Raw genomic sequence first — 144,179 nt, 5'->3', positions numbered from 1 at the left:
GAGGATGGTAATCGGCATTCGAACGCACATTGACCATTACCACCCGTTAATGCGTGAGACCTTACCGCTAAGTGAATGGGTGGTGGTAAGGTCTCAGACCCTAAATGGCCGTGCATCAATTTTCATGTTGCTGCACGTCCATTTTGGCCCCCAAAAAGGCATTTTTTACAGGTGCGCTGAAAAATGGATCTGCATGCGTCCAAAACATGCGCCTAAACCAGTGCAGGCCACTTTTCAGCACACCTTAGCAAAAGGACACCTGAGTCTTGTAGTGTAAAATTAGGGGAACTACATTTAGCTGGTTAGCCCATCCAATTTTCAAAGGCTTACTTAGCTGGCTAGATCCTTCTGAATACTGACTTGTAAGCGTGTGTGTGGACCTCTAATAAAACTGCCTCTTGGTTCTGTTGAGGAGATTCTGAAAGATTAGGAATGGGAAATTTTAGCTAAATGGTTACTTAGTGGCTTAAAAACTCCATTTTACCTATTTTTCCATCCCTATTTCGGTTTTAGAGCATCTTGTTTCTTATTTTTGCTAAATTGTGATTCATTTCACTTTTGTGAAATAAAGTATACATGTCCATTTCTGAATGTAACTCACATTGAACTACAATGGAAAAAGGTATGAGCTAAATCCAAATCCCTTCCCTTCCTTCCCTATTATAAATAAAGAACTACATTTTTCTCAATCCTGAAGGCCCAGTGTTTGCTTTGTTTGTTCGTTTGGTTGCTTTTGTATGCTGTATTCCCTCTCTTTTGTGACTGAAAAAAGAAATGGCCATGCGGTAAGATTGAACCCATTGAGGTGGCGGTAAGGGCTCTCGCGCTAACCCAGCGGTAAAGGGGCAGCACGTGGTGCTGCTCAATCATCACCTGGTAAACCCCTTGTGGAAATGCCACACGTTGGACCAGCGGTAGTTTTGCATTGTGCACGGTAAGCACGTGTTGGGTTTACTGCTGCTTAGTAAAAGGGCCCTTCAGTGCGCACTGATGATTAGTGTGTGCTAAATGTTAAGAAGCCCATTTTATTCCTATGAGCGTCTTAGCATTTGGTATATGCTGATTGTTAGTGTGCACTAAGTCCTTTAGCACACCTTAGTAAAAGGAGCCCGATGTTTGGCACAGGAGCACCAGAACCCAAATACACCATTTCTAGATTCATAGCCCTAAGGGTGACAAACCCCCTATTTTATAAAATTGGGCACCCAACTTTACAAATAAGGTCAGTTGCATGCACAACTTAATAACTGGCTGTTAATTGGAGTTAACAGTCAATTATTGGTTTTAATCTATATTAATTGGCACTAATATAGTCACTATTCTATAAGCTATGCATGCAAATTCTATTGCATCAACTTCTAGGGGGTGTGGATATGGGGGTCATGGGCAGGTCAGGGGCATGTCTAGGAGTTAGGTGTGCAGGTTATAGAATACTAGGAGTTATGGGCTTAACTATCAATAGGCTTTGAGCTAGTGTAGAGTGGAGGATTAGCCTAGTGGTTAGAGCACCAGGCTTGACATCCAGAGGTGGCCGGTTCAAATCCCACTGCTACTCCTTGTGATCTTGGGTAAGTCACTTGACCCTCCATTGCTTCAGGTATAAACTTAGTGGGCCTTTTTACTAAGGTGTGCTGAAAATAGCTTGCGGTAGGTTTTGGGCACACGCCAATCCATTTTTCAGCGCGCCTGTTAAAAAGGTCTTTTAAAAATTTTTGCCAAAAATGGATGTGCTTCAAAAGCAAAATTGCCATGTGTCCATTTTGGGTCTGCGACCTTACTGCCAGACGACCTTATCGCCAGACATTGACCTAGCGGTACAGTCTCACATGGTAACTGGGCGGTAATGACCTATGCATGGCAAATGCCACTTGGTGTGCATCCGATATGCGCGTCTGAAAACAAAAATTATTTTTCGGCCACATGTATTGGACATGCGCCAAAAATTAAATTACTTCATGAGCCACACAGTAACTGGGTAGTAGCTCCATTTTGGCGCATGTTGGGTGCGCATAAGTGCTTATACAGCATAGTGAAAGGGTCCCTTAGATTGTGAGCCCTCCAGGAACAGAGAAATACCCAGTATACCTGAATGTGACTCACCTTGAGCTACTACTGAAAAAGGTGTGAACAAAATCCAAATAAACAAATGGTGTAAGTGCTCACACCTAAACTACCATTATAGAATTTGCACTTAATGCATCAACCCATCACCTAAATTTTGGCACTTTTTCTTGAATCTACCTGAAAGGGTCCTAGGATAAGAGCTCAGCAATTCATTTCTTCACAGGAATATAAAAGCATCAGAAAGACATGGTTGATCTTATCTATTTTGTTGATTCTAACTGTCCATAAGCTATTCCAAAAATGTTTTCGGCGTCACTGATACTTTTAATGCACAATTACCGATGTATGGAGAGTGAGGGTAAAAGAAAGAACAGTACAAAATAAAGAAAGAACAAAGCTCTGAACAGTATAAATTAAAGTTATCAGGAAACTGAAAGAAGCCTGAGATCTTTGGAAAAATAATGTATAAAATGTATCAACAAATTTCAGATTTCCCCCTGTGGCTAGGAAGGTGGAGTAGCCTGGGGATTAAAATATTAGTGTGTGGCTCAGGAGAGGTAACATGAACTCAAGGTTTGCCTCTGCTAATGACTTCTAGTGTAACCGTAGGCAAGTCACTTCATCTCTCTCTACCTCTAGGACTCAGCTAAAAGCAAGGCATTTCAATTAAACTGCCTTTCTCATTCAACTGGTTAAACTATTATTATGTAAATGCATTGCCCATATTCTTGCCATTCAGTCGTACATCCTTAGGACACTCATGCCAAATAAATAACTGTTAGGCAGATATGAGTGTAGCCCCCACTGTTTTATAGAAATGGTTTTAGACATGATGTGGAGGTCTAATTTTCCTCCTGACTCAGCTGCCATGCCACCACTGCTTCCAGCCAAACTGCTCATTAGAGTCCTTAGCAGTCTTCACTCTAGTAAATAAACTAATGGGTTCTACCAGCAGTTAATAATTAGTCTTAAAGAGTTTCCTTTCATGGCCATAATTTTTCTCTTTGATAGGAGCCAATGTGTGGAAAAAAATGTAAAACCTTTTTATCCTTCTAAATCCTTTGCTTCATGGGAAGAATGTGTTTGTGGTCTTCATTGATCCTGAAATGAGCTTTCTCTGAAGCATGCTTCATCCTGCAAAAAAACCTTCTGGCCCAGGGTTTATTTAGGAATAATATCTACCTCTGGTTTATTCGTGCTGGAATGGAGGTATCCAATGATAAAAGTCTAAGAGCTACAAAGAGGGCACTTGAAGTTATTTGGTGGCAGACGTTTGTTAAGTGTGGTACAACTCCTTACTATCAATATTCATAGAAACCTTTCTATACACCACTACAATATAAACCCCCTTCACTCTTTATTGAAATGATGAACTATCTGTATACCAATAGAAATATACAATAAGTTTGAGTATTAAAAAGTTAAAATGCTTGACATATAATGTAGGCTCTCTTTTGATCTGCTCACTCATGCCAGAAAATCCAAAATGGTGTCAGAAAGGGATAGTTAATGGCAACAGTAAGAAATATTATAAAGCATATGGCTGTATTAGCTTAAATTAACCAAACCATAATTGGAAATCTACTGAGCATGATTTCATTTTGTTCTTAATACATACATAAGTCACATTTTGAGAATTTACTTAGCACTGCTCAGCCTTAGCATTTTTATCCTACTTTTTAAGGATGATCAGTGTGTGTGCGTGTTTGTGTTTCTGTGTCTTGGTGCCCTATTCCCACAAAAAATGGACAAGAAGAGTGAAATGAAATCAACCCCCTGCTGTTCAATACTGAGGCCAATGTCACATAGATGATCTTGCATAAAAATTCTGCAAATTTCTAGTGGGACATAATGAATAGATCGGGAAGACAGACTGGCCACAGCTCAGAATAGTTGCTGAGTATAACTGGCATTGAAATGAACTAATTTCATTATCTAAAATGTCTCTGCTCACTTACCCTGGCTTAAAATCTGGACTGAAAACATACACGTGGTAAGTGATTGTGAATCTCTGTGCTTCTGCCAATATGTCTGGTTTGCCTTAGTCTTCTTTTAAGTTCATGAATATTACTAGAATACCAGTGATGCAAGGGATGTTTCTTAATAGAACATTTGATTACTGGAGCTATTCACAGCAGTTCCTCAGCACCTGATAGCTCACTTCTGTCCAATCTTACCTTAATCATCTGGGGTAGATTTGAGACTAGTTCCCTCCAATAATCCTGGCACTTTCTCATCTATTGAAAACTAGTCCCAGTTTTATTATGCATGTTTTTATTGTACTCTGCTTAGATGTAAGCGGATTACAAATTTTTAAATAAATAAATTAGTTAAGTTCTTCAACTTGCTAAATTATAGGTAATTAGAAGGCATTATGTCCTCATGTTGGAAAGAGGCCACAGGGGGGTGGGAAGGAGTAGAGTGTGTGTGTGTGTGGGGTGGGGTTAGGGGTTGGGGGAAGAGTGAGAGGAGGGTGGAGGAAGTGAAAATTTTGTGCCCGCCCACTTTGGACTCAGACCCACCCCAAACTGGTGGTCTGGTTACGCTAATGGTTCAGACTAGAGGTCACTTGGTCAGTTGCTTCCAGCTTTCTAGCACCTTATGTGTGGTACTCCACTCTTCTGACATAGGTCTAGAGAGCTTGATTCAGAATTTGAAAAAAGGTGTAAAAGAATGATTACAGTGTAATGCCTTCCCCACCATCTAGAGTAAATGCCTCTTGTTGACAGGCCAGACATCTGGGAATCCTCTGTCTTTCTCCTACTGGAATTCTGCTAAATATATATTGCTCTGGCTGTAATTGCTGTTCTTTTCATCCCCCCCCCCCTTTCCGTTTGTGTCATGTCCTGTCTCTCTGACAGTAACCTCTAGCTGATTTAACTAATATGTTGACTCAAGTGAAAAAAAAATAATATATACCTCCAAGTATTGTTGACACAGCTGTCTATTTCACACATGCACTTTTTGAAAGGGGGAATTCCCAAGCTCACTTTCCTTTTTGGAAGACAGGAGGAGTTCCCTAGCCATTTCTCTCTTTTGATAGTTATAGCTGGATGGAGGGAGGGAGGAAATGGAGTCGCTGTTGCACAATGCTATATTTGATCTTTTTAAAGGATGGATTTTCCTGACATCTGTAAATCACTATGTTGACACTTTTTTATACCAAATCTCAAATACATTAACTCCCCTGTTTACTAAGCTGCGCAGCAATGCCAACATAACCCATTCAAAGTGAATGGGCTGTGTTGGCATTAGCGCACAGCAGCCACTAGCGTGGCTTAGTAAACGGGGGGGGGGGGGGGGTTAATAAATTAAAAGATATATATGATGTGCCACATAGTATGCATGTGGGAGAAGGTTTTGTGATCTATTGAGACAAAAGTGAAACTTTTTGGTCTCGATGCTAAGTAGGCTTGCTTTCCTGAAGTAGGCCATGAAAACTGTAAGGCTGTTTAGAGCTATTCTGCATGCTGTCTTAGATTCTTTAATTTGTAATTTTTTCAGTTTGTATTTTGTAACTCTTATCTTTTCATTGGTTTTTATTTTTTAAGTTTTTTAGGGTTGCATTTTGATTAAAATTTGTAATCATGATCAATTGTGCAATTAGTTGCATGATTAAAGGTATGTTATTTATTTATATTTTCCCACTGCAGCTCCTTGTGACTCTGGGCAATGAAGGGTTTAAAAAAAACCTAATAATATACCTTTAATCACATGATTAATTGTGATTAAACTTTTTATCGAAATGCAGCCCTAGTGCTAAGCAATATGTATTGCATAAAACAAACACCACCCTGCTAATGCCATTCCTACAGTAAAGCATGAGGGCAGCAGCATTTTCTTATAGGGATATGTTACAGTGCAAGGAAAGGAAGGCTTGTGAGGATTAAGTGAAATATGGATCATACAGACTGATCCTGGACACAAAATTATTGCACTTTGTCATAGTCCTGGGTCTAGGGAGAAGATTCAGTTATCAGCAAGACAATGATCTTAAGCACAAAGCAAAAGCAACAATTGATTTCTAGTCTACTTGAAAGAGCTAGGGCTATTGTATAGCAGGAAGGAGAAATATGACACAGTGGCGTAGCAAGGGCGGGGCGGTGGGGGCGGTCCGCCCCGGGTGTCATCGGGTGGGGGGGGGTGCTCCACTCTCGCTGCTCCGCCTTTAACATTTTTTTTTCGAAGCGCCGGAGAGTGGCAGGCAGCGCGCCTCGCGTCTGCCCTGCTAGTAAAGAAGATCTCGCTGACGTCGTCGTCCTTCCCTGAGGTCCGCCCGCCCTCGCGATAATAGGAAGTTGCCTCAGAGGGGGCGGGACTCAATGTGGGAAGGGCGACGACGTCAGCGAGATCTTCTTTACTAGCACTGCCACTCTCCAGTGCTTCGAAAAAAAAAAATGTTAAAGGCAGGACAGGGTAGGAGCAGCAGGAGAACGGATCTCGGGGGGGGGGACTCAGAGGGGAGAAGGGATTGGGGAGGGGTGGGGGCGCTCAGATGGGTGCTTAAAGGGGATTAGGGAGGGTGGGAGAGCATCAAGGAGGGGAGAAGGGGATAGGGGAGGGGTGGGGGCGCTCAGAGGGGTGCTTAAAGGGGGTTAGGGAGGGTGGGGGAGCTCAGAGAGGGGAGAAGGGGATTGGGGAAGGTGGAGGAGCTCAGAGGGGTGCTTAAAGGGGATTAGGGAGGGTGGAGAGCTCAGAGAGGGGAGAAGAGGATTGGGGAAGGGTGGGGGAGCTCAGAGGGGTGCTTAAAGGGGATTAGGGAGGGTGGGGGAGCTCAGAGAGGGGAGAAGGGGATTGGGGAAGGGTGGGGGAGCTCAGAGGGGTGCTTAAAGGGGATTAGGGAGGGTGGGGAGCTCAGAGAGGGGAGAAGGGGGTTGGGGAGGGGAGGGGTGGGGGAGCTCAGAGGGGTGTTTAAAGGGAATTTGGGAGGGTGGGGGAGCTCAGATGGGTGCTCAGAGAGGGGAGAAGGGGATTGGGGAGGGTGGGGGGTGCTCAGAGGGGGGAGGGGAGTGCTCAGATGGGAGAAGGCGTCTGAAGCTGGAACTGGGGTCTGACATGGGGGCAGGAGGGAAAATGGGTCCATGCCTGGGGCAGGTGGGAGAATGAATGGCAGAGAGAGAGCAAAGACAGATGCTGGATAGAAGGAAGACAGTGAAAAGATGAGGAAAGCAGAAACCAGAGACAACAAACTGTAAATATATATTTTTATTTTTTTGCTTTAGGATAAAGTAGTATTGTAGCTGTGTTAATAAATGTTTATAATAGAACATGTAAATAAGGTAATCTTTTTATTGGACTAATTTTAATACATTTTACTTTTGGAGAACAAAACCCCCTTCCTCAGGTCAGGATAGGACACTGTAACAGTACTATACTGAATTGACCTGAGGAAGGAGGTTTTGACCTCTGAAAGCTAAATGTATTAGTCCAATAAAATTATATTATTTGTTTTATTTCTATTTGTTAATTTGTAAAGTGGTGATTGGTATTTGTTAGTTTTTTCAAATTTACATCTGCTGTCTTTATATTTTGCACAGTACTAGAGGACATTTTCTGTTTCTGTGGTGTTGCATTGTATGCAGAGTCTGGCATCTTGGGGGGTTCAGTTTAATTTTTGTCTAAATAGAAAGTTTATGATTACTTATTCTATAGTGGATTAGGCTGTATCTATTTGTGAAAAGACATGGCTTTCGGTTGGCATTGACTGTGCAGGATCGACGATCTGTACTAATCTGTCTGTTTTCATTTTACAATAGGTGAATTGATGTTCTAGTGCTCACTGTAGTGTTTAAGATGCTTTCCTTTTCCTTGTGTGACTCGTACAAATTACTGCTTATGGTATGGTAGAATTACTCTATAGGTCCTGAGTGTTTTGTATTCTCGGTATGCCTAGTACTGGATTTCAGGGGGGGGGGGGGGTGTTAAAAAATGACCGGCCCCGGGTGTCAACTACCCTAGCTACGCCACTGATATGACAGATGTGTGTTTGCTCCAAGAACTTGACACATTATCCAGAAGATCAAGCAGCATCTTGAGCTTGAGGAAATGTTATGCTAAAGAAAATCTAACTCACCTGGAATGTAGAGTGAGAAGCCATCCAGCCCAATAGACTGATATTTTATGTGGGAAGCAATGCTTGGTCCAAGCAATGAAGCAGCTGTGATGAGCTAGGGGGACCAGTGTTGTCCCTCCTTGAAGTCTCAATGAACTCTTCCCCCAAACCCATTGCCATTGTATTCTCGTGGCTTGATTGTGCCAACAAATGATACACCAGGATATGACATCAGATGCCAAATTTGGACTCAGGCCCACCCACAATTTTGGCACTCTTGCTGTGGCTGACAGGGATCCCTAAACCCTGCCAGCTGAAGATTTCCTCTTCCTCAGGCAACCAGCGCACTTCCAAACAGCAGCCAGATGCACTTGCACATGTGCAAGCACCAGGCATGTGCGGCCGGCCGGTCAGCTTGAGGCAAGTGCTGCTGGCTGATGTTTGGAAGTGCGCCGGCAGCCTGAGGAAGAGCAAATCTTTAGTTGATGGGGTTTAGGGATCCCTGCCAGTTCATGTATTTGATATTCTGGGTTTGAGGATTGGCGGGTGGGCGGGATGGAACAGGCAGAGAGCGGAGCCAGGGGTGGTGGAGGGGGAAACAAATTCCGTGTCCACCTACCTTGGACTCAGGCCCACCTAGAATCAGTCATCTGGCTTTGCCCTTCTGGTCTAAGTGTAATTACTAGGCAAATTATTTGAAAATTTGATAAGACAAAGAAGGATCTTGAGTTTTTCAGCCAAGAAGAATGGGTAGACACTGTACTATTCAGCTGTGCAAAGTTGGTAGACACTTGGCCTAAATGACTTAAGGCTATATTTGCTGCAGAAAGAACTTCCACCAAATACTGAGTGAAAAGTTGTGAATTTTTATGCAATCAAGACATTTTGGATAATTTTGGTTTTTGGCTTAATCAGAGGGATATTAAAATTCACAATGAAATGTCATTCTTTATAATTGGATATTAGGATTTATAAGGAATCCGGTGTCTTGCTGGCTACAGTTAGAGGAAGAAAGTTGAGAGAAATTTTTTTTTTTTTTTTACATTTTGAGAGTTACCATCCATTCAATTTGTAGAAAACTTAACAATCAATTTTTGTGGTTGAAATGGATATGTTCTTCGCTTCAAGATTTTAAAGTGAAAGCAAGTCTATACAATATTGAGTGGAGTGGAAATGGTAGACGTTAATCACTTGTTTCCTCTTTCCAAAAATACAAGGACTAGGGGAGCATGCAATGAAGCTACTGTGTAGTGAATTTAAAACAAACCAGAGAAATATTTCTTCACTCTTCGTGTAGTTAAGCTCTGAAATTGATTGTCAGATAATGTGATAACAGCAGTTAGCAAGGTTTAAAGAAGGTTTGGATACTTTCCTATAAGAAAAGTCCATAAGATGGACTTGGGAAAATCTACTAGGATAAGCAGCCTAAAATCTGTATTTATTCTTTTGGGATCTTGCTAGGTACTTGTGACCTGGATTGGCCACTGTTAGAAACAAGATACTGAACTTGATGGACCTTTGGTCTGACCTGTTTGGCTCATGGACACCTTGTACATTTTATACACAGTGCCTATTAGAGAGCAAGATATGCCAAAAGGGATTTACTTTTGCTTTATAGAGAAAAGGGTTCTCTTAGTAAACGTACATGTGTTTTACATTTCTCTGTGGGAATATCTCAATTGGTGAGGCTTAATTACCATTTTTGGTATAATTTGGAGGTGTATACAAAAAAGCACCAAGGGCATTTCAAGGATAGGATAGTCATGGAAGAAATACAGAAAAACTGATTTTATATATAAAAGTTCAAACTGAGGAGACTTATGCTCATATTGCTTATACTCAATGTTCTTGGAGTTCCTTGACCCTTGAGGGCCTGAGTTGGGCTTATTTCAAAGATGGAAGAATTTTTAAAGCTTGTGATGTGACTTGTGATTCAGTCTTTCTTAGTTATTTGATTGTGTTCCCTTGCCAGTTAGCCTATGTGGGCCAGACTATCTGTCTGATTCAAATTTGCTTGAATAAACATTTCAGCAAACTGCATACCAGAACATTGTCTGCTCCATTTGTCAATCACTTTCTTGAACATACATCATGATTTATTTCTCTGATTGCCATTGGAGAGTCATTGACCATGTGGAGGAATCCCACTACTGAGATCATGACTTTTAGTTTTAGATATTAACTTTGGGCTTTGTACAACAGAGGGGCTCAGTCTGGAAATTGAATAGTTGTCTTTAATTTGACTATTACATAGGATACTGTGAATTGATTGGTTGATTTGAATGCCGATATTTGATTGGAAGAAAGTTTTGCAATCTGTTTTTTGCATCTGTGTTTTGCAGATATCAGTGATAAAGCAGTGGTCATGAGCCGTAGATGGCACTCAGAACTAAGGGCGCACATCACAAAAGTCAGAACTGTTCTATGTTTAGTCACGAGGAACTGGGTTCGATTCCCACTGCAGATCTTGTGACCCTGGGCAAGTTACTTAACCCTCCATTGCCCCAGGTAGAAACTTATTCCCCCCCCCTTTTACAAAGCCACATGGTAATACAGACCCAGTCCATTCACTTTGAATGGGCTGTGTCAGCATTGCTGCACCAGCAGCTGCTAATGTGGCTTTGTAAAAAAAAAAAAAAGGGGGGGGGGGAGAGACAGAAAAAATAAACTGCTTTGGTTGTACCCACAGAATGGTGGTATATCAAATACATAACCCCCCTCTTCCACCTCCCTCCCCAGTTGCCAGATGTGGATGGAAGATGAATTTGCCCGAAAGTAGAGTGTGAATGGCTTAAAACCCTCCAACCCCTTCCTCTTTTTCTTCCTTTTCTGAAATCACTGAAGATGAAACTACACATCTTCTTTCCTCCTCAAAACTAACTACCTGTTCCTCTGATCCTATTCCCACCTATCTACTTAACACTATCTCTCCTACTGTCATCCCTTTTATCTGTCATATCCTCAATCTTTCAGTTTCCACTGCGACTGTTCTTGATGCCTTCAAACATGCCGTAGTCACACTACTCCTTAAAAAACCTTCATTGGCCCTACCTGTCCTTCCAACTATCACCCCATCTCCCTCCTCCCTTTCCTATCCAAGATACTTGAACGTGCTGTTCACCGTCATTGCCTTGACTTTCTTTCATCACAAGCTATTCTTGATCCACTTCAATCTGGAGACTAGGCAGAACAGGACTGGAACCCCGGACTGGAGTTGCAGCAGAGGCAAACAGGCAAGAATAAGCAGAGCAGGCACACTTAAACTTCACCTGAACTTGGCCGCTTTTCACCAGGAGTTGAGCCCCTGGTGCAGGTGGCCGGCAAGACTAACTGGGCAAGGCAGGACTGAATACCCACTAGGCTGAACCAGGACTGAGGGTCAGAGGGGAAAGGAACATATAGGGACAGCAGGGCAAGGAAGGGAAAGCTAAAGGGCAGGACTGAAAGCTGCAAACAGCCACTAAAACAGGGAACAAAACACTGATAACAAGACACAGAACTGAAAGCTGCAGCGCAGCCACAAAGACACAAACAAAGACTAAACACAAAACTATAACCCAGAGGCAGGACTAGCAAACAAACAACAACCTAATCTAACTACCCACTGACTAACTAAAACAGACCAGAAGCAAGGCAAGGAACTAGACTGAGCAAAAGTGCAAACAGCACCCCAACAAACCTCAGGACCTTAGACGATGCAAAGGCAAAGGCAGAGAGTTTCCAAATGGCTAATAAGCCCAGCAACAATTGAGGCTCAGCTGCAGCAATCACCAGGCAACTACGGGAGCCGTGCAGGCTCAAACAAAAGGAGCAAGTCTGGCAGTCTGGAAGATCCAGATCGGACTGCGCTGAAATCTGGAATGGGTGATAGTCCATAGCAGCCACCGGTTCTGGCCACCAGAGGGCGAGGTGAGTACAGACGTAACACTCCTAACCCTTATTCACTTGCTCAGAACCCTTATTTTATCATCCTCATTTTAATATTCCCTTATCTCTTATTTGTCCTGTTTGTCTGTACTAATTAGATTGTAAGCTCTGTCGACCAGGGACTGTCTCTTCATGTTCAAGTGTACAGCGCTGCGTATGTCTAGTAGCGCTATAGAAATGATAAGTAGTAGTAAAAGACAATGTCACGCCATCATTTTGAGATAAATACTAATAGTTTTTACTATGGTCATCACTTTGGAACATGCACTGTTTGTGGTTCATGGATTGTGATTTTAGAAAGAAGCTTTTGAACAAATGAGTTTTGGACAGTTGATTATACCGCCTCATCAAGAAAACATATTTTGAATGAACATGACTGCTATTTAAGCAATTTTTGAAGAGCTTTTCTTTGCAGCATTGCTATTTACACTTGGACATGCTTCTAAATTGACCTCCATAGTTTTTGTTCTGTTTTTTCCTTCTACATCATTATCTTTATATACACATAGATTTGGCACTCAGAAGTAAGGGCTAATGTCACAAAAGTCAGAACTATTCTATTTTTAGTTATGCAGCTCCCAATTTTCAATCTGCACAACCCAGAACAACAAAGAAAAGGTTTAACATTTAGCAAATAATGAGTAGCAGGAAATATGATAAAAGATGAAACAACTCATGGAAAAATATTGCAAAAGAGAAGTGCTGGCAGAAGTTGTTGGGTCCCTGAAGAGAGAGTGGAGGCTAGAAGTCTCTTGGGCTTTAGCCAGGTTTAGTTTAGGGTAGGGCAGGCAGGGCCCTCTCTTGAAAAGTCCAAAAGACGGCGGGTAAGCTACTTGGAACAAAGATCCTGGACACAGAGAGGGGCATAATCGAACGGGACGTCCAAGTTTTCCTGAGGACGTCCTTGCAGGACGTCCCGGCGAAGGGGTGGGGAAACCCGTATTATCGAAACAAGATGGGCGTCCATCCTTCGTTTTGATAATACGGTCGGGGACGCCCAAATTGTGAAATTTAGGTCAACCTTAGAGATGGTCGTCCTTAGAGATGGTCGTCCCCGGTTTTGGGGGATAATGGAAACTGAGAACGCCCATCTCAGAAACGACCAAATCCAAGCCCTTTCGTCGTGGGAGGAGCCAGCATTTGTAGTGCACTGGTCCCCCTCACATGCCAGGACACTAACCGGGCACCCTTGGGGGCACTGCAGTGGAATTCAGAAATTGCTGCCAGGTGCATAGCTCCATTACCGTTGTGTGCTGAGCCCCCCCAAACCCCCTGAAAACCCACTACCCACAACTATACAATACTACCATAGCCCTAAGGGGTGAAGGGGGGCACCTAGATGTGGGTACAGTGGGTTTCTGGTGGGTTTTGAAGGGCTCACATTTACCACCACAAGTGTAACAGGTAGGGGGTGGGATGGGCTTGGGTCCGCCTGCCTGAAGTGCACTGCACCCAATAAAACTACTCCAGGGATCTGCATACTGCTGTCAGGGAAATGGGTATGACATTTGAGGCTGGCAAAAATATTTTTAAAGTTTTTTTTAGGGTGGGAAGGGGTTAGTGACCACTGGGGGAGTAAGGGGAGGTCATCCCCGATTCCCTCCAGTGGTCATCTGGTCAGTTCGGGCACCTTTTTGAGGTTTGGTCGCAAGAAAAAATGGACCAAGTAAAGTTGGCCAAGTGCTCATCAGGGACGCCCTTCTTTTTTCCATTATTGGCCGAGGACGCCCATGTGTTAAGCACACACCAGTCCTGCCTTTGCTATGCTTTCTACACGACCCCGGGAACTTTGGTCATCCCCGCGATGGAAAGCAGTTTAGAGCGCCCAAAATCGGCTTTCTATTATGCCGATTTGGGCGACTCTGGGAGAAGGACGCCCATCTCCTGATTTGTATCGATAGATGGGCGCCCTTCTCTTTCGAAAATGAGCCCAAGAGCTACCTACATTTGCAGCAAGAAAGAAAGTTGAAATATGAACCCAAGCAAATTGAGGACTGGCAGCAAGTGATCTCTGGTAGCTTTTTTTCAGATGTTTAGCAGAAATTAACTAATTTACAGTATGTGCAAAGACTGGGCTTGGAGTGAGCTTTCAAGGTACAAAGGAAACCAGGAGCAGGAACTGTTTGCAAGTTGCACCTGACAGAAAGGCAGCAGACTCTAGTCATGGGAGAAAGGAGTCTAGTTTCTGTGAACTTTCATCTAAATGAACATGATCCAGCAGATAAGAATATAAGTGTTGCTATACTGGGACAGACTGAAGATCCATCAAGCCCAGGATCCTTGTTTCCAACAGTGACCAATTCAGGTTACAAGTACCTGGCAAGATCCGAAAACAGTACAATACATTTTATGCTGCTTATTCTAGAAATAAGCAGTGGGATTTCCCCAAGTCCATTTTAATAATGGCTTATGGACTTCTAGAAAGTTGTCCAAACCTGTTTTTATACTCCGCTAAGCTAACTGCTTTTACTACATTCTCTGAAACACATTCCAGAGTTTAATAACAAGTTGACTGAAGAAATATTTTCTCTGATTTGTTGTAAATTTACTACTTTGTAGCTTCATTGTATGCCCCCTAGTTCTAGTATTATTGGAAAGAGTAACAATAACATGATATCAGTACTTAAGACTTGACACGGCACCGTGTTTTGGCATAAAAAGTGCCTGCTTCAGGAGTCTGACAATAGTTGGATGAAGATAGGACTGTACTGCTAGGTGAAAATAGCGAAGAGGTCTTTAAATTACCGTGCATGCATGAACCAATGCACTATGTGAAGACAATGGTATCAAAAATCAAAACCAGATAGTCCGAAAGAGTAAGGTATAGCATCAGTGCTAATGTCCTTCGCTCCCAGTGCTGTGCCATGTCGAGTCTTGAGTACTGATATCATGTTATTGTGTACTGTTTTATACATATTGAATCAGGAGTATTGATTTTATGTTACTTTGCAGTGTTTTATATATATACTAGTAAAAAAGGCCCGTTTCTCACACAAATGAAACGGGCGTTAGCAAGGTTATCATGTAATGGCGATTATGTTTTTAAGGGAACTGTTAGGAGAAATATTCTGTCATGATAAGTAATAATTGGGAAGGGTGTATAATGAGTAATATGCTCCAGGGGTATGAGATACGGATTGTTTTATCTATGTTTTTTTTGTTTTAATCTTTCTTTTTTTGTGATATTTATTTATAGTATTTTTTAAAAGATAAAGAGTACGCAGACTCCATCCATGTCCAGCATTTCTCCTCTCTTCCCTCCCCTCAATCCATGTCCAGCATTTCTCCTCTCTTCCCTCCCCTCAATCCATGTCCAGCATTTCTCCTCTCTTCCCTCCCCTCCATCCATGTGCATCTCCTTCCTGACTTCTCTCCCCTCCATCCATCCATGTCCAGCAACTCTCCATTCTCCCCTGCCCTCTCCTCCATCCACCCATATCCAGCAAATTTCCTCTCTCCCCTGCCCCCATTCATCCATCCATGTCCAGCAATTCTCCTCTCTCCCCTGCCCTCCCCTCCATCCATCCATGTCCAGCAACTCTCCATTCTCCCCTGCCCTCTCCTCCATCCATGTCAGCAATTCTTCTTTCTCCCCTGCCCTCCCCTCCATCCACCTATATCCAGAAAATTTCCTCCCTCCCCTGCCCCCATTCATCCATCCATGTCCAGCAATTCTCCTCTCTCCCCTGCCCACCCCTCCATCCATCCATGTCCAGCAACTCTCCATTCTCCCCTGCCATCTCCTCTATCCATTCATGTCCAGCAACTCTCCATTCTCCCCTGCCCTCCCCTCCTCTCCTGTCCAATGATCTCTTCTCCCCTGCCCTCCTCTCCAATTCCAGCCATCTCTTCTCTCCCCCTGCCCTCACATCCATGTCCAGCAATTCTCACTGCCCTCCCTCAGCTCCCTGACAGCCCTCCTCTCCGTTCCTTCCCCCCCAATGCGTTTAACCCTTTTACTTTCAGGCGCAGGGACGGCAGTGAAGAGGACAACACAGTTTCTCCCTTCCCCACACAGTGTCCCACCCTCGCGGAAACAGGAAATGCATCATCGCAGAAGGCGGGACACTGTGTGAGGCAAGGGAGAAGCTGGAGGCGAGCCCACTGTGTTGTCCTCTTTACTGCCATCGCTGCGCCTGAAAGTAAAAGGGTTAAACATGCTCAAGGGGGGGAGGAACGGAGAGGAGGGCTGTCGATTGGGGAGCTGAGGGTGGGAAGGAGCGGAGGGACTATCCGAGAGCTGCCTGGCTGCAGCGCCAGATAGCTCTGTGTTTGGGGGGCAGCAGCCAAGGGAAGGTCACGGTTGGGCTGGGGAGGCTTAGCCTCCCCACGCCTCCTATATGGGGCACCTATGACTGTCCTCCCATCCCATCCATGTCCATCAATTCTCCTCTGCCCTGCCCTCCCCTTGATGTCCCGTGATTCTCTCCTCCTGACATCATCTTGCCTCCAGCGTTCCCTTCCCCCTCATTGTTCCGCCCTCTGACGTCATTATGTTTTGACACGAGGGCAGGGCAATGAGTGCAAATGGATGTTACGAACCCAGGCATCCAGATGTAGAATATTAGAGGTGCAAATTATTGTATAGGATATTATAGCAATACATTTTTAACCTCATGGATCCTGAGGATTGTCTAGCTTCCCTCCATTTCCTACTTCTTTATGCACTAACACTGACTCACACCAGGGGTCCTGGGGGCAGCATCGATCCCCACTTACTCCTGCACTGTGGCTGCCTTCTTCAAAATGACATTGTTAGAGGGTTCAAGCTGCCATTTAAAAGAAAGCCCTTGTATGGCAGCTTGATCCTCCCTGATCCCTAGCTGCAGTACTGTGAGACTGTAGCTAAGGATCAGCAGCAATGTGTCAAAGAAGGCCCTAGTCAAACAACTAGTGGGAACGGGATCAGGCTCTTCAAAACAGACTGAGGACTCTTGATGTGTGGTTAAGAACTTGATTTGATAGTGACTTGGACATGGTACCATGTTTTGGCACATGCATGCCTGCTTCAGAAGTCTTGATAAAAGTATCACAAATATATTCAGCAATGTGTCTTTAAAATATGATCTAGAACATCAATACACCTACTGGGAAAGCTTAACAAGTCAGATTATTATCCCTACATAGAATCTCACAACATAATACCTGCTCTTGGTCACAACTTAAAACTTAGATTGACCTTCAGAGAATACAGAATAAGTGACCTGAAATTAAAAATAGAGATATATGCACAAAACTTAAACTGAACTTCCAAAAAGCTACTCTCTGCATGCAATGCAATACAATACCAGAGAAACAGGAGAGGCAACTCCCCCTGTACTCTGCAAAACATAAAGTTAGCCGATGTAAATACCAAAAATCAACATATATATTGAAATCACTAAATTGAAAATAATGTTTTTCCACCTTTGTGGTCTGGCCATTTTATTTTTATAATCATGTTTATCTAAATCTCTGGTATCTACTTTTCTCTGTCTTCTCTTACCTCTCTTTCCAGAGTCTTCAGTTCATCTGATACTTCTCTCCCCTTGCGTCTTCCTCTCTCCTTGCGTCTTCCTCACTTTCCTACATCCATCTCGGACATTGATCTTTACCTCACAGCTTGCTTCCATTTAATTTTTTTCTCTTTATCCACTAAAATTTCACTCTTCCTCCTTATCATCCACCCCTCAATCCACTCCTTTTTACTGCATCTACCTAGAGCTTTTCATTTCTTTTCCTCATCCTGGCCACCATTACCCATCTCTCTCCTTTTAGTAACTTCTCTCTCTTTCATGTCCAGGGCAGGCAGCATCCTGTGAATCACTACCATTGCTGCTGCCTCTAGAGGGGAGAAAGATGTATTCAAAGGTAGAAAGTGGGTGGGGTGAGTTTTGAGAGGAGGAACTGCTGAATCCTGGCCAAGGAGATAAGAGAGAGTATGAGGTAAATGAGTGCAACATACAAGCATAAAATAAAAATGTCCATATTAACTAAGCGCATTAGATAAACAAGAAGTAATATATAAACATGCAGAGGATATACCAAGCATGATTAGAAGCCAAACATCAGTGAAGCAGTTCAGCTCATTAAGTCACTGAATATTCAACAACAGGATTGTCATGAGGTGAGGAAAGAGAGAAGCTGAGAATAGTGTCATAAAGCAATGATATGGCAGGCAAACAACTGGCACATCACATAATCAAGCATTTCTGGCACTAGATGAAAATCTGCTTTTGACACAACAGGAGCGATGCTAAACCATTACCAAAGGCTTTAAAGAACTGAATAAAACTTTTGGGCCTCATTCAAAACTCAGACTGTGAGGCCCATTCCCTGCAAAGAAAAGCTTTGCATGCCAGGAAAGACTGAATCATCCCAGTGTGAATGATTAAATGTACACCCCCTCCCTTGCACCCCCACATCGTTTACTAAGGCAATGTCAAAGAGAAGAGTGTTGAATGAAGTTAAAAAACAAAACAAAACCCTAAAATCATTTATTGGTCTTTGAGACTCAGTGGTAAGAAATATACTTTGAAGATAGGTGGACACAGTTCTTTCAGACTACTCATTTTGGACCACAAAGTTAAAACTAGTATTTATTTATTTAGATTTTTTTTAACCACCTTTATTAAGAGATTCACCTGAGTGCTCCTTGTGAGAATGTAGCCCTAAATTATGGTGCAAGATTTCTTTCAGAAAAGAAAAGGCATTTTTATTATACTTAGAAACATAGAAAGGTGACAGCAGATAAGGGCCAAGTGGCCCATCCAATCTGCCCACTAACTCTTCCTTTTCTAAGGGATCCCACATGCCTGTCTCACGCTTTCTTAAATTCTGACACAGTCCTCGTCTCCATGACCTCCACCGGGAGGCCATTCCATGCATCCACCACCCTTTCCATGAAAGAGTATTTTCTTAGATTCCTGCTAAACCTATTTCCTCTTAACTTCATCGTATGCCCCCTCATTCCAGAATTTTCCTTCATCTGAAAAAGACTCACCTCCTGTACTTTAATGCCACTGAGGTATTTAAATGTCTCTATCATATCCCCTCTCTCCCACCTCTCTTCCAGCATATACATGTTGAGATTCCTAAGCCTGTCCCTATATGTTTTATGACTGAGACTGCTTACTAATTTTGTAGTCGCCCTCTGGACCGACTCCATCCTGTTTATATCCTTCTGTAGGTGCGGTCTTCAGAATTGCACATAGTACTCTAAATGAGGCCTCACCATAGACTTATATAAAGGAATTATCACCTCTTTTTTCCTACTGGTCATCCCTCTCCTTAAGCAACCAAGCATCCTTCTGGCTTTGACCGTCGCTTTTTCTACCTTGGAGACCTTAAGGTCATCAGACACAATCACCCCCAAGTCCCGCTCTTCTTCCGCACACAGAAGCACTTCACCCCCTATATTGAACCGCTCCCCTGGATTCTTGTAACCCAAGTGCATGACCCTGCATTTCTTAGCATTAAATCTTAGTTGCCAATTATTGGACCATTTTTCAAGCTTTGCTAGATCCTGCCTCATGCCATCCACACCCTCTGGGGTGTCTACCCTATTACAGAGTTTGGTATCATCTGCAAAGAGACAAACCTTAACAGACAGCCCTTCCACAATATCACTCACAAAGATGTTAAAAAGAGCTGGCCCAAGGACAGACCCCTACAGTACACCACTGATAATATCCCTTTCCTCAGAGCAAGCTCCATTTACCACTACCCTGTCTCCTTCCATTTAACCAATTTTTAACCCAGTTAGTCACTTTCCCCCAGATTCTATCTAGTGCGCTTAGATTTAGATGCTGAAATTGGCATGGATTCTATAATACCACACGTAACTTAATTGCCTTAACAAGCTAATTAGTGCTGATAACAGCACTTAACAAGCAATTATGAGCACTGATTGGCACTGATTAGAATTTAAGCACACAACTCGCTAAGTGTATTCTGTAACATTGTGTCCCAAACTTCTAACGTACGGAGGCAAAAAGGGGCATGGTTAAGGACAGGGAAATGGGTGATTCATGGGCATTCCAAAATTTAGGTGTCTAGTTATAGAATGTAGCCCAGTGTGCCTCAGGTCCTGCAGCCCATTTGATTGGAGAAACCTCACAATCCTCCGCTTTAGAAGCATTTCCATTAGTTTGCTCACCACCAAGGTCAGACTGACAGATCTGTAATTTTCAACTTCCTCCTTACTTCCACTTTTTTGTAGAGGGACCACATCCACCCTTCTCCAGTCCTCTGGGACCACTCCAGACTCTAAGGAAACATTAAAGATGTCAGACAGCGGAGCCTCTCCGAGTTCCTTGAGCACCCATGGATGTATCCCATCAGGCCCCGTCGTTTGTCTACTTTTAGCTTAGCTAGATCCTTATGAACTCATAGGGAGCAATTCAGCTTAGAGGTCATTTGTATTTGGTAGGTACCTACTTAACTTTCTCTTCTGGAATTAGAAAAGTCTGCTTAGCTCATCAATAAAGAACATACACTAAACACAATACTCAACTAGTAAAACTATTTGTAGATAACAGCAGCCTCTATTTATATTATTATGCCATATTACAAAATCCCTAGGGGAGAGGGAGAGCCATTGTTTAATGATCTCAGGCAGAAGTCAAACTATAGAAACCATTTTATGAAGTAGTAACTTGGAGCATACTGATAAGTACATAAGTATTGCCATACAGGGACAGACCGAAGGTCCATCAAGCCCAGTATCCTGTTTCCCAACAGTGGCCAATCCAGGTCACAAATACCTGGCAAGATCCCAAAAAAGTACAATGCATTATATGCTGTTTATCCTAGAAATAAGTGGATTTTCCCCAAGTCCATTTTAATAATGGTCTATAGACTTTTCCTTTAGGAAGCCATCCAACCTTTTTAAATCCCGCTAAGCTAACTGTTTTTAGTACATTCTCTGGCAACAAATTCCAGAGTTTAATTACATGTTGAGTGAAAAAATATTCTCTCCGATTCATTTTAAATTTAGTATTTTGTAGCTTCATTGAGTGCCTCCTAGTCTTAGTATTTTTGGAAAGAGTAAACAAATGATTTTTGCCAGTCTTCCTTTTGTGCAGACAGGAAGTCCTCCTCTGTCAGCTCATGTTCTGAAATATTTAGTACTAGAGCAGGGAAGGTTAAGGGGATCGATGTTGTCTTTGAAGAACATTCCTCTCCCAAAATCACACTGATGACAGTGAAGGATCAATTGGTCCATTCAGTATACTCAGATTGACACTCCTAATTCATGCTTCAGCATCACCAACAGGCCCCTGATCCCTCATTCATTCCCACCTACCTCCAACATCAAAACCTGACAGTTGAGTACCTACCAACTCTCCTTCTACTTCCTCTACACTTTTGGGGCACCATATCCCTTAGAAATACCACCTCATTCCTCTGACAGACTGACAATTATGTTAGTAGCGTGCAAGAACCTCTTGCCAGCACCACCGCTGCTTTCAAAATGGTGCTACTATGGCACATGTCTTCCCTGTAAAAAATGATACAACTTTTGTGGGTAAAAGTGCCCTCAAGCCTTGCATCCATCTGCACAGTTTGGAAAAATGCCCTCAGCAAAAAAAGATGAAAAAGGAAATCATATATCTCAGAGTAAGGTAAGTGAATACAAGACCTGTATCATTAGAGGGATATGTAACAAACTTCTCTAGTCATTGGGTTGAGGGATACTCCAGAGGTCAGCACGTAAACAATTTAATAAGTGTATTTTATTGTTTTATTTTACTATTTTATTGTGATGCATTTACTTACTTTGATGCATTTTTGTCTAATGCAGTATATCAAGTTAATAAATCAAATCAAATCACATTTCAGAAAACCTTCTCTCTCATTTCATACAAATTTTTAAGGGCTTGCATTAAATTCAAAAGAGCAAATGAAACATCCAAATTAGTGGCACCCTCTAAGGTTGATCCATTTCTTTTTTAACAAAAGGTGGAACAAACTATATTCTTGAAAATGGGGGGGGGGGGGGGGGTAAGAATTTTCTGGAATCTTAAGTATTTCAGTAAAATATTTCTTTAAAGTAACTAGAGGTGCTTCAGTGAAAACCTTAGGAAACCTTATAATGTTATCTAAATTTTCAACTTTACGATGTAAAATTTTATTATCCATCACGAGGGCTCATCCATTTTCATTTCCAAAGTGGAAATTGTCTTCTCTACTTTTATAACCTTGTGCTCAAGTTTTGTAATCTGTGCTGAATCACCAGAAAAATGCTGAGAAACCACTACAAGTTTTTGAAACAAAGACGCCTTTATACCAGCCATAGCACCCCACAAAGAATTCAAAATTATATCCACAGGATTCTGGAGAAAACTTGACTTCCTCAGGGCCAGTTGCAGTTGTGAGAGTCCTCCATCTGAATCAGCCACTGTCCTTCTCCAGCCACAATGCCTCCAGACATCTGGCCTGCTGCAGAAGAAGCAGCCAGGACTGACATTTCATTTGGCCAGACAGGTCTTGCCAAAAGGCTCTCCATTGCCTGGACAGCAGTCAGGAGCATTCGCTGCTCATGGCTTTCAGATGCTGGCATCGGGGCCGGACTCTGAACTTCAAGGCTGAATGTGATGTCAGCCTCAAGTGTGTTTGGGAAGAGCCATTCCCCTGTCAACGCTCCTTCCATAGGTGAGGCAATAGCTCCAGATGACATAGATGGAACAACATAGCAGCTGATTGGGCCCGTTGCGGGTTCCACAGATGCGGCAGGAATCAAACGTTGTTTTCCTCTCCTCTTTGGCATAACAAAGAGTAAAAAGTAACTAAATGAAAAAAAATTTAGAGATTTGGCCAGGAGCTCATGCCACACACTCCCTCTCAGGCCGCCATCTTGTCATCCCGTGTTAATCTTTGTGACTGCTGCCTAAGGCTGCTGAAGGGGGGGGGGGGGGTGGCAAGATTCCCTGGCCCTGGCCTCTAAGGAGGGTCTAGTGCCAGAAGGTTCTGCTCCCTTGGTCTTCTCTCTCCTGTTCCTGTATGTCAAGACCCAGGTGACTGCATTAACTCGATAACCCGGGCCCTAGGCACACAACAGCAGGAGACTGACAGACCCAGGGAGGAGCAGACATAGGAAGGTAAGAGAGTGCGGGATGGCAGCGGTGTCTACAATGATTTCACAACCCAGATCTCTTTTAAAAGATTACTAAAGCACGAACAATTTGTTGATGGGAGTCATTGATCACATTTGAAGTTTGCAGCTTGCTGTCAGACAAAATTGTGAACAGCACTAGACTATGGAGATCTCCCCTGGGGCCAATGTACCAAAATACGCTAATGCTTTTATTAATGTATATAATCTAGTTTATGCACATTAACTAAATGTGTTAAAGCAATTAGTTAAAGCAAAAACTATGCCAATAAAGTAATGAGATACAAAACAGCTAATTACTTACTAGTACAAAAAAAAAAACCATGTATTTTCATTGCTTTGCAAACACATTAAAGAAAGAAAAAAAAATAGCTACATCTTGTATAGCTGTAGCCAAGATTTTGTGATAACATCTGTAGGTAAAATGCATGTGTACTTTATCTACTGTCCTCATATCATTGATATTGGCAATTAATATGTGTGCTAAAACATTGCAGAAATGCATGTTAATGGCCAATATGGGCCACTTAGGATACATGTAGTACTGACATATCACTTTCACAATATTATCTATACAGTTCTGCATTTTCCGTTCCCTGTCTAGTACCCAGCAAGAAGCCCTCAGAATTTAAAAGCAGTTTGTACTTACAAAACGGCCGTACATTTAATTTCAACTCAAAACAAACACTTGTCAAGTCTCCTCAGAGAGATCTGAAAAGCTCAATGAAACAAATTCCCAAGGTATAAGCAAGTCAAATACTGACAGGATTTGTTCTGACAGTAGCAGTGAACTTTTGCTCTTCAGTTTAAAGTTTATTTGATTATGTAGTTATGCCCTCAAGCTTTGGCTACTACATGGAAACTATCAGGAACTATTTCAACCTCAAAGCAATAGTTTAAAGCTGACTTAGAGTGAAGAGTGGGGCATGCCTAAATGGCAGTGTCAAAAGGTACACGTGTATACTATGTGCTGTTTTCAAGTTTACCTCATTTATTGTGTTTATGTTTATGGTTGGTCATTTTACTATTGTTATGCTGTTAATAACATTGCAAGTTTTGTGTTAAACTATACCTGCAATGTGCACGTGCATGTACATGATTTACTCATTGATGTTGCAGGTGTGAAGACACTTGCAAAATGGCTGCTTTTTTGTGACTCCCTAATTTTGGAGTTTCCTAGGCTGTTCCTGCCAAGGGAACACAAATTATTCCCTGTGCCTGGTCATAGGAGGGACCATGAGGAGGACCTGGGAGAGACTCAGGAGGTGTTTCAACAGATAGGTAGAATTCTCCAGAGAGGTAAGTGGAAACAGAGAGGCAGAACTAGAAGGAGAACACTAGACAGGATACATTAGGGAAATAGATGTTTCTGAGATGGAATCCATGCAAAACATTGACATACAGAGGTTTAATTAGCAGATGCACCAGAGACATATCACCAGCACATAGTCAGAGATGGACAGGACTGGGAAAGGGTTAATAAGAGGGCATCACTTGTGGACAGTGCACATATGACCCAGCAGCACTCAGAAGGGCACATCCTATCTCACCTGCCCAAACCCAAGTCCCCACATGTAGTCACTGCATATATGTGGTGCAGTCTGATAGTGCATGTACCCTAAATGAAGGCGGAGAGTGGGGACCTCCAAAAAGAGGAAGTTTACATCAGAGGAGATGGGACCAACAGATGAAGCAGCAGCAGCACACAGAGAGGCATGGCCCCATGTGTCTTCACTGTTTGTTTACTAGCAATTGAAAAGAGGGAGCAGAAGAGAGAGAAAATGTGGGATGGGAGAGAGAGAGAGAGAGAGAGAGAGAGAGAGAGAGAGAGAACAGCTGGATGGCAAGGGAGAGAGGAAAGAGTGGAAGAATGGGGAATAAGAAGATGGTGAACGGGAGGGCCAGAGTGAGGGAAAGAGATGAAAAGCTGTAGGTAGCTGCAGTAAAAAGAAGGATATTGAAGAGTGGATAAGAATAAATGAAATCTGAATGAATACAGAGGCAGAAAAAATAGAAGAAAGCTGGAAGGAACAGGCCATTCTTGGATCTCATTGTAGTGGAGGGTTAAGTTTGTTATTTATGTACCTGGGTCTAGGTGTGTTGTGGGCAGGGCTCTTGAGTTATTTGCTGCACTGGGGGGGGGGGGGGGGAGCTCTGGCATGGTTTGGCCCTGGGATGAGCTGGAAGTGGTGGGCATTTGTTTGCGTGCCATTCTTGTGCACTGGGGCCAACAGCAGGAAAGCCTGGGGCTGCATTGGGGCCTTTGGAATTACTTCTCTGCATGTGCGAAGAACTGTCAGACATGGAGCATGAGCGGAGATAACTGAGAGGCTGTGGCCTGTGTGACTTTGTACCGAGACCAGGAGCTGAGCATTGAGGAAGGGAAAAAGCTTGGAAAGGTGGCAGAAGTTTGGGAGAGGCTTGGGAAGCCCTCCTTTGAAGATTTTAATTAAACCCTGTGAACCTAGAAGTTGTTAGGATGCAAAAGGGAGCAAGCGTGGTACATGTGTCGGGGAGAGAGATCCAGCCCCTGAGCAGAGCCAAAGTCTGCAGCTACGCAAATAACGTTTTGCCAACAGAAGTTATTTGCGTGTCTACAGACTTTGGATCTACTTTGTTGATTTAAAGTTGTATGTTGCTTTGGAAACTTAGCGTACCTTTGTACAACAAACAACACGAGACTCCTGATGCAGGCGTTTTGATGCCGAAACACAGCAGCTGTGTCGAGTCTTTTGAGTTGTTTCAATAAAGATCACCCTGTTGAACTGACATCTCCCTTGTTTTTTTGGAAGAGCCTATCTGTCCTACTCCTTGGACTCTCTCTAGTGTGTGGCAATGCCCATGTGGTAACCAATTAGGGCAGAATATGCCCACTTTCCACCCCCAGTGCTAAAAAATATATTTTATTTTTTAATGTGGGGGTAGTGCACACACATCCCAAAATTACTGTAGGACACCTTAGTGTGCCCTGTAGTAAGTCATTTTTTTGTTGTGGTAAGCAAGCATTAGTACTTACTGCAGCTTTGTAAAAGGGCTCTTTATTTTTCTTATTCAATGTAGAATCATCACTTCACCACAGGGGGTAAATAAGTTGGTGAGTTCCCCCTTTTTATCTGGAAAAGAAATGACCATGCAGTAAGTGAACCGTTTGTCATGCGGTCATTTCAGGGGGGGGGGGGGAATAGCACTTAATAATTAAGGGGATATTCAGCAGAAATGCGAGTATGTGCACATATAGACATGTATATGGTTTATGTTGGCAACTTCTTGACAGACTTACTCCCATTTTGTGTTAATGGGGAAAAAAAGTGCAAATCAGCAAAAATCATTCTGTTGGTAATTTTTACTAAATTGTGAAATCCTAAATTTCTATGTTGGTAGTACTGGTAACCTATCCTTTACAATAAAAAAAAACAAACAAACCTGCAGATGCTTTGTGAGCTTGAAATGTGAATATATATATATGTTTTTGCTCACACCTTTTTCAGTAATGGCTCAAGGTGAGTTACATTCAAGTACACTGGATATTTCTCTGTCCTAGGAGATCTCACAATCTAAGTTTGTACCTGAGGAAATGGAAGGCTAGGTGACTTGCCCAAGATCACAAGGAGCAGCAGTGAGATTTGAACTGGCCACTGCTGGATTGCAAGACTGGTGCTCTATCCACTAGGCCACTCCTCCACTCCATGGAGCCTATAATACTCATATTGTATATTCAGAGCATGCAGCCTGTCACTAGACGATTCTGCATTTTGTTATCTTATTGTATGTTGTTTCAGATACACATGTTCTGAAAACATGAATATGGCTAAGGAACAAACCCATAATCTGATGTCTTCACATGGCAGCAGTAAGAATCTGTTCCATTTTTATGGCTTGGGCAGTCATGATAATGGTACTAGAATGCTGGTTCTGCAGCTGACAACACTGGGTCTTCCCTGGGGGAGGGGAAGGGTTGTCTCCTTTCCAGTTATGAGTCAGACTTAACTGACCCAATTTAGAGGCCTTTTCACTAAGATGCAATAAGCACTAGCACACATTTGCCACAGCTTAAATCTGCATGCACTACAAAATATAAAAATTTTGTTGAAGGGGGCATGTCTGAGAGCAGAGGGTTATTGCGTGCTAACTGGTTAGTGCAGGATTACCGTGAGAGCCCTGACTGCCTACAAAATAGGTGTCAGTAACTGCTCATGCATCATTCATTTTAATGTTCGCACATTAAAGACAACATTAGCAAATGGGCATTAATAGGAAAAATAGTGGCCTAGTGATTAGTGTGGTGGACCTTGGTCCTGGGGAACTGGGTTTGATTCCCACTGCAGGCCCAGGCAGCTCCTGGTGACTCTGGGCAAGTCACTTAACCCTCCATTGTCCCAGGTACAAATAAGTACCTGTATATAATATGTAAACTGCATTGAACCTGCTATGAGTGGGAAAGTGTGGGGTACAAATGTAATAGAAAATCAACCATTTTCCAGATGCAGTAAAATTAGCCTTAGAATTTAGAAAAAAACCCCATGCAAGGGTACGCTGAGGCTACTTTTTACCGTAGTTTAGTAAAAGGATCCCTTAGTTCTCTTAGGCAGTACTGCTAAGGAAATGACAGTGGTTTAAGATTTCACTAATTTCAAGATTACCAACCATGAATCATTTTATATTTGTTTGCACAGTAGAGAAAATTCCTAAATTGATTAGGTGTTAGCTTTCAGCAAGACGTCAATGAATGCTTAACACTAATGCTTTTGTGATGAATTGTGTCCCTTCACTGTTAAAAAGTTTCTGCATGAGTAACAGTGTAATAAAGTTATTCCATATCTTTAAAGCACTGCACATAATAACAAAACACAGCTTAGTGGTTTCTGTTCATAATTCTAATTAACTATTTTATCTTAGAATCTCTTCCAGACTTGGCAGTGCCTGACATCTAAAGTTAATTTTTTTCCTGTTGACGTAGAGATGAATTTGAAGTAGAGATGAATAATCTGAGATTTGGGATATTAATAATAAATGTTCATTGGATGTATTTGAATACACATAGGAGGAAATGTATATATGGTGCCTTAAAAATTGGTGTTATAAAACCACGTGGTTAGCATGATTCTATAAACTATGCCTTAAATTAGGCGTACTTTACAGAATACACTCACATGGGAACTCCTAGCCTTCCACCACCATACTAAAGGTAACTTGTGCTCTTTTGTTTGAGTTGAGAACAGTGGAGTAGCCACGGGTGGGCCTGGGTGTGTCGTGGTCCACCCAGTCTGGGCTCAGGCCCTCCCAAAATTCTGGCACCTTTGTTATGGCTGGTGGGAATCAAGTCCAGCCAGCTTGAAGAGGACCTCCAGTGGCCAGAACAGCTGATTCTCCTGCTTGTTGGAGCTGGTGGCACTGGCCACTACACCGCCCCAGCCCCACGCATACTTAGTTTTCACGCAGGTGTGAAAATTGAGCATGTCTGTCTCAATAGCAGACTATGGACTTTTCCTCCAATAACCTGTCCAAACCTTTTTTAAACCCAGATACATCTTCCAGCAAAGAGTTCTAGAGCTTAAGTATTCATTGAGTGAAAAAATATTTCCTATATGTTTTGAAAGTATGTCCATGTAAGTTCGTTGAGTGTCCCCTAGTCTTTGTACTTTTTGAAAGAGTAAAAAATTGATTCACTTCTATTCGTTCTATAGCACTCAGGATTTTGTAGACCTCAATCATATCTCTCCTCAGCCGTCTCTTTTCCAAGCTGAAGAGCTCTAACCTCTTTAGCCTTTCCTCATATGAGAGGAGTTCCATCAGGTGCAATTAAACTCTGGAATTTGTTGTCAGAGAATGTGGTAAAAGTGGTTAGCATACTAGGGTTTTAAAAAAAGTTTGGACAAGTGTGAAGAAACAGTGTATTTTAAGCCTGTAAAATATATTGGATATTTCCTGCATTATGTTCTGAAGTGTATTTCTCCTATTTGGCCAGCAGGTGGTGTTTCTTTGCTGTAAAGCTGTTACAGAGAACTGAATGTTTTTTTTTTCTTTTTGACACAAACAGGAAGCAAGAAGCAGTATATATTTGAAATCTTGTTGACTGGGCTCTGATTGGCCTAGAAGCTCATCTCATTTGGACTTTACTGCATTGTTGCCAGGGCTGCGGGTTTCCCGCCCAATTGGGCTCCTTTCCGCGACCCGCTGTGGCTTTTTCACGCCGCGTGCGGGTTGTGGGATTTTGGGTGTCTTTTTTTTTGCCCCGTCGCGATTTTTTGCTGGCCGTAGGTTGGCTGGATTTCACGCGGCCACAGCCAACAGAAGCCCCATGGAGGCGGGCTTAATGTCATTTGTATGCAAATGACCTCATTAATATTTATTAATGATGTCATTCATATGCAAATTGACATCATTAATATTTATTGATGATGTCATTCATATGCAAATGACTTTGTGCAGTTTTTGGGCATGGAAAATTTTTTCCATCTGGCAACAGTGCTTTACTGGTTTTGAGTTCAGTTTCAGCCCGGGAGAAGAGAGAGAGAGAGAGCTCTTTACTGAAGCCATGTAAAAAACCAGTTATATTTGATAACTGGTGAACAGCTATATATATCAGGTACTTTTTAGGAAGTATGCAAATGTTTTGTTAGTTTTCTAATTGATCCTTTTTTCAGTTACTTGTTACTGTTTGCTAATTGCAAATTTTTTGTACACTGTTCCAAGTTCTGAGAATAAATACGTTTCTTCGTTCTGCCTATCTGGACTGATAAAGAATCCTGGTGGTTTGGGTCTGTGAGTGCTTTCTAGGAACTGTGGGACCATTGGGAATGTGGCTCCAGTAACCTAGAAATCACTGGGGATAATTTGAGAGCAAGAGACTCGCCCAGAGGCGGTTGTGACCCAGTCTGTGGGAGGAGGGTGCTAGTGTAGAGCACAAGCTTCAGGTGCAGGCAGACCTGAGCTGTGCTAGGGATAGATCCTCTAAGTGGCCGCAGGTTAACCCCAGGCGGGTGGCTAGGCATTTTGTGACAAGAAGTATCTAAAAGTCTATAAGCCATTATTAAGATGAACTTGTGAAAATCCACTGCTTATTCCTGGAAAAATTAGCATAAAATCTGTTTTTCTCTTTTGGGATCTTGACCTGGATTGGCCACTGTTGGAAACAAGATACTGGGTTTGATAGGGTTTTGGTCTGTCCCAGTATGATACTACTTATGTTCTACTAGCCGTTAAGGCCGTAACAACGGGCTAGTTTTTTGTTTTCCTATGGCCTCCCTGCCCCCTCCACCAACCCTGCTCTCTCCCCTGCCCTCCCCCCAGCGTCTGTTTCCCTCAGTTCCGCCCCCTCCTTCCCTCCCTGCTCCCTCCTCTTCTGATTTCCACGCCCATGTCCAAGCCCTCCTCCCTATTGGGCTGTACTGCTGGTGGAGGCGGGGCTTGGACTTCTACACTCTCAGCTTTCCGACTCTACTGTGCATTTGCAGGTGAGTCAGTCACTTGCCATTTATATGTTTGACTAGCCGTTAAGCCCCTGACAACAGGCTAGTTTTTTGTTTTCCTGTGGCCTCCCCGCCCCCCCCGTCCACCAACCCTGCTCGCTCCCCTGCCCTCCCCCCCAGCGTCTGTTTCCCTCAGTTCCACCTCCACCTCCTCCTCCCCTCCCTGCTCCCTCCTCCTCCTCCGATTTCCACGCCCATGTCCAAGCCCTCCTCCCTATTGGGCTGTACTGCTGATGGAGGCAGGGCTTGGACTTATACACTCTCAGTGTTCCGAGTCCGACTCTGCTGCGCATTTGCAGGTGAGTCGGTCACTTGCCGTTTATATGTTTGATCTACTGCTGATGGAGGCAGGGCTTGGACTTATACACTCTCAGTGTTCCGAGTCCGACTCTACTGCGCATTTGCAGGTGAGTCGGTCACTTGCCGTTTATATGTTTGATTGATGTTTGTACTTAAGGCATTATAGGGTTATAAGTAACTTGCACAGTACCACAATAGGATCTGAATTCTGCTTTTATAGTCCTCAGCCAGATGCTCTATTTGGTTACTCCTCCATTCTTAAGTAACTGAAAAAGGCATTCTGATGATGTAGTGTAGTATAGCAAAATACTCGACATATGTGTATATTTCACTATCCTATGTTTTAATATTAAAAATAAATAAGAAAAAACGAATGGGAAAGCCTGAGCGGATTACTTTGCCTGCTGTTTCTGATGCTAACTCTCGCCGACTCTGCCCTCTTGCTAAACTTTGTTTTTTTAGTTGAAGAAGTTACTCCCTGGAGCCATTGTTGCGGACAGGTTCAGCACTCCATTTAGCTTTATTCTGAGCTTTCTCCCCGTCAGCCATCTCCACGGACACGACAGACAATCTACTCGCAGCCCGAACCCAGCCATCACCGATTCTTAAACACGCTGAGGTATTTTGAAGATGACATAAAAGAAAAGCTGCCTGGGAATGAAAGCGATGCGCAGGTTGCTACAACCGCATCACACACACAGTAAGAAAACACTTGAGCAGTCGGCAACCGAGCACGGCCCTCCCAGAACCCGCCCTCTCTACCGTGATTGGGCGAGGCCGGAAAGGGCGTGTCTATGAGAGAAGTTGGGAGGGAGCGCGAGCACAGGTTGGCTTGCCGCCCGACAGAGAACGGATACCCAGGGCACAGACGGGTGTCTACACCAACCCGATGCACCGGGGGCTCCGATGACGCGCGATTTCCCGCTAAGTGGAGTGCACAGCCCGAACCCTTCTCTTGTTCTCCTTTAGAAACTTGTTGGGCGGATGCTGCAGACTGAGGGTTGCCGCCTGTTCCGTGCAACGTCTGCCAGTGGCACTGCAGTCCGAGTCTGCGGCATTGCCTTGCATAGGTAAGTGACAGTTGCCTTGATGCAAAACAGTGCGAGCGGACCAAGAAACGAGGCTGCGGAATTTACATCTCGCAAAATGCATGTTACTTTCGGTTTATAGAATACGTTTGTACCTAAAGTGTAAAAATACTTAACTTGCTAGGAAATCAACTGTTGCTATGCAGCCCCATAGCCCAAACAGGGAAGGGATTCTGCAGACTTCTTGGGAAGAAAAGCATTGCAGACTTGAGACAATTTCCGGAAGTCTGGCTTGGTATTCTAAGTTTTATAGACTCAGATGAAACAGATGTGTCTGCTTTTCATAAACCAGAACCAATTCTCATTCGGCATTATACTTTAGACAGAAAGCCAGTTAGGCATTTGGGTTTAAATCCTAGAAATAAAAGGTTAAGAATAAGATAGAAGCACTTTGGAAGTGAGAGCTTTTTAGTTCACCTGTTTCGTATCCTTGTAATAAGTTGGTATTACATTTATATTTGTTAGTACGATAAAAAAAAGTATCACGTACAGTTTGTTTGTTGGACTTTGCTTCTATACATCCTGTTCTTGGAAGTTGCTTTACTTCCATAAAGTGAGTGTACACGATGTGACATAATTGGCTCCAATAGCATTTTTTACCATTATGTATCATGACTTCATTGATTTTTGAATAACAAAGGCTATGGCTTCTAGACTATGGAGTTCAGAAATGTGCCAGTACTTACTGCAGTCGAGGATATTTCTGCCAGCCAGCCAGATATTCTCTGAGCTGGTTTAAATATATTTTATTAAATGTGTAATAAAAGGCCACCACCAGTCACAGCTCTCCAGAAATTTCTGTTTCTTGGGCTTATCAGTTTTATCTCAATGAGCAGTTTTCAGTGGTGAAGATGTCACAGTATCCTTATTGATGCTTTGTATTGATGCATTTCATAAATATTGCCAAGCATACATGCACACTTAGATAGAACCATAGAACATGTCTTGTAAATACTATAAGCCCCTTCTGTTGGGTTTCCTTCCTGTTGCAATACCATAAACCAGGTGTTCTCAACCCAGTCCTCGGGACACACATAGCCGGTCAGGTTTTCAGGATAGCCAGAATGAATATGCATGAGATAACCTTGCATGCACTGCCTCCATTGTATGCGAATGTACCTCATGCATAGTCATTGTGGGTATCCTGAAAACCTGACTTGCTAGGTGTGTCCCGAGGACTGGGTTGAGAACCCCTGCCGTAGACCCAGCCCTCTTCACTTTTCTCTCATTCAAGGATTCTCTTGACTTGTTGTTGACTTTGCTTTCTTCACCCCCCCCCCCCAACCATATCCAGCACCCCTGTGAAGAAGTATTACCTAGTGCTGCTCTTCCAGAGTTTATGCTTCTTTGAGCCTGTTAACATGGTTCCAAAATAAGGTCGCGGTATCTTAACACTTGCCCCTGATTTTACCCCAGCTGGGATACACCCTGCATGGTGACCTGTATTGGAGCAGCATATATTGGCATAGGCCAATTGCCTCATGAAGTGAGCTGCACTGCAGTACTCTGGCATTTTGGGTGTAGCTCTGTTTTATGTTGTTGGGTTCTGAGATTAGGAGAGCCAGTAGTGTTACAGTAAGTTATTTTCCACCCTATCATGGAGTTGGCATGGTTTGCAGCTACATACACAAAGCAGTCAGTAAATATAAGAAAAGACAGGACAGTCAGAATTTTCACTTTTGCTGCATCATTTTTCCACAAAATAAAATTGCTAACAGTAGGAATATTTGGTCTGCATCTAGTAACTGCCCTCTGCTTTTGGCATGTAAATACTCTCATCTACCTGTTGTACAATCAATTTTGAGATTCAATTGAATTGGGTCTGAAATAGTTTTGCATGGAGCTGTTGGGCAATTGTGCTTTTCCAAACTGTCTCTCTGTGTGGGTAATATAAGTCTGAATAGTATGCAGAGTGCTCAACTCGCGTGGTTGTGGGGTTTAAAAAAAAACCCCTTTGTGATATGGTATTTATCATCTGAGAGATAAAAGGGATCCATTGCTACTGATGTCAATGGATGATTTACCTGTATTTATCTCTGAGGGCTCCTTTTACTAAGCCGCGGTAAACAGTGGCCTGCGGTAGTGTAGGCGCATGTTTTGGTCATGCGCCGAACCAGTTTTTACCATATCTGCAATATATATATATATATTTTTTTTTTAATGGGACGGGAAAAGGGCCTGCAGTAAAAATGAAACCATTGCGCACCCAAAACCGACCTGAGCCCTTAATGTCACCCATTGATCTAGCAGTAAAGGCTCACGCGCTACACATGCGGTGACTGGTTGGCGCACGCCAAGTGCCGATTACTGCTTGGAGGAATGAATAAATAATTCATCCACGTGTTACGGACGCGCGTCAGATCTGAAATTACCTCCAGGAGGGTGCGCTGGCCTGGCGGTAGTCTCATTTTGGCACGCGCTGCATGCGCATAGAGCCTTCTGCAGCTTAGTAAAAGGGCCCCTGAATTTACTGAGATGGCTCCTTCAGGTGGTGTCAAAGTCAAATTAGTGTTTGTGTACCAGGATCTTCAGTAAAGTCCAACTATAACTAGTAATAGGTAGGAGTGTGTTCGTGTGTTCCTGCTTACTGCTAGTTTCACAGCAAAATGTTATAATTTATCTAACGTGTTTCTTTTTGTGTGCTGCATTTCAGTTTAGTTCTGCATACCTAGCAAGTAGCTTGTGTGAGTGTGCGTCAGTGCGTAGTGGGTTTTGTGTGTGTGTCTGTGTGTGTTTGAGAAAAATTAGAATGGATGGCAGCATTTGAGTTGAAAAATCACTAGCCTTTCAGTGATGGGACCAGAATGTCTTCACATTTCAGATATTTTAAGGCCTTGCTTCTTATGTAATGGGTCACCTTGGGTTTGTAATGTAAAGCTGCATTTTATAGGAGAGGGGACGTGGGGTATGATTTTTATGAGAATACATTAGTCTCCAGAACACTTGGAGGCTAGTTGGTTTCAGAATGGTGAAAGTGCAGCGCATGTATCTTTGGGAAACTGAAGGAAGTTTTCCTTAGCCAAATGTTTGGAACTGTGCGGAAAGTTAATGTGCAGATTTTGGCCTCAGACTGGAAATAAAGGCTGTGGGCATTATTAAAGAAGGTAGTGTCAACCACAATTAAGGTGCAGAACTAAAATATGCATGGAATAGATGCAGGGGAAGGGAACAGTATGAGAAAAGAGGGAGATAGTGGAGCGTGGACAAAGACTATAGTGACATAGCAGACCCAAGCACCTGGGTGGGCCATGATCAGGGCTACCACAAAGGGTGGTCAAGCAGGGCAAGTGACCTCTCAGCACCAAGAGCTGGCGGGGGCACCATGCTGTCATTTTGAGTCAGTCTGTGAGCACATAATCCTAAAAGGAAGGTGGGGCAGGTCAAAGTAACTTTTGCTCTGGGCTCCATTTTGTTCACTGATTACCCTGCTGCCGTGAGTTAGTTTTAACATGTTAAATAGGTTATAATGAGATAACAAAACTATTTCAAATATGTATTGATCACACTACAATAACAGTGTTTGAAATTGATAGTATTAGGCATTATATTGCATTAATAAACTTTACAAATAGTTTTCATAGTTCATATGGGTCTTTTTTTTTTAATTTGAGCAGACAAATTGAGTAGAACAGGGATATGTATATTCTGTAAGAAAGAGCTGGAAATGGTTACTCACCTCATAGCTGGATGCGAAGTTCTGATGGCAAAACATTTCTGTTCAGAAAGGCATGATAAAGTGGTGTGTCTCATGCACTGGGAACTTTGTAAACACTGTAGCATTGTTGTACCGGAAAGGCACAAGGATCATGTACTTAAGAGCATTATGGAGAATGAAAAAGTTATGATCACCTAGGATAGCTCTATTATATCTCTCTGTAGGTAGCTATTGATGATATGAATTCTGGTTCACAGTTTCAGATAGAATTCAGCTGTTTTTCATTGTGAGGATATAATCAATCTGTTCTGCTTCCAGTCCAATGCGTTTGTCTTTATTAAGGTCTGGTTGCAGGACAGATCTCTTTTGCTGTATGTGGATATGCACAGCATTCCACTACACTGCAAGGGGGAAAAGGTTTTATAATGGTAATATGAAGGAAAAATGCAGTGTTCATTCTAACCTTAGCAAAGACTGATTCAGAGAAGCTTTATGAGCACTAAGTAGAACAGAACATTATGAAATGGTATGGGATTTGCGTTACAAGACGTATGAGGAGAGACTTGCTGAAGTAAACATGTATACTCTGTTGGAAAGGAGAAACAGGGGTGATATGATACAGACGTTCAAATATTTGAAAGGTATTAATCCGCAAATGAACCTTTTCCGGAGATGGGAAGGTGGTAGAACGAGAGGACATGAAATGAGATTGAAGGGGAGCAGACTGAAGAAAAATGTCAGGAAGTATTTTTTCACGGAGAGAGTAGTGGATGCTTGGAATGCCCTCCCGCCGGAGGTGGTGGAAATGAAAACGGTAACGGAATTCAAACATGCGTGGGATAAGCATAAAGGAATCCTTTGCCGAAGGAATGGATCCTCAGGAGCTTAGTCAAGATTGGGAGGCGGGGCTGGTGGTTGGGAGGCGGGGATAGTGCTGGACAGACTTGTACGGTCTGTGCCAGAGCCGGTGGTTGGGAGGCAGGGCTGGTGGTGGGGAGGTGAGGATAGTGCTGGGCAGACTTATAAGGTCTGTGCCTGTGCCAGAGCTGGTGGTTGGGAGGTGGGGCTGGTGGTTGGGAGGCGGGGATAGTGCGGGGCAGACTTATACGGTCTGTGCCCTGAAGAGCACAGGTACAAATCAAAGTAGGGTATACACAAAAAGCAGCAAATATGAGTTATCTTGTTGGGCAGACTGGATGGACCGTGCAGGTCTTTTTCTGCCGTCATCTACTATGTTACTATGAAAATTGAGCCCTTCACGCTTACATCACATAGAAAATGATTCTGCATCTGGTGGATGAAGTATCTGATCAAAGTCTCCAGCACTATTTGATGTGCTGAAAACTAGTGATCGTTGTATGTCACGATACAACATAAAGAAGTACCAAACTTGTACTGCTGTGATTTTTTTTTTCTGTGTGTCCTTTGTGACCTGCTTTCACATTTCCTTTGTGATATGGTTTAAACAAGGTAATCAAGAAACTGGAAAGCAAAAGAAACCTTTTGAGACTAGAAGGGTAACATTTTCAGGTGCCAAGTCCTCCATTCTCCAGGTGCTGAAAAGTAGTCACCTGACACTGGCCTAGTCCCAGGACAAGCTGCTACCACAGGTCTGGAAGGAGAGGTTGTGGTCTGCTGCTGCTGCTTCCTACTAGAGGGGAAAGAAAAAGAAATAAAAGGAAACAAGCCAAAAAAAATATCACTTACAGACACAAAATAGCATACAAACAAAAAAAGCAAGAATGTAAAACAAGAACAAATCAACCCAAAAGGAATCGAAACTGTAGATTAAACAAGAGGGTGAAAAAGACACAAAGTCCAAAAAGATTACAAGAAAAAGAAAAAAAGATTAGAAAGCAAATATAGATTTTGTCCTGGATCCTAAATTCCATGACTCACACCCACATTTTTCCAACCCCTTTGCTAAGATCAGGAAACCTCCACTTTTTTTTTTTACTCATAACTTGATGGTGTTTTGTAGGAATTTAATACAAGAAAACATTCTGTGTAGGTGATGCTAATTACAATATTGCAACTGAAATGACTGATTGTTTTAAATTAACTGAAAATGGTTATTGTTGCTTACCAATATGTAAGAATTTGCAGATGCATTTAGGTAGACTTATTAAAGCATGACCTGCAAGATGCCTGTAGCAGGACAGGATATGATCATTTATAAACTCATGAGTGGGGTGGAACAGTTAAATAGAAAATGATTGTTTATTAAAATTAAAACAGGAGGACACTTCATGAAAAGAACAAGCAGATTAAAAGCAAATCACAGAAACTATTTATTTTTTTCACATGGCACATAATTGAGTTGTAGAATCTGTTGCAGAGGGATGAGGTCAAGGCTGCTAATATAGTAGAGGTTTGAACAAGTTCCTGGAGGGGAAAGTCCATAAAACACCGTTAGCCAGATGGGACTTTGGAGAGGCGTTGCTCATCCCTGCAAACACTATGAGAAATACATCTGCTTTTTGGGCTCTGTTGGGCACTTGTGCTCCCGGACTGGCCATTGTTGGAGACAGACTACTGGGTGTGATGGATCTTGGCCTTATGTTCTTAGAATGCAGTCATGAATCTTATCATCACTACTACTACTTATCATTTCTGTAGCGCTACTAGACGTATGCAGCGCTGTACACTTGAACATGAAGAGACAGTCCCTGCTCGACAGAGTTTACAATCTAATTAGGACAGACAAACAGGACAAATAAGAGATAAGGGAATATTAAAGTGAGGGTGATAAAATAAGGGTTCTGAACAAGTGAATAAGGGTTAGGAGTTAAAAGCAGCATCAAAAAAGGTGGACTTTTAGCTTAGCTTTGAAGACGGCCAGAGATGGAGCTTGTGTAAATGTTACATTTTTTTGTGCAGAGAATGAGAACTGGCAGAATAAGAAGAGCTGTGGTATATTTGTATTAGACAGATGACAGGGTATCAGAGGTAAACTAGTACTTGTGCTGTGCAGGATTATTATGCAATATGACTTTCAAAGTAATTCTGTCTAAAGACAGATGTTAGGATTATAACTGATTCTCTGCACTTCATGCTTTTAAATGAACCGACAGTGCTGTTCTTTCAAGACGCTGTAAACTGTTCTGTAATAAGTTGAGGACTGGCCAGAAAATATGAAATTCTTGCTCGTTAACTGAAATGGAAGCAAGTATATATATCCCTATTTCTCTCCTGTTCTGGCTTAACCAGCACCGGATTTAATATTTTCATGCCCATAAGCAAATCCAGACCCTAGAGAGTTGGGGGTAGGGAGATGTCAAAGGTCCCAAAGATTGGAGAGTCGGGAGAGCAAATGAAGCCGTATAGAGCCACAGCTGTGCTCCTTTGAAACAGAAACTCTCAAAGTGTTTTAAAACCTGAAAAAGGATGAGCAGGCAGAGATTTTTCCTTTTTTTTTTAAAGAACAAGATGTGGAGAAAAAAAAACCCTCAGTACCTCACTCACAGGACCTAGGAGCGAGTAATCACATCATCTCTGGTTAAAAAGAACTCCACCATCTGCTACTAGGGCTGTACCAAATATTTGTATTCGATTTGGCCCCCGAATAGTGGTCCGAACACTTTATTCATATTCGGCCAAATAGTAATTTTAAATTCGAATACGAATAATCCGGGGATCTCCTCTGCTAAATACTCCTGAAAGAAATGCTTAATCTCTGATTTCACATTGCTTCTTTTATTATTTGTTATAGGAAAACTCAATGCCCATTTGGTATTCGGCTGAATAATATTTTTTTTTATTCGCATTCGGCTAAATAGTAAAATATGCTGTAAGGTACAGCTCTATAAATTGTTTATTGCATATTATATTTTTAGTAACAGTCGTTGAAAACTCCTTTAACTGCTTGTTCTGCACCATGCAGTCAAGGATTGAGCAATCTTGAAAAGCTTCTATCTAATTATGTCACTTTCATATGTACCGAAATCTCAACAGCCATTCAATATATCTCGACAGAGAATCCCTGTTTCATGTCTTGCTGCATCAGGGGTAATTTCACTGTTCTGTAATCCATGCGGCTTCAAAGATGACTGTGGGGAAAAGGAAGATGCCAAGATTTACAATAATGTCAAATAAGCACCTCCCATAATTGTATCACATGACTTTTTGGTGTGCAGTATTAAAAGAAGCACTGCCCATTCCACCACAGTGTCCAAACCCCTAGGCCAAAGTAAAGCATCTATTTTTGTTCATGCTGCCAAAGGTGTCTTCAAAGGTTCCCACAGTGTTCAGATATTTGTTCCAGCGCCATGCACCGCAGAGAATTAAAACCATGATTGCATTCAGTGCAGTGTGACACCAATGATTCTGTGAGTTTTCTAACCTTGTTTACCCTTTCCAAAAGTACTAGGACTAGGAGCCACAAAATGAAGCTACAAATTAGTAAATTTAAAACAAATTGGAGAAAATGTTTCTTCATTCAACGTGTAAGTAAACTCTTGAATTTGTTGCCAGAGAATGTAGTAAAAGCAGTTAGCTTAGCGGGGTTTTAAAAAAAAGGTTTGGATGACTTCTTAAAGGAAAAGTCCATAGACCATTATTAAAATGGACTTGGGGAAAATCCACTGCTTATTTCTAGGATACACAAACTAGTAGAAAATCAGGTGTATGTCGTGTATCTTGTTACTGAATATCACACTGTTGTGTTTTTGAAAAGGGTAAGTCTCATACAGTTGCCGGGGTCTATTATGTATAACACTAATCTTAGCGTGCCCCTATTTTGCGACAGTTATAATCATAGACCAACCCTGTCTCCAACCACTTTCTTGGATCTTTATCAACTATTTCCAATTTTTTTTTTATAGATTTTTCTCTTAAGGATTATTTCTTACAAAATTTATGGATACACACTAAGAACTCATATGTTGAATAATGTTAATAGGCTGTACTGAAAAATATTAATGGACTGTACTCATTTTTGATATACAGTCTTAACTTAAGTTTACAGGTGCCGATATCGCCCCGACAGGTGCCCGTTTCGCTCAACGTGGCTTTCTCAAGGGGTTGGTAGCACTCTGGTCGGCAGGACAGCCTTCCCTTACTCTCTTATTTCTAGGATAAGCAGCATAAAATGCATTGTGCTTTTTCCGAGATCTTGTCAGGTACTTAAATTAGGCGCATAGATTTTAGAACTGCTTATGTCCTGCCCATGGCCACACCCCCTTGTCAACTACACAACTTAGAATTTACACGCACCACGTTACAGAATACATGTAGTAAGTTGTGCGAGTAAATCTTAATGCCAATTAGTGCTGATCAGTTCTGTTAATTGGATGTTAAGCAATTAGCTAGTTAAACAATTAAGTTGCGCTCATTGTTATAGAATATGCTTCGATTTCCATGTGAAAATGAAGGCGTGATATATAGAATCCTGGGTAATGTTTCTGCCATCAAGTTCTGTTGTCATTCCTTGTCTCCATTGTGACTCAGTCTATCCCCCAGATTCCAGTTCCTGTGGAAGGAAAAAATATCGTCTGGCAGTCTGATAGACAAGGAAGTTTTAAACAATTCCATATGAGGTTAATTGCCTTTTCAAATTTTATCCAGCATTTTGTTACAAACGTCAATATCTCGGTGTCTGAAGTCTGAATCCTATAAGTCAGTAATTGGTCTCCTAGCTGCCTGATATAAAACACATACAAGATATCCACGTTGTTGAAACTTCTTACTTAGTGTTCTTGCCATACGCTTGTATTCCATATCTGCATTGCATATATAGCGATAGCGTAGAAATTGTGAAAATAGTACACAAATAAAGAGTCATATAAAAAAAAATGAAGTAATGAATTTCTGTCAGTAGACTTCGGAAAAAAAAACAGTTGTGAAAAAATATCCCTTATCATAACGCACCTCTACATCCAAAAAGGTTATCGCTGAAGAATGATATTTAAGTTCAGAATTAATTGTGGGATGACAAGAATTTAAATATTGAACAAATTCTTCTATCTCCACACTAGAGAATAACACGGGGATGGGGATGGGTACAGAGCCCATGGAGATGGGGCGGACACAGATCCCACGGGGACAGGTTGTGGACGGGGACAGATCCCACGGGGATGGGGCAGGGATGGGGACAGAGCTCGTGAGGACAGTCCCCGTGTCACTTTCTACTTTGAAGCCTGTTACTGAACTGGACTGTTATTTATGTTTGTTGCAGACGACAATATTTTTATTATTTTGGAAAAACAGGCAAACATCCTGGCCACTTCTAGCAAAATTTGCATGGGGGATCCTGTCCATCCTTCAACCAGCACATCTTCTAAGAAGACATCTTCTGTTGCAGGAAGGACTGTGGAAGACAAGAGAGCTAGACCGAATCCTGAGATTGTTAATGACTTTTTATTCATCCACAAATTTAAAAATCATAACAATGCTTCATAGGGCATATTTCTCCCCTCTAGGGCATACAGAACAGGTTGTATTTTGTACCCCTGGACATTTTAACAGGGAGGATTAGGATTCCTTGGGGTAGTAGAAGTCAGCTATTGTTGGGGTTGGAAGGGTAGAGGGTGGTGGTAGTGGGAGGGTTTATTATAGCTGCTCATTGTTGTTATTGTTTTACATAGTAAACATAGAGGGGCATAATCGAATGGAAACGCCTATCTCCATGGGCGTTTATCTCCGAGAACGGGTCCGTGAAGGGGCGGGCCGAACCGAATTTTCGAAAAAATGGACGTTTTTGAGCTGGGCGTTTGTTTTTTTTTTAGCGATAATGGAAACTAAAAACGCCCAGCTCAAAAACGTCCTAATACGAGCCATTTGGTCATGGGAGGGGCCAGGATTGGTAGTACACTGGCCCCCCTGATATGCCAGGACACCAACTGGGCACCCTAGGTCAGTGCGGTGGACTTCAGAAAAAAGCTCCCACATGCATAGCTCCCTTACCACGGGTGCTGAGCTCCCAACCCCCCTCCTCCAAAACCCACTACCCACAAATGTACAACACTACCATAGCTCTTAGGGGTGAAGGGGGCACCTACATGTGGGTACAGTGGGTTTTGGAGGCCTCCCATTTACCAGCACAAGTGTTACAGGGGGGGGGGGGGGGGGGATGGGCCTGGGGCCACCTGGCTGAAGTGCACTGCGGTACCCACTAAAAGTGCTCCAGGGACCTGCATACATGCAGGCCTCTAGGACTGGTTGCTGCTATAAAACATTGGCACACCAGTTGACACCTGAAGACTAATTTCTCCGAAAACGTCCTTTATTGGAATAACCGCCTTTACTCACAGTTAACTGCAGATCAGAGGTTGTGCCCCACTGGCAACGAGTCTCCCTGGTACTGAGATGAGCAGTAGGTCAGAGCTGGCAGAATGCTGTACAATGCCCTCTTTCAGCCACATTCAAGGGAAGAACTAAGTTGTCTAACGTGGCTAACACAGGAAAGGGAACTAAAACTGGCTTACAAAAATGGCCACTACCGTATGGACTACAACAGGAAACACAACAGGGCACACTGACCCAGTAGGCAGGGGGAAAAGCACCATGGGAGAAGAGCCTACCAACTACCAACATCGTGAGACTGTAACACAAGCTAATGAAATCACAGAGCCCAATACCCTACACCCACCACAATGCAATGTTGATGTGACCCTGTACTGCACCCGAGAGCCACATCTGACCCAGGGAAAGGCTGTGAGAGGATCGAACACATTCTGCTGTCATGGAGGTGGGTACGGCATTTGAGGCTGGCATACAGGCTGGAAAAAAAGTTTTTAAAGTGGGGTTTTTTTGGTGGGAGGGGGTTAGTGACCACTGGGGGAGTCCGGGGAGGTCATCCCCAATTCCCTCCAGTGGTCATCTGGGCAGTTGGAGCACATTTTTGGGACTTGTTCGTGAAAAAAAAGGGTCCAAAATAAGTGACCCAAAATCGCGGTAAAAACGCCTTTTTTTTTTCGATTATCAGCTAAAGACGCCCATTTCTCCTCGGCTGATAACCACGCCCCAGTTCCGCCTCCACCACGCCTCCGACACCCCCCCCCCCCCGTCAACTTTATTCATTCCCGCGACGGAGTACAGTTGGAAACGCCCAAAATCGGCTTTTGATTATACCGATTTGGGCGCCTTTGCGAGACAAACGTCTATCTCCCGATTTAGGTCGCACCATAAGCGTTTTTCTCTTTCGAAAATAAGCTGGATAGTAACATAGTAGATGATGGCAGAAAAAGACCTGCACGGTCCATCCTGTCTGCCCAACAAGATAAATTCATATGTGCTACTTTTTATTTTTACCTGTCCTCTTCAGGTACCTTGTTTTCTATTTGTAATTTATACACAACAGTTGCACAGCATATTGTTCCTTTTTATACTTTAATAAAAAGATTTCAATATAAAATCATAAGTGTTCGAGGCTTCTGCAGATGAGAACAGAGCCCACAGGGAAGGGCGGGGACGGAAATGGGGGCCTGTGGGGACGGGACGAGGATGGAAACGGGGCATGCAGGGATGGAGTGGGGATGGAGACAGAACCCACGGGGACGGGATGGGGTCAAATTTTATCCCTTTGTCATTCTCTACTTCATACCATCCCCTTGCCATATAATAAAAATATCATCAATAAAACGTAGCCAACTTAACACTTTTAACAAAAAAGGGAGAGGAGTAAATCTATTTGCCCTCAAAAGCAGCCATAAATAAGGGCCTCTTTTACTAATCCGCACTAGCAACACAGCTGCAACGCATTTACCGCGCCGGGAATCACTAGCATGGTTTTGTAAAAGCGGCCCAATGCTAGCCACTGAAGGGGCAGAAACTGCCTCCATAGCAACACTGGATATTTGTTGATAAAATTTATCGTCAAACAAAAAATAGCTCCATGTCATCGTGATCTCACTCAATTTCACAGAAAATCAGTAGGAACCACATGGGGATGAGGAGGCTGTTCTAAGGCAGTGCTTCTCAACCCAGTCCTTGAGGCACACCTAGTCCCATCAGGTTTTCAGAATATCCACAATGAATATGAATGAGATAGATTTGCATGCACTGCCTGCTTGGTCTGTAAATCTATCACTTGCATATTCAATGTGGATATCCTGAAAACCTAATGGAACTGAGTATGCCTCAAGGACTGGGTTGAGAAGCACTGTTCTAAGGTATCATTAATCACGTCTAATGCCTGTTCCTGTGGGAATACTAGTGTAAAAAGAGCAGACATCCAGGGACATTAACAAAAAAGGAGACTGTAAGCTAGCAACCTCCAACTTCTGTAAGGAAAGCCAGGAACTGAGTGGTGTCTTTTAGAAATGTACACTACACTTGATTGTAAACATTTATCTACATACTTACAAGTTCTCTCCGAAAAGCAAACCCTTAACAGAAACTATAGGACAACTTGGAGGATTTATCAAACTTTTATGAGTTTTGGGGTACAATGTAAAAAAAATAGGTACTTTATAAAAAATGTATATCTCAAAAGCTTAAACTTGTTGAAGAATTTGATTAGCACATGGCCCTAAAGCAGGGGGTCTTAACCCAGTCCTCAGAACACACCTAGCCAGTTGGTTTTCAGGATACCCACAGTGAAAATGAATGAGAGAGATTTGCATGTATTTTCTCCGTTCTGTGCAGATCTCTCTCTTGTATATTCATTGTGGATATCCTGAAACTCTGGTTGGATGTGTCCCAAGGACTGGGTTGAGAACTGCTGCCTCAGGCTCCTCTTTGACCTAAGCATTTTGCTTCCTTCAAAATGTAGTGCCATAGGCAGCTGCCTATACCTAAATCTGGGCGCAGACTTAAATATAGATCACTGATGCATCCCTTCCGAGGTCTGCTTGAGTCTTTGTTTCCTGTAAGGTTGATAATGACGAGCGTCTTTCTCTGCGCTTTTTCCATTCACAAAATAGGTACATTTGGGTCTCTAGTTATAGCAGTGTCCTTTTCTTACATGCTGCTTGCATGTGGAAATATACAGAGTACCGGCACTTCTTCACATAAGTGACAGCAAGGTGACTAGGAGCGCCTGTGAGTGATTTCAGGATTTCTAAATATTTTTCCCTTGCAAATTTCTATTTCCTAGCAGTCAGAGGCATAAGCTCAAATGAGGGGCCCTCGTGGCAAAGGGGTGGGGAGGGGGAGACTCCCTGTCCTCCAGCCTTAGGTTCTTAAGAGTCAGAGAGCGTCAACACGTCCTGCTTTTAAGAAATTTGAAGTGTTACCCGTGCCTGGCAGCTTCTTCCCTTTTCCCTTCTTCAGAGTCATACACTCCAGTTACAGTCAAACAGATTCCTGCAGTTTCTATTTTTATGATGGACAGCTTGACTTTTTATATTTTTGGTCTATTAAAGCAACTACTTCACATTATGCTTCTGTATTTTGAATTACCCCACTGTATCCCATTGTGTAATTTCCTTTGTACCTTTAAGTTTCTTCTTAATCTCTGTAACCATCACTAAGTTAATTTGCTTTTTCTTCAGGCACTTTTATGAGCTCAGTTTCTTTTTGTCCAATAATTCAGATGTTCCGTGTTGCAGTTTTCAATATGTCTAATTCTTTCCTTTCACAGTTTTAAATCCTGTAGGTTTATTTTTGTTTTGACATTTGTGATTAAGTTAAATCTTGATCTGACCAGGTTACCAGCCTGAAGCACAACCAAATGAATGTATGAAACTGAGTCATTTCCTTTAGTAGTGGATGGCCGCTGTGCCAGAAGTTGAGGCAGCCAAACTTACCTGTAGGGGATGATTGTTGTAAGAACTGAACTTAACCCATGTACTTAAACAGGCCCATTGGGAAGAAAGTCTAGGGCAGGGGTGGGCAACCTCAGTTCTTGAGGAAACAGCTGACATTGCATTTCTGGGGTCAGTGCTGTTGGCGGCAGCTAACCGCAATACCTACCATCAGCTGAATATTGAGGGGACTGAGCACAAAAACACCTAGCAAATGCCCATTTTTGAAACAAAAAGTTGACGTTTGCTACTGGATTGTTGGAAATCTCTCGCAAAATGTCAAAAATCAGATTTAAAACAGCAAGGCAGACCTTGTAAAAAAGCACAGTCTCTATTAGTAGATTAAAAGCGCCAAGAATTTCAGTATAAAATGCTCTTTGTGAAAAAGCACAATCTTTATTTGAAATTCTGGGGGCTTTTAATCTATTAATAAAGACTGTGCTGTTTTACAAGGTCTGCCTTGTTGTTTTATCTTCCATATTGGATTTGGCGAACCGCTTGCCTTGCTGCTTTTTGACTCCAAAATCGGATTTAGACATCATATCAAAAATGATCCTCTAAATGTTACTATGAACTCTCCAGGAACAGATAAAAGCCTACTGTACCTAAAGGTACATCACTACAATAGCCATCATACTTACAGGTGTCTTATAAATTCAGGTACAGTAATTATTTCTGTGTTCCTGGAAGGATCATATATTTGTATAGAAATAAGAGTTAAAGTGGGATCCCGTTATTTACTGTCTGCTGTTTCAGTTGAATGAAGAGGGCGAAAGTCAAATTGAAGTGGATAAAGAATAGCTTGAGATGAATGAAAGTCAAGACAATGGCTGTGAACAGCACATTCAAGTATCTTTGATAGGAAAGGGAGGAGGGAGATGGGTCGATAGTTGAAAGGACAGATAGGGTCCAATGCAGGTTTTTTTGAGGAGTGGTGTGACTACGACATGTGTGAAGGCATCAGGAACAGTCTCGGTGGAAATTGAAAGATTGAGGATATGACAGATAAAAAGGATGACAGTAGGAGAGATAGTGTGAACATAGTAACATAGTAAATGATGGCAGATAAAGACCTGAATGGTCCATCTAGTCTGCCCAACAAGATAAACTCATTTTACATGGTATATGATATGTATATTATGTATACCTGAGTTTCATTTGTCCTTGCCATTCTCAGGGCATAGACCATAGAAGTCTTCCCAGCACTGTTCTTGTACTAAATGTTCTTGTATAGGATCAGAGGAACAGGTAGTTAGTTTTGAGGAGGAAAGAAAATGTGCAGTTTCCTCTTCAGTGATTTCAGAAAAGGAAGAAAAGGAGGCAGGGGTTGAAGGAGGGTTGAGAGAATGGGCTAAGGGAAGGAGAGGTGGAGGTGACTTGGTTGAGAATTCAAGTTTAATCTTCTGAACCTTATCATAAAAGTACTCAGCCAGAGTCTAGGGAGAAAGTGAAGGTGGAGTTGGCGGTGAAGGCACTTTGAGGAGAGAGTTCAGTGTGGCAAAGAGACGCTGAGGGTTTGAGCCATGAGAATTTGTCAACTGGATGTAGTAGGCCTGTTTGGCAAGTGAAAGAGCAGACTGGAAGGAGGTGAGCAAGAATTTGAAATGTATGAAGTCAGCATGGGCATGGGATTTCAGCCAAAGGCGTTCGGCAGAGCAGGCACAGGAACGTAGGTAGCGGATTCTAGAGGACAGCCAAAGCTGGGATTTGGTTACACCTTACAGAACGGGAAATGGGAGGAATGAGAGCATCCAGAACAGAGGAGAGAGTAGTATTTTATGAAGAGACAGCCTCATTGAGAGACTTGGATAACATGTTGGTTAAGAAGAGATTTGAAACACTAGAGGCCAGAGTAGAAGGGTCAATAGCCTGAAGATTCCTAAATGTATTGGTTGAGATTGGACGGGACTGGGGGGGGGGGTGTTTAAATGTGAGAGTTATCAGATGATGGTCAGAGAGGGGAAGGGCTGATGCGCAGAAACTGGAAAGAGAGCAGTTGGAGAAGAAGATAAGATCAAGACAGTGGCCATTCTGGTGAATGGGGGGTAGTGGAGCACAGTTGCAGATTGAAAGAGGATGTTAAAGTGAGAAACTGAGAAGCATAAGAGTCAGAGGGATCATTAGCATGAATGTTAAAATCCCCAAGAATGAGGGAAGGAGATAGGTTCAAGAAAGAAGGAAAGCAAAGCGTCAGTCAGTGAGAAAGGAAGAAAGGGACTTATCAGGGGGTCGATAAATAACTTAGATTCTAGGCAGAGGAGTGAATAGACGGATGGAGTGGACTTTGAAGGAAGAAAAGCAGTGAGACAGAGGTGAAAGAAGAAGTTGAAATCTACAGGAGGGCAGGGGCGTAGCCAGACACCCAATTTTGGGTGGGCCTGGGCCCAAGATGGGTGGGCAGAACCCCATCCCATAGGTGATTTGGTCTCTCCTCTCGCCTGCATGCCATATGGTCTCTCAAATATTCCTCCTCTCCTGCACACCTTTTAAATTTCAGATTTTCAGCAAGGAGCAACTAATACACACTACTCATGTAGGCCCCACATTCTTCCCACTGATGCAGCTTCCTGTTTCCGCATAGGCAGGAATACGTCAGAGGGAAGTCTGTGGGGCCAGTGTAAGTAGTATGTATCAGTTGCTGCTTCCTGCAGGCGAAGATCTGCTATTTATAAGGTATGCAGGAGGGACAGTTGTTGGGAGTTTTCAGCTTGGGAATCTCTGCTGGCCACATCATAGGTGTGCTGCTTCTGGTGGGCCTGAGCTCAAAGTGGGTGGGCCTGGGCCCACCCAAGCCCTCCCTTGGCTACGCCACTGCAGGAGGGTGAAAGTAGTAGCCCGACACCACCTCCGTGGCCAACCGGGTCAGGAGTATGGGAGAAAAGGTAACCTACATGACACAGGGCTGTGGCTGAAGCAGAGTCTTCAAGGCAAAGCTAAGTCTCAGGGCAAGCAGACGGAGAGTACGAGAGATAAAGAGGTTGTGGATGTAGGAAAGTTTGTTGCAGACAGAGCGGGCATTCCACAGAGCACATGAGAAAAGCAGGGAAGAAGAGGGAAGGAGAGGAACAGATTAGATTGGAGACATTACGGTGTGACCTACACGAATAGTATGAGAGCTGATGTGGAGGACCAGTATTGGGATTGATATCCCCAGTGGAGAGCAGGAGAAGGAGCAATAGAGTTCAGGAGAAGCATGACAACAGCGATGAAGGCAAGATGTACTCAGATAGAATGGAGATGGTTGAATGGAAGGAAGGGAATGTTGAAGGTTGAGAGCTGAGAAGAAGGGACAAGACAAAAGAGATGGGAGATGATGAAAGCAGAAGGTGGGCAATGTGTTCCTGCAGTATACAGTGGTTTCAGATGGAGAAAGAGATTGGGAAGAGACAGTACTAAGAAGAGAAAGTGTACTGGAGCCATAAGAAGTAACTGGGAGAAAATAAAGTGTATAGAGAAAATGCTTCAGTGCGCGGCACCTGGAGCAAAGGCCCTGGGAGGATCGGGGTGGACCTGGGAGTCACCCTAGAGAAGGCTGTGAGAGTTCCTTCACCATGCTGATCTGGTGGGATTTTTTCGGCGCTGTTCCGAATAGCATTGGACTTTTGAGCATCGGGTCCTTAGATTCTAGTAAGATACATTTTATTTGTGGTTAAGAATAGGTGCTCAGTGTTCCAAGAACATTACATCTGCTGTCATGTTGTTTGTTTATGTCATACACACCCCACATTTTCCCACACAATTTCCAATTCAGTGTGGGCTAACAAGCTAAAAGGAGACATTACAAAATATTAAATTAAAATCCAAAATTACTACTACTACTATTTAGCATTTCTATAGCGCTATAAGGCGTACGCAGCGCTGCACAAACATAGAAGAAAGACAGTCCCTGCTCAAAGAGCTTACTATCTAATAGACAAAAAATAAATAAAGTAATCAAATCAATTAATGTGAACGGGAAGGAAGAGAGGAGGGTAGGTGGAGGCGAGTGGTTACAAGTGGTTAGGAGACAAAAGCAATGTTAAAGAAGTGGGCTTTCAGTCTAGATTTAAAGGTGGCCAAGGATGGGGCAAGACGTAGGGGCTCAGGAAGTTTATTCCAGGCGTAGGGTGCAGCGAGACAGAAGGCGCGAAGTCTGGAGTTGGCAGTAGTGGAGAAGGGAACAGATAAGAAGGATTTATCCATGGAGCGGAGTGCACGGGAAGGGGTGTAGGGAAGGACGAGTGTGGAGACATACTGGGGAGCAGCAGAGTGAGTACATTTAAAGGTTAGCAGAAGAAGTTTGAACAGGATGCGAAAACGGATAGAGAGCCAGTGAAGGGTATTGAGGAGAGGGGTAGTATGAGTAAAGCGACCCTGGCGGAAGACGAGACGGGCAGCAGAGTTTTGAACCGACTGGAGAGGGGAAAGGTGACTAAGTGGGAGGCCAGCAAGAAAATCCCACATATATCAAAGGAAAGAATCATAAATACAGATATAATGGAAGGTGGGGTGGGGAACAGGCACCAGCATCAATTAAGAACATTTTTTAAAAAGAAAGATTTCAAAAACATGTGAAAAACTAAGTAATCATACTAGACTCTAATGTATGAGGAGTGGCCTAGTGGTTAGAGTACCAATCTTGTAATCCCGAGGTGGCCAGTTCAAGTCCCACTGCTGCTCCTTGTGATCTTGGGCAAGTCACTTAACTCTCCATTGCCTCAGGTACAAACTTAGATTGTGAGCCCACCTGGGACAGAGAAATATTCAGAGTACCTGAATATAACTCACCTTGAGCTACTACTGAAAAAAGTGTGAGCAAAATCTAAATAAATAAATATTTTTGCAAGGAATTCTCCACTTAGTACCTTGGTAAGAAAAGTAGCAGAATAAATGGACTTGTAGACTACTTTCTTACAGGTAGGAAGATAAAGACACAGGTAGCCTCTAGCACCAAAGGTTGCATTGCGAGAAGGCAAAGTGACAAGGGGCAACATATATTAATCGGGGACAGTATCATATAAAGTCTGAAATTTGAGAGCACAGAGCTTGAAAACAACCCTGGTCTTAATAGGAAACCAGTGCAATTGTATCAGCAGTGGATTAGCCCTCCCAACGCTTGGCACATGCTTGACAAACCTGGCCGCAGTTTGAAGCTTACTTAAAACGCTTTCTTTGCAACTAGCATAGATAGGAATTACAATAATCAAACTGGGTCAAGACTTGAGACTGGACAAGTAACCTGAAAAATCTATTAAAAAATAGGGCCTAATTTTGCTTCAACTTCCAAAGTACCTTAAAAGATTTGGGTGGGCTTTTTACTAAGCAGCAGTAGTGTTTTTAACTTGTGGTAGAAATCAGCTGGCGGTAAATGCTGAGATGCCCATAGGAGTATAATGAGCATCTTGATGTTTGCTGTTGGCTGATTTCTACTGTGAGCTAAAAATGCTACCGCGGTTTAGTAAAAGCTCCCCTTAGTAACTACGGAGAGCACCTGAGATTCAAAGGTTAAGTACCGATCAACAACGACAACCCCCCATATTTTAAGAATGGTTTCGAAGGGATAAGTAACGCAGTCAATGCTAAAATTGTTGCGGGGATCATGGTCAAACTGACTGGTTAATACCAAAAATTTAATCTTATCCCGATTTAATTTTAGCCTAAATTTAGAGGCCCAGGAATCCATTAAATCACTTTAAATCCACTGCAGTCCTCAGCAGTTGGCACTATTGACTAAAATTATAAACGCTTTTAATTTATTACCAACAGTATGATTATTTAAATTTATATCTGGTTTACTAGCTCATACTCATATTCATGAGAGAGAGATCTTCATGTACTGCCTTCACTGCATGCAAATCTGTCTCATGAATAATCATTGTGGATATCCTGAAAACCTGACTGGGTAGAGTACCTCCAGGACCAGGTTTGGGAACCACTGCTATATAGGTAAAAAAACATAGGAGCCCTTTTATTTAAGCCGTGGCAAAAAGTGGCCTGTGGCAGTGTGAGCGCATCTTTTGGACACACCACGGGCAAGTTTTTTCGCGTCCTAGAAAAAGGGTCTTTTTTTTTTTTTTAAGGGGCCGGAAAATGGATGCGCGGCAAAATAAAAACCAGCACATGTCCGTTTTCAGCCTAAGACCTTACCCGCCACCCATTAACTTAGCGACTAGGTCTCAAATGCTACCCGGGCAGTGGGCATGCAGTATGCATCCATTGCCATTTACTGCTGGGTAAGCACTACGTGGTAGAAAATATTTTCTAATGTGTTTTCAGCGCGTGCCAAATTCAGAATTACCGCCCGGGGCACACGGTAACTGGGTGGTAATGCCAATTCGGCACGTGCTGGACGTGCGTAGGCCCTTACATACCTTTGTAAAAGGGCCTCTAAACTAGTCCTCCTGGGGAAGGCATTTATCGTATCCCTTAGTTTGGGACTGGGAGGAGGGGTAATGGTGAATTATAATGTTAAAAAGTTGTATTATGAAAGGATGAGGAGACCAGCATTCAACTGGGGTATAGTCACAGGGCCGTGCCAACACGGTAAGTGGGGTAATCACTGCAGGGGGCGCCGACCTCTGGAGGGCGCCGCTGCGCCATGCTTACCCTCGCCGCTTACCGCAGCTCCCGGACCCCAACAGCAGCCCTTTTATTTAAATTTACCTCCAACGTCATAGCAGCTGAGCTGAGCAGCGTCAGTGAAAGCGCTGCCGACTTCTCCAGCCTTCCCTTCACGCTCGTTCGTTCCCTCAGTGTCCCGCCCTCGCAAGGAAATGACATCAGAAGAAGGCGGGACACTGAGGGAACGAACGAGCGTGAAGGGAAGGCTGGAGACGTCTGCAGCGCTTTCACTGACGCTGCGCAGCTGCTGCCACGATGGAGGTAAATTTAAATTAAATACAAGAAACCAGACTCAGAGGGTGGGCAGGTGGACATGGGAGGGCAGGGGAGAGAGGAGAATTGCTGGATAAGGAGGGATGGAGGAGGGAAGGGCAGAGAGGGACAAGGATGGACATGGATGGGAGGCCAGGGCCCAGGGAGACAGGAGAAATTGCTGGAAATGGAGGGGATGGGGGAGAGGAGAATTGCTGGATATGGATGGAGGACAGAAGGACAGAGAGGGACAAGGATGGACATGGATGGGAGGGCAGGACCCAGGGAGAGAGGAGAAATTGCTGGAAATGGAGGGGAGGGGAGAGAGGAGAATCGCTGGATATGGATGGAGGAGGGAAGGGCAGAGAGGGACATGGATGGGAGGGCAGGGCCCAGGAAGAGAGGAGAAATTGCTTGAAATGGAGGGGAGGGGAGAGAGGAGAATTGCTGGATATGGATGGAGGAGGGAAGGGCAGAGAGGGACAAGGATGGACATGGATGGGAGGACAGGGCCCAGGGAGAGAGGAGAAATTGCTGGAAATTGTTTTAATTTAGGGTTCAGAGACCCCCAAGAAGGCTGGAGTGACCTTAAATCTGACTCCATCTCTAAATAGCACTAGTACTGGGGTAATCAAGAAGTTGTGAAGTTCTAAAAGGAATTGCCACTAAGAGAGACGTTAGGTCTAAGGAAAAGATACCAGCCTTATGACAAACTGGATTTATGTCACAGGTTATACAATGCAGCGAAAGATAGCCTGATACAGCAAAAGCATTTATACTTACAGCCTCTGATCATAAAGTGAAGTCCACAGAACATCATTTGGGATGAGGAGTTTATTTGCCAAGATACAAGTCAAATCAGTGATTGACAACAGGCACGTACAATCAATTAGTTATAGGAATATAATAATCCAGCTGCAAACAGGTGTTAATTAGTTCCTAATCTTTTATCATTTCTTTTACCAATTAGAGGTTTTACAAGGGAAAGCAATTAGGTAATTTGTCAATTCTGCTGGACACATTGGTTTCCCTTGGAGAGAGAGAGTGGCAACCCTTCTCTCTAACTTAAACCAGGAAATACCCTGATTTTTATAGGTGCCCTCAGGATATGGATAATATGACAGTAGATATACCTGATTGGATCTATGCTAATGTCATGGTTGTCACTGATTGGCTCATGCTAATGAGTAGCTTCTATCTTGCTAACATGGTTTTGTCTTTAGCTCGCTTGACCACAAATCTTAAGCAAGACCCTGCATCCAGCTACACCTTTCCTTTCTCACACCATGGCTGACCACAATCCTGCTCACAGGAAAGTCTCCCTCCCCTCTTGGACAGCTAGTTCCCTATTTTCTTTGCACCTGGCATGACTCATTCATTTCTCAACTTGTTTTTCTAACTTACATTAGAGAAAATTCCACTTTGTAACAGATACGGCTTCCATTTTGTGCTGAAATCCTCCATTTTGTTTCCATATCTATTGACCTAACTTTTCCTAATTTAGCTTATTTAGGCCTCAATCCGGGCTACAAACTAGGCCATACTTTTCCAGTAAGCTCCCAGTTATGTCAGCCATCAGATTTCTGACTCAGCCAAGGTCTGTAATAGCCTGAGCACTATGACTGGGCCCGCCACCATTCCAGTGGGGGGGGGGGGGGGGGTCTCTGGCTGTACCATAATTATACAAAATGGAGGGGAGGGGAGAGAGGAGAATTGCTGGATATGGATGGAGGGGAGGGAAGGGCAGGGCAGAGAGGGACAAGGATGGACATGGATGGAGGGTAAGGGAAAGAGAAGAAATGCTGGGCATGGATGGAGAAAATAGGCAGAAGCTGGATCCACTGGACATTCTGAAGAGGACCCAGCTTTTACTTACAGATGTAAGGCAAGAAATGAAGAAGAAAGGAGGAAAGTAAAGAAATAAATGGAAAGGAAGTCCTGGAAATGGAGTTAAGAGGACAGATAGCAGCAGAATCAGGTACTGGGCCAGCATGATCAAGTCACCAGACAACAAAGGTAGAAAAATAATTTTATTTTCATTTTAGTGTTTGGAATATGTCCACTTTGAGAATTTACATCTGCTATCTTATTTTGCAATGAATAGCAATTTGTTTCTAAGAATATTGCTGACAATTCCTGTCAGTATAGCAAGTGGTGAGCGATCATTTTCACGGTTAAAAATCAAAAAATTATTTGCTATCAAGTATTTCGCAAGAAAGGCTTGTAAGCCTTGCCATGATTACTATTGAGAATGATATATGTGCCCAGTTAGATATCAAAGATTTAATTACTAATTTCGTGAACATGAAAGCACGAAAAGCTAAGTGGTTGTAAACCCTCTTATTTGTTCAGCAATCCCACAAAGATGCACTCCATTTTTCAGCTCCTATTTCCTTTGCATCTTGTGCCACACGGTGGGGGGGGGGGGGGGGGTGCCAACTGATAGTCTGCAGGGGGGACACCAGAGACCCTAGGCACGGCCCTGTATATTCATATCATAGAAGAGAGGGAAAATATGCACACAGCATGGTCCTTACCGTCTTCATCTGCTGCTCTTTTCTGTAAACCTTCTGGACATTCCTGTTGTTGCAGGTACAGAACTATGTTAGAGTTCAAAGTTGGATTGATAAGAATAGTTTTGTAAATAATCTCAAAATATCCTCCATCAGAGTGGTTCAAATGAATTCAAGATGAAAGCATTTGATATCTAGAGATCTATACATACTTTTTCTTTTACAACTTTCTGTATAGACTTCAGCTGAAAGTGATCTTGTGTATGATAGGTCCGTGTGTAAAAGAAAATATATAAAGAAATTGATTTGTCTTTAAGTAGGCAATAACTAAACTTGTGTGGTCTTCAGAGCTTGTCGGTTGTTGCATCTACATGTAGTAATAATGTTTTCATGGTTAAGGCCTTGCATGATTGTACATCTATGGACAGCATCTGTATTGATCTACACAGGGACCTGCATGGTGGCAGGAGGTATTTTATTTTGTCTTCTCTGTGTAGTATTTGTATTCATTTCAGTTGGAAATTGGGTGGTCTTGGAAACTCGTTTCAGAAAATATTTGTGCCTTCTCACTGGAACGTATATATTTGGGGCCCTGTTTACTAAGCCGCGCTCTAGGCGTAATAACCTTTTAGTGCGTGCTAACGATACAGTCACACATTATGTTCCTATGGGTGTCTCTAGCATTAGCATGTGCTAAAAAGTTAGCATGCCTACATCGCAGCTTAGTAAACAGGGCCCTTAGTCTCAGAAATTTTTATGTGCAGTCAGTGGCGTTCCTAGGGGGGCTGACACCCGGGGCGGATCGCCGATGCGCCCCGCCCCCTGGGTGCAGCGCCCCCCCCCCAGAACAGTGCGACGCCCCCTTTCCTGGCAAAAGAACCCCCCCCGGGTGCACGCCGCTTGGGGGGGGGTGCTGCGCGCCTGCTGGCTCTTCGTTTTCATGCTCCCTCTGCCCCAGAACAGGAAGTAACCTGTTCCGGGGCAAAGGGAGCATGAAAACGAAGAGCCGACAGGCGTATGGCACCCCCTCAGCGGCGTGCACCCAGGGCAGACCGCCCCCACCGCCCTTCCCTTGGTATGCCACTGTGTGCAGTATTTAAACAATAATCTGATAATTTGTCCATAGTGTTTCAGAGTAACTTGCTCAGATTAGTCTATTACTTTCATTTAAAATGTATTTGTATAAACTGAATGTGTTTTTTAAAAAATTGTTTATTAACCTTTTCATATACATTGTGCTGTGCATCACATTGAAAAATTGAATTTAAATTTAACCCATTTCATAGCTCTGAAATAGATGTGTGAGAAACACAGCAACTTTAGACCATTGAAAGGGAGAAAGAAACCGTAAGCTATGCTACCAGTTTGCGGTGCGCTGGATGCGAAGAAGCCCATTCTGTTCCCATGGGCTTCTTTGCATTCAGCGCACCGCTAATTGTAGCGAAGCTTTGTAAAAGGAGCCTTAAGTTTTTTAGCTCTTTGTTAAGAACAGGCCACCGCAACATTAAATTAGGCTCTGACAGGTTAGAGGTTGAAAGCAAGATGGCCTCTGGCAGACAGTTGCGTACAATGCTGCGTACGTCTAGTATCGCTACAGAAATGATAAGTAGTAGTTATATCTCGAAACTGGTTCTAGCATCTTTTTGTTTTTTCTCTCTTGGATTCTAGTTCAATAATTTGTTTTTCTTTCTTCTTATAATGCCTAAATATAAGAAAGCCGGAAATGTTTCCCTTTGGGGAGGCCAGTAGAGCACTGGTGGACAAATTTCTTTGTAGACAGTGTTAGGGGAAGCAGGACTAACTCTTCAGGACTGGAGGTTACTGTGGTGATGGAGACCCTGGCATCTGAAAGGTTCTCCCCACTACCAAATCCCTCCATTTTGAAGGGAGTTCCCTAATTGACAGGAGTGAATGCTGTTGGTTTTTTTTGGGTTGGTGCCATAGATCTTTTGATGAATACTGAGCATTTTAAACTATTTACAGTACAGGAAATCTGGCTCATAGAGGGACCTGTGCTGAAGTGTATCCTTTGCGGACACTATGGCAGATCATTATGAACTAAGAAGTAGGTTTTTATACAGAGGTTAGGACTTCTTTAGGAGACTCTCTAGAGAAAGAGAAAAGTTGCTCACCTGTAGAAGGCGTTTTCTGAGAGCAAACAGGAAATATAGTCCTCACATATGGCTGATGTCATCTGATGGAGCTCAGGATGGAAAAGGTGTAAACAAAGCCCTTGAAGCTTGAATAGCTTTTCAGCATGCTGAACCATATATATGCTTGACCTCCTGCTTTGGGTTCATCATGTGAGTTCACATCAGTTCCGTATGTAACTTTATTAGGAGAAGCCATGTCCTACAAGAAGCAGGTGGGTTTTGAGAGGGTTGGTATGTTGCTGTACACAGGGAACACTTGTTATAGCTGGGCTACTTTGCTGTTTCCAAGGACAAGCAGAAATATTATTCTTACATATGGTAATTTATAGATACCGGTTGCCAGGGCTTTTTTTGAGGGGGTACTGAGTACTGACACCTTTTCCATTGTCTGCTAAAATTGACCCATGGTGCCCAAGTTTTAATGAAAGATCTCAGGCTCTACACACCAGTTCTGCCTTGTCATAGATTCTGTGACTAGTTGCAGGGGGCCTGGCTATTGTGGGGTGGGTCTCTCAGTGATCACCTCACCCCTGAAGAGTGGCCTGGCATTTGAGTACTGGTACCTTTTTCGCAACAAAAAATGCACTGCCGGTTACCTATTAACAAATAAAAAGGAATGGAAAAATAGTGTGCCAGTGAGCAACTACAAACTTATTTTTGTTATCAAATGACCATTTTATATTACTGTTGTCTTTTCAAAGGCATCCTGGAAATAATTAAAATGGCCACTGCAGGATTATAAAGTTCAAAGAGATTCCACAGAACAAATCTGCCATGTCAGGAAGCCCCCTCTAAACCATAATCAGATACAGTACTTATTACTGCATTTGTGTTGGAGAGTCTTATGTATCTCTTTTTCTGAGTAACAATCTAGTGGAGATTTTGTCTTTTGACGACTAATCTAGGAACATGTAGTGAATGAATTTCCTAGACCCCTGATGCAAGCCGGTTAGACCGAAACACGAGTCGTGTCGGGTCTCCCTTAGTGTTTTAGAAGAACTTTTTTAAATAAAGATATCTCTGAACACCATCTGCGAGAGGTTCCATTGCTCTACTGTTTCTTGTGTCACGCTATACATACCATTTCTAGACAACTTAGATGAAATCTCACCTAGAATTAATTCTGGTTTGGATCAGATGGAATCTTGGGCTGCCTATTTTAAATTGAAATTAAATAAAGATAAAAACAAGTTCCTAATCCTAACCAATTCTACCCACCCAATGACTAATATAAACTTCACTACTGATAGTGTGGCTTATCCTTTTTCAATCACCTTGAAAATCTTGGGAATAACCATTGACCAAACCCTATCATTTGAACCTCAGGTTTCTGTGGTGATTTCTCGTGTCTTTAATTCTCTGTGGAGATTGAAAAGACTGAGGCCTTTCTTTTCAAACTCACTATTTCACTCTTTAGTGCTATCCAAATTTGATTACTGTAATGCAGTTTACTCAGGCTTAAAAGTCTCCCTTATCAAAAAACTTCAAACAGCTTAAGAGCATCCCTTGGAAAAGCATCTTATGATCCAGGAAGCCAAAATGCTCTTGATGACACCAGTGGTGTTCCTAGGGGGGCTGACACCCGGGGCGGATCGCTGATGCGCCCTGCCCCCGGGTGCAGCGCCCCCTGGAACAGCGCGACGCCCCCCCGGTGAAAGAACCCCCCCCGGGTGCACACCGCTGGGGGGGGGGGGGGTGCCGCGCGCCTGCCGGCTCTTCGTTTTCATGCTCCCTCTGCCCCAGAACAGAAATTAACCTTTTCTGGGGCAGAGGGAGCATGAAAACGAAGAGCCAACAGGCGCGCGGCACCCCCCCAGCGGTGTGCACCGGGGGCGGACCGCCCCCACCGTCCCCCCCCCCTTGGTACGCCACTGGATGACACCATCTGTGCAGCCACATATTCATTTCCAGGATGCAAACTTTCCACCTTTTGGTCTTTACCCTCAACAGGGAGGATTGATGAGAACACCACCTGTGTGCCATGAAGTCACTTTTGATATGTTTGGAGGGGTACCTAGCAGTGTCATTTGTGCCAACATGGATTAGCAGCATTGGATAAGTCATTAGGCTTGATGGGTCTTGGGCAAGCTCTCTGTAACATCTGCAGATGGACGGCTCTGCACCAATCAGGGAATCACCAACCACCTCTACCTTTCACATCTTAGTGGGTCACTGATCCAGCAACTTTAGGGATTTTGAGCTCCAATTCCTCCTCTCTCTGGGATTCTCTCACCTCCTCCACTTCCAGGGCTGCATATTGGCTCTTCAGTTCGAGGGCAGGTGGAGTCATGGTATCTATCCTGCGGGTCTCTTGATCTGAGTCCAGTTGTCCTCTTTCAGCGAATCATCTTCTTCCCCACTGCTGGAAATCTTTGATGCTTCGAGAAGAATTTCATCGCAAAACTTCTCAGTTTCATGGATACTTCTCAACCTTGTCACCTCCTCTCTGAGGGGTCCTTTTACGAAGCTGCAGCAAAAGGGGACCTGTGCTGGTGTTGGCACATGTTTTTGACATTCGCCCTTTTACTGCAGTGGGTAAAAGGCAGATTTAAAAAAAAAAAAGAAATGGACGTGTGGCAAGTGAAGCACTTGCTGCATGTCCATTTTGTGTGGGAGCACTTACCGCCACCCATTGAGGTGGCAGTAAGGGCTCCCATGCTACCCCAGAGGTAACTGGGCAGCGTACGGCACTTTCCAATTATCAATGGGTACACACCAGCGCTACATGAGGAAGAGTTCTTGTACAGATGTTGTAAGGTGCTCTGTAGACCACAAGCAATCACATTGGTTCCTTCCTTCTAGGTATATTAAGAGGTAGGGGTCTATGCAGTTTGATATTATCTCAGATCAGGTCTCTACACTGTTTGTACCGTTCTACCCTGTTCTATGGTCTTGATTGATGCTGGATGGTGAATTCCTGGGGGTTGGTCGGTCAATAGGGAAAGAGAAAGGGGGTGGGATTTGATATACCAACTTTCTGTGGTTACAATTAGTGGTTTTTACATATTATATACAGGTACTTATTTTTATACCTGGGCAATGGAGGGTTAAGTGACTTGTCTAGAATCTGCAGTGGGACTCAAACCCAGTTCCCAAGGTTCTCATGCTGTAATCGATCACCTGGTTTTGAAAGTGACACTTTCTTAGAATTGCATGACTCCTGACACAGGCGTTTGCCGAAACACGGCCAGGTTGAGTCTGTTTTCTGTGCTATGGACGCTGGTTGATATTGAGTATTAAAGTTTTCTTGGTTCTCCAATTGGTTCATCTCTATTGATTTATTTGTCTCACTATTTTATCCTGCTGTTCTTTTTTTAATTTTGGGACATTATCCTTTTCTTATATACACCACCCTCTGGGGTATGTCATGGGAGACATTTCAATTCAATTCTTGTATACTGCTAATATCCCCTTTCCAGGGTTCAGTGCGATTTACCTTCTAGGTGGACTGGTTCTTCATGATTACTATTAACCTCTTTTTCTTCCTGTCCTCCAAGATTGTAACTTTCCTTCTCCTGTTTGATTTGTTGTGATTTCTTACTGTAAACTGATTAGAAAAGCCTCTATGGGGTGGTAATGTAATAAACTTGAAACTTCTTGTTAAGATAGATGAAGGATCTTTCACAGTGTACCTATGTTAGAGGACAATGAGTTTGTTCTCAGCAGTTTACTGGGCTGACATGACTTATTGTTAAAAGTAGATATGAGATCACAGACTTCTCTAGCTATTCAGTATAACAAAAAGCCAGTTTGTCTTGGGCATCAATTAACAGTGGAATGTTAATTATGCAAACAGTATTTCCTGAGAGTTATACTCTTTCTGAAGTGACTGCTTCCTGGAAGGGGGAAGGGTGGTTAGATAGCCCAGTTAAAAAAATCATATTTATTCATAGCATAGAAATATGTATATTATTTTTGTGCTTTAGTCCTTTGGTAATAAAAGATTAAAGCAACAGTCTAGTCCTGCATCTAACAAGGCACTTCTGTTTCCTAGAATCCCAGTTAATTTCTGCATAGAAGCTGTTTCAAATTCATTCAAGGACAGACATTTAAACGTTATAAATCATAGACAGGGCTGTTCTGTTTGTCAGAGTTCTTTAACACAGCAGAATATATGTCTCTGATTTTGATGCCCCTAGATGGTCTGAGTCAAGTCACTGGAGAATTTTGTTCAGGAAGAGGTATTCGATGCAGATCCAGCTTAAATTGTGGGAATGAGAAAAGGTTGTTTGTAGAATGCAAAGAAGGTAGAGATTTGCCTACAGAAAGCATTTTTTTTAACCTAAACTGCAGCAGCTCACTATGCCTGGATTTCTCATGAAACTTGAATCTGCTTCTCATAGATGTAAAATGGAAGTTAATGCTTCTCTTTGGTGCCAATGTTTTTTTTTTTTAATTAAGGTCACCCTAGAGCGAAGTGGAGGGGCATTTTCAATATGATATCTAAATCCAACTTTGGATGTTTTGCACAAACTGTCCAAAATCAGAATAGGAAAGGAGGTCATTTTCAAAAAAGAAAAATGTCTCTTTTTTCCCCCCCAAAATACTGTTTCAAACAAGGTTTTGTGCATTGGAAACTTTGTCTTTTGTTCCATTTTCATAAGTACATAAGTAATGCCACACTGGGAAAAGACCAAGGGTCCATCGAGCCCAGCATCCTGTCCACGACAGCGGCCAATCCAGGCCAAGGGCACCTGGCAAGCTTCCCAAACAAACAAACATTCTATACATGTTATTTCGAAAAAAAAAAAAGTGCAAAACGTAAAGATTAATCCCATTGGGATGTAGGAGGAGCAAGAATTTTTAGTAGACTGGTTCCCCAGGCATCCCAGGAAAGCAAATGGGACACCCTAGAGGGCACTTCTGTGCACTTTATAAGGCTCTCAGGTATACATCTTGCCTTTTGCTCCCTTATCTTGTCCCCTGAGTCCTCCAAAACCCACTACCCCCCCCCCCCCCCCACTGTACACCACTACAATAGCCCTTATGGATGAAGGGGGCACCTATATGTGGGTACAGTAGGGTTTTGGTGACTTGAGGAGGGGGTCACTGTTTCCACCATAAGTGTGACAGGTAGCGAGAGATAGAGACCTGAATCCCCCACTCCATACTGCACTGCACCGACCACTACAATTCTCCAGGGACCTGATTTTAGCATCTGAAGCTGCCATAGAGGCTGGTAAGTCATATTTTTATTCACATTTTGGGGGGTTGGGAGGGGCTCAGTGACTATTGGGGGGGGGGGGGGTCACCCCGATTCCTTCCAGTTGTCATCTGGTCATTTAGGGCCTTATTCGGTATACACTCAGGTCTATCTCAAAACCTCTTAGTGTTATTCCTGGATGGTTTTGTTTTGTTCTATTATGGATGAAAAACATCCAAGTCTGCCCAAATCCTGCCCTTAACCAGTGACGTAGCTAAGTGGGGCCTGGGCCCCTGTAGAGTCAGCCCTGGCCCCCTGCCGACAACCCTCTGGAACCCCACTCCACCAACCCTCCCCCACCTTCGCCGTCCACCCCGCCACCGCATGAGGTACCTTGTTTGCTGGCGGGGGTCCCCAAACCCCCCCAGCCGAAGAGTCTTCTTCAGCACCGGAGTTAGTAGACTCCGGCGCCTTTGTTCAACGAAGTTCGTGTGAAGATCAGCTGTTTTTGACGCGAAGAGTATTTTTCAGCGCCGGAGTTAGTAGACTCCGGCACCTTCGTTCAACGAAGTTCGTGTGATCAGCTGTTTTTGACGCCTTATGTCCTGCACCGTGCATGTAGCCCTGTGCAGGATGTAAGGCGTCAAAAACAGCTGATCTTCACATGAACTTCGTTGAACGAGGACGCCGGAGTCTACTAACTCCGGTGCTGAAGAAGACTCTTTGGCTGGCGGGGTTTGGGGACCCCCGCCAGCAAACAAGGTACCTTATGCGGCAGCAGGGCGGGCGGTGATGGCGGGGGAGGGTTGGTGGCAGGAGGGAGGGTTCAAGAGGGTCTTATGCGGCAGGGGGTCCAGTGTTTGTTGAACTATTACTGGTCTCCAGCCAAACAGTAATGAATTGGGACACTTTGAAGTGGAGATGAAACTGAATCTGATTGCAGTTCTTGATGAATACACATATGTCTCTATCACAACAGACAGCTGATCATCCAGTGGAAAATTTTACATTCAGATGTCCATCCACTGTATTGATAGCCTTTAGAGAGTAAGTCTGCTTGTCTGGCCTTAAGACTGAAGGGTTCTTTGGGTAGCAGGGGTATTTGTTTATACAGGCTATAGATAGGCCTATTGTTAGATTATCAATTGCATATATAGTATGTGCTTTGTTCACTTGAAAAACTTTAATAAACAGAATAAAAAAGAAAGACTGAAGGGTTCCCACACTTTTGACGTTCTTGCATCAGTTCTCGAAGAAGAAGTTTGTCATCGGACAACAAATTGCTAGAACAACAGACAATGATTCCAACTTTGTGAAAGTCTTCTCTGTAATTGGACAGCATGAAGATAGAAATGCAAGTGGTGAATTAGACAGCACTACTTCTAATTCAGACGATAAGCAAAATGATGATGATAAAATATTCTTTGTTGAACAGAAGTCAGATTCCCTTGATCAATACCTACACATCCAGTCAGTAGACTTCAGTAGCATTGCAGCCTGGCCTGATTTAAAGGAACTTTTTTTTAATCAGCCTGAACAATCCACTTCCTGCTAGTGTAGTTGTTGAACACCTTTTTAGCTGGTTTAATAATGACTCACAAACATATCCACATGAGTGATCTTTTCAAAATTTACTTTTACTAAAAGCAAAGTGGATTGAATTGTAGAGCAGTGAAGTTGTTGGGATAAAAACTTTAACATAGTTACATCCATTGTACTTGCAGTACTTTTACTTTTATTTATTTATTTATTTAATTTATTGCCTTTGTATCCCACATTTTCCCACCTCTTTGCAGGCTCAATGTGGCTTACAATACATCATGAATAGTGGAAGCATATAAGAAGATATACATTTAGCATTATGGAAGGATCTTGGGTAACATGATAATGATAGAACATACTAATAGTTTAACAAGCAAATTTTGTAAGGTAGTATTGGATATTTGTATTTGTATTATGTTATTAAAACATACGTTTCTTTTTACTTTTACTTAAGTACTTTAACCTAGTGCTTCGAACAACAGGACAAAAAGGTTACATCTTATTACTTCAGCTTCTAGGTCAGTGGATTCTAAAACTGTGAAGGGACCCCAAATGGGGTCATATCAGTAGACAGGGTCAGAGAATCAGGTCTGCCCCCCCCCCCCCCCCCCGGACCTCTGTTGTGTCCTATGCTCAGTAATAGAAGTCTGCATAGGGCCTATGAGTTAGTTCACAGGCCTTGCATCTTCCTCCTGTGTGGTCATCCTGTTGGACTGGAAATCTTGAGTGCACAGTGACACGCTGCTGCTGTTAGCATCATTGCTGCTGCTGTCTTTAAGCTTTAGCTAAGTGGGGGAGGGGGTAGAATCTGCTATTTTATTATCATCTGAGGTTAACATGAAGTTTCTTTTACTTGGAATTATATTAAGATTATTGAAAATGTCGGTATGAGCTACATAGCAGCGATAGAAACTACAAAATGTTAAGATATAAACACATCCGTAATGAAATAAGACTCAACTGTAAACAACAATTTTTGTAACTCCAATTTTAATTCTAAGTGTAACCCCCCCCCCCCCCCCCCCCCCCCCCCCCCCCGCTGGCCTATAGAGGTTAGCATGTCATGATTCAGCCTTAAACTTGAAGATTCTCAGCTAGAATAAGGATTATACAGAGTCCAGTTAAAATGAAGATGCATGGGGAAAAGCTTGGGAAGCGGGTCTTTCAAAAAGGCAGAAGCAAAAAGCATGTTCCTGATGTGAAATGCCTGACTGTTGTACTGCCCCACACAGTCAAGAGAAATAAATAGAAAAGAGAGAAAACTACACTGAAAATAAAGACCAGACAGCCCACCTAGTCTGCAAAGCAATGAATTTCAATTGATCTTAAATAGGTGTGAAAACATGTGCTTTAGATATTCAGAAGCTTGACTACTTTTGGTGTGAGAACAAAACCCTAAGCTTGTATAAAGTGTTAACTTTTACAAGGAAGACAGCAGTGTTGTAAAGTCAGATGTTAGTCAGCAGTTACTATTTAAAGATTTCTTGCACCCCACTTTTCACTGTCCAAGCAGTGGAATCATTGGTCAGGGACAGTGGTTGTGCAGAGGGGCTTCTGCCAGATCTGGAATGGTTCCTCAAGGCGCCCTCACCCATTAAATTGTCTGCTCTTGAACTGTGGTTGCAGAGGTATCCTAAGAAAGGTGATGCTTATCTTTTGTGAATAGGGTTTTCTGAAAGGTTTCCTATCTCCTTTGAGGGTCCTCCTTTGTCATAATCCACATTTGGCTTTGTTTCACTCTGATGTGGTCAGAGATAAATTGTCCAAAGAACTGTAATGGGGGCGTATCACGGGGACTCTTTTGTGGATCCTCCTCTGGAGAATTTTGTGGTTTTGCCAATCTACTACTACTATTTAACATTTCTAAAGTGCTACTAGGGTTACGCAGCGCTGTACAATTTAACATAGAAGGACAGTCCCTGCTCAAAGAGCTTACAATCTAATGGACAAATGTACAGTCAGTCGAGTGGGGGCAGTCAAATTGGGGCAGTCTAGATTTCCTGAAAGGTATAAAGGTTAGGTGTCGAAAGCAACATTGAAGAGGTGGGCTTTGAGCAAGGATTTGAAGATGGGTAGGGAGGGGGCTTGGCGTAAGGGCTCAGGAAGTTTATTCCAGGCATAGGGTGAGACAAGGCAGAATGTGCGGAACCTGGAGTTGGCGGTGGTGGAGAAGGGTACTGAGAGGAGGGATTTGTCCTGTGAGCTGAGGTTTCGGGTGGGAACGTAAGGGGAGATGAGGGTAGAGAGGTAATGAGGGGCTTCAGACTGAATGCATTTGTAGGTGAGAAGGAGAAGCTTGAACTGTATGCGGTATCTGATTGGAAGCCAGTGAAGTGACCTGAGGAGAGGGTTGATATGAGTATATCGGTTCAGGTGGAATTGATACCAAAAAAGGAGCCAGGTACTTTCCAGCTTATTCAGAATTTTATCTTATCCAGAGGGGCATAGTGTCAATTCTTTTATAGATCGGCAATTCTGCTCCGTTCAGTATGCCTCATTTGATGAAACTGTGAATTTGTTGCAACGCCTGGGGGTTGGAGCTTTGATGGGGAAAAGCCAAATACTGAAGCAGCCTTTTTACTTTTACTGGTTCATCCGTCGTCATTTCACTTGCTTGGTTTTCAATTTGAGGGCATGTTTTATTTTGATAGCTGTATGCCAATTGGGTGTGCCATATCTTGCACATATTTTGAAACTTAAAGAAGTCTTTATTATACAATAAGAAACAATATCAATTCATAAAGAAACAATAACAATCAAGCAATAATAAACTGCTTGAAAATGAAATAAAACATTAAACAGTGAAATACGATACAATGCACATATGCAAAACTTCTTTTTTTTTTTTACCCATTATTATCAAACAAAAGCCAACCCCCCCAAACATAAAAAACAACCCCCCCCCCCACCTACCACCCAATTCCCATAAACTATTGCACTTAAAAAGAACAATGGGAAAGAAAAGGCTCCCAAACCTCCTCCCATTTAGATAAGGTTTTACCAGGAATAGCCCTCAATCTCTCCATTTCACAAACATACCACAATTTATTCAACCATTTAATCAAAGAAGGGACTTGAGGAGACTTCCAAGAAGCAGATAGTGTAACTCTAGCTGCGGAACAAGTAAAGACTGAGATGCAGGAAGGCCTGAAGGCTTTACAGAAAACAGGTAATATTCAGGATACCACCTGATAGGTCTGGAAAGCCATCCCTGGAGTCTATATTGGATCGCTTTCCAAAAAGCACACACCTTAACACAAGACCAAGCATTTTCCACCTTCGTGCATTGGGTGGTCGAGCAAGTGAGTGGGATGGCTACAGTAGTACATTACTTAGATGATTTTTTTTTTATTTGGTGGGAGTAGGGTTACCATACGTCCGGATTTACCCGGACATGTCCTCTTTTTGAGGACATGTCCGGGCGTCCGGACGGATTTGGCCAGCCTGCCCGTTTGTCCGGATTTCTGGACAAATGGGCTGGCTGGCGGGCGCGGGACTCCTCTCCCCTACTCTACTCTACTATCCCTGGTGGTCTAGAGGTACCTGTTCATCTTCGGGGCAGGAAAGAGCCCCCTCTTTCCTGCCCGGAGCGCTGCTGCTAGCTGCCCTGCATACTGTGAGTCTGGCTCTCGGCGTTTCAAAATGGCCGCCGAGAGTTGAAGCAGCCTCGCGAGACTTCAACTCTCGGCAGCCATTTTGAAACGCCGAGAGCCGGACTCACACAGGATGCATGCAGGGCAGCTGGCAGCAGCGCTCCGGGCAGGAAAGAGGAGGCTGTTTCCTGCCCCAAAGAGGTACCTCTAGACCACCAGGGATAGTAGAGTAAGGGGAGGGGAGGTGACTGGGGGGGGGGGCGTGGCGATGGGGGAGGAAGGGGTGACCGGGGGAGGGGAATATGCGTCAGGGGCGGGGCAGGGGATGTGAAAGGGGTGGGGCAAGTGTCCTCTTTTTATGAGGACAAAAAATGGTAACCCTAGGTGGGAGTGCTGCTTCAGATCAGTGTGTAGCTTTAATGTCGGCTTTTTGTTGCATGGCGGCAGAGTTGGGAATTCCTTCAGCAGATGAGAAGTCAGAAGGACCAAGTACCTTGTTAATATTACTAGGAATTGAATTGGGTTCTGTTCGGATGGAGTCCCGGCTGCCTTTGACCAAGGTGCAGGCATTACAAGCTGAAATTGGAGCTTTGTGTGAAAGGAGGAAACTGACCTTGAAAGAGATTCAGTTATTGGTAGGGCATTTAAATTTTGGTAGCAGAGTGATACGTATGGGAAGGGTATTTTCCAGATGATTGGCTAGGCTAGCTGTGGGTTTGCCTAGGTCTTATTTTCGAATGTGTCTCATTCGTGCAGTGTAGGAGGATTTGCGTATATGGTATCAGTTTTTATCTTCTTTTAATGGAGTTTATGGTAGCAACCAGCAGTGTCAAATATAGATTTGCTGTTGTTTACAGATGCTGCCAGGGAGTGTGGCTTTGGTATTTATTTTGAGGGTTCTTGGTGCACTCAGCAGTGGCCAATGTGGTGGAGATTGCAAGGGTGATGCTCAAATATAGCCCTCTTTGAATTGTTTCCAGTGTGGGTGGCACTTGGGTTATGGGGTGAGAAATTACACAATAGAGTTATTCCCTTTTTCCAACAATACAGCAGTGGTGTGGACAATCAATCAACCGTGCTCATGTCATTTTGAGGATAATTTTGTAAAGGCGTTTTTATGTGTATACACCAGTATATGACTGACCACCCCACCCTGGTGCATTATGGATCTTGCAGCATTGATTTTAATGGGCAGGATGAGGCACTACAAATCCTACAGTCCTTTGGGATGTATGTTTAAGACCAGGACTAGCCAAAAAGTCTCCAGTCTGGAACTGGGTATCATGGCATATATGCTTGCATCAGTATGAAGTTGTAAGAGTTAGGAATATTCTAGCTGGATTCTCTGTATGAAAGTCCAGGGAAAGAGGTAGAGGGGTTCCAGAGGCTTGTGAGAAACCCAAGGCCTATCGGAGAATGTAGCCATTTGACTGTTTTTTTGTGAGGCAGTGACGTAGGAAGGGGGGGCGTTGGGGCGGTTCGCCCCGGGTGCACGCCACTGGGGGGGTGTCGGCTCCACTGGTTCCCTGCTCCCTCTGCCCCAGAACAGGTTACTTCCTGTTCCGGGGCAGAGAGAGCAGGGAACCAGCGGAGCCGACATAGCTCCTAGCGACATGCCCTCGGGGCGGATCGGCCCTCCTGCCCGTCCCTCGCCACTTTCCCATGTAAGTACGTGCTCCGGGGATGGGGGGTGCGCTCCGGAGAGGGGAGGGTGCGCCGTGCTGCACCCGGGGGGGAGGGAGTGCGCAGCGGCGACCCGCCCAGGGTGTCAGCTGCCCTCGCTACGGCACTGTTGTGAGGTAACAGAATCAATTCACAATTTTATTCCACACTGTAAATAATTTTTGCAACACCATGATGCATGGATGGTGGGAGGTTTAAAAGAGAAGTGAGGCAAAAATAGGCTCCATCATAGGGCCATGAAGATTCATTTCCTCTACCCCTCGCTGCTCCTCAGAATCCACCAAGGATATTTGCCTGTAGTCCTCAGAGCCTGCCAAGGGGTCCTGCTACATGATGCAAGATTCCACATTAGGAGTCACCGACCAGGAAAAGGATCTAGGTGTCATGGTTGATGATAACGTTGAAACCCTCTGCTTAGTGTGCAATGGCAGCTAAGAAAGCAATTAGAATGTTAGAAATTATTAGGAAAGGAATGAAAAGCAACGATGAGAATGCTATAATGCCTTTGTATTGCTCCATGGTGTGACCACACCTTGAATACTGTGTGCAATTCTGGTCACCGCATCTCAAAGATATAGCAGAATTAGAAAAGGTACAGAGAAGGGTGATGAAAATGATAAAGGGAATGGGATGACTTCCCTGTGAGGAAAGGCTAAAGTGGCTAGGGCTATTCAGCATGGAGAAGACAAGCGAGGGGAGATATGATAGAGGTCTATAAAATATTGAGTGGAGTGGAATGGGTAGACATGAATTGCTTGTTTACTCTTTTAAAAAATGCTAGGACTAGGTGGCACATAATGAAGCTTCTAAATAGTAAATTTAAAACAAACTAGAGAAAGTATTTCTTTACTCAACTTGTAATTAAACTCTGGAATTAATTGCCGGAGAATATGGTAAAAGCAGTTAGCTTAGCAGGGTTTAAAAAAGATTTGAATAATTTCCTAGAAGAAAAGTCCATAAGCCATTATTAAGATTGACTTGGGAAAATCCACTACATATTTCTAGGATAAGCAGCATAAAATCTGTTTTTTGGTGTCTTGCCAGGTACTTGTGACCTTGATTGGCCACTGTTGGAAACAGGATGCTGGGCTTGATGGATATTTGGTGTGTCCCAGTATGGCAACGTTTATGATGTTATGCTATTTTTAAAAATGTTTTTATGGATGGTGACTTCTAATACGGAATCCATTATATCTGTAGGTAGGGAAAAGTAATCCCGTGCACCTCACTTTGCACTTGTCTGCAATAAATTTAATTTGCCATTTGTATTCTTACTTTCCCAGTCCCCGTTTCCACAATCTGTGCTCTACTTTGAATGTTTTTTGTCATCTGCAAATTTGATCACTTGACTTGTTTCCTTTCTCAGATCATTAAAGGCTCAATTAAACAGCATTGGGATCAATATTGTTTGACATACTCATTAATGATCTTGAATACTAGAACCTATGAGACAAATTAATAGAGGATTTTAAAAAATTGCTCACTGTGCTCAAATAGACAACTCTAGTGACGTCGGGGCAGGAAAGAGCCCCCTCTTTCCTGCCCAGCGCGCTGCTCTCCATCCTCCTGTATGCATTGCTGCCTGACGGTCTCGGCGAGATTCAAAATGGCCGCCGAGAATTGAAGTCTCGGCGGCCATTTTGAATCTCGCCGAGACCGTCAGGCTGCATACAGGAGGATGGAGAGCAGCGCGCTGGGCAGGAAAGAGGGGGCTCTTTCCTGCCCCGACGTCACTAGACCACCAGGGAAGATCGCGTGAGTAGGGAGAAGTGGTGACAGGGCCGGGGGGGGGGGGGGGGGGGGGAGGAGGTAACCCTGATGGCGATCCCGAACTCGGAGGGAGGGAGGGATTCAGACAAGACGCACCGGAGCACCTAGGTTTTAGAGTTGGGAAAAAGGAAACATTTTTTTTTCCTATTTCCCTCCTCTAAAACCTAGGTACGTCTTATGGTCCGGTGCGTCTTATAGTCCGAAAAATACGATAATCTATAAGGAGTGGAATGGAACGGGTAGACATGAATCACTTGTTTACTCTTTCCAAAAATACTAGGACTAGGGCACTAGGTAAACTGACATTTCAATACACAACAAAATTAGGAGGAAAAATTAAGGTAGGATCAGGAGAGAGAGAGAGCCAGTAGTCTGGAAAATTTACATTTAAAGGTGCATGTCAAACACTCTTGTGTTTGGATGTATTGTATAATCATGCTTGTTGGTGTATTCTGTGTTTTATTTTCTTTGTAGGTAGCACATTAAAGCAGGATAGAGTAGGAGTGTCATGATCAATGATGAAAGTTGTCATCCCGACACCTGGCATCTAATTTAATTCCTTGTACTTCTGCGACTGCTGTCCCTGCACCCATAGAAGTTCAATCAGATAATGCCCTTCCCTTTTCAAGGCTGGAACTGTATAGTTTACCCTATTTATTTATTGCACTTGTATCCCACATTTTCCCACCTATTTGCAGGCTCAATGTGGCTTACAGAGACCTGTTATGGCATCGCCATACCAGGGTAATGAATACAGTTGGTGTTATACAGAAGTCAAGGAAAACAAGAAGATTTGGTCAAGCAATTATAGAAAGATACATTCTGAATAAAGGTAGATAGGTGTTGCTTCCTAGATAGTTATGGGTTCTCCCTTCACCACTTTCACACAGGCAGGAGGATGGAATCAAAGTACTGAACATTTCTGTTCCCAGCAAAAGTTCAATGAGTCTGGCAGCTCAAAAGAGGCAATGGGGTGGGGTAACCTGCAGGAAATGATAGTTAAAACTCTAAACAAAGGCATGGGAGGAGAGAATCTACACAGAGCAGCAGTAACAACCTTAACCACTTTAGTGGGTAGACTGGATGGGCCACGCTGCTGTTTATTTGCAGTCCTTTGCCATGTTGCTATGCTACCTTACTTTCTATTGCTCCAGTTCTCCAGACCCAGCAAAACTACTTAGCACTTAAGGGTCTAATTAAGCCGCATTAACATGGGTTGGAACATTTTCTGGGCAAGTATGTTCGTTTAATACACTCAACTATAGCAAAAATGAGTGTATGTTTTATTGTGCTGCTTTTTAGTTCTGTCGAATATGTAGAAATTAAGGTGAATAGGGTATCTGTAGTTGCTATCCTTTTAATAGACTAAAACAATGCTTGTCTGTGCTTCTCAACATAGGCCTTGGGGCACACCCAGGTTTTCAGGATATGCATAATGCATTTGCATGAAATAAATTTGTATGCACTACCTAGTGGATAAACTTTTACTTCAGTGGGGGAAATGTTTAGTGTTTGTTTTAGGTTGAGGTATTTGGAGGCGAACATTTGTAGTTTTGTATTTCTGCCTAGTATGTGCTATGTTATGTTTCTTTTAAGAATTTCAGTTTTCCAGGTGCAGGTCTGTTGGCATCCTAGATGTGGACTATATTGAAAAGATTGTTCTTTTTCTTCTCTTTTGGAATGTTTCTGTAGTTTGGTATTTCTTGATTTTGTGTATTGAATATATTGCAAAATAAAAATGTATACACCGCCTCCTTGGTATGCAAATCTATCTAATGCATATTCATTGTGGATATTCTGAAACCTGACTGAGTGTGCCTGAGGACACAGTTGAGAACTACTAGCATATGCAATTAGCTTTCAAGCTGTCAAGCTGGTTGCAAATGTTTTTAGGCCTGTAAGTGTCACCTACATCCTGTTTGCTGATCTTTCTTTATATCTGCATATTATGGTTTAGAACACTTTGGTGGCATAAGATGATGGCATTGAAAGGGTCAGCACAATTGGACTCTGTTTAACCACGTTCACTATAAGACACTTCAGTTTAAAAAAATCATTTTGCGGTTGCAAAGTGTGCAGAGTGAATATATACTGGTGATGTATAGTTTATAGTTATGTTATAGTTTATTAGAATTCGCTCTACCGCTAAGACTAACTTGTAAATGTGTTATTGTATGGATATACAGTAGCTTACAAAGCCCTACCAGGTTTGGTTGGAGTGTAGGAGTGGCCTAGTGGTGGTCAGACCAAGGATTCCAGGGTTCAAATTCCACCTCTCCCATTGACTCTGCTGATGACCTAGAGACAAATCAGTGCACCCTCTATTACAGTGATTCTCAAACTGTGGGTCATGATCCCAAATGTGGGTCACAAATAGGGTTGTTCCCTGTCTCTCTCGACCTCCATTTTGACCTGTCCCCAGTAGTGGCAATAAGCATGGTTCCTGTGAGATGATAAGGGGTCCTTTTACTAAGCAGTGGCAGAAAGTGTCCTGCGATAGTGTGGGCGTGTGATTTTGGCGTGCGCTAGGCCACTTCTTACCGCGCCTGGAAAAAAGGGCTTTTTTTTTTCAATGGGCCGGGAAAAGGGCCTGCGGTAAAATTGAAAGCAGCGTGTGCGCCTATGTACGGCCTGAGCCCTTAACACCACGCATTGATCTAGTGGTAAAGTCTCATGCGCCATACAAGCAGTGACCAGTTGGCACACGCCAACTACTGGAAATGCTCTGCTGGGATATCTGTATGGCCAGTCTACTAAGAACATTTATACTTTGTGTTTATTTGCACTTTTTTACACTGTTCACCCCCTTTTTTTGTCGCCACCTGTTTTTTACGAGTATTTTTTCACGCTTGTTGTTTCAAATGTAAGGTTATATTTTATAACGTATTTTTGGTCACATCGACTTTCTTTTATTTCTGCATTCTCTACATTAGTGGATTATATCACATTTGTTCCTTATGCAAATTAGAATGGCTGGTGTAGTTCTTCTGTTCACTGTTTCACCAAATATACACACACACATTATTTTTGTTCGTTCATAATATTCTTTGCCTCTTTCTTCTTTCCTTTTTGGATGTTCACCTTCATTTATTCCTTGAGGATATTACATTCATGGACATTTCCTTTTTACCATGAACATCATGTTTACGTATATTATGCACAAAGGTTTTTCTGTATATCTATATATTTATTGTTCAATATATATTTTTGACCATTATTTGGTATATTGTGTGTCTTCATAGACCATTTACAACTTTTGTCATATTAACTCTTTGGACTGTTATTTATCTACAGATGTAGTGGAAAGGTTAGTAATTTTCATTTGGAACACCATTTTTTCTTATCTTGTTTTATTTATAACTTGCATGAGTGTTTGCAATATATATATATGTGTATATATATATATGTATTCACAACATGTATAAGTGTTTTTATTTGGGCAGTTTATATTTTGGTAGCTCATATTTTAATGTCAGTATTTTGTTGGTTTATGTATTCTGGTAGTTCATATTTTAATGTTGATTTGGATTTTGTTGTTTTATGTTGGTTTGTATATGAATATTCTTCTTACCATACTGTATATTTTAAGAACTATTTTATATATCACTTTAGACTCCTGATGCAGTCATTATTGCTGAAACATAGTGCTGTGTCGAGTCTTCAACTTCCAATAGTCCTTCTTTGAACTTTTGGAGTCATTCTGGTTTGTCCCAGAAGAGCCATTGTCCACTTCCCACTGCCTTTTGATCCACTCTAAGAATTCTCCCCCACCCTCCCCCAGTGCATTCCAGTGGCTTGTTTTTGTGCATTTTTCCCTTTCATGTATTTTTTCCCTGAAAATGATCCAAAAAGATAGATGCAGTGAGCACAAAAACACCGAGCAAATGCCCATTTTTGAAACTAAAAAGATAGATGTTTTTCTGGTTTGAAAATTGCTGTTTGCCACTTGATTTTTGGATGTTTTCAGCAAAATGTCCAAAATCAGATTTAGTCATCATATCGAAAATGCACCTTCACATGTATTAATGCAATTACAGTATTTATTTATTCTTATTTTACAAATGTATACCCTGCTTACCACTTATTGGCTTACAATAAAAAATAAAATATAAAAACAACATAAAACAGCAGCATAAAAAATACAGAACCATCTACCTAATATCTAAAACTAAAAAAGAATCTGCAACTAAGAACCCTCAAGCCATTCAATTAAACCTTTTATTAAATATTGAAAAATACTTGCAAAAACAGATTAGTTTTTAAAACTTTCTTAAACTGCTGCAAAGTGTACAAAAGTGAATATGCTTTGGAAGTTTGTTCCATAACATTGGACTTGCTATTGTGTTCAGCGCTGGTATACAAACTTTCCTGTCATTATCCGATCTTAATTGCCACAGTGGTTTGCACAGCTGTATCTGTTATTTTAAATAACATGGTGCCACCTGGTACAAAGTTTGTAAGATCAATGTCAGAACCTTATGCTGTACATAAAATTTCACAGGCAGCCAATGTAGCTGCTTCAACAAAGAGGTAGCATGTTCAAATATCCCTTCCTCTAGAATAATTCTAGCTGCAGAAATTTGGACTATCTGTAATGCTTTACAGTGTGTTCATGCCACAACCAAATATAAAGCATTGCAGTAGTCCAATTTTGATAAAATCAAAGACTGCACCTGAAAGTCACAAGTACTCAATAGCAGTTTCAACTTCATAAGCATACGTAAAGATGTTTTTACCACCTGATCTATTTGTTCTCTGAATGATAACTGGGAATTGAGAATAACACCAAGGATTTTTATGTGCACCTGTGTAGGAGCTGAGATTATATCCAATACATAGTTCTCAAAAGTAAATAAATTTTGTGGTCTTACTATCATCACAATGTCTTTTTTTCAGTAGGTTCGGTAACACCTTATTTTCATTCATCCAAAGAGAAACCCCTATCATAAGAACATAAGAATAGCCATACTAGGTCAGACCAATGGTCCATCTAGCCTAGTATCATGTTTTCAGCAGTGGCCAATTCAGGTCACAAATACCTGGCAGAAACCCAATTAATAGCAACATTCCTTGCTACCAATCTCAGGGCAAGCAGTGGCTTCCCCATATCTATCTCTAAAGCAGACTATGGACTTTCTTCTAGGAAGTTGTCCAAACCTTTTTTAAACCCAGAAATGCTAACCACTGTTGTCACATCTTCTGGCAATGAGTTTCAGAGAGTAACTATTTGTTGAGTGAAAAAAACAGTTCCTCCTATTGGTTTTAAAAGTAATTCCATGTAACTTCATGAATGTCCCATGGAGGGGCATAATCGAACAGGGCACCCAAGTTTTTCTGAGGACGTCCTCACAGGATGTCCCGCGAAGGGATGGGGAAACCCGTATTATCAAAACAAGATGGGCAGCCATCTTTTGTTTTGATAATACGGTCGGGGACGCCCAAATCTCAACATTTAGGTCAACCTTAGAGATGGCCATCCCTGATTTTCGGCAATAATGGAAACCGAGGACGCCCATCTCAGAAGCGACCAAATCCAAGCCCTTTGGTCATGGGAGGAGCCAGCATTCATAGTGCAGTGGTCCCCCTCACATGCCAGGACATTAACCGAGCACCCTAGGGGGCACTGCAATGGACTTCAGAAAAAGCTCCCAGGTGCATAGCTCCCTTACCTTGTGTGCTGAGCCCCCAACCCCCCCCCCCCCCCCACAAAGTAAACCCACTCCCCACAACTGTACACCACTACCATAGCCCTTAGGGATGAAGGGGGGCACCTACATGTGGATACAGTGGGTTTTGGAGGGCTCACATTTACCACCACAAGTGTAACAGGCAGGGGGTGGGGGGTGGCCTGGGTCCGCATGCCTGAAGTGTACTTCAGTACCCACTAAAACTGCTCCAGGGACCTGCATACTGCTGTCATGAAGCTGGGTATGATATTTGAGGCTGGCATAGAGGCTTGAAAAAATATTTTTTACGTTTGGGGAGCGTGCCAGGTGCCCTTGACCTGGATTGGCCACTGTCGGTGACAGGATGCTGGGCTAGATGGACCTTTGGTCTTTCCCAGTATGGCACTACTTATGTACTTATGTACTTATAAGTTGTTTTTTTTAGGGTGGGAGGAGTTTAGTGACCACTGGGGGAGTCATCTGGTCAGTTTGGGCACCTCTTTGAGGCTTGGTCGTAAGAAAAAATGGACCAAGTAAAGTCGCCCAAGTGCTCATCAGGAACACCCTTCTTTTTTCCATTATTGGTCGAGGACGCCCATGTGTTAAGCACGCCCCAGTCTCGCCTTCGCTATGCTTCCGACACGCCCCCGTGAACTTTGGTTGTCCCCGCGACAGAAAGCAGTTGAGGACGGCCAAAATCGGCTTTCGATTATGCCGATTTGAGCGACCCTGGGAGAAAGACACCCATCTTCCGATTTGTCGAAAGATGGGCGCCTTCTCTTTCGAAAATAAGCCTGCTAGTCTTTATACTTTTTGAAAAAGTAAAAAATTGATTCACTTCTACTCGTTCTAGACCACTCAGAATGTATCTAATTTCATTGATACGTCTTCCATAGATGTAACAGGGAAAAAGAATTTGGATATCATTAGCATACTTTGTGTAATTCACATCATGTGTATGTTTCTCTATTTCCTGCATAGAGTTTTAAATAGTGTGGACTATAAGATTTTGTGAATGAATGTTTTTCCTTCAGCTCCACTTTAAAAGATTTCTGAAATACAAATGTAAAATTAGGATTTATTTACTTGAATATTTTGTGTGAAAGGATGAGGATCACTGCCTTCTGTGTGACCTTTTGAAATATTGAGAAGCACAAGGGGAGAGGGGATTCATTTTTCTTAAAAAAAATAAATAAATAAAACAAAACAACAAAAAACATATATAGGTATGTAAATGAAGATCAGTATGTACAGTAAAATAGGCTTTCTACTACTACTACTACTACTACTATTTAGCATTTCTATAGCGCTACAAGGCATACGCAGCGCTGCACAAACATAGAAGAAAGACAGTCCCTGCTCAAAGAGCTTACAATCTAATAGACAAAAAATAAATAAAGTAAGCAAATCAAATCAATTAATGTGAACGGGAAGGAAGAGAGGAGGGTAGGTGGAGGCGAGTGGTTACAAGTGGTTACGAGTCAAAAGCAATGTTAAAGAGGTGGGCTTTCAGTCTAGATTTAAAGGTGGCCAAGGATGGGGCAAGACGTAGGGGCTCAGGAAGTTTATTCCAGGCGTAGGGTGCAGCGAGACAGAAGGCGCGAAGTCTGGAGTTGGCAGTAGTGGAGAAGGGAACAGATAAGAAGGATTTATCCATGGAGCGGAGTGCACGGTAAGGGGTGTAGGGAAGGACGAGTGTGGAGAGATACTGGGGAGCAGCAGAGTGAGTACATTTATAGGTTAGTAGAAGAAGTTTGAACAGGATGCGAAAACGGATAGGGAGCCAGTGAAGGGTCTTGAGGAGAGGGGTAGTATGAGTAAAGCGACCCTGGCGGAAGATGAGACGGGCAGCAGAGTTTTGAACCGACTGGAGAGGGGAGAGGTGACTAAGTGGGAGGCCAGCAAGAAGCAGATTGCAGTAGTCTAGACGAGAGGTGACAAGGGTGTGGATGAGGGTTTTGGTAGAGTGCTCGGAAAGAAAGGGGCGGATTTTACGGATGTTGTAAAGAAAGAAACGACAGGTCTTGGCGGTTTGCTGGAAATGAGCAGAGAAGGAGAGAGAAGAGTCAAAGATGACCCCAAGGTTTCGAGCTGAGGAGACAGGGAGAATGAGAGAGCCATCAACAGAAATAGAAAACGGGGGGAGCGGGGAGGTGGGTTTGGGGGGGAAAATGAGAAGCTCGGTTTTGGTCATATTTAATTTCAGGTGGCGTTGAGACATCCAGGCAGCAATGTCAGACAAGCACGCTGAAACTTTGGTTTGGATGCAAGGTGAGATATCAGGGGTAGAAAGGTAGATTTGGGAATCATCAGCATAGAGATGGTAGGAAAAGCCATGGGATGAGATTAATGAACCAAGGGAAGAAGTGTAGATAGAAAAGAGGAGGGGACCAAGAACAGAACCCTGAGGTACGCTGACAGGCAGAGGGATAGAAGTAGAAGAGGATCCACCAGAGTGAACACTAAAGGTGCGGAGGGAGAGGTAGGAAGAGAACCAGGAAAGGACAGAGCCCTGGAATCCAAGTGAGGACAGGGTATCGAGAAGTATGCTGTGATCGAGTGTCAAAAGCAGCGGAAAGATCAAGAAGAATGAGGATGGAATATTGACCTCTGGATTTAGCCAGTAATAGGTCATTGGAGACTTTAGTAAGCGCAGTTTCGGTTGAGTGGAGAGGGCGAAAACCAGATTGTAATGGGTCAAGAATAGCATGTGAGGAGAGAAAATCAAGGCAGCGGCGGTGAACAGCACGCTCAAGTAATTTGGAGAGAAAAGGAAGGAGGGAGATGGGTCGGTAATTAGAGGGACAAGTAGGGTCAAGTGAAGGCTTCTTAAGGAGAGGTGTGACCACAGCATGTTTAAAGGCAGCAGGGACAGTCGCAGTGGAAAGTGAGAGGTTGAGAATGTGACAGATAAAAGGAATAAGAGTAGGAGAGATGGCATTAAGAAGGTGGGTGGGAATGGGATCAGAGCCCCCTTGCATTTAGTGAGGCAGTGACATATTCATAGGTAATTTACCATTCTCGGATCCACAGATGTGGTTGCGTCTCATTAGTAATAAAATTACTGGGATTGGCAGCCACTAACACTGTTGAGGGTTCAAGTTTCCTGCAGGAGGTGGACCATATGCCACTGGAGGACATCGTAGCCAACTAATATCCTTCTATAATGTACACATCTGAGCTTGAGCTCTGGTGTGGACTTCAAGCAATCGGCATGGACTGAGCTGCAGGCAACAAGCAGGTACAGTAACTGCTGCTTGGGGCAACTTAAGTTCTGGCCCTACTGACTGCTCCTCTCTCCTGTTTCAGATTTATGACTTGGAGGAGAGGAATAGCCCAATGATTAGTGCAGTGGATTGAGAACTGGGGAAGGCCAGTTCAAATGCCACTGTGGCTCCTTGTGATCTTGGATAATCCACTTAACCCTCCATTGTCACAGGTACAAACTTACCCCCCTGTTTACTAAGCCACGTGCGCGGCAATGCGATACAGCCCAGTCAAAGTGAATGAGCTGTGTCAGAATTAGCGCGCGGCTTAGTAAATGTGGCTCGCACACTGGTACTTTGCTTCATATGATTTTTGATTGTAGAATAACATGACTTTTGATGTCAGGTGTGGTCTTTTATTTCAAATATTCTTCCTGTACAGGGTCCAATTATACCTTCAATTATTATGTTAGGTTCTTGTGCTATTTCAAGATCAATTGGACGTTTCCCAACAAAAATTACTGAACATTTTAGTTGTTGCTGCACTGAAACTGGTTCTTATGCATTGGAAAGATTCATAAATTTGAAACCTCTGTTGCAGACAAAACGGGTGAGACATGTTCTACTGCTAAAATTTGGTCTCATGTAGATAATTATCTGAAATCTTATAATCTTAGGTACCTAGTTTAAGATTTATTATTTTGATTTGCAGGTGGGGATTTTTTTTTGTTTGAATTCTGTGTTACAGTTGATGTTATTACTTGATGTTATTGCTTGATAAATTGTTTGTCTTTTTCTAAAACCAATACAATTCTTGGACATAAAAAAAAAAGTAAATGGGGTTTAGATTGCAAGCCTCCAGTGATAGAAAAATACCTATTGTACTTGAATATAACTCGCCTTGAGCTACAACTAAACAAGGTATGAGCTAAATCCAAAATCTCTTCTAGAGCTGAGGGGTCCTTTTACCAAGCTGTGGGAAAAAGGGCCCTGTGCTAGCGGTGGGGGCCCTTTTTACTGCAGTAGGTAAAAAGCCCCCAGACACACATGGCCATCAGTAAAGTGATGTGGCAGTCGTGTTAGTCCACTTTTAGAGGTAATAGAAATGAAACAAAACAGAGAAAAGAAATTAGGATGATACCTTTTTTATTGGACTAAATATATTTTTTGATTAGCTTTCGAAGGTAACCCTTCTTCAAATCAGAAATAAGCAAATGTTGGCAAATATCAGTATATATGTGAAAAACAAAAGCATTTCAAGGACAGTCTCACAGGAAGAGGGTGGGGTTGGGTTAGGGGAGGAACAGGGAGAGGTGGGTGGATGAGATACAGGGAGAGATGGGTAGTAGATAAGAGGGTGACAAAGCAGTAGAATTTTATGCTTTATAATGGGGTAGACAACCCAGATCTTTGTTAAACCCTGACTGGTGGGTATCAAAACATTTAATCATTTTGACTTCAAATGTTTTACGTTCCTGGATTGTCTTAAACTTTCCTTTTAGTATTCTCACCATTAAATCACTGATGCAGTGTTCTGGTTTTCGTAAAGTGCTGTCCCACAGAGGTGACATCCTGGTTAGCATTGGCATTTTTCATATGGATATCTATGTAGATTAAATCTCGTCTTTAGCATCTGGCTTGTTTCTCCAATATAGCACCCTTCCTCACACTTTTTACATTGAATGATATACACCACATTTGAAGCTGAGCATGTGAAGGATTCCTTTATGTTGAATGCTTTTCCTTTGTGAATGACTGTGGGATCCTGTGAAATGTGTGGGTACAGTTTACAACTGAATATATTTCAAGGATGTGTGCTACTCTCTTCTTTTTGAGTTTCTGTCGGGAGCTTGCTTTTCACTAGTTTGTGTGTTAAGTTGGGTGGCTGTCGGAAGGCCAGCACTGGTGAGGATGGGAATATCTCATTCAGTAGTTCATCCTCCTAGAATAGTAGCCTAGATCTATTATGATTCTTCTCAATTTTTCTAGCTCTGGGTTATATGTATGTCACTACAAGGAGGATTCTGTGGCTTTCTTTTCCTTGTACTGCAGTAGGTTTTCCCTGGATGTTTTAAGGGCAGAGGCAACGTTCTTGGAGATTATTTTGAGGTTGTAGCCTTTTTGTTTGAAGGATTCAGTCAGGATTTTGAGGTGTTTATCTTGCCTCTTGGGTCAGAGCAGATACGATGGTATCTTGTGACATGGCTGTGACTTTTTGAAAATTGAACCCAGGATTTACTGTGAGTGTTTTCCATCTTCTGTTAAGACAACCATAAGTTTAATGGTGAAGCAATACAGTAGTATAAACTGGATAAAGCTAAACTGTATCAATAGAAATAGAATAAAACATAGAAAAGAAAATAAGATGATACTTTTTTCTATTTTCTTTTCTAAGTTTTATTTTATTCTATTTCTGTTGATTACCTTTAAAAGTGGACTAACACGGCTACCACATCTCTCTACTCATGATTTTATTTGAAACACTGCTGGGGTTGTGGAGCTGTGGGAGGAACCATGGTGTTTATGATGATAGTCTAGCTCCTTGTCATGTCTCAAAAACATAAAAGCTGAGTCTTCTGATTTTTGGTTTTTGACTCACCTCTGAAGTGCAGCAGAGGAACATACAGACCTGTCTTTAACTATCAATTGACAGCGAGGTAATTAAAGGCCAGAGGACATCTGTCCTTACAAAGGAGTTTATTTGGGAGCCCACTTCACTGCAACACCAGACTGTAACACTGACAAGATTGTTTTGCAAACTTCATTACTGTCTGAAGACCATGCAGTGGTTAGCAAACTCTCTCTCTCTTTTTGTTTTGTTTAGTCTGTGTTTAATGATAGGTAGAACAGAGATATGCCAAGACTTGTGTTTAACCATCTAGTTCTATCCATTCTGTGCTTGACAAACGGGCAAAACACACATGAAAATTATATCTTAGGATGTGGGAAACTATGTATTTCATTGTATTTTGGCAGGAAAATTGCCATCAGCGTATAAAAAAAATAGTAAGACACGATAAGTTAGGCTGAAATGTATACTGAAAAATAACAGTATCTATATTCTAATGTAGAGACCCCTAGCATTCTAAGAGGAATACGATGAAATCTTTGAGAGAGTTCTAGATAGGGAGGTAAGATGGGTCACTGGTGTCAGCTAAACGCGCTGTGATTGGCTGAGAGGCCTGGGGGGGGGGGGGCTCACAATCGTCCATTAGCCCTCTCTTCAGCTGCCGATGAGGAAGGGAAAAATGTCTCAAAGGAAGATTTAAAACAGAAGAGCAAGAGTAAAAATTAAGACGTACGACGTCCTTTTTTTGTTGTTTTGAGTAAAGGATGTCCAAAAAGGATGTCTTTTTGGAGTGGGTTATTATTATTATTTATTAAGTGAAGGATGTCCAAAAAGAACGTCTTTGGAGTGTTTTTTGTTTTTTTTTACAGGTGAAGGATGTCCAAAAAGGACATCTCTGACGACTAGTATTATACCATACAGAACAAGTTAAAAAGTCCACATTTGAAGTGTGACAAAATGGCATGCTTCCCTGCATGTCTATGTGGTGGATTGGATGGGAAGAGACATGATAAAGTATCTCTCATTAGGTTGGCAGGGATAGGGTTGCCATATTTGTGGAGACAACAACAACAACAAAAAACAGAGGACACAAAATAAAATGCTTCTCCGCTCCTGCCCCACCCCCACCCCCCCACCGTGCCATACCGTACAGTCACCTTGACACCTCAAGAAAGCCAGATTCTATAAGCCTTGAAAATACTGGCAAAAGTAACAGAAATGCATTTTCTTCCATACAATGGCATTTCTTTCAGCCTGTTTTCCAAGTGAAAATGCCTTTGTATGTGTTTATGTTTGTCTGTAATAACTTTTTTATTTATTGCCCTATCCACATCGAATTCTCAGGACATGGGAGCATGAGAACTGACAGGTGTGAATTTTATTTCTACATACAAGAATGCATTCCAGAAAGCAGGCCCCTTTATTTATGGGTGAAATTTCTTGTTATTGCAGTAGGGTAACAAAGAAAATGAACAAAGTCTGCTCTGCATAATTAGGGAAAAGTCAGGTGAGATGTTTCTGTTTATTTTGCAACTCTGCTGTGTTGGTTTCTGCTCCACCTTTGTCATTCAGAGCAAATTGAGTTTACCCTCAGGGAAGAAGTATCTAAGCAGTTAATGACCACCTCGAGAACTTCAGGATTTAACTCAGGAAATCATTAACAATGAGGAAATGCTTGATGTGAAGGTCATTACTGATATTTTAAACACCTATGGGAAAATATTCTCAGGGCACAAAAGGGGCCAGTTCTGGTCATCTTGCAATTCTTCTGCCCTCCTTACTTTACATCCCTGTCCCCATACCTTCCATTTGCTCCTCCTTGCTCTTATATGCCAGGCCTGATCCATTCCAGCCCCACTGACAAGATCAGCATGGCATTCTCAGTGCTTATAAACATCTTATCCCACCACTAGCATGTCACTTTTGAACTGTATAGGAGATGCTGGTAGGAGGTTTGTAGCACTGTTCTCTTTTCACAAGTGGCAGCATAGATGGTAACAGCAGCTCTGCTTTATCTGTGAAGGCCCTACTGAAAATAAGCCATGGCTTTTCAGCTCAGGGGCTGCATTGGGAAGGGGTGCTGAATAGGCAGCTGCTGGTGCTCAGTGTTCTGCTGATTGCTGCCGGCGTTATGCTTGGAAATTCAATGCCGGTCCTTGTCAGGGCTTTTTGCATTGAATTTCCGGGTTTGTGGAGCCGGCTAATGCATAGCTAGTCAAGTGCAATATTCAGCACTTAACCGACTATGGGGCACCGCATAAAATAGGACTGACTTTTATGCAGTCCTATTTATGTGATTTACCCTGGCTAGTTAAGTGCTGAATATTGGCACTTCTGGCCAGGTGCTGACTCCACCCTCCAGAACGTACCCAAAATAGCCAGTTTTCAGTTAGGGGCTACCCGGACATTTTCAGCGGTACTAACCAGTTAAAGTGATTTAACTGGCCAGGAGCTGTTTCTGGCTAGTTAAATCATTTTGAATATCAACCTGAATATTTACTCATAATGGAAAATCGAAGCATATTTTAAAGAGGACCATATTGCATATTTATTGGAATATATACATATCTGCAAGAAAAAAATATTAATTTCTAAGACAGGCTTGTCTGAATTAAAAGGTGTTTGCTATTGCCTCTTCTGTATGTTGGTATGGTGTTTAGATGTATTGTCTTGTACTTAACTGGTAGGTTTTACTGTGTCTTTTATATTTATATTCTGTATCATGCCTTGAGATATCAATGGTATGTCTGGGTACATCAAGATCCTTTGCAGAATGGTGAGAATTCATTCCAGAGGAACTAGAGAAGTTGATGGACTCCATGCACTGGGGGCTTTACTTCAGAGAAGGGAAGGTTGGCAAGATACTAATGTTGCAAAGGATCATGTGTTTTATGTGTGCTGGATGGTATGTATTGATGGGGGAGTGTTTTTGATCTTGTTGGAGGGGATAAAATCTCCCTTGCTAATTGGTCCTTTCTCTTAGGACAGTCAGCATTGCTTTATTGCAGTGGCTAAAAGGCAGTATGTCAGATTTCAATTATACTTTAGAGAAGCAACATGCATGGTAAAAATGTGACAACTGGTCCAAAGTATTATAGGTGTTACATTTTTAGAGTTAAGAAGCCCATGGTAAATAGCAGGTGCAGGAAAGCATACCACACTGTTTACCATGCACATATTTAAGCCTGATTTACTATTACTGCTACTGCTGTTAAACACTTCAATGTGCAGGACAATTTTAAAAGAGGGTGCCTAGTGTAAGCACGTTTTCAGGTTGCTATATATATTAAGTCAGTTGTATAACGACAAATGCCTAGTTGTCTTTATAAAATACTAGCATAAGTGACAGAAATTGTACCTACATTGCCAGGTGTAAATTTTATACTCCATGCACACATATGCATACTTTATCCATGCTCTATCCAAACTCCACCCCTGTGTGCACCTACCGACAAATTATACACCTTTGTGTCAAACTGCATTCTTTTACACTGGTTACTATAAGAGACTGTTTAGGGGCGGTTGTGACCACATATGTTGCCAGAGAATGTGGTAAAGGCGGTTAGTTTAGTGGGATTTAAAAAAGGTCTGAACTGTTTCCTAAAGGAAACGTTCATAGACCATTATTAAATTGACTTGGGGAAAATCCACTGCTTATTTCTGGGATAAGCAGCATAAAATATATTGACCTTTTTCAGGATCTTGCCAGGTATTTGTGGCCTGGATTGGCCACTGTTGGAAGCAGAATGCTGGGCTTGATGGACCTTTTGTCTGTCCCAGTGTAGCAACACTTATGTACTTTTATGTGTGAAAATGACTTTATAAAACTACCCAGCCACAAAGGAGAGCAGAAAAAACTCTACGGAATGAAGACCAATCCAACAGAAAGTAGGGATGGGCGATGGCAGTCACAAAACCACACAAGGCCAACAAGGATGCTAGAAGGACAATTTAGTCATAAAAAATGACCCGACACAGTCCATATTTTGACGGGAGATCCACCTGCCTTGGGTCAGTTCCTCCTTGTTAATTCACGACATGAAAAGCTGTTTGAACTTGTCCATGGAAGCAAAGTTCAGATCCTGGATGGGAAAATATCTGATGACGTTTGCCAAGTTGCCACATGAAGAGCTGAAAGCCCCTGCTCCTTCGGGATGCGAATGAAGCAATCTATCATGCCCTGAAAACCAATACAAGGGCATGATACTAGGCCCAGTTGTGTCTGCTTGAGGCTATCTGTTAATGCTGTAGTACAAAGTTCAAGTTTTAAAATTAGGGGGGAAAGAGTATGGAGACTGGTTGATAAAGTTTGTTTTTTTTATATTTTTATTCTGCCTATCAATAATCTACAATTCCTCCCTTAAACCCAATCTTTAAGTTCCCAAAGCACAGAGCAAAATAATGTTCACTTACCAGAGAAATGTCCTCTTATCTCAGCACTTCTCAGAAAGAAAGTTAAGTGGGACCTTTCCTCTTCATATAGTTTTGAATCTGAGGAAACGGCTTCAAACAAACCCTTTGAAGCTAACTCAGTAATCAGATTGCCCTTAATAACCTTTCAATATTCACTTAGTGCTTACTGTAGAATACAATTCAAAATACTAATAAAGGGCTAAACAGCCGAATAGAATGGAAAGCCTTTCTATAAAAAATAGAGTACCGAGAGTAGGTCCCTTAAAATTTTTGAGGCAACAATGATTGGAGACGCTTGACGACGTCCGTTTAAAAGCGGGGCGCCATCTTGTTAGTAATATTCCTCATAGAAACCCGACTGGGTACAACACAAGGTAGGAGTGAAAACATTAAGGCTATTCCATTGATTTTCATATCTCTCCTTCTAATTTGTTAAGAGTATTTTGTTGTAAAACTTTTTTATAGAGTACTTACAGAAAATAGAGGGTAACGCTCCTAAAGAAGCATTGGCGAAACAGGGGTCCGCTGTAGAGCGTGCCCTGCAGCCCACGCTACTAACAAGATAAGTACCTCATATTTGGTATCTTGAATCTTACTGATGATTATTTACAACATAATAGATTGAAATAGATAAAAGTTGTTAATAAGGAAACATAAAAAATAAACCAGAGGTTTTTTTGACTTATGAAAAAGCTCACCAGAAATTCACGTTTCAGATACGTGTTCAAGCTATGAATTCTGGATAGCGAAGCCTTCATCACATTGATAATACCAAATATGAATGCGGAGCTCTGAAGTCTTTTCCTCTGTCATCATAACGCATTATAACTGCATGAAGGAGAGTTCAGCTTGCTTTATTAGTATCCTTAATAACCTTTGCAAATATTCTACTTCCTCACACCTTAATTAACACCTATTTCAGGTCAGTAGCAGTGCTACCTCTCCAGCAGTCAAAGAACAGAAAATAACTGTCTTATAGAGTAAAATGTGAGCCTTGCTACAATCCTTTTTAATGTTGTTTGGCTGTTAAGTTTCTACCTCTAGAGAAAATTTCAGTTTAAAACTATGGGAAAAGGGTTGTACACTATGGAAACTAGTTAATACTGCTTTCTCTCTTTTTTTTTTTTAATCCCCCCCCCCCCCCCAAGACTAAACTAGGCCTTGCTGTTAATGCTGTAGTACAAAGCTCAAGTTTTAAAACTAGGAGGGAAAGAGTATGGAGACTAGTTGATAGTTTGTTTTTTAATATTTTTATTCTGCCTATCAATAACCTACAATTCCTCCCATAAACCCAATCTTTAAGTTCCCAAAGCACAGAGCAAAATAATGTTCACTTACTATAGAAATGTCCTCTCTTCTCTCAGCACTTCTCAAGGTCCTCTAAGGCCCTCTCAAGGATCATCACTATCTGTACCCTCGTCAAAAGAAATTGTATGATGTGATACCTGCTAGTGAGCCTTTTCAGGAGTAGCCCCCATGCTCTGTACATTCACTCTGCACCTGGACTAGCTTGCTACACACACTGTAACTTAGATCAGTTCCTTGTCTCTTGCTTAACTATACAATGAACTTGCTTGAATTTAGCTATCAAATTATCCCAGCTGACTATGTACCACACATCTTGTTCCCATCATATATCTGCTCTTGGTCCCTCAGCTATATGGTAAGCTGTATTGTAAATCTTTAGCACCATATCTATGTTAGTTGAATGTTCTAATGCATGCTTATTAGGGTATCATTAGTATTATGCTAACATTGTATTATATCTCTGGTATTTGAATTCCAGTGTTGTTAAATGTGTATATTTTTGATACTGTTTCATGGCAGTACTATTATTAGGTTTCAATTTACTGTTTTCAAGTTTACCTCATTTTTTGTATTTATGTCTATTCTTGATTATTTTACTGTTATTATGCTGTTAACAAAAATGTAATTTCTATGTTAAACTTTACCTGCTCTACACCACCTTGGGAGAATCTCTTCATAAAGGTGGTTAATAAATCCCAATAAATAAATAAGCAGTGAATGTGTATGAGATAAATTTGCATACACTGTCTTTATTATATGCAAATTTATCTTCATTATGGGTATCCTGAAAATCTGAGTGGCTAGGTGTGTCCTGAGGTCTGGGTTGCAAGCTCTAGGATGTTTTTGTATGTTTGATAAGGTCTCATTTTAGCCTATTCAAAAGGCTCTTTCCATGCACTCTCTGAGCCTAATGCAAAGGACCTGCTGCATGCTAATCTGGGATTTGAACAAAGCTCAATAATTGCAATGTGTGTGTTTTTAAAAATTATTTCTTTTATGTTGTAAGAGTCAATATGAGTATAGACCTTGGCACTTGCTTTTAAAGGCTTATAACATATTAATATCATTTTTTACTTTACTAGCTTTGGTTTTTAAATCCCTTTGACAGCGTCCTTAATTTATAGCATTGTTTTTACTATAAATAATTCCATGTTTTGACTGTGGTATTCATTTTATAGATGTACCAAAACTAAGCAAAATTATCTCAGAAGTCAGTTTTAATGATGTTGAAATGCTTTTCTTAGGTATACATGAGTTTTTATACTGTTATGCCCTTGTATTTATAGTGTTATACCCTTTTTATTTGACTTCATGGTCTGTTAGGTAGTGCCACCACTTTTGAGATATTCCTGGCTGGATAGGCTACCTCAATCCTTCTCACTGTCATTGCTAATCTCTGGGTTTTTAGATCTTTGATATAGTAACTGTAGACCTGGAAGGGGGTAAGTCATCATTTAATATTCCTTTGGATATAATACAGGATGAGGAGAATCCCTTTTGGGGGCTTCATTTGATTTTCCTCAGCTTTTTAGCCTGAACAATTTACGATGCTGTGATTTTTTTTGGGGGGGGGGGGGATTGCAGATAAACAGCAGTCCATTTGTACACTGTACTGTTGAAAAACTAGAAATCCGCTTTTAGGGGGACCTGTGTCTCCCCAACCGCTCTAACGTAAATTGAGGATCATTTGTTTTTGGGTGCTATACAGCTTGTTGTGCATTTATACCTCTTTAGACAACATGAAAACTAGAGTATTACATGTACTGTTTGTATCCTTTAGAACAATCCCCTTTTATAACACTTCCCTTCCCAAAGATTTATATCCTACCCACATTCTGTTATAAGAGGTCACGGTATCACTATTGGGCTCATTTTCAAAAGAGAAGGACGTCCATCTTTTGACACAAATCGGAAGATGGACGTCCTTCTCCCAGAGGCGTCCAAATCGGAATAATTGAAACCCGATTTTGGACGTCTCCAACTGCATGCAGTCCGTCACAAGGATGTCCAGATTTCAAGGGGGCATGTCGGAGGTGTAGCGAAGGCGGGACTTGGGTGTGCCTAACACTTAGATGTCTTTGACCCATAATTGGAAAAAACAAGGACGCCCCGGATGAACACTTGGATGTTTTCACCCGGACGTGTTTATTACAAATAAGGCAGAAAAAAATATCCAAAATGACCAGATGACCAGATGACCACCGGAGAGAATCGGGGATGACCTGTTACTCCCCTAGTGGTCACTAACCCCCTCCCACCCTCAAAAAACATGTTTAAAAATATGTCGTGCCAGGCTGTATTCCAGCCTCAGATTTCATACTCATGTCCATGACAGCGCATGCAGGTCCCAGGAAACGTTTTAGTGGGTACTGCAGTGCACTTCAGACAGGCAGACCCAAGCCCATACCCCCCCCCCCCCCCCACTGTTACATTTGTGGAGAAAACAGCAAACTCTCCAAAACCCAACACAAACCCACTGTACCCATATATAGGTGCCCCCGTTCACCTGTAAGGGCTATGGTAGTGGTGTACAGTTGTGGGTAGTGGGTTTGGGGGGCTCAGCACACAAGGTAAGGGAGCTATGTTCCTAGGAGCATTTTATGAACGCCACTGCAGTGCCCCCTAGGGTGCCCAGGTGGTGTTCTGGCATGTCAGGGGGACCAGTGCACTACAAATGCTGGCTCCTTCCATGTCCAAATGTCTTGCATTTGAACGTTTTTGACATGGACGTCTTTGGTTTCGAAAATTGCTGAAAGTCAGAAACGTCCAAATCTAGAGACATCCAATTTTAAGGATTTGGATGTCTCTGACTGTATTTTTGAAACGAAAGATGGACGTCCATCTTGTTTCAAAAATACGGGTTTCCCCGCCCCTGGATTTCGTTTCTTTCAAAAATGCCCCTCTATGTCTATACATTTCAGCATGGCATGCATAGAGCTATTAAACTAGAAAAGGTGATTATTCCTTGGAGAAATAACTATTTCAAAGTAAAAAGTAAATAGGGACTGATTCACATAGGCTTAAACATAAGAATATGTGTCCCGATGAGCGAAAAGGTACCAAATATGGGTTTATAAATAACAGAGATAAAGGCTATAAAAGTTTGGAGGGGCAACTTTCATTTCTGAAAGTTGTGTTCGCTATAGGGTCAGTAGAACGGCACAATGCAATTTTTTCACAACTTTGATGTTTTTCATGTTCTACACACTAAAAACTGCAAGTTTGCTATTTTTCTGAAAATATTCTTTTTTTATTATGGGCATTTTGAACAGAGCAGCATGTAGATTTAGTGATTAGTGTAGCTGACTATAAACCAAGGAACCCAGATTCAAATCCCACTTTAACTCTTTAAAAAAATTGTTTTTTCTACTGTACCTAAATAAATATATAAGCCACCTGAAAGCCTGATGGCTATTGAAGGGTATACATTCAGGTACAGTAGGTATTTTCTGTTGCTGGAGGGCTCACAATTACAAAAAAAAAAGAAAAAGTTAAAGTGGGATTTGAAGCTGAGCCCCTTGGTTCACAGACCACTACCCACTAAGCTAACCCTCTGCTCTGCACAGATGTGCATGTGGCCATTTTCTCAGACCTCTGTCTCTTGTTTTCCCTATTCATAATTTGAATGTTCCAGTATGGAAAATGAATGTTCTTGCTGGATGTCTCCAGCACATGGACTTCCATCTCATATATTTCCCAACAGGAAATCTTGATGTATTTCCTGTTCGAAATTACTTGAGATGGACATCCGCTTGGGACATTAAAACTTAGACATTCTTTCGAAAACGCCCCTCCATGTGTCTTTATAAAATACTAGCATAAGTGGCAGAAAACACACTTTGAATGCAGGTGTAAATGTTCGCATGTAAACTTCACAAGTACTCGTGCAAATTAGGATATTTAGTAATTCACATGTCTGCGCTCTGCCCAGACTGGGCCCTTAGCAACGCCTACCATAAAAGTGAGCACATTCATGCCATCAAGTGCACTTTATTCCTGGTGCTGTTTTGGAAGAAGCATTTTATGTGCACACGGTACTTAAGGGGAAGTCACACTGTTGATCAATACAGAGACATTAGTTTATTAAGATTTATTAACACTGTTTTTATGAAGAGATTCACCCCAAGGCAGTGATAGTCTCCATGTCATTCTCCCTAATATCCTGTTTGCTTTTTTGACCACTGCTTTCAACACTGAGCTGAAGATTTCCACCTATTGTCACCATTGACTCCAGGATTCTTTTATTCGAAGGTAGTTCCTAAGATGGAACCTAACAGTGTGTACATACAATTAGGATTATTTTTCCATACATACGCCACGCTGCCTTTGTCCACATTCGGTTTCATCTGCCATTTAGATGGACAGACCTCAGTCTCCTTGTGCAGTTCCTCATAAGTTTCTTCCATTCTGTATCTGTGAGAAAGGACCTTGATAAATTGTGTGGTTACTGAGCTTTCCATGTGCAAGCATGCATCGTACATCTAAACTATTCATTTTCTTATTGTAGTAGTAATTTAATTGAATTCTATATAAAATAACCAGAGTAGTGACCTAGCTGAAAGGAATGCTAGCTTCAGTTCATTTCTCATGATGTTTGCTCAGCATTGTTGGGAGAAAGTAGCTCAGTCAGTACTTTCCATAGTTGAGTACCCTCATGAAAAACAACGTGTTTAAAACAGCTTATAGCTAATGTGGTACAGACAGTACAGTGGCACAGTGAATCTTTGAGAGAGGCATAGACCAAGAACCATAGATATTGCATGGTAAGAGAACTATTACAGTACAGTGTCGATTTATTATTTATTATTATTTATTGCATTTGTACCCCACATTTTCCCACCTATTTGCAGGCTCAATGTGGCTTACAGAGTGTTGTTATGACCAAGTCATGACAGGGAGTTGGATACAATCAAAGTAATCAGAAGATGGATGATGAGTTAGAAAGGATGGTATTAGATAGGATAGTTTTGATAGGAGGTGATTTGTTTCTTTAAGGGTTCTTTTTGTAGGCTCTCTTGAAGAGATGTGTCTTCAGAGATTTGCGAAAGTTGCTTAAATTGTCCATAGTTTTTAGGGCTGGGGGTAACCCATTCCATATCTGTGTACTTCTGTAGGAGAAGGTAGTGGCTTATGCCTGCTTATATTTAAGTCCTTTACAACTGGGGAAGTTCAGATTTAGGAACCTGCGGGCCGATCTCTTGGCATTTCTGGGCGGTAGGTCCACAACGTTAGACGTGTACAGTGGAACATCTGCGTGAATGATCTTGTGTACGGTTGTGCAGATCTTGAATTCGATCCGTTCCTTGAGTGGAAGCCAGTGAAGTTTCTCTCTTAAGGGTTTCGCACTTTCGTATTTAGTCTTTCCAAATATGAGCCTGGCTGCGGTATTTTGGGCTGTTTGGAGTTTCTTAATAGTCTGTTCTTTGCAGCCAGCGTACAGGGTGTTACAATAGTCCAGGTGACTGATTACCATAGATTGTACCAAGGTACGGAAAATGTTTCTCGGGAACATAGTAACATAGTAGAAGAAAGGCTTAATTCTTTTGAGTTTCCACATTGAGTAGAACATCTTTTTTGTCGTGTTCTTCACGTGCGAATCGAGAGTGAGGTTTCAATCGATGGTAACTCCAAGAATCTTCAAGTTTTATGATATCGGAAGGGTGCAGTATGGTGTGATTATAGTAGAGTAATTGTGTTGCATTGAGTTTTTTCTGCATTAAGTTTTAGCTGGAATGAATCTGCCCAGCTATGCATGGTTCTGAAGCTTTGGTTGATCTTGTTGGTGATTTCGTTTAGATTGTGTTTGAATGGGATGTAGATCGTGACATCGTCTGCATAAATGTGAGGGTTAAGGTTTTGATCGGCTAAACGTTTGGCTAGAGGTATCATCATTAGGTTGAAGATGGTTGGTGAGATTTATCCTTTGGTGATCTGATTATCCGGCATATCTGACAGACTGTCCCCCCCCCCCCCCCTACTGTGATGCATCTCACTTATTTCTGTTGAGGGGCTTCTGCAGTGTTTTTCATATTATTCGACTTTTCACGAACAGGTCAGTCCTGCTTATATCAGATAATCGAAACTGTACTGTAGACAAGTTTATTGTTTTGGTGTGTAATTGGATTGCATATTGAGAGAACTGTTACTCCCAACCATTTAGTGGTGGGTGAGGGGTCCAACCCTTTATTTTTACAAACTTATCTATTCAGCAAATCCAAAGTGGCTCAGAACATCTGCACAGATTTGATTCAGCTGAAAATGATGCCTAGCAATGGCAGCTGTACTGCAAAAACACTGATAAATACCAATTTTATATACTCTCAAAGAACCCCTAATTAGCTGGAAGGTGAACACTTAAATTTACAAGTGATAAACACTTTAGAATTGAAACACTAAATAAAACATCAACACTCACAACACATCCTCATATAGTGCTCATCAGTCATCCACACTTTACCACTTTAAGTAAGCCTGTCTATAAATGACCATAATTTCACGAACTTCTGAATCTCAGGCACTCCTTGCGTAGCCTAATGTCATCCAGTAGGGAATTCCAGAGGACAAATGCTATAACCAAAAAGGCCCTACCTGTAGTCCTCTTACAAAGTCTTTGATACCTGGTGAGGCCAGTAACCCTTTACTGCCTGATGAACTCTTTGGAACATAGTTCTGAATGATCCACTAAATAGTAGGCAGTCAAAGCATTCTATAATTTAAGTATAAATATAATTGACTTAAAAATGAATTTGATTGTTCACTGCAAGCCAGTGCATTGATTCTCTTAAGGGCATAAGATGATCTAGCCTTTGTAGCCCACTTATTAATCTGCACAAATTATAACTAATGAAACAATCTGTGAGGCAAGCTCATATAGATAGTGTTGCAGTAGTCTAATTTAGACAACACAAAGGCATGAGTCACTGTTGATAAATCCAAATTTGGTAAATATGGACAAAGCTGACAAATCAGTTTAACTTTTATGGGAGTAATTTTATAAACAATTTTTCTTATGTAAATTTTTTTAAAATCTAAATAAAAAGGGGCTTATAAAATTACTCCATGGGTTACATGTGTAAAAGTATGTACAGTGCCTGCATATTGGCGTGTTCATGGCTGGAATTTGGAAAGATCATGGGCAGAATCATGAAATACAAGCATTCTATAAAATATACATTTATGCCTACTCATGTCTGCAGCTTCACTCTAAGTTTATTTTTTGCTGCTTTGGCCTTAGACTTGTGGAGGGGCATTTTCATGAGGACGTCCAAGTCAGAATAGAGGTAACCAGCTCATAGCGTCCAAAGTGGACATCCATCATACATGTATTTTCCAACAGGAAATACGTCAGAATTTCCTGTTAAAAATATGTGAGATAGGCATCCGTTTGCTGAGTATATCCAGCATGAACAGCCAGTTTTACAAACTGGAACGTCAAACATATGAACGGCAAAAAAGCAGGGACAAGGATGTCTGGCAGTATTCTTAGAAGAATGGCCACAGAAACCTCCTTGCAGAGCAGAGGGACAGCCTAGTAGTTATTGCAGTGAACTGTAAACCAAGGGACTCAGGTTCAAATCTCACTTGAAATCTTTTATTTTGCAATTGTGAGCCCTCCAGTAACAGAAAAATACCTATGTATACCACTTCAATAGCTTTTAGGCTTGCAGATGGCTTATGTATTTAGGTACAGTAGGTGTTTTTCTGGAGGGTTCACAATAAATTTTTTAAAAAAGAGAGAGAGTTAACATGGAATTTGAACCTGGGTCTCTTGTTTACAGTCCTCTGCACTAACCACTAGACTACTCAGATCTGCATGCAGCACTGTTCTGAATGCCCAGAATACCTGAAGCTGTCATACAGCCTGGTATTCCTTTCCATTTTTGCTTTCAGGGGAAAGAGGGGGACAGCATTCACTGGGGATTAAGGAGGTGTCATGCTTTAATCTCTCCAGTGGCCAGCTGCTCAATCAGAGCATCTTTTTGTACCTTAAACATGATTGAAACTGGTCTAACTAAGGAGACTCTTCTTTTTGAACTTGGATGTTTTTTCCCATTCAGTTATTGCTGTTGGACGTCCTGATTTTGTGCCCTCTCTAGTCCCACCTAAAACAAGCTCACAACACACCCCTTTGCTATTTGGGCGTATTACACTGTTGGATGTCCTTTTTCTGCCTTTGCAAAATCGGGATTTGGATGTTTCAAGCACATGGATATCCATTTGGGCATTTTGAGACATATGCTTTGAAAATAAGCGCCATAGAAGCTCATTTTTGAAACAGAAAAACATCCAAAAACAAGGCATAACAGGCAGATAAACTTATTTCTCACAGAAAAATGTTTAAAGGTATAATCAAACCAACACCAAAAAAAAACGCCCAAGTCTGCTAGCCACTGAAAAGACGATGTCCCAGAGGGGGCATTTCGTGGATGTGATGTGGGTAGTGTTAGGTGATGAGTGTTTATTGTTGATAGCAGATAGCAAAACAACTTCCTGGGGTGGAAAGAAAAATGCCCGGAATTAGACCTGTTTTAAGTGTCAAGGATAAGGTTAAGCCTGTCTCTAGACTCATTTGTGATTTTGCTGAGTCGGAGTGTGGAGAGGTGAAAGTGGTCATTTGAGAAATAGCGGAGAGTGGCTGAGCGCTTTGTTACCTTTGTGTGTTTGCCCCAATCTGAACCTTCTGATACATTTCCTGACTTGCCTCCTCTGTGTCTCACCCCAGGTCCTTACCCACACCTGCAACCCCCCCCCCCCCCACCACTCCCACCCCTTCCTCTGTATCTCACTTCCTTCCCCCATCAAGCCATCACTGTCCCCAAATCCCCACACCTCCCATTCTACATCCCTCCCTACTTGTCTCCTGTCTCTCACTGTTCTCCTGTTTGTCCACTTCCAGTTTGTCACTGTGCTCTGTGCTACTGCTGTTTGTGTGAGGACTTTGTGCTGTTCCTGGAAGAGTGAGTGCTTAGTGCTGCAGCTGTGTGGGTCTGGATTGTTGGTGGTGGGAGAGTGAGTGTTTTTGGTCAGGTAGTGTGTGTCTCACAACTGTGTGCTGGTGAGTGTGCTGGTGCTGGGTCTCACGAAGTGCAGTAGGTGGAGGTAGGTTGCACCTGTGGTGGTGGGAAACCTGGATAGCAATCATGGATGCGCTGCATGGTTTGGTGGCTCACGCGTTGCTGGAGGTGGATGAGCGTTTGGAGGGGAGGACCCGGAGGAGATATCCTTATCACAGTCTTCAGGCCCTGCACCCGCTTCCTGGACTTCACTGATCAGGAATGCCTTACAAGGTTCTGCTTTGACAGGGCTGCCATACAGCACCTCTGTGACCAGCTACATCCCCTTCTCCAGCCCAGCACACATAGGAAAATCATGTGCCAGTCCACTGCATCCCTCGCCTTTCTGGTCAGTCAGTGCTAGCAGTCAATGCAGGCCTCACCCAGCCCGCCATCTACAACTATCTTGCCGAATTCCTCGATGCCTTCCATAACCACACCTCACACTATTACCTTCCCTACTACCACCCTGCACTCCAGAACAACATGGCTCAGTTCTGCACTGTAGACCGCTTCCCCTTGGTCATAAGAGTCATCAATTGCACACATGTCACACTCAGACCCCCCCCCCCCCCAGGTATATGAGGAGACCTACAGGAATAGAAAATCATTTTACTCCATGAACATGCAGGTTGTGTGTGATCCTCAGGGGCAGATTATGGATGTGTTTGCCTGCTACCCAGGCTCAACTCACAATGCCTACATTCTCCACAATTCAGGAATCTACTGCAGGTTTAACCAAGGGGTAGATCACTGGTGGTTGCCTCCTAGGTAATCAGTACAGGAATTCCCAAATCCCACAACCCCTCTCCTTTCCTAACCTTCAACACACTCCCTTCCTCTAAATGCCCCCACAACCATTACCCTACCTCCACAAGGTCACTATACCAGACACCTCACAAGTGACAGAGGCTCCCCTCAGCAAACCTGGCTCATGACACCCATAGTCAGCCTAAAAAATGAGGCAGAGAAGAAGGCATAAGAGCACCTACACCATCATAAAACAGACCTTTGGCCAGGTCAAGAATCAACTCAGATGTCCGGACTATTCTGGAGGGGAGCTCATCTACAGCCCTGAAAAGGTTGACAAACCTTTCTTGACCTGCTGCATGCTACACAACCTGGTTCTCTGAAAAAGACAGGCCCTGCCAGAAGAAGAACAGCAACCACAGCAGCAGCCACCAGATCCAGAGAATGAGGAGCCTCCCCTTCCCTCCTTCCCCCCTGCACACAAAGCTGACCAGGGAGAATACCAGCTGGGGGTGTGCGCCAGGCAAAGACTTCTCCTGTCCTGTCCTATATGAAATGGAGTTCCTTTCCTTGCTGTGATTTTTTTATTTGTAAACCACCTTGTTTTGTTAAAAGTAAGGTGGTATATACAATTTTAAATAAACATAATCTAAGTTTGTATCTGAGACAATGGAAGGTAAAGTGACTTGCTCGAGATCATAAGGTGTTTTGGTGGGATTTGAACCCTGGTGTCCCTGATTTTCAGCCCACTGCTCTTACCATTAGGCTGATGCTCTCTAGTCTTTTAAATCAATCAATAAAATAAAATTCTTGAGAGCCAGAGGGGATGTTTCCTGCTGTTTCAGTGCAGGGAGCTAAATTCTCTAGTCACAGCACTATTAATGAACACATGGCTAATGTTTTACTGAGTAATCTGGCTTAATGACTCTCAGGCTTGCATTTCATTCAAAAGCAAACATGCCTGAATCATTATTCTGATAGGCAGGTCACCTGTGGTAAACGGGACCTAAAAACAGTTTTAAAATGTTTCAAAATTAGAATCAAAGGGGCTGATATATTCAGCCCATGGGCCGGCTGGCTATTTCCCATGGTCGGTGCTGAGCCCGGATATTCAATGCTGGGCTATTTCCGGTGACCAAAGAAAAAAAGTCACAGCGAAGGGGACGAGACAGATGATGTTGAATAACTTCTTCTGGACTCTACCGGCATTGAATATCCGGGGTATTTTTGGCCGCTTTAACTTAACCAAGTTAATATTCAGCACTGGCTGGTTAAGTTTATAGAAGCCAAAGATAGGCTTGCTATTTATGTGGCCTGATATGGTTGCTTAACTTAGCCAGCGAAGTGCTGAATATTTGTTGCTAGCCAGCTATATCACGTGATTTAGCTGGTTAGCCACTATCCCCTGGATTTTATATAGTGTATCTAGAGATCCGCACCAAAATCCAAGCATATTCTAGAACAATGTGCATAACGTAATTGGCTTAACAAGCTAATCAGCGTTGATGACAGCTCTTAACAAGCAACAATGAGCACTAGTTGGCAATAATTCGAATTTACGTGCACAACTCGCTAAGCAGATTCTTCAATGCAGTGTAATTAACTTCTAATGCGTGCAGGCAAAATGAAGCATAGTTATGGACAGGGAAATGGGCATTTTGTGGGCATTCCAAAATTTACATGTATAATTATAGAATATGGCCCAGGGCGGCTAAATCTATGTGGTGGGATTTTCGCCACGCTTTCGTTGGTGTAAATGGAGGCACATAGTTTTAGGCGCTGAAATATCAACTAAGTGTATTCTATATACCGCGCCTAAACCTAGGCGCTGTGTATAGAATACACTTAGCACTGATATCTACACTGATTTTTTTTTTTTTTTTTTTTTTAGGCACCAAATATAGAATCTCCCCCTATGTGTTGACTGAATATTCAGTGGAAGATGGCCAGCTGACCCCTGCTGAATATCCCCTGCTGAATATTCACAGATAGCTGGTTAAGTGCTATTTAACCGGCCAGGAGCCATCTTGAGTAGGCACCTGAAGAGGAGGGAGGGAGTGTAGGCCCCCCCCCATTACTGCTACAGAGAGGTAGACCACTGGGGGGAGAGGGAGGGTGGGATAGCTAGATATACAGATAGCGGTCCTACTGGACCACCAGGATATTTTTGTTTGATGTGGGAGGGGGGAAGCTGGGGGTTCCACTGGACCACCAGGGTTTTTGTGTTTTGGGGGTGGGGGACCTGGATGTCTAGGTCTTGTGTTTGTGGGGGGGGGGGGGGGCTTAGGTTTGACAGGTGTGGAAGAAAATCCCGGACCTGTTAGACCTCTTCAGTGGGTCTCCCCCATTCCTCTGTCACTGGCAAACCTGAGCTAGCATATGGTTTGCAGTGGGAGCAGCGCCCTTGTTTGGTGCGCTGCCTGCTGATCATGACGGAGGAATGTGGGAGACCCTTTTTTGCAAGATTTGCATGCAGTTAACATTCAGAGCTGGCGAGCATGTTATTACATTTGCTTGTTAGCTCTGATCATCGGATGGGAACAAACGTGGGCGCTAGTATGGCACTATTGGCCTCTAGTGCCCACGTTTGCTTCTGATCATCGGCCCATCTGTTTATTAGTGCACCTTAAGTTTACTGTGTGGTAGACTGATTTAAAACACACACACTTTGCACATAAAAAAAATTAATGCATGTTAAATTTTTTAAAGATTAAAATCTATGTGTAAAGCCAGTGCAGTTAACCAGTATCAGGGCTGCCGAGATGGGGCCCTGCCCGGTGGTGGACGGAGGGGGTCGGGTGGAGGGGGGGGCGGCAGCGGTGACAACCTTGGGGGCGATGGGGGCCCGGCCCATTCTCTTGGTGGCCCTGACCAGTATATGCTAGGAGAGGCGATTGTTGAACACTGTCTGTTCTTTGGTGAATTCTGTGGTGCAAGGGGGAGCAAGTGTCTCTTTTGGATACCAGCCACCCACATTGTAGCAGGCACAAGTTCCAGAACCCTAACTCCAGGTCATGGAGGGCTCCGTGCAAGAACAACCTTCAGAAGCTTAAAGGTGTAGGATGCATCTCCTGCAGGACAGAAGCAGGGTAGATAGGGCAATCCCCAGTTTATATGTATCTATACAACACTCCTGTCATTTCTTCCCATAAACTCGGAGGGGTAAGGAGCAGGTATTGTTAAGTGAATAGTAAATTATGTGCATTTGACAATGAGTCTTCTGGAAACCCCTTCCTTCCCCAACAAGTATGTCCTGTTTCAAAAATAGTATCTTGAAGCAACTGAGTACAAATTTTGTGTGTCAGATGGCAATATCTTCTGGTTTTTGATCAGATGCATGAGCTGAAGCTGCATTTATATAAGCTGGGATGCCTAGCTCCTTTTCTTTGGTCTTTCTTAGGTAGATGAATTCCATTAAAATTCAATCTGTCCTGATAGAATCAGAATGGGATTTTTCAGGCGATGACTTCATGGAAATGTAATAGCATTGATTACAGTAAAGTTTAGATGGAAGTTTACCAAAGAGCACTGAATGATATTTATTGTGCCTTTCTCATATCCAGGTAGAATGGTCAGGTTACCTATTTTGAATGGCTGTTTGTTTATACTTTTAATATGTATTATCTGTGTTGTATAGGTGTATTTCCCTTGACTTATAAGATCGGTGCTCACGGGAATCCTGTATGAGTGAGGACGCTCTCTGCAATGGAACCCTGGCCGGGTGTGGCCTGGGTCCTGCTCCTCAGTTTCATTGCTGACTTGCTTAAAACAGGTCAATCAAGAGATTTCACAGTGAAAGACATTATCAACCTTCACCCTTCAAGTAAGATTTATTTTCAATGTTTTGGATATGACTGAATTTGGGGGTGGTGGTTGGACAATGGGAGGAAGGTGGTTCAGGAAGAGAAGTAGTGGAAATCAAAGGCCTAGAATAGAAAAAGGCTCATGTTGGAGTCAGTACAGAGAAATTGAATGTCACCGGTATGTAAAAGAACTACGTGAAATGTGACATACTCATAAATTCAAAAATATTCTGTCCTTCACAGAGGAGATGATCTTGGTAAAAGGAAATGTTAGCACGTATGTTCAAAAAGATCATGAGATAACCTGCTTATTTGATGTATCGGATTCTATAAATCCAAAAAGCAAGGAGAAAACCAATACTCCCACAGGAAAGTACAAGCAAACTTCAGGAGCGGAAGGGACAGAGCACCAAGATGATCCAAGGTGGTGAAAAATAATTTTTTTATTAATAGCCATGTACTCGGTCTTGATCAAAATTGAACACAGAGACACAGTCCCAGACATTCACTCAACACAGGCTGTGTTTTGGCTTTCTAGCCTTCACCAGGAGTAAACTGTTATCAGCTTCACGTCACTTAAGCATGGTTGATTAATGCCCAAAACAAAGAGTTGGAAGCAGTATGAGGGTGTCAAAGTCTAACATCAAAATCTATGTCTCGGGAGATAAGTAAAAATACACAACAGCATTGTTGCAGGCTTTCTACTAAAACCTTGGTGCTTTGCCCTTCCATTCCTGTAGTTTGCTTTGGATTCTGTAAATATCATGCATCAAACACACTCACTCCTGACTCTATCTTAAAATTATGTTGGATCTTCAAGCACAGCCAAATTTACCATACTTCCTCGTTGATTCTTATTATTTTTCCTTTCTGCTAATCAACTTGTATTTGTTTATAAATATTGAAGTTACTTATCTGGACATTATTAGCTTCATCTGTCTGAGAGATTGGCACTTTGTAGTTTCTCTGCCAAGGTCCCTTTTCCTTGTTGGTTTGGTTTAGAAACCTTTTTTTCTCTGGAGTCTTTATTGTCCATTGGCATTTTTCCAAGCTGAGGAAATTCATTAAGGGGCCTATTTACTAACATTCAAGCACAAATGTCAATGCACGATAAACATCTGCCATAGATTTCATAGCTGCCTAATGTATATTAAAATAGTATTAACACCTCACAAACAAGGGATGATTCCCTACGAAAAAATGCTGTCCAGAGAAGTAGGAAAGGGGATGTAGGACAACCAATCCAAAACAGAACTCCAGAGGCAGATAGGTAAAAATATTTATTTTTTTAAGACCAGATACAATGGACTGGTTGGTACCTGGTCTTTGAAAATAATTATTTTTACCTATCAACCTCTGGAGTCCTCTACCTCTGCAGTCCTATTAAAATAGTATTAACACAAAATATTATACAAATTAGATAATGATTGGTCACAACTTGTCTTCAATATCTTTGAGGTGAGAGAAACCAGATTCACGTTAAATGTCACTTGTTACGAATGTATTAGCACAAAAACTTAACTACACTTCTTAGGGGTATATTAACTTTTGATATTAACACTGATGTGAGTGCATGCATTAGTTTACTTGCTCCTGTTTTGCATCTACTTTGTTAATCTTGTGTTATCTTGTCCATTAATGCGGGTGTTCAAACCAGTACAATAATGCCCAGTGCTAACACAGAAAATAGTTCCCTTAAGTTTCCTAGTTCATCATAAAGTTCTTCTATGCTCCTTTTCATAAAAACATGCTTCCAGTTTAATGGGACAGATCTAATTAGTGACTTTTGTATGGAAATTTTCTTCCTCTTACTAAGTAACAAATAGTTTACTGCAGTTGCACTGCATCTAAACTCCTTGTGTTCTTGCATTTGAAATAAAGTATACTCACTGATTTCAACTACATTTAAAATATTTTAATACAAAATGCAGTGAATTAGCATGTTGTGAGCATAATCACTTTAGCAGAATGTAGATTGAACATTGAGACACATACGTGTAATAACATAGTAGATAACGGCAGAAAAAGACCTGCACGGTCCATTCAGTCTAGCCAACAAGATAACTCATATGTGCTACTTTTTGTGTATAACCTACTTTGATTTGTACCTGTGCTCTTCAGGGCACAGACCGTATAAGTCTGCCCAGCAGTATCCCTGCCTCCCACCACCGGCTCTGGCACAGACAGTATAAGTCTGCCCAGCACTATCCCCGCCTCCCAACCACCAGTCCCGTCTCCCACCACCAGCTCTGCCACCCGATCTCGACTAAGCTCCTGAGGATCCATTCCTTCTGCACAGGATTCCTTTATGCTTATCCCATGCATATTTGAATTCTGTTACCGTTTTCCTCCGTTACCGTTTTCATTTCCACCATTCCAAGCATCCACTACTCTACTACTACTACTACTACTACTACTACTTACTACTACTTAACATTTCTAGAGCGCTACTAGGGTGAAAAAATACTTCCTGACATTTTTCTTGAGTCTGCCCCCCTTCAATCTCATTTCATGTCCTCTCGTTCTACCGCCTTCGAATCTCCGGAAAAGGTTCGTTTGCAGATTAATACCTTTCAAATATTTGAACGTCTGTATCATATCACCCCTGTTTCTCCTTTCCTCCAGAGTATACATGTTTAGTTCAGCAAGTCTCTCCTCATACGTCTTGTAACGCAAATCCCATACCATTCTCGTAGCTTTTCTTTGCACCGCTTAAATTCTTTTTACATCCTTAGCAAGATACGGCCTCCAAAACTGAACACAATACTCCAGGTGGGGCCTCACCAACTTACGTGTGCATCATTATGGTACTATTCTTCCTCTACCTCCAGTTTTGGTAAGTAGAGGTGCAAGACATAGTCAAACATCTAATCTTAACTGGTATGCTTAGTCCGATATACAGTGCCAAGCGCCTCATTGCTGTTGTGGCAGTTTGGAGAATGAGTTAGTTTTGCTCATACCATGACAGGAATGAACCTCACTCCTAGCCAAGGTATGTGACGTATGATCTCAGTTTCTCATATTTACTGTTAACGCTTGCCTGAGAGCTTCTTTCTGGAGTCCATAAGATACAACATGTATAGGCAACTTATCCAGGTGTGTTTGGAAGTTCTTTTTAATCAATCTTGTGGCACCCAAAATGATGGGACACATTTCTGTATCTTTCTGCCACATTTTCTTGGTCTTGGACTGCATTTCTTGGCACTTGAGGATCTTCTGTTGTGCAGTGTTATAACATTTGCTATCATTCAAGAACTTGTGGATGAGACACACTTCACTAGAATTCACCAAGGTATTGATGGTATCTGTTACCCCCTTGCTTATACCAGTCACAGAGAGAGCCTCAGCCTGAAATCTGTAATGTTTTTCAATATTATAGGACAACATAAGTAAAAAAAAAAGAAACTTATTAATTTAAAAAAGACAGTAACTGAGCATAAAATTAAAAATATGTTTCGTATAAAAGATATGAAATAATCTTTTGATATTTTGACAGAGATATTCTGAGTATATATTTAGTGCAGTTTATTGCTTATAAGCTTTTTCACAAACCACATTTAGAGATGGTACTTAATGCATCAACATTGACTTCTTTTATTACAGCAGTAAAAATATCATCATGTGTTAAGAACGCACCTCCAAATGTGCTGTTCTAATGTTCTCCTTGTATACTAAGAAAAATCTTGGGCATTTTCCATGTAGTGGTGTCATGCTCTCTTTGGGTCTTATGCCATGTAACCTAGTCTTTAGGATTTAACTAACTTGTGTGATCGATAGCCAGATGAGATTTGCTCACAGCTGTGGCAACAACTGTTTGAAACTTTACTTTGCTCAAGTAATGCTTTGAAGTATCAATGAAGAAAATTCCATGCATCCCTGACAAACCTACACAGTGTCTCCCTTTTTCTTTTGTGGTATCAGTTAACAGTGCACAACAGAGGAAGTTCACCCAATTAGGCTGAAGACCTGTTTCCAGAGAGCTCTTCCAGTCTTTCTCGGGATAGCAAATTTTTTTTCATTCTAGTGAAACTGCTGACTTGCTGTGGCATGAAGTATTTGAGATTCAAGTCACAGGACAGCACAGTGATTGAGAAATCTGAAAGACTTCCTTGCTCGGTTTTCATTATCTAATCTGAGACCCATTAAAATATCATGAATAATGCTCTTTCACAGGTGAGGATTATTTATAGGAATGAACAAAGCAGGCAAACTGTGCATTTCTTGAAGGTTTAGGCTTATTGCTTGTGAAGGAGTGGATGGAATAGTGAAGAGCACTCCCTCACTGGTGCAGTTCAGCCACCTTACAATTAGTGACACTAGTCTGCTGAGGCTGAGTCAGAGGGGCAGGACTCGGACAAGGCTGGAGTTAAATGCCTTGAGGTTGAACAGATCAGGGATGCCATGAGTGCAGAGGACTCCCAGGGTGTTCCGGTAGGCTGCAGTACCTGGGGAGAGCCTGGGGAAGAGGAATGGCCCTCAGCAGAGATTGTTACTTTCTAAGTGCCAGAAGTAGAGGCTTCAGTGAAGCAGGAGAAGTTTCCTTGAAATCTCAGAGTTAAGAGAGTGAGCTAACCCTGTGAAGTTGTTTCAGAGAGAGACTACAAGAGCCTAAGTTAAGAAGTGACTGTGTATTTATCCTGTGGATCCTGGTAGGGACAGTACTCCGGGGACTTATAGCAAAGCTCGAAGTGATTGTATGGTTAGTGTCCTGCCTGTGGAGAGAACAGACTTGGGGAAATCATTATTTTTGAGTTTAAATAAACTTGTACTTGAAATCCTCTGACTGGCTGTATTTATTGAGGGCTCCCTTCCTCCTTGCCAGGTCACATTACCATACTGCTCTTTACCTCTGTACGCACCCTGGGTATGAAGCTGGTTGTTTTTACTGAAAGCAGTCAAATACCTGACTACGTTGTTTCCCTGTGTAGACTATAACATCACTGCTGTACGTATCAGAATGACCTCATAGGTAGGGGAAACCAAAATTATAATTCAGTAATGACTCAGTAGGTTAAGAAGTGTGCGGTTTCAGAGACATTATTACAGAGTGATCATTTCTTCAAAGCTTGGGGGAAAAAAAACCCCGGTATAGCTGTAGGTAATATGATCTAATAATATGATACTTTAGCTGTAATCAGCTGGTGCAATTCAGCTCATAATGTAGTTCATGCAAATAATGCATCAAAACAAAATTGGGAGAAGATTTTAATGCCTCAAAAAAGGATCATCGGGTGGTGGTGGGGGGGAGTTATTAAGCTGTGGTAAAATATGGTATTTTACTGCAGCTTAGTTTTCCATGGAAGTCAACTAACCTGCTACATTACTCGGTTCCCCAAGAGCATAAGGCCGCTAATGTGTGGGCTGATGATGTGGTCCATTAATCTGGTTCATTTACTTCCTGGTGCAGTTTTGAAGACATCTGTTGATTTCTGCCTTTAGATTTAAACAGTTTTTTATTGAACAATCAATAAAACATTACAATCTTAAAGTTGTGTAACATGTTCATTTTTTCCTTCAGTCACAACAATGTCATTTCTCCAAGTACATTGGTTCCTCAGACTGTTTCCCATCACCAAAACATTAATACTGCAAAGTATTGATGGTAAATACCACACAGTCCTGCCCCCAACTACTTCCATAGGCTCAATGAGCCGTCTTCTACTAATATTATTAACTCCTCTTCAACAAATAAACGAGAATTCTCACTTCTACTGTTATCCATCTTCCAAGAGTCTTAAACTTGTCAATTTCTTCCCCCTCTCTCCCATAACCCCTCCCTTCCCTCCCCCTACCCCTCTCCCCTCCCCTTCCCCCCCTATCCCAAGGTCAGTTCTCTAAAAGGTAGGTGTGACTGTCACCAGATGTAATAAGATACCCTCTATCACAGGCCCCCTAATTGGTTGAGGACTGCACTGCGTGCTCTTGGGGCCAAAATTTGTATATAACATTTCCTTATTAAGTAAAACTCCTTTTGTCTCTTAACTTTCCATTGCACATCTCGCAGCTCCATTAGCAATAACGCATGGACTCTATTGCGCCACTGCCAATATGTGGGAGCCTCTTTTTGAACCCAATTGGCCAGGATACATTTTTTACCTATTAGAAATGCTCTATACAACAGTAAATTAGGATAGACAGCACCTGAATCCCCCAGAGCTTCCTCCCCCAACAACACACTCTCTGGTCTCAGTGGTATGTGTTTATTCAATATGTTTCCCATAAAAGTACCCACCCGTATCCAAAAGCGCTTTATCTCTGGGCAGTCCCACATGGCATGAAAGTATGTGCATTGTGGCCCTCCGCACTTGTCACATTGTGGTGAGTCCACCCCTCCCATTTTATATAATCGAAACTTGGAGGTATATGCTCGGAACAGCACTCTGCCCTGACATTCCCTAAGGTCCGCGTTGCTTATTCTGTTTGGTATCTGTCTCATGCTTCTCAATAATCTTTGTGTAGTGATTTCCTTTTGTAAATCCTCTGACCACTTCCCCACCAGGTGCGCTAGCGTTCTCTGTGTAGTCTTTTGCATTAGCCTTTTATGTAGTAGTGAGATAGAGATTGCCTCCTCATTGGGCATTTCAAAAAGGTTTTCTAGCATGGTAAGCACGTCTATAACAAGTGATTGATGTGGGATACTGGCAATGTAATGTGAAATCTGATGGTATGCAAATTTGTCCATCCACATTAAATCTCCCATTCCCAGAGAATCCAGATTTATGATATTCCCCTCAGAGTCCACTATGTCTTGTAAGAGGGTTATCCCTTTTTGTGCCCATCGTTTGAATCTTGGACTTTCTATACCTGGTAGAAACTCTCCATTCCCTGTTATAGGTAAAAGTCTGCTCTGGTGTTCATCAAATAACCATGACCGACTCAGTTCTTTCCATACCATTCTAAGGGGACTGATCACTATATTTCTACGTAGGTGCGCTGGCAATGTGGTTAACTGTGCCTACAAAACAAATTGTAGTTTCAAGGGATGGACCCAGTCCTCTTCCATTTCCCTCGGAGTATAATATGAGGTTCCTAACATCCAATCCCCTATATGTCTTAGTAAACATGCTTTATTATATTGCCGTAAATCCAAGACCCCGAGTCCCCCTCTATCCCATGGATCCATCATATTTTGCCAGCCTATCTGTGGTCGCCTTTTATGCCAGAAAAATTTGGAAAGCAGGCCCATCAACTTTTTCCAATCCCTTTTAGTCAGATAGATTGGCAAAATCTGGAAGCAGTAAAGCCACCTTGGGAAAAGTATCATATTGAACAACGAAATCCTCCCAGATAGTGATATTGGCAAATTATCCCACTTCTCTAGCATTTGTTTCGTGTGTGCAAATAATCGAGACACATTTAGCTGATATAGGTGTATTGGATCTCCTGGCAACTGCACTCCAAGGTACAGAAACGAGCGGTCCGTTCTCCTAAAAGGACATTGTAATTGTGTCCACTCTTCCTCTGACATCCACAATGATTGTACTTCAGATTTATCTAAATTTAGACAAAATCCTGAGAAATCCCCATATTCTTTAAATATTTCCAAAAGAGCTGGCAGCGACTCCTTTGGGCTCTGAAGGATGACCAAGAGATCATCCGCAAAGGCAGAAATTTTAAATTGCTCGGTGCCTAGACAGACCCCCCGCACAGTCTCAATGCCTGTGATGTCCCGGATTAAAGGGTCTAACACCAATACAAACAATAAAGGTGAGAGGGGGCATCCCTGTCGTGTTCCTCTAGCTATAGGAAACTGGCAGGAAGTCTCTCCATTCACCAACACCTCTGCCACTGGGTTCTTATATATTGTGTGTATGGCCCTCTTAAAAAAAACCTCCTATTCCGTAAGTCTCCAAGACTGCAAACATGAAGTCCCACCTCACTCTATCAAACGCTTTATGCGCATCAAAGCTGATAAGTAGTGAGGGGGTATTCCCATACTTTGCCTGTTCCAATGCTAGCAGTATTTTTCTCAAGTTCTTTGCCACTGAACGTTCTCGTATAAATCCCACCTGCGGGTCTAATACCAATTGCGGAAGAAACCTAGCCAGTCTATTAGCTAAGATCTTTGCAAGTAATTTAGCCTCAAATGATAATAAAGATATAGGCCTATAAGATTCTGCTCGGCTCGGGTCTTTTCCTGGCTTTAGTAACACAATTATCTGCGCCGTCCTCAATGAACTCGGCATTTCTCCTCTGTGCACATGGGAATTGAATACCTGGGCCATACAAGGTGCAATATCCTCCACTAGGATTTTATACCACTCTGCTGTAAATCCATCTACCCCAGGTGATTTATATAGGGAACTAGCTCTTATGTTCCAACTGACTTCGTCTTCAGTAATATCCGCTTCCAAGATCTCCTGTTGCTGTCTGGTAAGCTGTGGAAGCTTTTGTCCTTCTAAGTATGCTTTCGCCTCTAAACCCTCCTCCGGGGGAGGAGCATACAATTGGGTGTAAAAAGTTTCAAAAACCTTATTAATGTCTGTGTTCGTATGTTGGCTCTTTCCCTGTGTGTCTCGGATTTGTGTCACCCATCTTCTGCCCCCTACTTGATGAACCAACCGCGCCAACAATTTTCCCTGCTTGTTAGCATGCTTGTACAGCTGGTACTTATAATATATTTGAGACTGCTGCGTGCGAGTGTGTATCAATTGATTTAACTCCATTTGTGTCTCCATATACAATTTCCTGTGTGTAGCGGAATGTGTCTGCCCATAAATTTGTCTAAGTCTCCGCACCCTTGCCTCCAGTCGCAGCATTTCAGCTTCTCTAGCTTTCTTTTTATGGACCGAGTATGAAATAATATGTCCCCGCAATACAGCTTTGGCTGCTTCCCAGAAAAGTATTGGGTCCTGCTGATAGCTTTCCCTATTTAGTTCCGCATAGTCCTTCCACTTCTCCCGTATAAAAGAGTGAAATGTTGTGTCATGGTATAATGCCCTCGGGAATCTCCAGCAAAACGGGCGTTTTTGGTCAATACCCCAGTCTAGTGTAATCCAAATCATGGCGTGGTCTGATACTTGTGTGGGACCTATCTCCGCCTGTGTTAGATATGTCGCTATGTTCTGAGAAGTTAACAAATAATCTATCCGAGACTGTGTCCCATGGGCCCTAGATAAATGAGTATAATCCCGTTCTCCTGGGTGAAGTAATCTCCAAGCATCCACCAATTCCAAACAGGAACATACCCATGGCACTCCTCTATTGTAATTCACCGGTTTAACTCTTGAGGGACCTGTGCTGTCCAGCCACGGATCAAAAACCATATTAAAGTCACCTCCCATGATTATTGGAGTTTGTTCAAAACTCTGCACCTGTCTGGCAAGAGTCTGGAAAAATTTTTTAGCATATTGATTAGGGGCGTATACATTGACCAACAGAAGTGGTTTATTTTGCAGTGTGATATGCTGAATTATATAGCGGCCCTGTGAATCAATAATCCTACTGTTCAACACACATTGCAGACCTTTGCGTATCAGAATAGCCACCCCTGCTTTCTTGTTCATTGCTGGACTACTCACCACCTCACCAACCCACCACCGACATAACTTCCCATGCTCTAATGTATTTAGGTGTGTTTCCTGCAACAGGGCTATTTGCGCTTTGTGTCTGTTCAATGTCTGTAGGATCTTAGAGCGTTTAATGGGGGAGTTCACCCCTCCCACATTCCAAGAAACAATTTTTACCAGGGTTCTTCCTTAAGCCTCTCCGCTATCAAGATCCCCTGCAGATTGTCTCCTGTTTACAAGAGAGAGGTATCCCAGCTTACCTCTCTCCCGGGTCTTCCCTTGTGACAGTCTAATCCCTCTACTTAAATATGATTCTTTCCAAATCCTGACCTTATTGTGTCTCCCACCCTCCCTCTTCTCCCCCTTCCCTTCTGCCCTTCCCTCCCTAGCCCTCCCTAAACCCTTCCCCTCTCCTCCCTCTCCCCCCCTCCCCATGCCCACTTCCTGGAGTTCTCTAATAGAACCCGTCACGTAAAGGTGCCCCCAGACCCCACAGCAGTGATCTTATCATTCTATCATGTTTATGCAAACAATATCAATGAATACATCTCTCCCCCTCCCCTCTATTTATTTATGCCCCCCTCATTCAGCCAGGCACATCTCGTCAATCAAACCTTATTACTTGTACATTTGTATGATCTTTCACTCCTCAAGCACACTATGTAAGTCCGTACCCTTAATCCAAAATAGTTTATATAGTTTGACGGCATGTCTTTCTTTGCCTTTTCACCTCAGAGCTCATTCATACCATCTCATTGTTCCCCCGCCTCAAGTAGCTTCCTCCTGCGGCAGTCCATCCAGAAATTCCCGGGCAGCTGCCGCCTCAGCAAAATAGTTTTCCGCGCCCTCATGTTGGATTTTCAGCTTTGCAGGGTAAATCAGAGCAAAGCGAATTTTTTTCCGATGTAGCGCCGCACATATTGGCGCGAACTCCTTCCGAGCTGCCGCCACTCGCGCCGAATAATCTTGGAAACAAAGGATTTTCTGACCCTCATGTTTCAATTCTCCTCCTGATCGGATTGCATGTAAAATTGCTTGCTTGTGTCCATAGTGTAATATTTTTAGGATCACCGCACGTGGACGTGTTGCTCCTGGCCGCTTCGGGCCCAACCGGTGTGCTCGCTCAACCCTCAGCGGTCCCGGTAAGTTATTTAATTGTAGTGCTCGTGGGAGCCAATTCTCCAAAAAGGCACCCAATTCAGTCTCTTTGATTTGTTCTGTCAGTCCAATTAAGCGTAAATTGTTGCGCCTCGATCTGTTTTCTAGATCGTCCAGCTTACTTTCCAATTCCACAACTCATTTCTGTAGGGCCTCCGCCGGTTGTTCAGACTCTACCATGCGGTCCTCTATGTCGCTGATGCGTTGTTGCATGTGATCCAAATCTAAGTGAAACCCGTCCAGTCTCTCGTGTGCCGCCTCTGCTCGATCAAAAATTGCTTGCAGCTTTTTGTCTAGAGCAGCCTCTACAGCCGCTGTGACTTCCGCGGTGATTTCAGCAGTCCATGCTGAGCATACACTCGAGCTCGGTGATGGTTGGTCGGCCGCCATTTTAGGTTCCGCGATCTTACTTTTATCTTTCTCTTTCTTCTGTAATTTTGCAGTCATCTTGTGTTGTTTCGCTCCGATTTTTCAACACTTCAGGGCAAAAGCTTCACCTGATTGATTGCTAAGGAGGGGAAGTAGTTGTATCCCACAAATCGTTCGATAATTGCGTTAGTTGAGGGGGACTGGCAGGAGCTCAGCTCACCCACGTCTTCACTCCTGCATCGCACCACGTGACCTCCTGATTTCTGCCTTTAGTATCACTTCTTCATAATTAAGAACCATCTCTGTTTACCCCAAGCTTCAGACCAATGCATTCACCGTCTCCCTTTCTTTAAAAGAGTATTTTCTGATGTTATTCCTGAGTCTGCATGATGGAGCCTTGTACTATGAGCTCATGTTCTAATCTAGACGTTCATTTTCAAAGGTTAGCTTCTTGTGCATTATTTATACTGTTGAGGCATTTGAATGCCTTTTATCATATTACCTTTGTTCCTGCACTCCTCTAGGGTATACATATTTAAGTTCTTAAGCCTTATCTCATAGGGCTTTCGGCATAGACCGTCCACCATTTTAGTCACAGTTCTCTAGACCACTTCTACTTTGAGAGTTATGGCTTCCAGAACTGGATTTAATATTTTAGGTGAGGTCTCACCACGGCCTCTACAGAGGCATTGTCACCTCCATTTTTCTACTTGTTATTCCTTTCCATAGGCACCATAGCATTCCTCTGGCTCTGTCCACTATCTTGAATTTCAATATTCCATCAGACCTTTGATGATTCTCCAATTGTACACATCTTGATATCCTAGGCTTCTTATTTTGATATGATTTTTTTCCTCATCCCTTTCTTTGTAATAGCCTCCCATAGATATTAATGATCATTCAATGTGCTTTCAAAGCCAAACTCAAAATTTGTCTGTTTGATTTAGCCTTTCACTAAATCCTTTTGTGATTTACTTCCTCCTCTGCTCAAATTTCTTACATACTGTTGTTAGTAGCTACATACAGTGAACTACATTTGATCCTGGGAAAGGGTACCAAATAAATGGCAAGATAACACATCAGTACAATTTTAAGAAAAACAGACACATTTGTTATGACTCGACTATACACAAAATAGAAAGGCATCAGTGAATAAGAATCTATAGGACAGGTACAAGAGGCTACAGTTCTTTTATGACCTCACAAGGAGAGGTAAAAGAGGCTGCGGTCCTTTTATGACCTCACAAGGACAGGTGCAAGAAGCTACTGTTCTTTTATGACCTCACAAACATTCCCAATCAGGAGCAACACTAGTAAATGCTGCTGGTGGTGATTCTCTGCCAAACCCTGTACTATTTACTCAATCTAGCCCATAATGAGTTCTCAAACCTGGGTAGTTTCCTCAGGAAGGTGGGAGATTTCATTGGAAAATTGAGGCAGGAAAATCCATTGGTCACAAATTTGAATTTTAGCAGGAAAGTCACAAATTTAACTTTTGGCAGAAACTGCCTTCTGCGGAAGCCTAAGAGAACACCTGGCTGTTTATTTCATTAACCTGTAATCTCTGTGTTTAGTAAATACCAAAATTAGGAATATTTTGGCCCATCAGTGACACTGTTAGATTACACCTAGGAAAACTTGAAACACATAAGTTTAGATTAGTTACCTTATAAAAAGACACCCAAAGAAGACAATGCTGCCTTAATTAAAGATGGCACTGGTTTCCCATGAATTCCAATTATCATGTTTGTTTTGTTTTGTGTTTTTTTTTGTAGCTACACCATATCCTGGTGGATTTAAATGTTTCACATGTGAAAGAGCAGTAGACAACTATGAATGCAATCGTTGGGCTCCAGATGTCTACTGCCCAAGAGGTGAGTTTTACCGGACATGATGCGTTTCCTAACCAGGTGATGTCAGCAATGACCAATGCAAATCTGAGGAATTTGGAAAGGTTAACAGTTATCATGAACTGGGCTGATTATCCATTGAATCTGCCTTTTAGATAACAAATTTGCATTCTTCTTCTAAAATACCTCACAGGTCTCATAGAAATTTGTACCAAAAAATAGCCATGGTAGTTCCTACTACTGTACTTTCAAGAACTGATTTCTCAAATGTACTGTTTGCCTGCCAAGAACTTCCATTAGACTACTACTTTGATTTTATTAGCAAGCTTCCCTGTGCCTCATCTCATCTCTTCAAATTTTATTGCACACAGAATTTGATTTAATAATCGTGTGCTGTCTCACTGTTGCTGTTACCACTCATACCTCTTGGACGTTCCTTCCAGTCTTGGTTACCTGAGAGCCTCAATTTCTTTCATGCCAAGGCTGTTATTCTAACTATTACAGTATAACTGATTGCAACCAACTGTCTTTTGTCTTTGGACTAAACTAAATGCAAACCCAAAGGCAAACGTGTCTTAGTTTTGGCAAAAGGAATGAAAAAGGAAGGGATTTGGGATTTTGTGCACACCTTTTTCAGTAGTAGCTGGAGGTGAGTTAGATTCAGGAACACTAGGTGTTTCCCTGTCCCTAGAGGGCTCACAATTTAAGTTTGTACCGGAGGCAATGGAGGGTTAAGAGACTTGACCAAGATTTCAAGGAGCTGCAATAGGATTTGAACCAGGTTTCCCTGGTTCTCAGCCTGCTACTCTTAACCATCAGCCTACACACATTCTTGTAATGGCGAGACACATCTTAAATTTATTTACAGTACATATTACACTGTGTGTTTTTACTATGATTCTCTAGCTTCAGAGAACCCTTGATATCATTATGGTAGAATCCCGATTATCTAAATCTCTGTTGCCTGGCATTCCGGTTTATCCAAAGAACAATAATGGACTGAATAAGTTAAAGTATACTTATATTAAAATTGCCCAATGTGGCCTCGTTTTGCCAGTGGCAGACTGCTTCAGGGGCAGTGACCAAAGGAGAATTTAAAATCACACTTCCCTTTAGGGAATGCAAAGAATGCTGACACCAGCCATGACACTCCTTCCAGTGAATAGTCTGTGGATCACAACTGCCTCTCTTGTGTTTTCACCATTCCAGTTTATCTAACATACCATGTGACATGTCATTATTGAGATGTAACATACCTATGTGAGCTGTCGACATTGAGATGCATGCGGAGTTCTTTTTGTCTGTCTCAGTCTGTCCTTTTACAGCAGAAGAATGAATGGTTTATTCATCTGTGCTAGCAATTGATATCATAAAAACTGTGGCATGTCAAGTGCAAAGGTTAAAAAAAAAAAGTAGTTCTTTCACTTGATCAAAAATGCGAACAAAGACTAGGCAAATGTTTCAAACTTATACTGGACTTCCATTCAATTTGTTTTTCTTTCATCGTGCATCTGCCATTTTTGTTTTCTCATTTATCCAACCACCCGTCAGTACTATTGGTCGTATAATCGGGACTCCACTGTACTAAAGAAGGATCTTGGGCTTCACCAGGTTTTTTTTATTCTGCCTTAGCACATCAGTGAAGATATCCAGGCCTGATTCTGGTGATAGTGCATGTGCAAATTAGTGCAGTCAGTCAAGCTTACATTAGTCATTTTGCTTTGTTTGTAGTTTGCTACAGAATGCTAAGCATCTATTTACAAAATACAGGATTTGGGAAACAAATACTGATTGGGTGTGTGTATTGACTAGGGCTGTACCAAGTATTCGTATTTGATTTGATTCGGCCCCAAATAGTGCCCGAAATACATTATTCGTATTTGGCTGAATAGTGATTTAAATTCGAATATGAATAATCTAGGTCTCTATTGTGCTAGATCCTATGGAAATAAACACTTGATCTCTGATTTCATATTTCTTCTTGTTATGTTAACGCTCAATGCCCATTTCATTATTTGTATCCGGCCAAATAGTAAGATATGCTATTCACTACAGTTCCAGTATTAACATTTCTAAAATACTTCTTTCTACTGTCTACATTGCCAAATACACTTGTATCTTCAGCACAATGCACATTTTATAACAGGATACTTTTTCTCTAGAATTCTGGAGAGCACAGAGATATTTTTGTCCCCCCCCCCCCTTCCCGCAGGCAGTTCATATTTCGAAATCAAAGTGCATCTTGTTTTGAAATTGTTGTTTAACTGTGCTGGGAAAGTCAGAATACACCATTGCCCTGTCAAAGCCCAGCAATCTGTCTCAGATTCTGGTTTCTTGCTTCAGGGCTGGGAAAGTGTAGATCTTGGTAGCTAGCTCCCTGCTCCTTCCAAGGTTTCCTGATTATTATCTCCTCATTTTCAGTGTGCTTATAAGATTTTGGGTCCTGCTCCTGCCTGACATTTATGTGACCTTTTCCTTCAATTGTCTGTGTTAAATGGTCCCAAATAAGAGAATTCCAGTCTGCGGAATTTGCTGTTGGTCAGTTTTCACCAGAAGGAGAAGAAGAAAAGTTATGTTTTTCCAAGGTTAACAAATTGGAGGTTTGTAACTTTTGGCTCAGATTCCCATGGTCTTCTGTTGCACAGGGATAAATGTACTGAAGGGTTTTTCACATTTTGTGTCTATGGGAATATACTTTGCACAATGGGACTTGATGTAAATAGTAAAATCAATTGTGAAATGTGATCTGCAGGTTTATCCCAGTGATGCTTGGTGTTGGTGCTTAGCTTTAATGTGAAGCCATAGCAGTATATGCTAGAGGCTAGACTAATACAAGGAAGCAACTAATCCCCCAAAGTTAGCACGCAATTGGGTGCACAGTTGTAGGACAAGTTATGCGCATAACATAAATAATTGGCACTACATTTGCAAATAATTGGTGATAATGAACAAACGATCAATGGTCTTTGTCATAAAGCATATGGATCATAGCGGAGATATGGGTGCATTGGACAACATGATAGTTTGAAGAATCGTATGGATTTACAAGTGCAATAGCGACTTCTTGGAGACACGCTGCTGGCAGTTATAGAATATGTTCCAGCGAAGTGGTGAATTGATATAGCCCCATGCGTGGGATATAGCGCAGGAAGTTTGTGATACCGACAGTGGGAGTTTTGAAAATCACCTGACTGTTTACAAGAGTATAGACTTACAAAAGGGAGTGGTAATGCACTGAATATATTCCAGTGAGCATATTTCTGCATGTTGGGCAATTGCTGGACAAACTGCTCTTAACAGAATACAAGCTTCTTTGTAGTCTTCTGCCAGTTGTGTCTATAATGATATGAATAGTTTTAGTGTTGTTATAATATTTGTTGGTTAAATTTGATGTTTGATGTATGGAAGGTTGTGGAATGATGTATGAATGGTGAGAGTGGAATGTGTTTGAGTAGTTGTATGACAGTAGGAGAATAATTTTATGTATTTGATAATAATAATAATAATAATAATAATAAATGTTTGAAATTCCACATAGCTGTGAGTGTTGGTATATAAAGCATATGGGGACAGACTTAAAGATCTCAATATGTATACTTGGGAAGAAAGGCGGGAGAGGGGAGATATGATAACATAGTAAGTGACGGCAGATAAAGACCTGAATGGTCCATCCAGTCTGCCCAGCAGTCACATTCATTATCAATTCAAGATTAAATCAGCAGTGAACGTGATATATGTTCTTGATCATGGTCATTCTTTGTTGTTTCTGGGACATAGACCGTAGAAGTCCGCCCGGCTCTGTCCTTGTGTTTTAACTGCTGGAGTGGCCGTCAAAACCCACTCCAGCCTATCTGAATCCATCTTGTCATTTGCAGGATACAACTGAGACAAACTCACCTCCTGTGCATTTATGCCACGTAGGTATTTAATGCATGGTTCATCCCAGGACCCCGCTGAGAGACTGGGCTGGCCCGGGGCAAGGCCGCCCCCGAGTTCTCCGCCACTCCCCCCCATGAAGTTGCCGCCACTCCCCCTCCCCCCCACGAGGTCGCCACCGCCGTTCCCCCCCCCCCCCCCCACCGGGCCCGGCCTGGCCCGGCACTCTGCATTGAACTCACAGCACCTCACCTCCGAAGGTGCAGCAAGCAGCGGCAGATCGCCTGCCTTCGGCCCTCCTTCCCTCCCTGTGTCCCGCCCTTGCGGAAGTTACGTCAGACGAGGGCGGGACACAGGGGGAGGGAAGGAGGGCCGAAGGCAGGCGATCTGCCACTGCTTGTTGCGCCTTTGAAGGTGAGGTGCTGTGAGTTCAATGCAGGGGGCCCGGTGGCAGACGGTCAGATGATGGAGCTGCGGGCAGGCGGGTGGGACTGTGGCGCCGGGCCCCCCCTGGAGGTCCGGGCCTGGGGAATTTTGTCTCCTCTGTTCCCCCCTCTCGGTGGCCCTGGTTCATCTCACGCCTTAAATACCTATGTGGCATAAATGCACAGGAGGCAAGTCTCTTTCAATTAAAAAGAAGCACTGGAACGAGGGGGCATAGGATGAAGGTGAAAGGGGAACGACTCAGAAGTAACCTGAGGAAATGTTTCTTCACTGCAAGGGTGGTGAATTTGTGGAACGGCCTCATGGTGAAAATGGTGGAGACTTAACCAGTATCTGAATTCAAGGGAGCTTGGGACAAATACATAGGATCTCTAAAGGTGAGTTAGGGAGAGTAGATGGCATGGATGGGCAGACTGGATAGGCCATATGGTCTTTATCTGCCTACATTTTTCTTTGTTTCTATGTTTAATTTGCATTAACAAGCACTGACTGGTGCTAATTTGCCCTTCAACACATAACAGTCTTATGGTCCTATTCTATAAACAGCACGCCTAACCCCTCTTGTGCTCAAATCCAAAGGGGGTGTTAACTTGGGAGAGGCATGGACGTGTCGGGAGTGTTCCAACTATTCTTGCCCATACGTTATGCACCCAACTGCCGCATTTAAGTGCTACCATTTACACCAGACATAGACATGGTATAAAGTGGTCGCGCCTAAAGTTTGGCGCATAACTGCGGACTTGCGCTAGTATTGTATAACAGTTTGGCACACACCTTGGCCCTTATAGAATACTAGTGTAGCACTCTGTTTTCTGGCACCTCATATTTAGCAACTTCTATAGAATCTACCCCTATGTGAGCTTCATGTTATAACACTGCTGATTGCATGCTTATTTTATAATGCCTTTATTGATTTAGTTCCAATCACTTATTAAACTGTAACTGACAGTTTTACAATTCTGTTTCCCTTTTGACCCTAAGGATCTCTGATATTTAAGTCCTTGGCGCCTGATGGCTAGAGACTGAGATTAAATATATGATGCTTTTACTTTTATTTGCTGACCGTGTGGTCACTAATTCTAAAATGGAGACATTTAGGGGCTGAGAACCAGGCAGGGGAGGCTCCTTCCTAGTTATCACCCACCAACCAGGTAGATCCCCAGATTTTCAGCTGCACGTAACTTGATAGTGTGCTGAAAATCCGAGGAGACCACAATGGCACTATCCAGTTAATCTCTTCACCACAAAACATTCAGAAATCACAGCAATATCAGAACAAGAGAAAAAGGCAAAAATATATAGAAAAGACCTCAGTGAGACCGTAACAGTGGAGCTCCATAAAATGAAATTTATCCAGATCTTCCACAAGGAATAACATCATTGGTCAGAAAAACTCCATAACTCCAGGTTTCAGCTGGCATAAGGCCTCAAGTGCAAAGTTGGGCAAGCGGGCACTATTCTGTAAAGGGCAATCATCCTAGAGCACCCTTCATTAGTTCTGAGTGCTGATTTTTCCCAGTACCTATTTTTTCAGTGTCATTTACTGAATCCAGCCCTTAGATCTAGATTCAGTGTATGGCGTCCAAAATATAAGCATGTTGGAATAATGCATGTAGCGCTATTCTGTAAATCATGTCTACAGTAAGACGTGGTTTTTAGAATAGTGCATAGGCCAGGAGAATGCATGTACGTCTAGGCATGGCCATTTACGCCACTGAAAACCTGGTGTAAATGCCTGCGATAAATTTATACAAAGCTTCCAAATTAAACATAATCAAGTCTGATATTGCTGTGATTTCTGAATGTTTTGCGGTAGCGAGATTGATGCCAGGGTTGTTAGTGGACAGAGTTTATTTTATTTATTTATTTTATATCATTTATACCCCACATTTTCCCACCACTGGCAGGCTCAATGTGGCTTATTTTTATTTATTTATTTATTTATTTTATTGCATTTGTATCCCACATTCCCCCACCTATTTGTAGGCTCAATGTGGCTTACATAGATTTGTTGACATTATCGTAACAAGATATCAGATACAATTAGTAATGAGTAAAGATCAAGGAAGGGAAGAGGGAAGAAGGAAGGGAGTGATTAGGATAGTTGTATAAGGTGAGCTTTCATAATTGAGTGGGTTGGTGAGGTGCTTACAACATTTAGGAAACAAACAGTAAAGTACAATAAAGTGAAAGTGATATGGATGGCGTAAAGTTACAGGGGTAAGATAAAGTAATTGAGTTCACAAAATCTTTATAGGATTTGTGGTCCAGGAATCACGGATGCAGGACTGGATCTTTAGGATAAGCTTGCCCAAATAAGTAGGTCTTATCTGGTTAGTGGTCATATTTAGACCATTAACCAGATGATAACCCAGACAGTGAGGACTGCAAAAGTAAGAAATGCAGAACTAGGGCCAAAGAAAAATTGTTTGTCCATTTACCATGGTGTGCAGGTGACTGCCAGATCCCCTAGCATTTCACATGTGGGAATCAAAATGCAATTTAGAATTCTTTTTAAATGTGCTTGGAAAGTCAGAAAAGACAATTTCCTTGGTTCTGATTTCGGTAGGGACAGAGGTCAGAAACGCTACATAATAAGGGATGTCATGAAACAGTGGCTTGCCAGTTGGTGAAAGGATCTGAACCTTTAAGGATAATTCTCAAAAGATTTGCCCAGATGGGAGCAGGGAGTGGGAAAATGGGTTTGGTAAATGAGTGAACTGAGACATGGAATTCCTGTTCCCTGAAATTTGATTGTCATGCCTATCAGTTTCCAAATCAAGAGCTAATCAAAAGGAAGGTATCACTTCACTGTTTTGTACATAGTTTATTTTTTTTGTTACATTTGTACCCTGCGCTTTCCCACTCATGGCAGGCTCAATGAGGCTTACATGGGGCAATGGAGGGTTAAGTGACTTGCCCAGAGTCACAAGGAGCTGCCTGTGCCAGGAATCAAACTCAGTTCTTCAGGACCAAAGTCCACCACCCTAACCACTAGACCACTCCTCCACTCAACTTTCCACTCCTCCACTCAACTTAGTGCACAATTCTCAACTTTGTAGCCACAGAGAGTGCAATTCTTAAGAAGCTTTGGGCAGCAAGTGGGAAGTACTATTTCCTTGAAAACATGCAAAAGCATTACCAATTTTGATAAAAGCTTGGGATGAGTTCAGAGAACTACTTTAAGATGCAACTTAGTGGGAGAGCTGTTCTAACCCTGGGATGTGCCCCCACTTGTGTGCCCAATCAACCCTGCTGTCCACAAAAAAAACCCACCTGTTACAGGTGAGCAACAATATTTTACTATAATATGCTGTAATTGAGATTCATTAAGTTGCTTTTCTGCAATTCTACTTGCAACCGTCTCCAGAATATTGTCACAAATTGCACCATATAGAACAGAATCCCATTGGTTTACATTTATGATAACATAGTCTATATGAACCTTCAAATCCAGTATATTTGTAAAATAATTGGCAGCTTAAAAGATGTTAAAGATTGTAACTGCAAGTAAACAAAAATGGAATGCATGCAAGCTTAGTATTACTATTTGCCAAGTGAAGTTTGGAAATGTTGGCACAGTACACCAGCTACACGTCTGTCTGAAAGAAAAAGGTGACTGAGATCATGGAAGACCAGTGCATTCATAGATATGTTTTAGGTTCTGTGTTCATTTGAAGTAATGAAAGGATTTTATTCAATGGAGGGAAACTGTTCGACTGTGACGGTATTTGGGAGTGTGGATTGATTCTAGATTGCGCTTCCAGCAACATGTGGCAAGGGTGGTTCACTCGGGGTTTTATTCTTTGAGGTTGTTGAGAGCCATGCATCTTTCCTTTGAGGGGATACTGCATGTATTTTGCTTTGTTGGTATCTAAGCTGGACTATGGTAGTGTTTTTATGGGTGTGGCCCATCATGTATTAAGACGTTTGCGTAGAGTCCAAAATGCTGGTATTAGACTTCTGGGAGGTTTGATGAAGAGGGATCATGTGACCCCCCGTATATATAAAGTATCACTGGCTTCTAGTTGACTTTAGGCCTGGGTTCAAAGTATTATCTATGGTGCATCATACTTTATTCACTGGGAAGCCTACTTCTCTGTCTGAGATACTTCGGCCTTATGCTCCCCCTAGGGCATTGAGATCTAGGGATACTGCATTGTTGGTACTCCTGTCTCAGGCCCAAGCCTGTTTGGTTTCCGCTAGGGGGAGTGGATTTTTTTTTGGTATGCCCCTCTCCTGTGAAATCAATTACCATTAGGAGTTCAGAAGGAATGCTTCTATAAACAATTTAAGGTGAAATTGAAAACTTATTCTTTTCTCTAAATTTTGGGATTAATTACCTGATTGTGCCCGAGTGGTGGTCAGCCTATAGTTGTTGCGAGGATGGAAGTGTGTTAGTACTGTTTTGGATGGTGTCTGTTGAGTTCTTTCCTGTTTTTACAGTGTTCTTTTCATACTGAGTTTTATTGTAAACCACTCTGACTTGCCTGACAAAATTGTGTGGTATATCAAGTCTTTTAAACTATTAAATCACTATTAAGGAAATGCTAAAGACACAGTTAAAGGAGGACTTGCCCTGTTATGTTGATCTTTGCACCAGCTTTCATTGGTGAAGTTTACAGAATTCCCATTTGCTGTTCGTCAACTCTGTTCCAAGTATCAGCAATTCATTCATAATACGATAAAACAAATAGTTTTGAGTGTGTTTTAGTAAACAAAAATCTCTTTTCTTGGCAGAAACCAGGTATTGTTACACACAACACATCATGGACACCAGAGGAGAGAGCATATCTGTTACTAAATACTGTGTCCCTCTGGAGAGATGTTTGTCTATTGGGTGCAAAGAAACTAAACACGAAGGACACAAGGTAGGAGAAATGTAGTATATTTTTACCCTCATCACCATGAGCTATGCTCACTGCATGCAACTCAGCACACTGGAGGAAGAATTTATTAAAGTTTTGCTTCACTTTTACCCCTTGGAAAAAAATAGATTACACCAACCTTTTTCCCATTGACAGTACTGGGATATTTTCAGTGCTAACTCTCTGGAGACATTTTTACATAAGATGTTTTACTAAATTCCCAGGAGTATGTTTGTGTGTATAATCTGGAATCTTCTACTTACCCAAGTCATTTGATTTTCCAATTCAGCTCTGTACCACTCTAAGGACATTTGAACCTGTCATTACAAGTAGCATCACTGATAGCCTTTGCTCTTGGTAGAAGAGTCTAGAATGTATTATAATAAAAACACCCTCTGTTTAAGAGTGAGGATACGTCTCTCAGTTATAGCACATATAATAAATCTTGCATTAAAATGTGAAGCTTTCTTCAGATTTTCCAGTTTCTTTTTTAACAGTACATTCCCTTTAACTAATGCACAGTTTGCATTTGATTGTTATGACTTGTTATTTTCAAGTGAGGCAGCTTTGACGGCTTAATCCCCTCTTGACTCGGTTTAGTTTGATCAAACTAGTCCATGCATTGTAGAATTGATTATTGTAATTCCTTGTACCAGGGTTTGACTTTGACTAGTCAAAGAAGGTTACAGCTTGTACAAAATACTGCTGCACATCTAGTAGTTGGGGGTTGTGTGGGGGAGGGGGAAGAACTGACCATATATCACCAATCCTAAAGGATTTGCACTGGCTGCCTGTTTCGGCTAGGCTTGCTTTCAAAATTTTATATGTTATTTTCAAATTTCTTTCTTGCATTCTCCAAAGTATCTTTTAGATATTCATGTTCAGCATGATCATCAGTAATTTTTTCCTTCGTTCATCACTGCAAAGTTTATTGCAACTTCCTTCACTTCAAGTGATAAAGCTGACTTTTACTAGAAAGAAAGCTTTTAGTTGTGTGGGACCTCAACTGTGGAATTCACTTCCTGTTACTGTTGGTAATATGACCAGCTATCTTGGGTTTCGGAAAGTTTTGAAAATCTGGCTTTTTGAAACCAACTTTTAATTAGATGTTGACTGTTACATTGGTCATTTTGATTTCTTGCTTGGAATTTCTTTGCTAATAATAGTAGTAATTTTTTTTTTAATTTGTATGTTATAGGTTTTGTATTTTTTTCTGTAGATTTGTTTTTTTGTAAACCGCTTTAAAACTTATGTAATGAGCAGTATATCAAGTCAATAAATCCAATCCACTTCCAATTCTTTATGCACACTTTACAGCAAATACTCAAAACTCTGGCTAAATTGAAAAATACTATAGATATCAAAAATCAAATAGTTCAAAGTTGTTCAGATGATATCCAGTCAGCAATGTATATTTAAATCAATTCAAGTCGATTACTTAAATAGACTGCTGTTCTAGTCAGCAGAGGATTCAAAATGTTCTTTTTTTTTATTGAATCTTATTTTTTATATTCTTTTTTCTATATATATGACCTCAGTGATGTCAGCGATGTTCGATGTTCGCCGAGGTCATATATATAGAAAAAAGAAAATAAAAAATAAGATTCAATAAAAAGAGAGAACATTTTGAATCCTCTGCTGACTAGAACAGCAGTCTATTTAATTAACTTGAATTGATTTAATTATACATTGCTGACTGGATATCATCTGAACAACTTTGAACACTTTACAGCAAAAGCATATCTAGTATAAGCAGGTATTAGTGACCTCACCTACATTGTACCTGCTGTACTTTTCAACGTAAAAATACACCTATAGGCTTTGCTTTGAAAATAGGTGCCTAGTGATAAAAAAAAGTGGGTGTTATTTAGACACCTTGAAAATTGATTCCCTCACACCAAAACAACCCCATTTATGATCACAGTGAAACATGAGCCCAAAGGGGGGAAAAAAAAGCATTGTAAATGTTTCAGCATATAATATCTGACAATTGTTTTTCTTTCTACAGATATGCACTTCCTGCTGTGAAGGGAATATTTGTAACTTGGCATTGCCCAGGAATGCAACAGATGCAGTCTTTGCAACAACATCTCCTGTAAATCAGACTGAACGACATTTACAACAGATAGTTCTAATCTTGTCCTGCCTCAGCCTGTTATGGATGACGACTACGTAACATTTTTGTGGCATCTTTATTTGATAGAAAATCAGCAAGACTGGATTTGGATTTAGCTCATGCCTTTCTCAGTAGTTTAAGGCGAGTTATATTCAGATACAGTTGGTATTTCTGTGTCTCCTGAGGGCTTACAGTCAAAGTTTTTGTCTGAGGTAATGGAGAACTAAATAGCGGAATCTTTTATTTTTTGGGACTCTGCCAAGTACTTGTGACCTGGACTGGCCACTGTTCGAAACAGGGTACTGGACTAGATGGACCCTTGGTCTGACTCAGTATGGCAACTCTTATGTTCCTAAGACTTGCCCGAAATGTGTATAAATATCAATATTTTTTCATGTTAAGTGTTTTACCTTGTAAAGATATGGTATTTCATTACTTTTCCTAAAAAGGATTATTATACGAGAGATGGAATGTTGCAAATCATTCTGCTTGAATGCTTCACAGGAGAATAAAAGAAATCATTTTAGCTTTTGCATTTAGAGGGGCATTTTCGATATGACGTCTAAATCAAATTTTGGGCATCCAGTAGTGAACATGGCCTTTTCAAACCAGAAAAACCTCCAACTTTTAGTTTCAAAAATGGCCATTTGCTAGATGTGTTTGTGCTCAAATTCCCCAAATTCTATAAATGGCGCTTTAAGTTGAGCACATTTTATTTGGCCACATGGCCAAATTGCGCACAAAACTTGATTAATAAGCCAATCAGCACCAATAATTGGGACTTAAACAATTAGCAGCACTAATTGGCTTTAATTAGAATTTACACACACAACTTTCTAGGCGTATTCTATAATGCAGTGCATGTAAATTCTTTTTTTTTGTTAAATTATATTTTTCAAATTTACATATATAATATTCAAGTAATACCAAAATATTGGGATACAAATGAAATCAGAAAATAATCAAAATAAAAATTAATATAACGATAGAAATAATTACAGCATTTTCCAACCACTAATTAGGAAATATGATCCAAAATTTAGGAAAAAAATAAAAAAAAGGAAACTAAGAAAATCCCATCCAAAAGGACTGCTAACCCATATTACTTCTTAGCCCACCTTAAGCAGTGAACATAGGGGTTACACAGCTACCTTTACCTCCTCTTTAGATTGCAGAAAATCATCTAGTTGTTTGAGATCAAAAAACTGAAATTGATTACCTTGAAATACAATTAACCATACAGAAAGAAAACGTAATACAAAATTGGTGCCCAAGGCTCATACCCTAGGCCTGTAGTCCAGGAAAGCCTTCGCCTCATATATGTAACCCTAGCTAAATCAGGAAATACTCGTATTTTAGATTTCATAAGCAACATGTCGAAGTATCTAAAAGGAAGTTTCAATACGGTATTACGATGTGGTTCAAGAGCAAAGGTAACCACCAAAGTGTCCTCTCTATTACTACCTCCAGCTAAGACTCCAAGAAAGAGGTCAAATTAAGATCACCTTCACCAGGAACCTGAGTCTCTGAACCACCAGAAACTCTGGTGGCCGGTGTATACTGAGCCCTGGTGATCGGAGACAAAGAATCTGGAGGAAATTTTAAAATGTCCACTATATATTTCTTAAACATATCCATAGGACTTAGGAAAGTTCAGGAGTCTTAAGATGTTCCTCCTGGATTGATTCTCTAAATACTCCAAATGCTTACAGATGAAATTTCTTTGTTTAACAGAGACTGCTTCAAAACTCTCCATAGTCTGTAATCTGGATTTTATGGCTTCCAATTCAGCAGACTACTGACCGGTGACCTGAGCCTGAGTCAGAACCTCCTCAGAAATAGATACAATGTCCTTAGTATTTTGGTTAGTCAAAACCAAGAAAGAGGAATTAAAGTTCCCAATTGCATCCCGCAGTGCTTCAAGAGTCACCACGGCTGGTTTCTCCATACCCCGACTCTCTAATTCAGGCACAGCCTGGTTCTTGACTTTGACCAGTGTACTCAGTTTCCTGCCTGAGCATCCTGGTTGCAGACAGCAGCTTCTGTTCTTCACCAATCGCCAGGGTATTATGCGGGTATAATATAAATTGGAGTTGCATAGTATGAAATCTATTAAATTCAGGAAAGTAAATCCTTCTGCTCTGCTGCATTCTTTACATTTTAATGTTCAGCCTTCTAATTAGTTTTAATTCCCTGGCAATAACTCATAAAAAGTGTTCCCCCCCCCCCCCCCCCCCCCCCCAGATATTGCTCCAAAATATGTGAGACTTTTGCTCCTGTTTTATAGAAATTTTAGTTCATTCTGTAATTACACAAGTACATTGCATGGGCACAAGACATCCACTTATAATACAGGCGTTTTTAGCTCCAGTCCTCCAGTACTGTAAACAGATCTGGTTTTCAGGATAGTCAAGCTGTTCTAATTAGCCTTTGTTCTTAAAGCATGTGGATTCAGAAACATCTGACTAATTCTTATGGTGAGCCTAAAATCCTGTCCTGCTTGTGGTCTTTGTTCATATCTCTTGTTCTAATACAAGGCTTAAAAATAACTTTTTGAATAAAAAGAGTGTTTAACAAAACAACGTGTTTTAAATTACTGAAAAAGAGGACGAGACCTCAGAAACTGTATGCGGACTTTTATCTGTTATAGAGGATTGTAGTCTCAACAGGCATTAATATAATCATTGGTCAAAAACCTCCGAACCCTAACTAATGAAACTTTATTTTGTTAAATTGTTTTTCTTTTTTTCTAAAAATGTCAATAGAGTTTTTTTGACATGATAATATCCAACACTTTCTCCATCAAGGAGGGTACGGAGGGTTTTGACCAATGATTATATTAATGTCTGTTGAGACTACAATCATCTATAACAGATAAAAGTCAGCAGACAGTTTCTGAGGTATTTTCCTCTTCAATAATTTAAAACCTATTGTTTTGTTAAGCACTCTTTTCTTTCAAAAAGATGTTTGGAGTTACTGTATAATTGGATAGGTTCTTTGAATGAATACTCCTTTTTGATAATTTTGTATTAGTACCAAGCTTGCCTGAATAATACTGATTGCTTTATCAACCTTTAAAGTAGAATTTGTTAATGAAACTATCAAACCTGTATAATTATTTACAGAAGATCTCTGAGGGAATGTACAGCTGAACAGATGATACGGCTGAGCAGCCCGGATAGTCCGGACGGCTGCTTCTGTAATTGTGTTCTGTGTTTCTAAACAACCAACCACTGCCTTATGGAGGATATGTATATAACTGGGCAGAATTTAGAACTGTAAGCCCAGCCCTCTTTTACTGTTCAAATACACCTGCAGATCCTTATTTCTTTGCTCGTCCCTTAAAAATGAAGGAATTAGGCCTAGATATACTAATAATTGTCCATTCATTTAGAGTAGATGAAGCCCCTTAGTACACTTTGCTTCATTTTTAATTTAGATTGTCTCATGTTCTTGGGTTGTTTGCATCAGTGACCTAAAAGGCACTGGTACAATAGTTGGGTTTAAAGACAGTTCCTTGTTCATATAGATCATGTGTACCTAGGACCAAGCAGCAGGGATACCAACATGCATTATGGCCTCTGGGGGAAGTCTCCCTTAGATGGAGCAGTTTGTTGGTGAGGGGCTATCAGATGTGTTTGTTATACAGTTGTATGCAGTTCCAGTCTATAACATGGTGTACAGGAGCATTCCAGTGATGATGTTATGTAATGGGTGCTGTCTCCCCCTGGCATTCCCCCAATTTGCAGCACCCCAGGTCACTGACTCCCCCCCCCCCCCCGCCTCTCGATAGAAAATAAATCTGAATTTATCTTTACTGCCACCTCTTGCATCATGATGTAACATGCAAAAAAAACAGTCTGTATTTTAATTTCAGGTAAAATCGATTATTACAAATGTGTATTTATTTTTAATATATTTATTGTAAAGAATGTAATGTGAACTTTTTCTGTAGTAACATTGTATATATTTCAGGAGCTTGGCATTGCCTGTAAATCATGCATACATTATTTATTTTTATATGACATGCACAAAAATGAAATATACTGTAAAATATCAGGTTTTAAGGAAAATATTAGAATGTTAAGCAAAGCTAGTAAATCCTTCACCCAGCCTGTAATGATTTGTTTAAAAATCATGTATGTTTTATATTAAAAAGTTAATGCTACGAGACAGTCACTGTAGAAAAACTTAAAAAAAAAATCTAACTGCATTAGGGGAAAATACATTATACCATGCAAACGTGAGGTTTAGAGATTTGAAGTTTTATCTACATTATATGTAACAATATTAAAACATATATCTTAATGTACACATGCAAAGGCTAATATTAAAAGCAAGGCACAACCCACTTGAACCAAGTCATCTGTAGCCACAAAATCAACTACCCTCAAGTCAGAACTTGTCTCCTGTTATTCAGCATGGAATAGTTAAGCCAGCAGTCCTAAAAGTGTAGAACAGTTGTGACTAGTAATATTGAGACATATAAGAACTAAGAAACTGTGCTGTCTTGGAAGGTCATGTAATACAGCGTGTTTCATTGGAACAACATAACGCTAATCAAAAGGTATTGTAACCTACAAAGGCTACAGTTTTACAGTGCAACATACATTTGGTAGCACTTCAGAAATGATTAGTTAATAGTAGCAGGGTTTTTTTCAGGAATGATAACAACTACTGGAACTCTGGCTAGAAAATGACAGTAAAATGATACCAAAACAACAATAAATTAAAAATATATATATATATGATTCAAATTTTGTTAAACTTTGGGGCCCTTTTACTAAGTCATGTAAGCATCTACGCACGCCCAGCATGTGCTAAAATGGAGTTACTGCCCGCCTACCGCATGGCTCTTGTGATAATTTAATTTCTGGCGCACATCCAAAAAATATGGGGTTTTTGGGTGTGCGAAATGGACGCGCGCAGATCATTACCACCCACATTCTTTACTGCTAGGTCAATGGCTGGCGGTAAGGTCTCAGACCCAAAATGGACGTGTGACAATTTTGATTTTGCCGCACGTCCATTTTCGGCAAAAAAGAGGCCTTTTTTTCTACAGGCGCACTAAAAAAATGGATCAGCGTGCACCCAAAAACCGTGCCATTTTTCAGCGCGCCTTAGTAAAAGAATCCCTTTAATTGTGAACATTATTGACAACTCTAAAATGTTATATCAAGCAAGTAGACCAGTCCCCTATATGATTTATCTATAGTGCTGATGGAGGAAAAGACTTCAGATGCCGCATCAAGGGGTGAAACATGAAGGTAAGAAGACATGCTCTAGTAAGATATCTTTCCATAGCAATAAGCATTACAGAAAAAAAGAACAGACCATGGGATGTCTATTAAAGAGCACTAGTAAATGAGTTTAGCTTGTGCTAACTCGAGACTTTCCCGTGCGCTAAGGGGTCTTTTACTAAGCCATGGTAGAAATCAGCTGGTGGTAAAAACAGAGATGCCCATTATTCCTGTGGACGTCTTGGTGTTGCCAGCTGATTTCAACTGCGAGCTCAAGATGCTACGGCAGCTTAGTAAAAGAACACCTAAACCCCTTTCTAGGGCACCTTGGAAATAGGGCATTTTTAATTATTTCTTTTTCAATTCATGTGCTAATGATCACACTAGCATGTGTAACCTGGAAAAAAAATGTTATGTGGTAAGGGCTCCTATGTTATGGACATGCGAACCAGTTATTGCACACAAATGTTGACATGGTAGTTGAATTGCACATCTATGCCCCTCCAAAAAATAAATATGAAAAAATAAATGACATTCACCTAGCGGGTGCAAAACTGATTACTTAACACACTTTTGTGTTAAAGCATTTTTTTTAGTAAACATTTTCATGCACATTAAGCACATATTCCCCCGGATTCTATATATTGCGACTTGAGTTGGTCGTGCAAATCCGGTCATATTCTGGATTTGCACGTGCAACTTAATTAGCAAGACAATTGGTGCCAATAATTGAACTTGTCAATCAATTATTGTCACTAATTGGCATGAATTAGAATTTATGTGCACAGATGCCTAAGCGTATTCTATGTGATGCAAGTATATTAACATAACATAAGAATGGCCCAGTATCCTGTTTTCTAAACAGTGGCCAAGCCAGGTCACAAGTATCTGGCAGAAACCCAAATCAGAGCAACACTCTATACTACAAATCCCAGGGCAAGCAGTTGCTTCCCATGTCTTTCTCAATAGCAGACTATGGACTTTTCCTCCAGGAATTTGTCCAAACCTTTTTTAAACCCAGATACGCTAACCACTGTTACCACACCCTCTGGCAACGAGTTCCAGAGCTTAACTATTCATTGAGTGCAAAAATATTTTCTCCTATTTGTTTTAAAAATATTTCCATGTAACTTTCTTGAGTGTCCCCTAGTCTTTGTACTTTTGGAAGATTAAAAAATCGATTTACTTTACTTGTTCTACACATAAGTACATAAGCACTGCCATGCTGGGAAAAGACCAAAGGTCCATCAAGCCCAGCACTCCATCTCTGACAGCGGCCAATCCAGGCCCCAAGAACCTGGCAAAACCCCAAAATTTAATAACGATCAATGGACTTTTCCTTCAGGAATCTGTCCAGACCCCCTTTAAACTCAGCAAGGCCAGCTGCCGTCACTACCTTCTCCGGCAATGAGTTCCAGAGTCTAACCACGCGCTGAGTAAAGAAAAACTTTCTCCAATTTGTTTTAAACCTACCACATTCTAATTTCATCTTGTGTAGACCTCGATCATATCTCCCCTCATCCGTCTCTTTTCCAAGCTGAAGAACCCTAACCTCTTTAGCCTTTCCTCATACGAGAGGAGTTCCATCCCCTTTATCATTTTGGTCACTGTTCTTTGAACCTTTTCTAATTTTGCTTGAGATGCAGCGACCTGAACTGAAGGCAATATTCAAGGTGCGGACACACCATGGAATGATACAAAAAGGCATTCTGAGACATGGATCTAAAAAGGGGACATGGAATGGGCGGGGCATGGGTGTTCCTATAATTTACACGCAATGTTATAGAATATGCCCATTACATACATAATTTAGGCATCAGCATTTTGTTTGGTGTAAATGGTCGTAACTAAATATAGTTGCCTTCTATTTAAGGGGTGCTAAGTGCTCCCATGTTAAGTCTGCATTATCCAGTTAGCATGCACTAATGTGCTAGCAGCATAAGAATTCCATGTCCATCATTTCCCACCCAGGACATGCCCCTTCGCAGAAAAATAAATAGTGTAAATTACTGCAAAACATGGTGTGAATCCTGCCAAGTTGCTATATGCTTTGTGGATTCAAGCTTTTATATAGGTATAAAACAAAACATGCTGTATTAAATGAGATTTCATGCATCTCCAGATTATCTATCTAGCTAGCTAGCTAGCTAGCTAGCTAGCTATCTATCTATCTAGCTAGCTAGCTAGCTATCTATCTATCTAGCTAGCTAGCTAGCTAGCTAGCTAGCTATCCTCAGTGGTGGAGTGGCCTAGTGGTTAGAGCACCAGTCTTGACATCCAAAGGTGACCATTTCAAATCCCACTGCTGCTCATTGTGATCTTGGGTAAGTTACTTAACCCTCCATTGCCTCAGGTACAAACTTGGATTGTGAGCCCTCCTGGGACACAGAAATATCCACAGTACCTGAATGTAACTCACCTTGAGCTACTACCAAAAAAGGTGTGAGCAAAATCCAAATAAATATCTATCAAGAGAGAGATCTGATTTTATTGCCAGATCATAGCAAATGTCAAGATGCTGTATGCTTTGTGGCACAAAAAGCATTTTTTGCCGAAAATGGACGTGCAGCAAAATAAAAATCAACGCGCATCCATTTTAGGCTTGAGACCTCACCACCACCCATTGACTTAACCGGGCGGTAATCGTCAGCGTGTGTACACTAACAAAAACCGGCCAGTTAGTGCCATGCGGTAGAAAACAAATTATTTTCTGCCGCACATTTTGGATGCGCATCAAAATTAGAATTACTGCCCGGGGCATGCGGTAGCCAGGCGGTACTTCTAATTTGATGCACGCACGTGCATAGGTGCCTATGTGCTTTAGTAAAAGTGTCTCAGTGGGCCAGAGCAGGCGATCTGCAGTGATCGATAAGAGATTCTACTTATGTCCAACTACCACGTGCTAATAGTTCTGTGATAACTAAATCAAGGATACACAGGCTTCTTTGTACTGTGGTAAAAAGAATTTTAAAATGTGTCCAAGAGGACTGTTAGCAGTGCTGCAAATAATTTACTTTTGGATTTAAATAGCTTTTCATATAAATAAATGTATGTGTTAGATTACCTGGCATATAATCTTCTGTAAATATTGCACATAATGTGAATAAATGAAAGTTTAAACATTTCAAAATTTAAAAATATATATACATAGTTGGACAGTAGGTGAATTTTTTTTTTTTAATTTCACATGACATTTTAACTCTCCCCTAAAAAGGTTAACTAAAGGTTATCCAGATCTTGTCAATTCTAATCTTTGACCAATTTCCAAGCTATTTTGTCTGTACTTTCCTTGTGGCAGTTTCTCAGGTTGCATTCTTAAGTGATTTGCCCAGGGCCTGAGACTAAGTGGGGGAATGGCAGGGATAAAAGGGTCAAAACACTACCTAAATTATGACCCCATCATGTCATACAAATGACACCTTGGTAGAATTTTAAGGCCATTTCAGGGTCAATCAGTTCAATGTATCAGTAAAAATAAGTTGTGTAGTTCATGAACATTTGCCAATGTTACTCTCTTGGATTGCTACTGACTAGGGGCCCCTTTTACTAAGCTGCGTCAAAAGGGGGCCGGCACTGGTGTCAACGTGAGTTTTACACACTTGCCAAGGCCCCCTTTTACCGCAGCTGGTATAAGGGAAGTCTCGCTTTCCTACAGGAAATGCTGGGCGGCAAGTAAAGCGTTTTTCCGCACAGCCATTTCAGGGGGAGCCCTTACCGCCACCCATTGAGGTGGCGGTAAGGGCTCCCTCTTTAACCTGGCAGTAACTGGGCAGCGTGCAGCACTGCCCGATTACTGCTGGGTATTTTTGTAGCACTGGAAATGAGGGCACATTAGGGTGGGGAAGTACCACCGGGCTGCTGCAGTAGCCTGGCAGTGCTTCCTGTATAGCGAGCGGTACTACCGCTTAGTAAAAGCCCTAGTTTAAGGCTTGTGCTCAGTAAATGAAGCAGGAGAAAGGATTGTTCAGAAATGAAGCATTTGCAGGTTAATTCTATATAGTGTATAGCAAGTTAAGTGCCAAAAGAGGGACAAAATGGTAGTTTGTTTATTTGTTACATTTGTATCCCACATTTTCCCACCTATTTGCAGGCTCAATGTGGCTTACAATGCTCCATCATGGCATTTGCCATTCCAGAGTAAAAGATACAATTGGTAATACACAAAGAACATGGATGACATAATAGAACCAAACAATCAGGTATAGAGAGAAAACATATAGACTATCTGGTGAGTAGTGATGTGATGTGATACAGTTTTTAATTATGGATCATTGTGGTATGCCTTGTTGAAGAAACAAGTCTTTAGTGATTTACGAAAGTTGAATAGGTCGTATGTTGTTTTCAGGTCCAGTGGCAATGCGTTCCACAGCTGTGTGCTCATGTAGGAAAAGCTGTTAATTAATTAGCTGTTAGTTAATTAAGGGGCCCTTTTACCAAGCCGCAATAAAACATGGCTATATTGTGCCCTTACGCAGGTCTTTCCTGAGCAGTAAGGCCATTTTTACTGTAGGCAGAAAATGGCCAGTCTTCCTATTTTTGCACTACTTGTGCCATTAGCATATGGCCATTAAAAAAACTTAGCATGTGAGCATTAGTTTGTAGGCGGTAAAGACTAATGCACTAATCCTATGCTAATCAGCGCACAGTAATGTAGATGCGCTAACTGATTAGCGCAGAAATGCTCACTCTCCACCCCTAGAAACACTCTCCTCCCAGAAAAATTACAAATTATATTTTAGTGGTTGGTTTTGCACGCACAGATTCAAAACTTACTGCAGGATGTGAGCACGTCCCATGGTAAACCATTGCAACCTGCAGTATGCATGCACTGGTGCTTAATGCAGCTTAGTAGAAGGACCTCTAAATGCACACAGGTGCTATTCTATAACTTGGTGCCTAAGGGGGGAAATCATTAAGGGCTGTTATGGCCTCAATGCACCTTAATGCGCATTAAGGGAATTAGCGCATGCTAAATGCTAAAAGTCCATAAGTATAGAATAGACCTTGGCATTTAGGGCTAGATTCTATATATAGCACCTTAAAAATCAGTACACGGTATTTATATTTAGGTGTGGTATATAGAATACGCTTAGATGATATCACAGTGCTTGAACTACATGCATCCATCTCAACAAGGGGAAAATGGTGTAAATACCAGCGCATAGATTTAGACGCCAGTGGCATAGACAGACCTGACATTTTGGGTGGGCCCTGAGCTAATATGGATGGGCACTGTGTATATAGGTATGAGTAGTGTTTCTTGGGATACTACAGAATAATGCCGTATAATGCATTTGATGATGGATTTCTAAGTAGTCTGCCGAACAGCTGTCCTGGATCAACATAAACCACAGACATACTTAATGGAAAAAAACTGATATTTTTAAATATAGTTACATTATGCCATATCAAACTTGACCAGACATAAGTCTACTATAATGGCAAACATCTCAATGCATATGACAGGATCCTGTAATATAATTACAACAATGACATATAACAATGTATTCAAATTCTGGTAGCACCTCAATAATAGCAACAAAATCCCTTCATTGTCAGGTACTTTGTAAAGTAGCACTAAATCCTGCATAGAGGCTTCTCAGATCCTATGTTGCAACCTTAACACCAATTCCAATAACAGTACCTTTACAAAGGCAGTAGTGCATATACACAACACCATTACGCATTCCATTGGAAAAGCCAGACAAGTCAGACTCATAAATCCCCACACAAACCACATGCCAGCAGAATCTCTCACCTACACAGTCACGTGCAGAATACAGACCAACCCTCATCAATTACAGAATAAAGGACCAATATTAGAAATTGTCATCAGCCCTTCCCTACCCCTCCATCCATCTCCCTATCCCTGAATCTGCCCTTCTTTCCCTTCCCTACCCTCCTATCCATCCCTGTAGCCCACCATCAGCCCTTCCCTTCTCTACTTTACTCCTCCCCCCATCCATCCCGGTATCAGCCCTTCCCTTTCCCACCATCCATCCCATAGCTAGGCATCAGCCCTACCCTTCCCCCACACCTCCCTGTAGCCTAGTGTCAGCCCTGTCCTACCCTTACCCATCCCCCTATGGTCTGGCATCTCCTCCCCCCCCCCCCCCACTCCTGAAGGACACCAGCATTAAATATGACCCTTTTTTTAAAATGTCCTGGGCACTGCAGACCACCTCCACCTAGAAACTCACCTACATTAAATTTAAAACTTTTTTTTTTAAAATTTTACCAAGGCATTGCACTTCAAAGACCAACCCCACCCAAAAACCCACCAAGGCACCAACATGACAAATATACAACCTGGGCACTATTAAAATTTATTGTTGACATCAATATTATTACAGAAATACATTCTTTCAAAACATAATTATAAACATTGGCTGTATTTTACTTAAACAGGTTATGTCTGTCTTAAGTTTATAAAATTAATAAAAATTATATATACATAAAATTTATTGTTGATGGGTTTCTTGATGGGGCTAGGCTCTTTACTGCCTAGGGGAAAAAAGGTATATTTAATGATTAAATATACTCTTTTTTTTTTTTGCCCTACAAAGTGAAGAGCCCACTCCCACTCAGAACCCCACCATCAGCCAGCATTAGACTGCACACGTTAAAATTTTTTAAAATATTTATTTTACCTGGGCTGGGTAGCTGGGCTTCGGTGGTGGCAGGCACTGGTGCAGACTCAAAGAGCACTGTATGCTGTTGAAGGGCCACAGGGGAGTGCTAAGGCCGAGGCTGTGGGGGGGGGGGGGGGGGAGATCAACAAAAAAAGCTGATTGATCCAGCGCGGGGACAGTGAGGAACGCGACATCAATGGCAGCCAGCAGATTTTCCCTTGCAGCACTGTGGTGCCATTGTGTGAACTGTGGGAAGAGGAGCGTAAAGCAGCAGAGTGAAACCGGATGGGGAGTAAGCAACGATGGAGTAGTGGTGCTGGCGTGCAGTGCTACAATGGTCACCACCTACACCTACTCACTTCCAGATCAGAACCCAGCCTGCATTACAAAAAAAATGGGTAGGTAGGAGGAGGAGGACCGGAGAGTTGCCGGCTGCCAGGGTGGGCCTGAGTTGAGATTGGGTGGGCCAGGGCCCACCCGTAGCTACGCCCCTGTTAGACGCAGAAGGGCATGTTCTATAACAACACGTGTAAATTTTGGAACGCCCACGAAATGCCCATTTCCCCGTCTATAACCACACCCCTTTGTGGCTCCGCACATTGAAATTTAGGCACTGTGTGTTACAGAATATGCTTATATGATGGTGGAACCCCGCCCAGCACATCCCAGGATGCACTGGGCAGACCTATGCACCACAATTTTCAAGGCAGTGTTGGAAGAGGAGGGAATGTACTACTTCTTCCTCCACAACTAAGGTACGTTGGGGTGCGGAAGGGTCTGCTAGACCACCAGGTTGGGGAGGGCTTCTGTTTGTGGCCCACTGGGCCACCAGGGCTTTTTTTGGTTGTAAGTGTGTTAGGGGGCTGGAGATCGACTATAAATTGTGTGGAAATGCTAAGGTGCGTACATATTAGGAGTTATAGATAGGGGTGTTTCTGGGGGCGTTCCCAATTGTTATATGCATTGATATAGAATACGGCCAAACTGCGCCCACCTGTAGGTGCCGGTATTTAAGTCTGCTCATAGCAGGACCAATTGCAGGTACCTACCGTTAGGTGTAGTTTATGCCTTAACGTGATTCCATAAAAGATGTATACTCATTATAGAATTGCACTAAGTGCATTAAATTCTCAGCCCTTTAGTGCCTAGATTTTGGATACTTAACTTTTAGCACCCTTTATTGAATTGCTCCTTAAAGACTTGTGTATGAATAGGAAACCCAATTTTGCATTCTAGGCAGAAAAAGGGACATCCAAGTCTGGACATTCACATCATGCAAATATTTTACAGAAAATTTGCTGAACACGGAAACCTTTCTTAAAGCACCTCTAAAGCTGGAGGGAAAACACATGTAATTTTCAAGCATGTCCAGTGGGAATTAACCATTTTACAATGAAACGTTAGAAAAAATGATCACTCAGGGATTTGAACACATAAATAATAGGAATATGCACTGATTTCAAATCACATGGGAAATGTTGACACCAAATCCTGTGTTGTTGCATGTCATTTTTAGACCAAAACAGGAAGGGGGGGGGGGGGGGGGCGGGGGAAAACAATTTTCCTGTGTTGGAAAGAGTTCACACTTTTTTTTCAAGTTTCTCTGCTGTTCACAAAGGGCTAGATTCTATATATCACACCTAAAAAAAAATTGGTGCCAAAAATTAAAAATACACCTTAGCCTATTCTATAAACTGTGCCTAACTTTAGAATATGCCTAGGTGTATTTTTTTCAAGCACGGTTTATAGAATACGCCTAGTGGCAACTAAATGTAGGCACAACCATTTACTCCAAGTGTTGCCCAACACAGTTCCTTGGAATTATGATGCCTTTTAATTTTGCTTAGTGATTTGCTGGGTTCATTTGTTGTATTCAAGATTATCTTGATGTTCATCTTAAAAGTGGTAAAATAATGATAAAAAACATATGTTGTGTAAAATAATTAAAAGAACTGAACAGAAGCACAAAGTGAGCCAAAGTGGATGAGTACAAATCTAGGGATGGCTGAAATAAGGAAGCTGTAAAAATTTAGGGGTCCTTTTACAAGGCCCGAAAAGTGGCCTGCGCTGGTGTAGACACATGTATTGGACGCATGCAAGTTCATTTTTCAGCGCACCTGCAAAAAAGGCCTTTTTTTTGGCTGAAAATGGACATGCGGCTAAATGAAAATTGGCGTGCATCCATTTTGGGCCTGAGACCTTACCTCCGCCCATTGACTTTGCGGTAAGATCTCACATATTAACCAGGCAGTAATCAGCACATGTACAAAGCTGATTGCTGCCCAGCTAGCGCCATGCACTGGAAAATTTCCGGTGTGCATAAAAACTGAAATTACCGCCCGGGTCACGTGGTAGCTGGGCGGTAGTTCTGAATTGGCCACATTGGGTAAGCGTAGGCGGCTTAGTAAAAGGTCCCCTAAGTTAAAGTAGGCAAGATTTCAGATAAATGAAGATAGTGTATCCTAGCTGAATTTATCATCTCAACTCAGAGCCAACAATTAAGGAAAACATATCTAGAAAATATGGTATAACGATTATACTGTAACATTGTGACACTGGAATGGGAAGGAATTCCATTTAGTTATATTTATGTTGGCACTGATGGGAGACTTTAATCCAAGGTACTGTACAATAAATTGAAAGTAAAAACAGCAAATTCCTGAGTCAGAGATCACCATCTAGATAAATACCTGAGGTAGCTGGAGAAAGGTTGGTTTGTAGGGATGTACATTTGTTAGTATGCATTTGGATCATTAGTTCTGCCCAAGCAATGTATTACATGCAAAAATGATTTAACTCTCATTAGTCTACAACTTAATGCAAATACAATTATTTGTGAATGTTAAAAAGATCATTTGTGTTGTTTTTTTTTTTAAAATGTTTAAAAAATGTGTGAAATGAACTGAAAAATCTATGAAAATTTGGGGGAAAGCCAGATTTTTCATGAACTAGCTGTCAATTGCCAAGTTAGTTTTCAAGTCCAGGACTCTCACCTTTGAATGAGCCATCTTCACCTGTGCTTAATAAGGGGTCCTTTTTCTAAGGTGCGCTGAGAAATGGTCTGCGCTGGTATAGATGCGTGTATTAGACGCGCACAGGTCCATTTTCAGTGCACCTGCAACAAAGGCCTTTTTTTGGGGAGGGGGGGGGGAATGGAACTGTGGCAAAATGAAAATTGGCACGCGTCCATTTTGGGCCTGAGACCTTACCACCACCCATTGACTTGGTGGTAATCATCAGCACGTGTATGATTACTGTCCTGTTAGCGTGTGTAGCGGATGCATGTAAAATATGAAATTACTACCTGGGCCACACAGTAGCCGGGTGGTTGTTCAAACTGACACGTATAGGACACGCATATGCACCTACGCAGCTTAGTAAAAGGGCCCCTTAGTGAACCACACCATGCAGTGATCACCGGATCCTAGAGGATTACCAAAAAAGTAATCATGCCTCCATATAGTTTTTCTGGTGAGACCTCATTTGGAATTCTGTGTGCATTGCTGGAGACTGCACCTTCAAAAGGATATAAACCAGATGGAGTTAAGCTAGAGGGCAGCTATTTAAATTGTCACTGGTATTCATCATAAAACACATGAGGACAGATTTAATCCTCTTAACATGTACACGCTCGTTGATAGGAAGAAAAGGGGAGATATAGGTATAAATTCATAGGAGTCAGGCCTATTTTTAATGGAAAGGAAGCTCTTAATTAAGATGAGGATAAAAAGGGATAGGCAGAGGCATAATCTAAGGAAATATTTTTTTACAGAATGGGTAGTGGATGTGTGGAATAGCCTCCCAGTGGAGATGCTGGAGTCAAGGGCATTAACAGAATTCATGAAAGCAGTATGGATCTCCATGGGAGAAGGAGGACTTGAAGAGACTGTAGATTAGCACAGTATTCATTCAGCCACAATAATCAGAGTTTTCCATCTGCAAAATGTGCTCATGCAGGTATGCTGTTCACAATGCCCATCTAGAAAGAAGGCATTAGAGAGAGGTCAGAAGAGGCAAAGTATAGAAGGAGATTTAAAATACAGTCTTTTCACATAGTTTCTGGCATGCCATATGCACCTGCTGTGATGCAGGTGCAAAACATACAGATACAATATTCCCAAGTTGTGTGTGCCAGTGGGACTTTCAAAGAGAAAGGGTTTCTCTTTGATACTGAGCTTGCAGTTGTGCCACTGCTTTGGCTTATAAGAGGATGGCGAACTTTTGAAAATCATGAAGACTGACAAAAATCAAGGTAGTGAAATGGATAATCACTGCATAATTGATTTATTAATTTCTTCCTCTGCCATTTGCAAAACATCATAGTGAATTACAATAAAATATTATACAAGCAAAATAAGTTTAAAACAATCATTAATAAAGCATGATACTCTTAAAATATCAATATCTTAACAATCACTTGTACAACATAACCTGGAACAGGTGTAGATATATAATGGGGTCCTATGATTAAAAGTATGGATACATCCTTTTGAATCAATTGAAGAGCATATAGTAGGTTGTTTGGTATCCTGAGACATAAATTGATGCTGGTATTTGAATACAGCATGTATGACCAATGGATCTTCCATTCAGTTATTATACATACAATTTCTATACCTGATGAACATAGTGTTCTGTTTTCCCCATATAATCCAAAGGGCAGGAACATAATATTTACACTATTAGATTTGAAGTGCAAGTGTGTTTAAATCTCAACAAGTTCAGGTACATATATGGATCCCCTTGTAACACCTGAGGACCACAACTCTTTTCTACATGTGAGATAAAGATGATGAGAATCTGCACCATGCGATGCTGCTAACGTCCTGGTGTCCGAAGATGTGGCACTGAAATGGCACCAATGGCAGGGGGGAAATACTAGCAGTTAAAGATAGACATCAGCACAGAGAAATGGGGGCAGGAGATCATGAAAATTATTAAAGTCCATTCTATTCAAAAAGGTTTATTCTCTAGATGCAACATAATCAGATCAATTTCTTTGGTTTCAAATAATTCAGAGACACTTAAACCTTATATCATCCTTACTATCCTGATGTTTAAAATGCCAATCTTTGTTTAATATTTTACTGTTTGTACTGTCTAAATATACTGTTTGTACTGTAAGTCCTACTACAGCTTATGTAAGCCCCATTGAGCCTACAACTAGTGGGAAAATTTGGGATATAAATGCATTAAATAAAATGAAGGTGCTAGCAGTAGAAATTATTTCTTATATACTGCCTGAAAGCTGTCACAGTGGTGTAGAATTGCGTAGAACAGATAATGCAAGGAAAAACAGGGGATGCAAACAGTAGCAGAAAGAGGGGAATGGGGAAGGGAAGGGAAAGGAAAGGAGAAAGGACAGTGCAACAGGAAAATAAAGATACTCCCATTCCCTCCACCCCAAGCCATGCATGCGCACACATCCTTGAGCCACATAAATATATATCCACACATTTATACATACTTGGTACCCCATCCACGCCTATAATCCCTACCCAGTTCACTCACAGATACCAGCTGACAATACAACCCCACTATCCATAAAACCTTAGGTAGGGATACATTGAGTTGGGTGTCCCATAGGGGGCCTTCTTTGGGGCAGTTGTACTAAAGAATGGGATTGAAGAGGTGACAAAGTTGCGCTCCAGCATCTGCCTTTCCTATCATTTGCTCCATCAAAAGCTTTTCTTTATACATTTTACTGATTGCTTCTCATTAGACACCTTTGTATTGGTTTCTAATGAACTCCAATTTACACCAGA

General features: G+C 41.9%; 1 protein-coding gene across 2 annotated transcripts; it reads left to right on the top strand.

Moving 5' to 3' along the window:
• Positions 1-31,777: 31,777 nt before the first annotated feature.
• LYPD6 (LY6/PLAUR domain containing 6) lies at positions 31,778-127,137 on the top strand. Of its 2 annotated transcripts, XM_030210274.1 has the most exons (5): positions 31,778-31,977; positions 102,187-102,372; positions 115,164-115,262; positions 124,299-124,429; positions 126,435-127,137. In XM_030210274.1, exons 2-5 carry the CDS (start codon positions 102,255-102,257, stop codon positions 126,600-126,602), a joined length of 516 nt encoding a protein of 171 aa, XP_030066134.1. In that variant the 5' UTR covers positions 31,778-31,977; positions 102,187-102,254; the 3' UTR covers positions 126,603-127,137. The 2 variants fall into 2 exon arrangements, with proteins under 2 accessions (XP_030066134.1, XP_030066135.1); XM_030210275.1 differs by lacking the exon at positions 115,164-115,262.
• The last annotated feature ends 17,042 nt before the right edge of the window (positions 127,138-144,179 follow it).

This window comes from Microcaecilia unicolor, chromosome 7 (assembly GCF_901765095.1).
Source record: "Microcaecilia unicolor chromosome 7, aMicUni1.1, whole genome shotgun sequence".
Taxonomy (NCBI): Eukaryota; Metazoa; Chordata; class Amphibia; order Gymnophiona; family Siphonopidae; genus Microcaecilia; species Microcaecilia unicolor.
The sequence above is the reverse complement of the archived record's forward strand: the minus strand, read 5'-3'. Positions and strand labels throughout refer to the sequence as shown.

Coding starts and splice junctions, on each gene's coding strand:
- LYPD6 (XM_030210274.1), top strand. CDS start 102,255: ATGGAACCCTGGCCGGGTGTGGCCTGGGTCCTGCTCCTCAGTTTCATT. Junction 102,373..115,163: donor TATCAACCTTCACCCTTCAA/GTAAGATTTATT, acceptor TTTTTTTTGTAG/CTACACCATATCCTGGTGGA. Junction 124,430..126,434: donor CTAAACACGAAGGACACAAG/GTAGGAGAAATG, acceptor TTCTTTCTACAG/ATATGCACTTCCTGCTGTGA.